At 40.2% G+C, this 143,862-nt stretch overlaps 5 protein-coding genes across 7 annotated transcripts; 2 read left to right on the forward strand and 3 right to left on the reverse strand.

The window, feature by feature from the left end:
* Window positions 1-6,256: 6,256 nt before the first annotated feature.
* Window positions 6,257-31,213, reverse strand: ACADSB (acyl-CoA dehydrogenase short/branched chain). 2 transcript variants are annotated; one of them, XR_006164922.1, is made up of 12 exons: window positions 31,155-31,213; window positions 26,426-26,585; window positions 25,378-25,478; window positions 24,382-24,588; window positions 23,753-23,923; window positions 19,729-19,854; window positions 19,236-19,328; window positions 16,565-16,654; window positions 14,393-14,530; window positions 13,601-13,700; window positions 12,709-12,932; window positions 6,257-12,581 (listed from the first exon to the last, which is right to left on the reverse strand). XR_006164922.1 is itself a non-coding variant. In XM_042788489.1 (11 exons), exons 1-11 carry the CDS (start codon window positions 31,191-31,193, stop codon window positions 12,862-12,864), a joined length of 1,296 nt encoding a protein of 431 aa, XP_042644423.1. In that variant the 5' UTR covers window positions 31,194-31,213; the 3' UTR covers window positions 6,257-12,861. The 2 variants fall into 2 exon arrangements, 1 of the variants encoding a protein (XP_042644423.1); XM_042788489.1 differs by having other exon boundaries at window positions 6,257-12,932.
* A 78-nt stretch (window positions 31,214-31,291) lies between these two features.
* On the forward strand, window positions 31,292-45,447 carry IKZF5 (IKAROS family zinc finger 5). 2 transcript variants are annotated; one of them, XM_042786367.1, is made up of 6 exons: window positions 31,292-31,404; window positions 33,080-33,146; window positions 34,022-34,116; window positions 34,447-34,610; window positions 34,864-35,046; window positions 40,216-45,447. In XM_042786367.1, exons 4-6 carry the CDS (start codon window positions 34,478-34,480, stop codon window positions 41,157-41,159), a joined length of 1,260 nt encoding a protein of 419 aa, XP_042642301.1. In that variant the 5' UTR covers window positions 31,292-31,404; window positions 33,080-33,146; window positions 34,022-34,116; window positions 34,447-34,477; the 3' UTR covers window positions 41,160-45,447. The 2 variants fall into 2 exon arrangements, with proteins under 2 accessions (XP_042642301.1, XP_032844478.1); XM_032988587.2 differs by lacking the exon at window positions 31,292-31,404 and adding an exon at window positions 31,593-31,611.
* Window positions 45,448-46,358: 911 nt separating this feature from the next.
* Window positions 46,359-49,913, reverse strand: PSTK (phosphoseryl-tRNA kinase). Its single transcript, XM_042805541.1, has 7 exons — window positions 49,869-49,913; window positions 48,978-49,472; window positions 48,463-48,745; window positions 47,888-48,086; window positions 47,363-47,438; window positions 46,774-46,867; window positions 46,359-46,563 (listed from the first exon to the last, which is right to left on the reverse strand). Exons 1-7 carry the CDS (start codon window positions 49,911-49,913, stop codon window positions 46,364-46,366), a joined length of 1,392 nt encoding a protein of 463 aa, XP_042661475.1. The 3' UTR covers window positions 46,359-46,363.
* LOC104363301 (disintegrin and metalloproteinase domain-containing protein 9) lies at window positions 49,573-69,386 on the reverse strand. The gene is made up of 23 exons (XM_032988590.2): window positions 69,337-69,386; window positions 68,721-68,935; window positions 65,881-65,978; window positions 64,891-64,967; window positions 64,185-64,263; window positions 63,138-63,214; window positions 61,349-61,568; window positions 60,775-60,840; window positions 60,622-60,693; window positions 59,817-59,989; window positions 59,231-59,315; window positions 58,106-58,227; window positions 57,049-57,220; window positions 55,884-55,973; window positions 55,154-55,349; window positions 54,923-55,028; window positions 54,551-54,725; window positions 54,055-54,135; window positions 53,332-53,437; window positions 52,179-52,311; window positions 51,682-51,745; window positions 51,159-51,211; window positions 49,573-50,830 (listed from the first exon to the last, which is right to left on the reverse strand). The coding sequence occupies exons 2-23, from the start codon at window positions 68,788-68,790 to the stop codon at window positions 50,752-50,754; spliced, it is 2,394 nt and encodes a 797-aa protein (XP_032844481.2). The 5' UTR covers window positions 68,791-68,935; window positions 69,337-69,386; the 3' UTR covers window positions 49,573-50,751.
* Window positions 69,387-70,385: 999 nt separating this feature from the next.
* On the forward strand, window positions 70,386-75,479 carry CUNH10orf88 (chromosome unknown C10orf88 homolog). The gene is made up of 6 exons (XM_042790352.1): window positions 70,386-70,584; window positions 70,763-70,966; window positions 71,893-71,965; window positions 72,537-72,743; window positions 73,513-73,982; window positions 74,929-75,479. Exons 1-6 carry the CDS (start codon window positions 70,430-70,432, stop codon window positions 75,155-75,157), a joined length of 1,338 nt encoding a protein of 445 aa, XP_042646286.1. The 5' UTR covers window positions 70,386-70,429; the 3' UTR covers window positions 75,158-75,479.
* The last annotated feature ends 68,383 nt before the right edge of the window (window positions 75,480-143,862 follow it).

Genomic DNA, 143,862 nt, shown 5'->3' on the forward strand with positions numbered 1-143,862 from the left:
TTCTGGATCATACATCTAGATAGAGAAGAGCGTGAAACAAACGACCGGTGCGTGTAAGCCAAGGTGCACTGAGCTGCCCCGTTCTCAGCTCCATCAATCCGGCAGAGCCAAGTGATCTCCGTAGCTCTGTGGCCTCTTGCACCGACTGCTCCTTCCCTTTTGCATTTGCACCGACTAACAAGAGATTATTCAAACGCAGATGCAAGATCTGCCTCCTCCTCTGCATAATTTTAAGAACGTGATGGAGAAGGGAAGGAGACCGAGCTGGATACAGCTCACTAGCTGCCTCCTCCTTGTCACTTCTGCACAATCCTCTTCGGTCCACTGTTTGCAAGTCCCTCTCCCTTGACGGGACGTCCCGAGCCTCCCCCCTGCCCCACCACTGCCCATATAATAGTTCGATATCGAGCTGTGGTGACCACAGGCGCCCTGCTGCCACGCGTGCCCGTGTGGAGGGAGGGAGCAGCGCTGCCCTTTGCCCAAGGAGGGTTTTGTACAGAAACAAGTGGCTGCCCACGGAGTGGGGCTGGTTGCTTTCCATTCACTGTAGCATCACGTGTGCGGGCTTCGGGACTTGAGTTTTCAGTTCCTGCTTTAATCCACCTGTACAAAATAACCGACGATGACGGGTACAAGGCTTGAGCTCCTCCGTAGCAGTCGGCACGTGCATCGTATCCCGAGAGAAATCTGTCTTGCATCCCCACACAACTACCCCACTGAGGGCATCTGTGAACTAATGCTTATTCCAGACAAGGTCTATGCTAAAAAAAAATGCATTATTAGGTGCCACATCACACCTGGAAGAATGCTTACGGATCTGGGGGTTACGCCAGTAATTGTGCTAAACTTCTGAAATTGGCTGATGCGAGGCCTAAGCGGGGATGGTGTAATGAAGGGATAAATATTCACCCCGTCCAAGCGTCACGTCTCCTCTCCAGCCAACCTTTTTACAGTGTGCTGCATTAAATGCTACAGTAAAACAAGAACCTAACACCCACTGCAGGGAACAACAGATTAGTTTCTAAAAGGAGAAAAACTCGCAGCCTAACACTTCTTCAGAAAAGTACACGTGTTTCCCCAAACTTCTGAGGTTACTTTCAATTTGTTTTGGGAAAGGCAAGGAACTAAAGGACAAGTAATTGTGGATTTTATAAATATTTTGGGTTTGTTCTCCAGCTTCCCCAGGTAGCGATTATAATTCTGTTCCTTTTTGTCACTGATGTCTGCAGCTAGAAGCCTTAAAAAGATGGGGCTGTTCTCAGGTTTCTTTTCCACCCATGCAGGCTGTGCAGTGGTCCCTTCATCCGAATACCCATGGTATCTCAAGAAAAAGTGTCTGGAAACAGACATGATTTTAATTTCCATAGAAAAGAGTTACATTTTCTTTTATTCAGGTTCTTAAAGATACTGTCGCTGAGATGAACAAGGATTTTATGATCTTCTAAGTAATTTCATTTGGTGTCATAATTACATCTTGATTAATTCTATCCACATGGAAAATTGAGGGGTTTGTGGTTTTGATTTTTTTTTTTTTTCCTTATCTGCAGGGTACATTTTCAAGATTTTGTATTAGCTGCAAGTAATGTGAGTTGGGAAGAACTGTGATAGTCTGCAAAGAAAGCGCCTTTAGTGACTGAGAAGGGACAAATGACAGCTATAACAGGAGCAGGATTGTTCCCCCAATCTCTGCATTGACATTATGAGAATACAAAGACCCTGGAAGCTATTGCGCAGGAAAAAGTAGACTGGTAATACACATACCTCTGCCACCTCACTTCTTCCACTGCTGGCACCTAACAGGACACATCTTTTTGCTATCTTTCCTTCTCGGAGAGAAGCTCCTTACGATTTGCTGCATGTTGGATGAGACATCAGAGCTCAGCAGCCCCAGCCCTGATGCAGACCCCATGCAGCGTAACTTGCTCTTCAAGTGACAAGCTGGAGGACTGGGTGGGACTCTTATAGGTTTTGTTAAATCATTTAAGATTATTTTAATCCTTTTAACCTTGGCCAGCTGACACCACTTCTTGATGTTTCGCTGATGTTCTAAAAAAGTAAAATTTTAATTTCCTAAGCATCCAGACTTGTAAGTTGTTCTCCTGAATTCTGCCGTAGCCCCTAAGAGAAGTATGAGAAACCACGCAGGCTGGAGGGTTACTTGTACATGCAAGTTTGCTGCAATGCAGTTCCAACACTGTTGAATTCCCCAGCACTGGCAAAGTCTGTCCCTACTGAAAGCACCCACAACTTGTTTCTGGAAGTTTCCATGTGGCCTTCATCTCCTGCTGATTTGTGTGAGAACAAGAGACCGCAGGACCTTGCAGTATGAGTCCTGAGGAAGAGGAAGGGCTGTGGATACTCAGAAAATTCTTCACAATTACAACTCCTTTGAAAAATAGAATGGGTATCTCTTTTCCTTTCCCTCCTGCCATTCTCTCTGGAGAAATTGCTTCACAGTGAGGAACCTATTATTGGCCATTGCACATCATTAATTTTGGAATAATTTCTCTTCCGCTGCATCTGATGGTCCTGCATTACACTGCATAATATTGTCATCCCAGCATAGGAACCATTGCCTGTTTCACCAATAACACTACAGACCGGAGTTGCTCAGTCTAAGCGAGACCTGAACTAGACATCACAGAGCAGAGCAGAGCTGGAGCTGACATACAGCTATGCAGTCATGAAAATACATCCCGGACGAAGAAACATTGCTTCACGTAAAGGGACTGAGACTGCAGGTAATAGTGGTGAAGCTTGGAAGATTTTTCATCAGTCTTGATTAGAAATCCAGATTTCAGCAGTGTTAACCCACCCTATTGAGATATAGTTCACTGTATTTTAGAACTATACGGAGGGCTCAACACCTATCTTTGTTGTGGCAGAGAATACATTTAGTTTTACCTGTTTCAGCAGCAGTGAATCCACCAGTAGACCTCACTGTTTAGTGGCTGCACTGGGGGCTTTGCCCACTGGAAGAGCCGACACATGCCAGTGCCTGTGGCCTGGCCGGGCAGAGCTTATGGAGGCAGAGAGGGCACCAGTTAAACCTCCGAAAGCCTGAAGCCCAGACTAACTGAACCGAGGGCTGCAGTGTGTGTTGCACATAAAGGGGCTTTGCATTCAGCTGGGCAGAGAGCAGTGCTGAGCAGGCACCACCATTCCCTACAGCTACAGGACCAGTTCTTAATCTGACTTTACGCGCCGGAACGAAGTGTTTGCACCAGAGCAAGAGAGAGGAAGCAGGGCTAGGGATGCTTTTGTACCAGTACACTGCTTCTGCTCCCCAGTTTTTCTTAACAGTAATCTAGACACAGGTTTCCATTAGTCCACATCCAATCCTTACCCAGCTTGTAAACACTTTGAAGCAGAACTCTTTGTTTTTTTGGCTTTTACCCAGGTAAGTGGGTTTTGTAAGCATTTGTACAATGGGCCACAGCTAGCGATCCTGGATCAATACAAATAAGAATGAAAAATAACACTATGTTCTAAATTGCTATGACTAATTCCTTGTATTAGTAATACAAAAAACAATTCAATCCATATTGCAGGATTTTATCAGCAGCCAAGTACTAATTCAAAATTTTACCAGTGTCTGCCTGCTTTTCCATGGAATAACAGCAAAATGTATTTCCAGTTCTGATTTTGACTCATTAAATCCTGTTGACAAAATTGTTTAAGAATTAAAAACCTTTTCAGAAGAACTCTTCTCAAGGTGCACACATGGGAAGCAGCCCTCAGATATGTCATTCCTGGAAAACCCAACGCGACGTTAGGAGACCTGATACTCCTGCTGCAGCGCCTGTGCAGAATACAGAGCACAGAGTAAACTGACAAAATAATTGGATTATACATGCACAATTTAGACTTTCAGTTACTGGGTGCTTTCTTGCTCCTGGTTTCCACAGAAAAGTCAGTTTTTTGTTCCTTAAGTCCTTGTACTGCTTATTTACATATGAAAAGGTAAGTTTATAAAAGAGCTTTCCTATTTTACTACATCTAATAGTTAATAATTTAAATCTGTAGCCATTATCATCATATAGATTGACACAAATGGCATATGGATCATTCTGGGGATGAGGGTTAGTTTCTTTTAAGAGAGAATTGTTTTAGTTTTTGCAGGAAATTAATCAGGGGAATGGGCTTTGTGGAGCATGGAGCAAATCTAATCTGTTCTTTGTTCAAATTTGCCTTGCTCCAATTCCTAGCAATTGTAGACAACATGCTCTTTTGTTCGGGAGCCACTTGTTACATGCATAATTAGAGACTGCAGTAGCTGTGTTTAAAGAAAAACTGTTTTCCAATGTAATGTGTGATCTTGATAATAGTATTTTCATCAAAGGTAGCAATTACATTCATTAAGCTGGGACTGGCAAGGCAGCAAGGAAATTAAGTGGAAGGTGAATAAAAAGCTCCCCGTTTCTTTTTAGAATCTCGGTCTCTTTATAAGTTGAAATGCACCATGTTGAGCTGCAAACTGGAAAATACATACTGAATATAAAAAAAGAAAGAAAGAAAAAAATAAAGTCCTCCTTAACCTTTCTGAATAATGACCCAGAAGATATCCTAGGGACACCTACTATAGATGCACTTTTCAAATTAAAGGGCTTTATTCTACATTAATTTCTTATGCAAGTTTTAAACGAGCTCAACATATGATTCAGGTCTTTAAAGGCTCCAGGGCTCTCTAGGATTAATTCACTGTTCTTTTCACACATAAATTAATTGTTTTGTGTTCTCAAAAACAGCAAACAGCACATAAATCAACCGGTTTAGAAAAGACGCAAGGCTGGTACCTTTGGCAAATCACTGAAGTTTGCTATTTACACTTCATTATTACAATATGTAACTTTTAAAGGAAAAGCTGGAAAAGTAGGACAGATGTTGTTAATTCCAAGCAGATTTCTTGAGTGCATAACTCATTTTAGCAATTTGATTCCTTGAAAGACAAAGGTTGTGGAGCACTGGAAAGCCATTCCTCAAGCACTCTAATTATATTTTCCCCAATTAATAATTCAATTATACATCACTAATGTATTTGCAAACATTCCCACGTAAAAATATCTAGTTGTGGGTTTTTTAATTTCCCTCTTTTTGCCTTAAGCCTTCTAAGAGTGAGATTTGCAGATGGAAAAGTGTGAAAATCTGAAGACGTGAGCCCCGGAGCCCCAGGAGGGCTGTGCCCAGCCCACGGGCTCCTCCAGGCACTCCTGCTGAGCACGCACACAGCGATCTCATTTTTTAATGCCAAAATGTAATCCTGCTTTTTTGTTTTGTTTTGTTTTGTTTTTTTTCCCCAGGCACTGTATCTCAGGCTGAGAAGCAGCGGGTCCATCCCCTCGTGCCTTTGCCCTGTGCAGCCAGCCAGGGCAGCACACCACTGCAGAGAAGTTGCTACTTCAGATGAGGGCTGAGCCCTAATTTTGCACGTAGGCAGAATACCCCACTTCAGAGATCTCAGCAAGTGTCAACCAAAGCAGACAACACTTGCAGCAAGTGGGACAAGTTTAATTTACAAGCGCTTACAGCAGGACTGGTACCGAGCAGCCGGCGATGGCAGGTACCGTGCTCCTCCCGAGCAGGGATGTCCCAGTGCCACCCTGAGGCAAGAGAAAACTGAAGCCAGAAACTGGCTATTTGTAACTCCAAAAATAACTGTTTCTCCCTCAGCCCTTCCCAGAAATAGAATATAAAACCACAGCATCTTGGCCAAATCGGAATTTGCATAGTTCTGCAAAGCATTTCCTTCAGTTAGGAATGATTTAATTATTCTTCACTTCCTCTTCTAGAAATCATTCCTGGATAATGAGGTTAGCATAGAGCAGATATATTTCAGTCAAGAAATAGATGTAATTCAGTTCCAGAAGGCTTTTACAGTTTTTTAAAAAAAGAAAGATTTTTGGACACTTCTATACAGAGGCAGCAGTATAGGGAAGGTTGGCTATTAAATTATGACAGTCTGAGACACCAGATCATTGGGTGCTTTAACCTGGTGCTGTGTCAGCCCCTGAAGAATCAGAGGACAACCACAACTCTCTTGTGGCCCAGATTTTTACACAAGGGTAACAAGGCACATTTTAAATAATTATTAAGTAATGACAAGCTATATTACCTCCAGAGAATTGTTTATCTCTGCAAATTGAATCACTGAAGTCAAAGCGCAGTAGAGCTAAAATACTTCTAGAATAAAATGGAAGACCTATTGCTGCACCTTACTTTGGACTTTGGAAACAGAATCCTGCACGGCAGTCAGATATACTTTGTGACAAATAGCTTGCTGAATCTAGCTTTTATTATTCCAGAAACAATCAAAGTAACCTGCTATATCAATCAAATGTAGACATTCCTACAAATAAACTGAGAAAATTATTTTCTTTTTAAAGCATGATTGGATGGATATTGAGAAGACATGAGTAATTTGGAATTCAAGAAGGAAGCATAACAGTTTGTGTTTTGTAAAAATCATACAGTGGAACATAAGGAATTTTTCTCTGAACATGGGGAAAACAAGACTATGAACGTAAATACAGCCTTCATATCATATAACCATCTTCTAGTACATAATAGGGAGTCATAAAACATTTTCAAAGTTCAAAAAGTACCTGAGCTGAAAAAAGTGCTTTGCCTCAATTCTTATGGGAACAATTGGAGCAAATGCTGCATTTGGTGTGTAAACATCCTCCATCTCAGGAACATTTTCTTTTCTAAAACAAACAGCATCAGCTTTTGCACTAAAACACATTTGCTCCATACTGACTGTATCTTCAACAGCTCCATTAACAAAACAAGTTCAATGGAGCTTTTCAGTATTTAACTATATTTCTAGAACCTTAACTTTAATTTCTGAATTATTCCGTGGTTATTTTTAGGTCAGAGTTGACACAAAGCTGTTCCCTATGAGATAAAATGCAAAAAAAAAAAAAAAAAAAAAAGGAAAATGTTGTACCTGCAAATTAGTATAATTTCAAAGTTGGCTTTTTTACTTCAGTTGGTCCTTTAGCTAGTGTTGGGTGCATGATACAGTGACACCACAAATGAAGTTATAGCAGCTAATACTTTTTACCATAACCTTTGCAGCTTCTGGGATTCTTCATCTTTCACACTCTCTACTTTTTGTATCCCTACAGAAAAACAAAAAATATCCAGAGAAGCTAGTGTCTTTCTAAAATGTAATTAGCATGTCTTTGGGTACCATCTAAACAAAGGCAGATAAACTCAGCGACACAGTATCAAATTAAAACTCGATGGCTGCTCTGGTTATATTGAAAAATTTGCATTTAATTTGCATCTTTAGGATGCAAATTAGTGAACAGAAAAATCTTGCAGCATGTCCTAGAAAACAATTCAGGCCAAAAATATCCAAGACACTTGCAGCAAACTTAATGTGATGAAAAGGATGATCAGAAAATTATTCTGTTCCTCTGACATGGAACATTATTTAAAAGTTTTGGCTGTATGTTCATAAGAGAAGGCAGGAAACAACCCCTCAACCAGGGGAACTTCAGCTCTGGATGGGTGTATCAGAGCTTCTTGTGTCCTGGGAAGTGGAGACCAAGCCAGAATCCTTCTGTAGGCTCCAAAATGGAAACTTTTCAATACCAAATCAATCAAACTCCGGGCACCCAGAGAGGCAGGAAATACAAACTCAACACGAACCCATCATATTGCAGCTACTCTCTCCCCTTTGGTCTCTCTCCACTAGGAAAGACAGTCATCTCCTAGTTGGAAAACATTAAGACATTTCTTAATCTGCATCTGGCTCTAAACCAAACAAGCAGAAACGCTCCGTTCCAGCTCTTCCCACTGATGAGCCCTTTCCCACCGTGACCCTCCAGCCATCGTTACGGATGAACCCAAGCTCCTTCCGAGTCCTGACAATGTCTTCAAGTTGGCTTCTCTCCTCTGTTGAACATACCCAAAGTGCTCCAGCCCTGACTTATCTGGCAATTTACAACAGATGTTTTTAAAACTGTCACAAATTGTGACAATGCTTTGTGTAACACTTAAAACAGATTGTAAGACCGCCAGGTCTGGCTGGTTAGAGAGCAGAATTTAATTTCAGTCCATATATGTTAATTTCCTGGCTAGGTGACCCCCAAATACACAAACTAGCAATGTGAAAGTTGGGGATTTATTGCTGTATTTTAGGTTTTCCTGTTACTATTAAATCTTTTTTTTTTTTTTTAATGTAGGAGAGTGGTCACAGCTTTTAATAACCTTCTTTTCTTCAGAGATCCCTGCAAAAGGTTTGATGAACATATTTTTCTGCGTGTTCAGCAGCTCTCATTGTGTATATTAAATAAATCCAGTTCTGAAAGTGCTGGTTATTTGTCTATTGAGAGAGTTTTCTGTTGGGGGGCAGTGCTTTTTCTTTAGGATCTTCAGTAAAGTCACCTTGAGATTTTTTTTGTATGTGTAGTCCTTCAGTATTAGTAGCTCTACACCTACTAAGACACACAGAGGAAGAAGTTTCAGAAAGATGTAAATCCAAATGAACTTGAAAGACAGCAGAATATATAAAAATGCTATTACTGCCTCTTGAGACTGTAGGTATTTTTGATTTATATTTTAAAATACCTTATCAGAAAAAATATTACATTGTACACTGCATGTTCTTTTGAACATTAATATACCAATACAAATCAACATTTGAACGCTCTGATCTATGAAACAATCTATTAGGAAACACACTGGTTAGTTCTAGTTACCTAATGTATTAGAAGGTTATTGCACATTAACAGAATATTTTTAGAGGATAATAAATGCAAAGATTTCAAAGCAGCTTAATAATGTCTCTAGTACCAGACAATGAGAAATTCCCTCAGTGCTGCTAAGCTGAACTTTGTTATAGCAACTGATCTTACACCTGGCATATTTAACTGAAATAATGATTGTAAATCCTGTTTGTCAGCCTGGAACTCTGGACTGACTATGCACTGATGTTTGTCTCTGGTGTGGGCTTGGAAAGAACTCTTGCTTCCTCTCACCTGTGCGTACAATCAACAACGCTATGACACTCAAATCCAGGACAGTAAGGCTTCCAGCCATGTCCCTTCACCTGCACCTAGACCGAGGAGCTACACTTCAGAGAAGACAACTCCTTGCAAAATGCCCTGCAACGACTGTATTTCAACACAACATAAAATGACAAATTGTGTGCAAAGTCGTTGGGAATCATACAATACATATTCATCTGCCTGTCATCTCTCACTTGATTTGTGTCCCTGACAACAGTTTGCACACTGAAAACATAACAGGTAGATATTTATGAAGTATTTGTGGTAGCTGTTAACCACTTTCACGTAATTCTCTTAGGAGATCTATCACACTGGTGCAGTGAATACATGCTGGGGTTGAGGAAAAATATTTCTTCAGCTTTCATGTACCCAGTAATCAAGCTCAGGAAAGTCGAGACAGCTGCTTTCAAAGCAGACTGTGTTTCAAATCGAGCATAGCTTGGTAGGAAGAACTTGAAATATGTCTCTCACCAAAAGAATTCCAAATGAAAATGCAATAACATGTTAATTAGAAAATTCTTTACATAGCAAAAGGCTCGCAACGAACAATTACTTTATATTTCATATAAGTCTTTTCTAACACAATCTTTATATGGGGAAAAGAAAATGTGGAAGAAAGAACAACAGCATAGAAAACCTCATATAAAATGTGGTATTTGAGTATTTCCCAAGTAGTGATTAAACCTTCCTGTGGAAACCTGCCTCAGACCTTTATCACAAACTAGAATGAAACTAAAGAAACCTGACAGATGATATAGTTGTTCTCTCTCAGTATAAAAATTGCAAGATCTGGGAAAAACTTTACATGTCAGATTACTAGAGAACCATCACCTGATACACAAGTCAAGTCAAATATAAAATTCAGGCACTTTTTAATACATTCCTAATACGGGTCTCTTCTTCTAACTGGGGAAGCCCAGGTGCAGCATTTGGTACTGAAGATGCTGTTCCAGGGTAACGGACTAGAATGTCTGGGCTGACTATGGGCATACAAAAGGAAAACTCACTGATATAAACACATATTGAGTATAAAGCAGCTTTGAGTCCTGCAATTAGCACAGAAAGCCTCACGGAGTTCACACTACCAGCCCTGCAGCCCTACACCTACAGGTGCAGCCAGCCAGCATCAGCGGTCCTGCGCCCACAGTGCCTAATGTAGAAATGCCATTTATGACAATCCAGAAATGCCTGTCCCAAACTGGACATGGGGTGCGGAGAGCAAGCAGCTCTTAACAGCTCCTGGACAATGGCACAGCACATCTTATTACTAAACCAACATCTGCGTTTAGGGCAGCAATGAATTTAGACTTAGGGGGATGAAACAAGTTAATTCTTCCCAGAATCAGCGACCAGAATAGCTAATGCTCTCCATAGTGGTACATGCCCTTTTAAAATGACAATGAAAGAAACTCAGTGGTTATAATTCATTTGTATGCATACTGCTCCATGGAATTGTGTAGACAAAAATCAAATACAATACATATATTTCTTTCAAAAGTTACTGTGTACAGACCGCAGCATATAGAACTGAGAGACACGAAATATTTACAGCTGTAACAATAGTTAAAGACTTGACCTTGCTTTTCGGAGAAGAACCATTGAGTAGCTGTTCAGACTGTTTCCTGGACTAAGGCATCTGAGTTCGGACTGTAGGAAATCACACTGTTTTGATTTTTTCCTGAGTATGTTTTCAAATGGATACCTGACACTGTTCTACACAAAGAGACAGTCCTTTTACATAATCCTGGATATCCAGCCCTTAACAGTATTTCAAAGAACTCTGCACTTCCCTCCATAAAGGGTTTGCTTTTAGCACTATATTAAATCAGTTAAGTATTGCCACTCACTTCCTAGCCTCACGCAAAACTGCAGAAGCCAAGCTAAGATAGTACCTCAGACCAGGAGACCTATTAAAAAGTATGAATCAAAACCTGATCTCTGCAAAGCACGCTAGGCTGCTGCAGCTAAGGACTGCCTGACATTAGCAAAACTCATCACATTAATCAACGTTAACTCAAGCATTTTGTTGAACGGTTATGATCATTTCGGACTCGCAGACAGACTACGTTGAGCAGAATAACTGTAGTTAACCGCTGCACGCGTCTGTAGTCTTAATTCTAGTCTTAACAATCTCCCCAGCTGTTTCAATTCAGATAAAAGGAAGCCTGCAAACAACCTGAAATGCATTAATAATGATAATTGTAATTATGATGTTAATAATAACAATGCTAAAAGAAAACTTAAGGAATCATCTAGTCTACCCTCCTACTCTTGTATTTTTGAAAATCTCAAAGCTGTTGATCGAACTGATATGGGAGGGGCTTTTCTTATTGGCATAAGGATAATTCTCACATTAATTATTTGCCTATCAACAGGCAAAGTGTGTGTGTGTAGGGGGATTAATTCACTAGTTACTTCCCTTTGAAGCTGACAGAAAGTCAGAGAACTTTTTAATAGTGCTTTCCCTCCATGCTTATTTCTTTGTATAAGGCACTACAGTCTGCTCCTCTTACAAAATCATACTTGTTAAGTATCATTTACTGTAGTTTTGCTAGAAAATCCTTTGGGAGTCTCAGCCTGTAACATTCTAACCTCCACTTCAAGTGAATCAACAGTGACTAGCAATCTTTAAAAATTAGATTCTTCTAAGTCAGCCAAAACCAGAAAACCAATCCCTCCCTCCCGAAAATACTTGAAACAAATTGCCAATTACAGCAATTATAATGATTTTTTCATATATTAAGCTTTCCATCTCTTGATTCTTAGTTCATTAGTTCTCCAGCACTGAATAAGTTTCTGCCATAAATAAAATATCTAATTTTAAAGTGAACAGAGAAGGATAAAAAAGCAAATACTTCTCAAAACCCCCCTCTCTTTCTCTCTCTTTCAAAAGGAGAAAAACTTCACTAGAGAAACACTAATGTCCATGAGTGTTTTCTAGGCTGCAAATTAACAGTTCCTCCCTAACTCCCAGGAAGGCTCTGAGGATTAAAGTTTGCAAAATGCATCGAACATGGAAAGGCCACTGTGAGGTAGTATCACAGCATTCCTATTACCTAGCTTATATCTCTCTTTTTGCAGAACTACTAGAGCTTTTTTAACCCCATTTCACAAAGATTTCAACTCAACCTTTTCTGAAAGGAGAACTATAAATAGCCTCTTAGATTAAAACCCTTAACAGCTGAGAAGGCTGGAAAGGGAGGTAGATATTATCTACCTTTCAGTTCTACAAATTGGGGCTGGAAGGGCTTAATTACCAAGATATACTTAAGAACACACTAAGGGCTGCTATAAAAATTACTCCAATTACAGCAGCTCCACAGACATCGCTCCACCAGGGAGAGAGGAAACCATCACTTCTCTTTCCACATACCTCTCCTGCACCCCATGCTAATAAAGGGCATCACGAACAAACAGCAGCTTCATGCCAAGCAACAGCCCTGCTGCACGACTGGAGTCCTTTCTCCCACGTGGCTTAGCAGAACCTCTCACGCCAGGCAAGCCAAGGATGTGGCTTCTTTTGTTTTGACTTTGAAATCTCAAAGTGGAGACACGCTGCATAACCTAAGGCAATAAAATAACTTCAGCCAATGTGTTAGCTTAGAAGTGTCTCAAGCAGAAAGAGATACCTTTAACCCATGATTTGGATTTGAATGTGGAATTCACAATTTCATGTGAATTACACACTCACCGTCCTGAAACGGGGAATTCATTGTCTTTCCTATGATTTTGTCTGTGATCATGTATTCTTATTTATGATTTTTATAATTACAAATAGAAGTGTAATTCACAAAGAATGTTCAGTGAAATAATTTCTGTTAACAGTCATGAAGTCCTTAAGGTTTCAGTATTCCTGTGCTAAGATTTTTGCGATGGTGCTCAACTGGATATTTGAAGTTCCTTCATATATTGTACCTGAAATCAGAAGAAAATAAATTAGAAGACTATAAAACCACAGTGAGTATATGAGCAGAGATCAAGATATAGTTCTAGCAGTCCAGTTAGAACATTTACAAAGTGAAGCTTTACTGAGCGAGTTCTAGAAACAATTATTATTTACATAAATATGCATATTTTATTATCTGGAAAAATTAAAATACTTTTCTGCTGGTACAACATAATGACATTTTCCTGAAAAGCAATTTCTAAATAACCAACAAAAATTAAGTATTTACAAATGCTATCAGCATTAAAACTCAAAGGGTAATATTGCTAGAAATGTCAAAATGTTAGGTCCGGGGATTATACAGGTAAACAAGGAAGTCTTGAAAATAAAACTCCACATACATTCAGATCCTAAAGCCAAAGAAAGTATTTTCAATTTTTCTGAACTGGAATTCTCTTAATAGAATGGGACACAATGTGTGTGTCTGTATTTTATTGGTATCTAATTAAACATTTTAATTAGCCTTACATACACAGGTATTTATACCTAAAGTTTTACCTTCTTATATTTGAGCCTTTGAATTAGCATTGATTACAGCCCCATGGAAAAAATATCTTAAAAAATAGCCAGTCCTTTGTCCCCAAACCTTAATACTACTAGTACTACAAGAAATACTTGTTAAGAAACTATCACTCACCTATCTTGCAGTCACGATAGTACTTTTCTATTGGATAGTTTTTTGTGAATCCAACACCACCCATCCATTCAATACATTTACTAGTTGTCAGTGTTGCAACCTATGAAAATAGTTTCAGAGTTACAATTTCAGGATTCAACTTCATGCATGTGGTAGTAAATTTTATTCTTAGCAGCTATTTAAAGTAAAAACGAAACAGCAATTAAAGCAGTTACTAGAACAAGTGGGAAGAGGAAGGACTGATATTTTTGTATTCATCTTTTTCATGCAAGTTATTTTAGAATAAAAATAACATTTTTGTAAATAAGAAGATATCAAGAATTCACTAACTGTTATTGCAATAGTTCTTATGCTGGACTATGAAAAAGACTAGCAGCGGTACGCAAGACAGCAATTATGAAGAAGCAGAAGCAATCCAGTTTTGTGTCTTATGACTCGCAGTTGTGACCAGCAGAGTTGAAATGGTCACAAATGAAGTCTCACCATGCCACTTCTCCAGCCACAAAAAGAGAACTCTGAGAAAATGAAATCTCTCTAGATGAGTGAAATACTAATTCACTTTCTCTTTCAATGTTGTTGCTCGTTTATAAAAATTTTATTTAGGGGTGTGAGCAGTTCATTATTTGGCAGCCTACTTTACATTCCATACTTGGACTCACAGTGAGAAACAAGGTAAAAGCACATCCACAGATCTCACAACAAAACATGAATTAGAAGTTATACATTCAGTAACAGAAAAAACATTAAAACAGCAGTGAAATAAATCCACTGAACAAAGAAACTGTAAGTTACCTCAGCGGCATAGTATTTGGCCATGCTTGCCTCCTTTATGAATGGCCTTCCTGTTTCTGCAAGACGAGCTGCGTTGTAGGTCAGCAACCTCGCCGCCTCCAGCTGCGTGGCCACCTGAGCTATCTGATGTTGCATCCCCTGTAATAAGCGTGCCACAAGTCAGACAGAACCAGTATCTAATACTCAACTGGAATCTATAGGAAGAATCATTGTTTTCACCAAAGAAAAGTTGGAGTTGTTGGAGCAGATCCAGAGGAGGCCATGAAGATGCTGGGGGGGCTGGAGCAGCTCCCCTGGGGGGCCGGGCTGAGAGAGTTGGGGGGGTTCAGCCTGGAGAAGAAAAGGCTCCGGGGAGCCCTTCGAGCGGCCTCCCAGGGCTTAAAGGGGGGGCAGGAGAGGTGGGGGGGGACTCTGGATCAGGGAGTGTAGGGATAGGATGAGGGGTAATGGTTTTAAACTGTCAGAGGGCAGATTTAGATGAGCTCTAAGGCAGAAATTGTTCCCTGTGAGGGTGGTGAGGCGCTGGCCCAGGGTGCCCAGAGCAGCTGTGGCTGCCCCCTCCCTGGAAGGGTTCAAGGCCAGGTTGGACGGGGCTGGGAGCCCCCTGGGCTGGGGGAAGGGGGCCCTGCCTGGGGCAGGGGAGTTGGGACTAGATGGTCTTTAAAGTCCCTTCCAACCCAAACCATTCCATGATTCTATTAACCTACCTACACTCTAAAATAAAACCACAAAATCTATATGGACTAGTAATCCTGCATATCTCTGCATTTATGACATTTAAGTTCGAAAGCCTCTGGGCCCCCAAAGTCCTTTTATGAACTGCACTCCCATTTTCTTCTTCCCTCTTCTTGGATTCAGGAACACTGGGGAACTTCTTGCCTGACTGGCTAGACAGCAGGATTCAACACGAACCTTTTTGCACCCATGAATATCAAGGAAAATTTCAGCCAAATCATAATGTTCTCCTCAGCAATGCAGAGGCATGGGTAGGTCAAAGCTGTATTTCTATTTTGCAGCTGCCTCTTCAGAACATTCATACGTTAATAAGTCTAGTTCCCTGATGAGCTTAACAGAGAAAGACTTGAAAAAAGTACCTCTTCATTAAAGTGGAGAACTAGCAAGGTGACAACCATGTTTTCCCATGTCCAGTAGCCATGAGACAAGAGTTAGGAGCAGCATAAAAATACAGAGGACATGACTGATGAATGGATTCAATGGGAAGGAAAAAGGTGATGGACCTCACATCTAAATGGTAGGTATTATGGAAGAATAGGTTTATTTAAGGAGACCCAAAAATTACAATCACTGAAAATGAACATTTAGTAACCTAACTTGCTCCTAAAACACAATGAAATCTTCCATCTTATTAGAACATTAACACTACTCCCTAAAATTTGCAAAAATATATATACAGGTCAAAATAACAGAATGATTTGGCAATTATAAATTCCATTTCCCATTCAAAAGATGCAGTTCCAATAATTTCCTAGATATCTGTGCGTGCTTCCTAAAATTTGTATAAATTGTGAGTAGTACTAATGTTCCTTCTCTTCAGCCAAGATGTAGGTTTCTTTTAACAAGAAAATTACTATCGTAATTACAATTATATATCTTCCTTATTAAACTATACATCATTTTTGCAATAAAGAGTCTTTTTCGTTTTAAGATACAGATATTATCTTGAAAACTAAATGTCTTTGTATAACACAGGAAATCTAATAATTCAATCAGTTTTCCTCATCTTTTTATAATTTCTAGTGTCCCCAGAAAAAGGCCTTCCCCCACACCTCATGAAAGGATATAAAAACTGGAACACATTCAACATACTGTATTATTAAAATTGAAAGAGAACGTAGTTCCATTTATATTATTTTAGGAGGTGGTGAATATACTATCAAGCAAAAAGGAGTTATGTTAATACTATTTTGAAGTTTTAAATGATTTACACTGTACTTGCAAAGGCACATAGCACTGAATTTATATATTTTACATGGCAGACAAATGCTTATCTGAAATTCTTCTGAAAATTCTTCTCAAATATTGAGAAGTAGAGACATGACACAAGGTGGAGCACAAATTACACAAATCAGATTACTCATTTTACTGACTTCATCTACTGTGGTACCTACTACTCTCTTGGAGGAAACTTTCCATGTGTTCATTAACAAGTACCTGAAAATCGAATATGCTTTTCCCAAACTGGACTCTCTCCTTTGTATAGGGAATCGTATGGTCAAAACACCCCTGTGCCAGTCCTAACATCTGTAAGAAATAAGACATACTGAGGTGAGTTAGGAAAAAAGAAAAAACAAACAACTTTGAGGAATAAGCCTATTCCATCCTATTCCATTCCTGAAAGAAACTTTCTTAAAGGCAAAATACGTGTGAAAAAATTATCATTTATTTCTGAACAAAACTTACGGGTCAACTGTGGATGCTCAAATACCAAGTGTTTCTGGGAAAATTCTTAATTACATGGGAAAATCATTGTAAACTGAAGATCTATAAATCTACATTACAGTAGTAAAGGAAAAATAATTTGAATGATTATTCAAAGCTATTTTCATAATTAAAATAATTTCTCATTTTACAGAAGACACTAGACTGTCAGAATTAGCAATTTATTTCGGAAGTTAGAAAATCAGTATAGTGGAAGGCAATAACATTTGTTCCAGCATCTTCTAGAAAAAAACCAACTCAACAATTTTAGAAGACCCATTGTCTTTTCACACAGTCTCTTCACTCAGCAGCAAAGACAGCAAAACAGAGTTGTTATCTTCCAGGTAACATCTGGGAAAACTACACATGAACATTTATAAAGAAGTAACTCACACCTACCTTAGTGTCTGATTTGTTAGGCTAGCGAAGCATTACGAAATCTGGAAAGTAAACTAGTTTTACATTTGTTTAACTACCAAATTTTGAGAAGTGTATTCCATTCCAAACAATACAGCAAAGAAAGGACCCTGCTTTTCCTATATCTTGGAATACATAGCTATTAGTAAAGATCAGTTGATTTCAGTACATAACTACCATACATCTGACCACATTCTTTCTACCTATTTTTTTTTTTCCTAGGGTAAACAAAGATAGGAAATTAGATTAGGGAAAGCATCAAACAAGGGGGAAAAAAATAAGGCAAAAGAATGGCATTAAGGACTATCAAAAAGCAAGGTAACAGTATATCTTAAAATTGGAATCTCATAAAATTTGTCTAAGTTAAGACGTGATACTACAATGTGGCAGTCAGCTGTTGCATCAAGCAGCTTATGTCAAACTACTTTTAATGACATATACGATACAATAGTGTATGGGTATTTTTGGATAGACCCACATACTAAGCTGAAAGCCAATGGTCCCAAGAAGATAAAAACATGACTCTGACTGGGTTCATACACCTACTCCGTCATTCAAGATTCCAGAAAAAAACAACACAATACACAGAAAAGTGAGTATGTGGGAAAAGAACATAAAAAAAATAATAGTCTGCTGCTAATCATCTATATTACCAGATTTGTTGCCGTCTTATAAAAGCTCATATAGATGAACCAAGTATATCAGCTTCAGCACCTGTAACATATACAGCTACCTTGCACTAAAACTATCTGAAACTGTTTTCACAGCCACAATTACATTTTATAAGATGTTCATTATCTTTTAAAACTGTTACTACTGCAAAACTAAATTCAATATTACAGGGCTTTAGAATTGCTGTTCTTGTCCATTCAAGTACATTTCTCTTAATTTGAAGGTGTCAGGAAAGTAGTAACTAAGATATAACAACTGTCTGACCTTAACTTTTAATTAGCTTATAAGTGTGACTTGGAGTAATTAAGAGTAAAATCCAGACCATGTACTTTACTGCCAGAGCCTCTATATTATTCATATCTCTGGGAACAATAAGGCCCACAGCCCTAGTTTTTAAATGCCATACCAGACAAAGTTTAATCACAGCTAATCTTTAGAAATGATCGAAAAGCCAACCCATTTAGCAACATAGTATACTGCCATGTGGAAAGTTTAAATTTCATGAGGACGATTACTTCTGGTCTGTCTGCAGACTAGGGCAAAAGATATAGGAGACTGATAGTACAGACATATTGCACCCTATACAGCACAACTACATCCACAACAAAATAGAAAATAAAAGAAAATATTACTTTCAAAAGTAAATTAAAATATAAAAACTTGTCATAAGTCATTTTATTATAGAGCTGAACCTGATTTCCACTGAAATCAGCAGCAATCTGAGATTCAAACTGAGTTTACAACAAAACACAACATTCTGAAGTAACTCCAAGTTCAGCAAATATTTTCCCCTAAGATGCCATAAGGTGCAATTTTCAAACACAACAATGAACTTGGACACTTCTGTTATAAAAAAAAAATATTTATTTTAAAAATAAGTTGTTGGGAAAACTTCAGTTAACATAAGATCACATCTGGCAATCCCATACGATCACAGTTGGAAACATTAATATTATACATTTCAGTGTTATAGTTTCCAAAGCTAGCTTTCTTTGTAAAATAAATTTGCCTAATGGAAGATAAAAATGTTGATAGATCTCAGTAGCAATAAATTCACCACCAAAATCAAACTAATTGCCATATAATGTTTTCTAAATCTATTGCTTATGTCATTGAAGGAGAATTTTACCATTTACAGTTGTTTTGTACTTTAGTATAATTTAGATACAGGAATAGTGACACCTAGTGGCAATTTAGTTTTTAATAAAGTATTTTCTAAATAGTTTACTCTTAGTAGCTTTAAACATTTCGTAAATGTCAATCCAAATTCAAAGTTATATACTGGTTGTATTTAGTATTAAACAAAATTACCCACCTGTGCAGCAATACCTATTCTGCCGGTATTTAGCATTCCAATTGCATACTTATAGCCTTGTCCAACTTGTCCCAGGATATTGGTCTCAGGAACCTATAGAATAAAACCACACAATTATTCCTGTTCTATTCTGCTTTGCAACTGCTAGTAGGGTTCACAGGTGAATCTGAGTACATGTTTTATTTATTGTTCCTCATAAGTGAAGGCATAAAACATAAACCAAACATTTGATTCCTAGAATATCTGATTAGAACATTTCCTGATACATGTAATTATAAACTCACAGCTGAGAAAAACTGTATTAAAATTTAAGAAACCCAACCCCCCTCAAGACTTCTGTGAAAGAATAGGGAGGAAAAAGTTAAAATATGCCAATCAATCAATATGTCTTAGGACAAAAACCCTGTGAATTTAGTTAACACTCTTTCCTTGTATGTGGTCAAGTTCCAATTATACACAAATTATGCTTCAATAGCTAAACAACTTACAATACCTTAACGTTTTCAAATGTTACTGGGCAGGTAGAAGATGCTCTGATTCCCAGCTTGTCCTCCTTCTTCCCTACATGTAGTCCCTCTGTGTTGCGATCTACTATGAAGCACGTAATTCCCCTGTGTCCCTAGGATAAATTGAAAAGTAATCAAGAACTGAGTTTTACACTAATATCACCAGATGGTGGTCTAAATATCTCATTTTAATACTGAAATTTTACACCTGCTTAATACTATATTACTAAATAAAACACTGACTGTCATCTTTTCCCTCTATGCCTGCTAATTATGATTTAACAAAGGCCAGAAATATATTTTTATTAAAATATTCCATGTGGAAAACATAATCAGAAATGTTTGCTTGATGAGACAGGGGACTGGTATTATGCAAATGGAACGGACAGGACTGTGGTGCCTGTCTATACTGGAAATCACTGGGAAAGCAAGTTATTGCTGTGTAGGGAATTTACTGCTTGCTGTTGGAACATATGTCACAGTCAAACAATGGACTGCAAGAAGACACTGGGTATCTTTAGACTAAAGTAGTCAAATGAATAATAGCTCTCAACCCATCTGTCAGATGATTCTATAGGATGCAAGACTTTATTTAAACCCAGTTACTTCAACTACTTTTCTCATGGAAGGCTGCATATATACTCTTCCTTTGAAGGCTGTCCTAAGCAAGAGCACTGATTGACGAGACTGGCGTCACTGTGCCTGAATATTCAAAGTGCAGCATAATTGTAACAGACCTAATTGTATCATACCAGCCCTAATCTAGCACCCAGAATTGGTGCACACATTCTCCTTGTGGAACATTGGTATCACTGTCTCTTCACTTTAGAGAGGTAGTAGGAATATAATTAATAAAATAGTCTGAAATCATTAGGATGGTTGTTATCAAAAAGCAAAAAGAGTTTATTTGCTACTGTCCCATATGAAAGTATTCCACATGATTATGACTTAATAGCAATTTAAGATTCATTAATGGTGTGAGGGAGATCAAGGCTGAATTTTAGCAGCAGAATGATTTGTGCTGCTATGATAATGATAAAGTGATTTGTTAAGATAAGTGATGATTAAAATAGTGTCATGGTTTAGGCCTGGTTGGTAGCCAACCACAATGCAGCAGCTAATCACCCTCCCTTCCCCCTCCCCACCTGGGAATGGGAGAGGGGATTAGAGGGGTGAAGGGAGACTCGCAGGCTGAGATAAGAACAGTTTAATAACGGCAATAAAACGAAAACAATAACGATGATGGGGGGAAAACAAAAAGCAATATATAACCAGGCAATGTACAGCATAATTCCTCACCACCCACTGACCAATGCCCAGCCCGTTCCCGGCCAGCGACCCCGAGATACCAAGATCCCACAATCGCAATCCCGGAAGCGAGAGAGCTCCTTCCCAGCCACCCCTCCTCTATACAGTGAGCATGACGTTCCATGATATGGAATATTTCACTGGCCAGTTAGGGTCAGGTGCTCTGGCCGTGCTCCCTCCCTGCTCCCTGTGCCCTTGTGCACGGGCAGGACATGGAGAGTCGGGGAGTCCTTGAAGTCTCGGTAGCAGCTGAAAACATCAGTGTGCTATCAGCATTCCTCCCATACCAAACCCAAAGCTAAATCCAAAACACAGCACTCATCTAGTCCCTGAAAAGGAATATTAACTCTATTTCAGCCCAAACTAAGACAAATAGCTACTGAATTACAATTTGAGAATGACAAGATTTACACTAACTTACTACACAGTATTCCAAATCAAGGGGGAGATATATATGTACATATGTATAAACACAAAACATACACACACACACACACACAAATACCAGAATATTTTGTCATCTGAGTTGGAATGAAATGGAAAAGTACCTGACAAAAGTCAATTGTCTCGGCCCCTATAAACAGCGATTCCCAGCGAGAGCCTTTTTGCTCTCCTGAGTGGCAGTGGGCTGTGGCCACCATCTCCCCGAGCTGGGCCACCTCTCGGGCTCCGACCCCTGTGAGTCTGAAGACCTGACAGAAGGCCAGGGTGAAGTCAGGCTTCCTCTCGACTCTCAGTTATTTGCAGACGCTGATGCACCGTGAGTATTTGCTCCAAACTCGAGAAGAGGGAAATTTTAACTACAGATTAGTCTCTTCCATCCACCTTTTTACTTATCTATGTGCTTAAATGCACATATTTTGCCTTTATAAGCGTGGATATCTATATATTTTACTGCATATCTGAATATTTCCACACTGTTTGTGTATGTTTTCTATTTATACATATGTATATATATTCTTTGATCTAGAATACCTTGTAGTAAGTTAGTGTGAATCTTGTCATTCTTGAATCTGTAATTAAGTCACTATTTTAATCATAACATATCTTGCCAAATCACCTTGTTAATCTTTAAATTAATTAATCATTAAGTGCTGCTAAAATTCAACCTTGGTCTACCTCACACCATTAAGAAATCTTAAATTACTGTTAAATCATAAGTATGTGAAATACTTTAATCTGTGGCAGGCATTCAGACAATGATCTGGACAGGGCACTAAATAATGCACATGACAACACATACATAGATCGCATAGCCAATCTAAATTCTGGCATCTCCTACATCTAGGCTTACAATCTTCACACTTTTGCTGCCTTAAACTAGATTCTTGAAGTACGGAATGGTGATTTGTGATACCTGTCACATTGTCTTTCTCCCTCTGTGCCATTATTATCCCCAATTCTCTCTCCTTTTCACCACTCATTCTTGCTCCCCTAGCATTTCCCCCAGTCAGAACCACAGCAGCGTCTCTTAATTACCATCCTACAAGGTCCATGAGACACAAATCCAAGGTGTTTCTGGCCATGTTTCCATCTCTGCCTGTCCCTAATGTCCACAGCACCTCCTCTCACTAAGCGAGTGACACTGAGAGGCAGGAAAAGTCCTGCAGTTCTTCTGGAAGAGTTGCTTCTTATTAAAGAGGAGGCTGCTGTTTCAATCTCTCCTCTGTGACAGCCCACCTCACCAAATGGGAGTGCAGAGTGGACATTTCAGTACCCCATTCTACATTGGTCTATTCTCTCATTTAAACTGACATCAACTGTTACTTAATCTTTAAGCAGCATTGACTTTTAATCTCCGTCTTGAATATTTAAAAGCAAATTTCTAACTTTAGGGAGACAATGTATTATATATTTTTAAAATGTTACACTAATACAAAACCAACTCCAGATTATATGGCAATGCACAGCAGTTAACAAATGCAGAAATTGACTTAGAAAATATATTTTCATTGTATGTAGTACTTAAATCACTCACCAGCTTGTGAAGAAATTAGTAAAAATTCAGAAAGTAACAAGATGTTCAACTGTTTGCTACAATTAAAGAAAACACCCTCTTCTTATTTAGTCAAAACCTGAAATTTTAATTTTAAAAATAATTATCTTCAAGTTAAATTTTAAAGAAAGAGATACTGGAAGAAGTTTAAAAATGAAGTGCTAAACAACTTAGTTTTGTATTTGACTATCACTCTACTGTATCGGTGTAGTAAATTTTAAAGCCTGCAGTTGACTTTTCTGAAACTACTATCTATATCCAAATTGGTGACAAAGCTTGACACAGGCATATTCAGCTATGTAATTTTTTACCTGAACATACTTTGCTGTTGTATTCTTGTTAGTTTTCCAGTGTACATAGACTAAGCTCTATTTTGCTTTTTAACAACAGCAACTTGTCAGTTAAGTCAGAAGGGCTGGAAAGGCTTAGACTATCTGTTCTTCTGTTACTCAGAATAATACCAATGCATGCTGTGCTCTTCATCTAAGCAATTATGATTCTGACATTTTTATTTTCCCTAGTGGGAGGAATTTATTAAAATGCTCAGCAAGTTCTCAATTTTTATTGGAAATATTTTTAAAGGTTTGCTGTCAGCTACGAAAAAGTTCAAAAAATATTAACTTTTAACATCAGACTTTTAATATAAAATCCATAGTTTCATATATCATCAGCTGTCATTGAAATACAACTCTTCTTTAGCGACTTACTAAGGACGGATCTGTATTTGCCATCACAAAGAAAACTCCTGCATGTTCTGCTAAACTAATCCACATCTTTGAGCCGTTGATAATATAGTAGTCCCCTTGCTTTTCAGCCCGAGTCTTCAAAGAAAAAGCATCACTGCCAGATCCAGCCTCTGAAAGGCAGAAACTGCCTATCTGACAATTGAAAGGAAAAATTAGTTTTCATTTTTACTGAACATATAAGCACAACATGTAACAAATTCTGCAATGAAAATAGTTATAAACAAGCACAAGTCTCTTAAATGCAAACATTTTAACCTATTGCATCAAAGTAACCACGTTTCAGATATGGAGATTAAGAATAGAAACTATGTAATTACACATCTCTCAATGTCAACTGCTTTAAAGTTCTTTTCCACAGTAAATTAAATTTTAAGGAAACTAATAAGTGCCTTTCCACTTATGCCTCTCAGCTACTGATGACAGGATCTATCTATATCACCACAGATCTCAGCTCTGAAACTGGTTAAAGTTCACACATATTTTCTAGTGCTGCAGTCATCCAGTTTAGTTATTGAAAAAAGCCACCCCACCAACATTACTTAACTATTAAACACTGTATTATAGTTCAGTAAAGTGAGAATTTAACTCACTGTATCCTTAGCGACTCTGGGCAAGTAAGTTCTCTTTTGTTCTTCTGTTCCATATGTGGTAAACAACCTATTTGTTAGCGTATTTTGGAGTTCACACAGAAGAGCTACAGCTGGGTCAACTTTGGCCAATTCTTCTACCACCAATATGACTGAAAAAAACGAAGCTCCCGTTCCTCCATATTCTTCCCCAAGCTCAATACTCATCAGCTGCAATGTAAAAGATGCAAATATATCAATCTGATGGTTCCTATCAGCAATCTGTTAGTCCAAGATGATACTCAAGAGATTAACCACAGAATGTATTTCCAGATCCTTCCCCAAAGACCTGTTTTCATTCAATAACCCTAACAAGCTAACAATTCTTCACAGAAGTTGTTAGTCAATTCATGAAAGAAATAACTAATGTGCAGTATACAGGCCAATCACCACCCCAATCTGATTACATTTTCCAGAACAATTGCAATCTTCAACAGAAGTCTAATATTTAGAGCTGTCATATAAAAGGACATTCTAAACACCGACAAGCTTTATGTTGATAGGTAGAAAGGCTAAAATTGAACCCAGGAATAAACATGAGTCCTCGTGGTTGCCCAGTGAGAACATAGAGGATTCCTGCTACCCCTTTCCAACAACACTTATCAGAGTCATGGCAGCTCTAGCATTCTACACAATTACACTTCTCCAATGTAAAAAAAAAAAAAAAGGGTGATGGGAGGCAATGAACTTTAAAATAAGATATAAGATAGATAAGATTAAGAATGTGGCATGGGAGAAGGAGACATGGAAAGAATATTCCAGTAAAAGATGGAGACTGATAATGCAGTAAAAAAGTACATAAAGTTGCCTTGCAGTTAAAGCAAAAATTTTTAATGATTCATTAGTTAATTTGAATTTTATCCCTCAATCTTTTAACCTAAACATCTGAAATGTGCACAGGTAGAGATTCACAAAATTACGTCACTTTCTGATTAAAAGATTAAGTAAAAGTGTGCAGACCCCTTGTTCAAACAATCCCTGTATTACAGAGTCTTCCATTTTCGAATTCTCATCCATTTTTTGCACAAAAGGTGTAACTCGTTCCTGAGCAAATTTTGTCACTGTGGTGAAGAAAAGAAAGAAAAGAGCGTAAGTATTCTGACACTCTCTTTGCAGATCAATATAACAGTAACGTGGTACTTCTGACAGGTTATGCATATATCCCCTGACTCTCCCAGACAAGTTAATAAAAGGAAAAAAAGTTGCTCAAGCGAAACAAGGCGATGTGCCACAAAGCTCAACTATAATTGCTTTCTGAACTTGGCTACAACTCTCTAAAGTGAAACAAATGCTCCCTATAAATTAAAAAAACTTTGAAAGCACCTCAGCAACACTTATATAACATCGGTTGACCCCAAGAATTATAGAAAATATTTCAAAATTCATCCCTTATTTGGTTAGCTATATTGCATTTCTTTATAAATTAAACCTGCAGTTTGGGAAGATGGTCTCAGGCTTTAACACATATTGTTTTGAGGGCACAAAATCCTGTAAGACTGTTCCTGTTTAACCCAGAGCCTTTTATAAACTTTCTCCTGGATGTGCAGGTCCTCACTCTTTCACCTTTGCTCTGAGGATCCCTTCTGAAACACCGTCGTCTTCAGGCAGGCCTGGCTGCATGGCAGACACATCACATCTGTCACCGTTCTGGGTATACCTGAACTCTCTGAAAACCAGCCCGAGCAGTTAACTGTAGCTGAACTAAACACTTCAGAAAGGGCATGCACGAGTCAATGCCAGGCAACTTCACTTGTGTGACAGCAACAGTTTTAAACAGTTAATATTTATTTATGCAGAGTAAACTGCACTGTGGTACGTGGAACTGTTAGGGTAACATGGAAAAAGAATATTAAATTTTTCTCTGTGAACTAAAGCAGTTTTAAAATTAAGCACAATCCCACACAATCTCAACATTTAACTAGAATGAAATAATGATAAGAAATTTTTAAGCTAAAATTTCCCTTCTAGTTAGACATTTCTGAATTTTAACTACACAGATAATAGGTACCCATATTTTTCAGCATTGTCTCCTCTTCAGTGAATGTTTGAAGCGGAGCACAGGCAACTCCATCACTGGCTATATTTGGCATGAGTTCCGATTTGGAGGATCTAAAGACACATGGAGAAGCCCTCCAAGGAGACAAGTACGCTGGTAAATTTCTTTTCAGCTGTTGACAATAAATACAGAATATGCAAACAGTTACTAGAATTTGTATTTGTAGACAGACAGTAGTGCACAATTTTACTCACTGTTTTTATTCAGTAAATGATTATGAAATATAACTTGCATTCAATGTCTAGTTTGAAAGTTTTTGAGAAGATATAACCCCCCTTGGTGTCTTAAAAGAAAATATCCTTTAATTACCCTTCTTTTAACCCCAAACAATTTTCTTTCTGGAAGTTTGCTAACACAATGTTATTCTACAAAGTATTCACAAACATTAATTTTAGCCAATTTTGGTGTTTATAGCAAATATTTTTTAAAATTTCTAGTTGATTTTGCAAGCCTGCAATATTCATAATAGTATTTTGATAGAATTAATATCTTCATTAACAAATATGGTAATAAATGTGAAAGAAACATACAAATGATTTTAACAGAAGACCTGTCAACTTTAATGATAGGCTCGGCTTTCCCCGTTTTCTAGGGACCAGCAACTCTTGTTTCTAGAGCAATGTGACAGCGCTTCATCTGGTTTATTAGTATTTTGCTGTGAAAGGGCATAACTTTTAACAGCACTGTGGATTTCTGTATTCACACTGAGTTCTTATCCACCGCTTCATGATTTTCAGAGTGAGTATATATTTGAATCCCTGTGTATAGTTAATTTCTAAATAGTTTAAATCCTATGGATAGGATGTTGATAGTACGATGTAACCAGTAGTTAATGTGTCTTATTTGGTTGATTTATTTAAAAATTACAGGAAGGAACTAAAATTGAGTAATAGATGCTTAGCCTCTCCCCATTCATCCACGATACACAATTTCAAATGATATTAAGCCGCGTTGCTTATCCAACCAAGAGAGTGTTTTACTATAGGAGGGAATGGCTTTACGCATATGTGGCAGAAGTCACAAAAATGAACAGAGCAGACAGTGGCTTTTGGGAGCAAGCTACACACAGTGATTGTCGGGTGGGTGGACATAGATTATGTGACAGGTAATTAGTTTTGTGCCTTGGAGACCTATAAACTACTTAGTGTTCAGAGACTTACTCAGATAGATAACAGCAGGCTTTAGAAAGGAATGTGTTGGATTTGAAAGTTAATATACTAGCCATAGAATAATTTCTTAAGATTTAAAAAAAAAAAAGCATAATGAATACAATCTGACTTGAAAAGTATCAGGCTAACAGCAGCTAAACCGCTGCAAAATGTATTCCTGAAAAGCAGTATTCAAAAAAGAAGCACAATTTCACTGAGTGATCTCAAGTGAGGCAAGACAGAAAAATGGTTTTGCTCTCATAGCTCCCCAAACCCAACTTGCTCTGTGGCTAACATCTATGGATCAGATCTTTGCTACTGAGATCTGTTACTACCACTGTGTCTGTCTAAAGTGCGGAGATATTAACGTCTTACCAAGACAACTGCTGGCAGAAGCCCCCAGTAGACACAGCTGTGCTATAAAAATAATGTATATACAAGCATATGCCTGCCAACATACATTTTTGCCAGCACACACTGTTAACGCCACAGTGAGCAGACCGACTGACCGTGCTGTAACCAGGCTGTTATTTAGCTCACAGAACCCAGCACAATTTTGCAGTGTACACTGTGATAGCAGCATTCCTGAAAAAACAGCAGAAACTTTGGAGTCAGGAAGTAAAAATTCCTTTGATCTTTCTAATAATTCATTCTCTTTCATGTTGGCTTTCAACACATGTCATCTCCCTGGCCGAAGAACTGATGTAAAACAGATACATGGTCTCTTTTCGTCTTCGAGATAAGATGCGTAAGTCTATTACGGTAAAGAAACTCCAACTTCAGCACAACCAGTCATGCATGACTGAAATAACAGTAAGAAGCATTAATACAGAAAACAAATACTGCTGTGAGCATTCAACATTCATTCACACTCAACACCCCTGGTCACATAAAACAAATACTGACTAGTGGGGCTGACTCATGAATACGATGATCAGCAATAGCTGCAACACTTGCCAATGAAGGCTAAGTTACTGGAGTCACCGTAGGTTTTCACAGTAAAAGAAAATAGGAGTTGCCTTAATAGAGATAAAATCCAATGCAACCATGTTCTGGAAGCTGTCAGTCAGGAATGGATTATTTGCAGAACATCTGGCTCTGGTAGGGTCACTCAACACCCAGACATGCAAGATCATTAAACATCCACCTACGTAAGTCCATATTTTTAGCAAGATCTGAGAAGGAAAACATAAGTATATGCACACGCACATACACACATATATATTTAACACACTATGCCTCTTGAGCAGTTATAGGATTATAAATTGCACATACTTCCTGCTTCTTCCACTACTTATTTACAAGTACAAAGAAAAGAGCATTTTTCTTTCATGTTGGCCTAATCAAAGATGAATAGCTGAGAGTATTTCACTAGTACTGACCAAGACCTGTCAGGTAAAATGCATGGTGCCCTTTTGAGAATACAAATCTTTTTGAAAAGGTGCAAGTAGGTACGCTCAGTAGGCAATTGGCCAGTCCTGTTGAAACAACAACTGGTAGTACCTCTGCTTTGCCTGACACTTGGATGTTGAATTATCAACAGAGCAGGTGAGCACATCACTAAATGCATGCAGAGGACTCTGCTCCAAACAAAGCAGGAAGTACAGATCTTGTAGACCACAAGAAATACACAGATTTTTCTCATATGCTTTCAAGAAAATGGGAAGCTGGACAAACTTGATTAAAAGCAGTTCAGCAAGGTCAAGCACAAGTGCCCAGGGCTGTATTGACTGAGGTGACCTGCCAATAGCCTAGCTGGCAAGTAGAAGCTGTGAAACACAAGAAATGGCTCAGTGTTTGTTACAGGTTACAGCCATTATAGCAAGCTTGCTCTTGGCAACGATGTCAAAGGTTTTGAGAAAGTTAGTGCTCACAGGAACTGTCCTTTTGTTCACTTCTCCACCTTCCCCTTTAGCAGAAATCACCCCCAGGCTTTGCCCCCTCCCCAGAGCTTTCACTTGGAGGCTCTTCCACTGCAACCAACCCACCTGAGAGCAGCAGAGAAAGGTGTCCTCCCGCGGCGGGAGAAACAAAGGCAACCCTCAGTGCATGTACACAGACGCGGTTTGATAAACGCTTGACACCCAATTGAGATGGCGTCACAGGACAAAAGGAATATTCATAACAAGGTTACCTTGAAAAGTCTGAAAACCAGTAGGATGGTCCCAAGTGATGGGACCTACACTGGCAACACCCACGCACAGAGCAGCAACCCACAGGTATGCCAGAGCAATAGCACTGTAGGAATGATGTTTTTATCTCAACATTTACATTTTAAAAAAATAATCAAGTCATTCTATTATTGTTTATATTTTTATTCTTAGAAGTCATGCAGTCATATAGTTTCACTATCTTTCAGTTGGCTATTTAAGGTGCATGCACGTTACTCAAATGCTTTGACACTGCTTCCCTGCTTATTTTCCTCTTCCTCTTTAGGTAAAGGTAATGATTTATGCTGCTACAAGATTCAGACTGCTTGCCCTGCTAAACACATGTATTTGAAAACTGGTTTCTGGGTTGCTGATAACATTGATTTTTCTGTTTATCTCAATTCTCACCTACACCTCTGCTCTTTAAAGATTGGTTATTTTGGTTTCCTTCTGTTTGTTTTACAATCTAAAATGAGATTTTAATGCTGGTGGACCTGGCAGCAGCATTAAGATATAAATAAAAAAAAAAGGCCAAAGCAATATATTTTTGTAAGCTCACTTTGCTTTCCGTAATGACTTCCACTCCTGAATGTCTCCTAGCTGGCCTTCAGACAGCTCCTATTTCTCAGCAGAGAAGCTCCATCATAGGACGCCTGCTTACCCTCATTTATGGGGTTAAGTATTCCTTATTTCAACAGTCACCACACACCCACAAGCTGCCATGACAATGTCCCAGGCCAGCATGTCTTCTCATTCTGCACAGTAAAAGCGTGCGTGTGGCACAGACACGGGTTTTCTGCTTGTTTCTTTTGTCTTTTGATTACCCCCCTCCGGTGCCGCACGTCTGTCTGGGGAAGCAAAGGGGACACCAAAGCGCCTCCGCTGCCAGAACCGCGCTGCGTCTCCACAGGCTGTGCCGCAAGAACTGCGCGAACTTTTCTTAGCAAATCACCTCACACCGCCGCGATACCAAAACCCGCCAGGCTGAGGGAGAAGTGGGATTTTCAAACACCGCCCCCCCCCCCCCCACGCCCTGCAGACCCCGCACCTTCCCAGCCCCGAGTCGTGTCCACCCCCACGCGAAACGCGGCTCTCCCCCTCCCCACGGGCGTGGACCGACGGCCACGCGTGTAAGCGACGCGTGGGGGGCTTCCTCGGCAGCCTTAACCGACGGCTGGAGGTGAGGGGAGAGTAGAGGGAAGGGGAGTGGAGGGATTCCCGCCCGCCTCCGCCGCTCCCTCAGACGCCCGGCGACGCCATGGCAACGGGCGCGGCCACACCCACAAACTCGGAAGCACTGGGAAGTGGCGGGGGGGGCGGGATATACCGGCACACCGTGGGCTCACCCCTCTTCCCCTCATCACCCCTCTCTCCCCGCTTCACCTTCCCGCAGCTCCTCAGCCAACCGCCCGCCGCCGCCATGTTGCCGCCTGCTTTCCACCCCCCGCAACGTCCCGCCACCGCCCCGTGCGCGCGCAGCGCGGCGACGTGCGGGACACGCCCCCCCCCCCCACCCCACCCCACCTCCACGCGCGCGTGCGTCGCGGTCTCGCGAGGCTGCGGTGGGCACAACAAACATGGCGGCGGCGGCGGGGGCGGCAGGCGGCGGCCGCGCTGAGGGACGGCGGCGGGGGTCAGTAGCGCTTTTTCCCTTCCCTCTTTCTCCTCCCACCCCCGCCACGCCGGGAGGGGCTGTGGGCGGCGGCGTGGCCCGAACCCCACCCACCCGCGGTGGCGGCCAGTGAGGTGCATGCCCGGCGGCCGCGGGGTCCCCGCCGGGGCCTCCTTTTGCTGTGAGGGGAACCGGGCGCCTCGCTCTCGGCTTCCCGCCGGCACCGGGGTGGGTGGCGGCGGGGAAGAAGACGTGCTGGGTAGCGGGGGGTCGGGTCAGCCCCTCGGCTTTCTGCCTTGTTTTGAAAGCGGGGGGGGTGGGGGACGACGACGACACGACACCCCAGATTAAAGCGGAGGTCTCTCGTGGCCGCGTCGCTTCCCGCTCACGCGTGAAAGCGGCTTTTTGGGGAAAGGTGGAGGGAAGGTGGGGGGGTGTTGGGACGCTGTCTGGGGTGGGAAGGGGGGCGGAAGAGCAACTGGCGATTTTCTGTGGGTGATGATACGTCGTGGGGCTCGGCCCGGCCGACGCCGCGACTCCTGTTCCCTTTCCCACGCGCAAAACTCTTTTGAGAAGAAGCAGGAACGGCTTGGATAGAGTTTGGGATCTTTCCTTATTTGTTATTCCAAGTCCTTTGCACTGGAAAGGATGACACTGGGCCAAAGAGAGATTACCTCCCTGCCCCCCCCCCCCTTTTTTTTTTTTTCCTTAATGCCTTAAAAGAAAACGGGATGCATACGTATACTTGTAGTCATTTTATTTTCTGCAATATTTATTACTGCAATATGCGTTCTTACTGTCTGTGTTAAACTACTGGTTTTACCGTGTCTGAATTACTTTATTTAACATAATTCTTTAGGCAAAATATTTGTAACTCCGTTCATCCTAGCACATCCTATGGTGCTTCTTAGACTAAACTTACTACACATCAGCACTGTAACTACTGTTAAATCCAACAATAGTGCCTGTGTAGAAAATGAATAACCAGTATCCTACCCATCGGTGTATAAAGCTGGAGAAGATGTAGTTGTCTGTGCAGAAAATGCTCTGTATAAGTAGAGCTTGAGGAACCTCTAGTGTGATCAGCCCATTCGAGTGCTTGAAACACGAGCTGGTCTGCTCAGGTTTCTAATAATTAGAATAGCGTTTGCTAGTTTGCAGTAGTGACATAGTAAGCATCTAATCTGTATCATTTGTCCCTGAAAAGGAGAACTGCTGGTTGCATATCTAAAAAATGACACATAAAATCACAAAAGGTTTTTTTATGCATACAGTTGTAGAGGTTTGAGGTGGTACTTAAACTGTGGCAACTTACCTACACTGCCATAAAAGAATGAGTGTTTTCAAATTAAATCAGATGAAGTAGAGAAATGAGGTTTTATGCATTTTATCACCAAAATAATGTATTTTCCCCAATCAGATTTTTAAAAATGTGTGTAATTTTCTTTTAAAATTAAAAGTAATTATAAAAGTAATTGATCAGTTAAGCTTTTGTGCCTTATGCAAGGAGATACACAGATTCTTCTCTGAAAATATGGACCTTTAATGTGTCATGTTGAACCATTCAACATTTAGAATGGTTTAATTTTGAATTGTTATTTCTTATTGTAGAGTCCTGACTCAAATTATATTACAATGTCCTGTTTTTCTCTTCCATATCTTTAATTGATATCCTGATACCTTTGTTTTATTGCAGGAGACACCAACAAATAGAACACAAATTAACTTAAGCATACCACGAGGCTGGTGACACCTGAAATAGGGTAGGCAAAATTGATTCGTAAAGATGTGTTCAAAACTAATTTAATCATGATAATAATTATAGTAGTTGGGCACACTTAGGTATGATGTGAAAGAACATACTCATCTGGATGCTAGGCATGAACTAACGCCCGTAAATAACTTTGAAAATACAGGAGAGTGTGTTTAAATGGGGTCTTCAACTCAGGTCTTGAGTTTTTGTAGGTCACCTAATGCTTTGTTTAGTAGCTATCGGAAAACAAAAAGATATTCATATTGAAAATGTAGCAATACAAATTAGTCCTGATTATAATCTGCAGGAATAATAATGTGACTAACTCGTTGCCCTTTTTCCAACTGAATCCTAAAATCTGTCTCCATAAATTCATTGCAAATTGAGACTCATTTGTCATTTACAGTCCCAGAAAAAAGCATGGCCAATGACTTCTAATGAGTATTTTTATTATTTCAATGCAAAATAATGAAGTGAATTAAGACTTTTATGCAGGATAAGAAGCTAAAATTTTGGGAGAACTATGAAATACTGCTTTCTATAAGGTGTCGTCTTATCTTCGTTAATTGGTAACATTCAGTTGATTTCACAACATTACAGTTACCATAACTGACTTACCCAACTCTGGGATTTTTCTGGAGCCGCATGTTCACCAGAGAAACTATTAAAATGATCAGGGAGATAGAAGGGTCTTTTAGGGATATACGTGAAAGAGTGGATGCAGTCTTTGACATGTCTTTGCTGTAAGTGTAATTGTTTTAATAAAACAGCAGTAGAGTCTTAGAATCTGTCTTTCAAAACATATACATTTTTTCAAGTTTGTTTCTTACAACTTGTGGGGGTTGGGAAGAATAATGGACCTACATTTCCTTTTTTTCTCTCAAGGGAAGGTGGAGAGGCTGTGCTCTGTGCTTTCTGTCTGACCTGTTGGGAGCACATTTTGCAGCATGTTTGCTACTTAGCAGGGAACTGAAGTTCAGGTAAGATCCATTTAAAAAAAAAAGTATTTTGATTATTATGTCCTTTTATCCATTCGATATTGTCCTTGCATTACTGTTGCTGAAAATGGTTTTCCCAGTCATATATATTTGGTGATCTTTAATGAGGTAAAAGTTCTAAGCCAAATATTCTTACAGTTGTCAATTTCTGTGTTGTGATGTATGATAAATATAACCCTCCACTAAAAAAACCCAACCAACCAAGCAAAAACAAACCCAAAACAAAAACCAAACAAACCCCAAACAAACTTGTTTTTATGAATGCATTAATATACAATGACACTTGTGTTTTGAAAATATTTTTCATTCTAGGCACAAGAGGTTGAAAACATAAATAGTGAATATGGGTGAAAAGAAGCCAGAACCTTTGGACTTCGTAAAAGATTTTCAGGAGTACCTTACACAGCAGACTCACCATGTAAATATGATCTCTGGATCAGTTAGTGCAGACAAGGAAGGAGAGACTCTTCAGGGAGGTAAGCCAATTTCAGTGCTATCAGATTTTATTTCCTTGAGAATGTACTGTTTACATTCTAGATAATTACGCAGACTGCTACAACTGTATGGAAGCATTTCACATCACAAGATGTGTATGTACCTTTGTTTTATAGTTCTGTATATTTAAATACCGTGGGCATAGAGAAGCAAAAGTTATCTGATGTATTCTCATAGCATGATAGGTAGTATCCCACTGATTCTTGATGGACGTCTCTGTTGTGTTATTCACAGCTGGGACCGAAGGTGATCAGAATGGTCTGGATCATCCTTCTGTTGAGGTTTCACTGGATGAAAACTCAGGAATGTTAGTGGACGGGTTTGAAAGGACGTTTGATGGGAAGTTAAAGTGTCGATACTGCAACTATGCCAGCAAAGGAACAGCACGGCTCATAGAGCATATCAGAATTCATACAGGTATGGAATATTCTCGCAGTATTTTGCTGTGAGACATTGTGGTATTAATTCAATGTTACGATTTGCATGAGAGGAGGAGTTAGAACTATCACACTGTTTAAAGATGCTTATAGTTACTCAGCAAAACTATTTTGTTTTTTTGTTTTTAAAGGTGTGCCATGTACCTGTTTAAATTATGTAAATTCCAGCTTACACTTATTATTGCAGACTACTGAATTTGAAGTAACTATACATGGGAGTAAAGTTTAGTATGAAAGTATCAGAAAAGTGAAAAACATACATGCTACCACATGGAGATTTATAGGGGCTTTTCCTTCTGTGTTGTTTAGTTATGAAGATATTCCTGTTTTGCACAACATTCTGGATGCGTAGGTACAAAACATAGGAATAAAGTTTTCTTATTGGTAGAATATTCAAATGTGAGGGTATGTCATCAAATACGGGATTAATAATATTAATGAAAACAAAAAGTACTTACTGTGCTTGTTTAAGAGCATTTGCCACTGTTGGGTTTATAAAGCTGAAAAGCAAAACTCTGAGTAAAGGTTAGAATATCCTAAACTGTTTGCAGAGTCAGATCCAACTTCTTGGCAAATGAGAGAAAACAAATGAAAGGTCCTTGTGAAGTTTGACTTCATTGTCTGCTGAGTATATTACACTGACACAGAAGACTTTATAGCCGTTAACTAGAGTATTAAGAAGAAGAAAAACTATATTCTGCAAAGAGTGGAAGTTTTTGGAGGTTTCCAGTCTGGTATGGACTGTCCCAAAACTTCTAAGTGTATCATTTCACAGGTCTTGAGTAGGTGGTATTCTGGGACTTGCTTTGAAGGAAACCACATTGTTGTAACGTGGGTGTAATTGTAGGTCTTTATAGGTATAGTTATTGTTAGATTCTCACTTTGCTGTGAATCATTGCTTCTGCACAGTGTTTTGGATTCAGTACGGGATTTGGTATGAGAAGAATGCTGGTAGTGCACTGAGATTTTCATTTCTTGCTAAGAAATCAAGGACTCTTCAACTTCTTGTGTCCTACTAGTGCACAGGTACACAAGAAGCTGGGAGGGAGCAGAGCCTGAGCTTGGGACCTGAATTGGCCGATGGAATATTCCATATCATACAGTGTCATGCTCAGTATCGAGATGAGGGTTGGTTGGGAAGCTCTGGCTTTTCCAGGATTGTGGTTTCAGGATTTTCTTCCCTCTGTGATGGCTAGCCAGGAACAGGCCAGGCATCAGTCAGCAGGTGGTGAGCAACTGTACCATATGTTACTTGTTTTTATATTCTATTATTACTATTTTATTTGAATTAGGAAATTTGGTTTATCTCAGGTTTCCTTACCTTCACCCCTCCAATTCTCTCCCTGTCCCCTGGGGTGGGGATGGTGACCACGTGGCTGTGTGATGTTTGGCTGCTGGCTGGCTTTAAACCACGACAGTTGCACTGGCCCTGCAGCGTTGGCTTGGCATTACAAGGTGTAGTGGCTGACAAAATGGCAACCAACTAGAAATCTAAGAGTTGTGAGGTTCAGACTCCGAAGATAATATCACAGAATGGCTCTGTGATCTTTTAAATTCTTCTGTTGTGCTACCATGAGCTACCTCTGTGTGTAGCTGTTGCTGTTTTCAGATTCCCGGTGGAAGTATTGTCTAGTTCCTATAGTGGATAAAATACCGTGGCTTGTGTACCTGCGTTTGACACAGCGTTAATGCGATGGCTTGCTGCAGATCTGGAAAGCAGCAATGTGTTTTGGAGTGTTTGTTTTTGTCTAGTTTTTCAGAAAGCAGTTACAGCGTCAGTTACCATTTGCCTCATGGCATGTGGACAACCATAGATATTTTTCTTTTAACAGCTTTGCTCTGTGCAGTGCTATTTCTGAGCTTGTGACATGAAGGTTGTGTAGTGGGAGAAACTGTACTGCAGACTTAACACAACTCTTTTTTAAATGATACTTAAGATGCAGAAGTAACATCAACTTTAAAACTTCATGTCTTTTCAGTAGCATATAGCTATTGCCATCTAAAAACTTGCCTCCCCAAGCCCACAGTTATTACTAACCAGTTGTCAATATGAGCAGATGGGCTAAACCTGTGACTGGAGACATAAATTGCTACTAGAAGATACTGGTATTGTGTGTTTGCTGATTCTTGAGATGGTTTTAATGGTTTTGGTGTGCATGGGTTTTCTCAAACTGACTGAAAAAATGTGTTGTTACTTAATATCAAATGTTATAAATTTTAGCCATACTAGAGAGAAAAAAATCAAATATTCCTTTAAGTATCAAAATGTGCGTGTTGTGTGTCAGTATTCCTTCTCTCACTCTAGGAAGTTGCCTATCTTTTTTTATACTCTCAGATATTAGGTTAACAGTTCTTTTGTGTTTACAGAATGCTTCCTTATCCTGCTGCTGCTTCAGGGAGTAGAGGTCATTAAGTGGCTAGAGGTAGCAGAACAATTCCTGCTTCAGACTATGACCATTTCAGCACAGTTGCAGCATAATATATACAAAAGCAAGAGATTCCAATAAAGAATTGGGATGCTGAGAAATGTCCTCAAAAATATCTGACCCAATTGTTGTTATTCAGAAGCAACCACTGTGTGGTTTTTAGGGCAAAGCATAATACTTTGGGTTTGTGCCTTGACTAACATTTTGAGTTGTTTCTTGTGGTTGTAGTATATGATATTGTTAGCATTATACCAGAACAAAGCTTGACATGTGGGATGACTGTTGTCTCAGTGCTGCTGCAGGTATTCCTGTTATCAGAGGGTATATGCATGACTTACTTGATCAAAGAAACTTTCACAAAGGTGCTAGGAAAAGGGAGGCAAATCAAAGGCACACATTACGCTACTGCAAAACCATGCAGTCTGATTTATTTCTGTTTCAGCTAGCTAGGAGTGAGAGAGGGACAGAGGGGTGTCAGCCTAATGTCTATTGAAGAGCTTCCGTAATTTGGGCACACCTTCACACAATGAACCCTTTTATAGCCAAATTACCTGTTCAAACATGTCTGCCTAATGAAATACCAATAACTGTACCATGCTAACAGTTCACTTCCCTATACCAAACTATAGACAAGAATCTCTGGCTGCCAGAGGCCTTTATGTTTCTCTGTGTAGTTTCCCCTTTGCCTTTTCACAATATGTTTCATACCCTTAAATTTAATACAGCACTGTGTGGTGTCCTGATGGCAACACCATTTTGCCATTACCTTAATGGCTCTTCAGGAAGCCCCGCTTTGTTTCTTTGTACAGAGACAGGGGACCCCAGAACAAGGAAGGATTTTTTTTTGTTTGTTTTGGTTTGGTTTTCTTGCATTTTTCTCATGTAAGGGCAAGGAAATCCAAGACCTGAGTGTAGTTTTGCTCAGAAGCATAGTGGGGAAGCGTGGCAAAGTGCCAAGAGATGGATTGCATGGACTCCGAAGGCTCAGAGTGACTGAATCAGCATTAAAATAGGGAAGTGATGGCTGGCGAGTAGCCTCAGAGCCATGTAAGTAAATAGATAGTGCATCCTGGATAACATGCAAGTGCAGCAATGTGTCTGCCAAACTATGGCCTAGGCATGATCATGGAACCATTATTAAGTGCAATTTACTGCAGAATTAACTTCATGCTGAGACTGACAGCTGTGTAATTAGTAGGTCACCAGCTGTGTCGTATTAAGGGTGTGCAACAGGGTGGATGAATCTTTATCCCTGTAACCAGTTTAGAGCGAAGTAAGACCATTTAGATTGACATGTTCTTTATGAATCCACAGAGTTTGTCAGTCTGTTTGTACCAAATCTCCAGATCTTTACACGTGTATATATATGTGTATGTGTTTCTATCTATCTATATGAATACATTTATATCCTCATGGAGAAACTGTGGTTTCAGTTGGTGCAAATGAGGTAGTTAAAGGCAGCACAAAAATTGCTTTCTTTCCTCTTGAAGAGCCAGTGATGTAGGGGGAAAAAACCCTTACCTTCTGTGCAGTATCCAGGTTGTGATTCCAAACTATGGGAAGGGCTTTCGGTATCAGTCACGTGCCATCCTATAGGGTCTGTACAGTATTCTCAGTGTAATAGTGGCCCTTACTGAATGCAGATCTCTGGCTTCTACTGTTGTTTTAGATGGTTTTTGAAAGCCACAAACCAGATGTATCGCATTTACCATTTAAAATGTCAGAAAATTCTTAAAAAAAACCCATGAAGGTGGAAGAGGAGCCCACTGGCCTTTTTTTTTTTTTTTTTTTGAGTTTGTTGGGCTGTGGCAAGAGAATCAGTTGCACAACAGCGATTTAGAAATCAGCCTGGCATTCTAGATAGGAAGATAAGATGATATTTCATTTCAGCGCCTGAATGTGCATCAGATCCTTTAGGACTTATCTAACATTGCAGACCTGGATTCAAAAACTCCTAGAAGATCAACCTATGAAAGGAAAATTCAAAATTTCCACAGTATTATGTTACAAATTTGGTGGCCTGTAATTACGTTTGAAAGTTTTCTAAGTACTTTTAGAAGTGTTAATGTGACTATTTCTAAATATTTAATAGAAGAGCAGAGTCCCACCTATCAGGAAGGAGAATTCCTGACTCTCATGTCTGAGAGAGCACACAGGTGTCCAGGGATTAGCTGACTTTTGCTCTCTTTAACAACTTCAGCCACAGGATCCTTTTTCAAAATTAAGTTCTTGAGTGGATGTGTGCATGCATGGGTTATTTAGATAATAGTTTCAGGCTGTTTAAAAGCAGGAATGGTTGGGAGATATCAAAAGGGTATTCTCTGTCAATGTTTAAACACGATTATTAAGAATTACTACATTTTGGTGGTATAGACATTCCTGTAGCCAACTACTTATGTGCTTTATAGATGAGGTAGAGTTTGGATCCAGCAAAGAGCACCACACAAACCTCATTGCATTCAGCCCTTGGTGTCATTGCTGCAATTCCTAGTCAGGTTATCTGTTATGCTAATTCTGGTCACTTTTTTTTTTCTTATGCTTACTATCACTTGGGTGAGGCAGAGATGCCTAAGTTTACTCTGCTCTTCCACCAAATACCCAGACTAGCAGTGACTCTGAAGCTGAATCTGATTAACAGCTCCCAGTTAGCTACTTTCTGTTCCATGAAAAGCCTTTTTCAAGCACTCTGAGATGCTCTAGCATAATCTATTTTAATTTTCTAGGTGAGAAGCCGCACAGATGCCATTTGTGTCCCTTTGCATCAGCTTACGAACGTCATCTGGAGGCTCACATGCGATCGCATACCGGTGAAAAACCATACAAATGTGAATTGTGTTCCTTTCGCTGCAGTGACAGAAGCAACTTATCTCACCACCGCAGACGCAAACATAAAATGGTGCCTGTCAAGGGTGCAAGGTCTTCTCTAAGTAGCAAGAAAATGTGGGGGGTTTTGCAGAAGAAGACCAGCAATTTGGGGTACAGCAGAAGAGCACTAATTAATTTGAGTCCACCTTCCATGGTGGTTCAGAAACCAGACTACCTTAATGATTTCACTCATGAAATCCCAAATATCCAGACTGAAGCATATGAGAGCATGACAAAAACAACCCAGAGCAGTGGGTTGCCAAGGGATCCACAAGACCTTATGGTAGATAATCCTTTAAACCAGCTCTCTACATTAGCTGGACAGTTATCTAGCTTGCCACCTGAAAATCAAAATCCAGCTTCTCCTGACATTGTTTCCTGTCAAGATGAAAAGCCTTTCATGATACAGCAGCCTGCTGCACCTGCAGTAGTTTCAACTGTGTCAGCAAATATTCCTCAAAATTCATCTCCAACCAGCCCAGATCCTCGGCCTACACACAATCAAAGGAACTATAGTCCCGTGGCAGGTCCCAGCAGTGAGCGCAGTGCCCACACCAGTACTCCCAGCATAAGTAACAGTCAACCAAGTACTCCAGCTCCAACCCTTCCAGTTCAGGACCCTCAGCTTCTGCATCACTGCCAACACTGTGACATGTACTTTGCAGACAATATCCTTTATACTATTCACATGGGATGTCATGGATTTGAAAATCCTTTTCAGTGCAACATATGTGGGTGTAAGTGTAAAAATAAGTATGACTTTGCTTGCCATTTTGCAAGAGGCCAACATAGTCAACATTGACTGAGAACATGCTTTCATTTAGTTTTTTAACATATTACAATATATTTTTCATACTTGCTGAAGGAGAGCTTGCACATTCCCATAAGGAATCTTCACATTAATCAATTTGAAAAATAAGGCAAATTTATTTCTATGTTGTCATAAAACTTGCCAGGGAAATTTTGTATAAGATGTGATTGTTATTTTATAAGCAGCCTTTCAAAAAAGCTGAGAGTGTTATAAGAATCAGAATGCATTTACATTCTTTGGTTGCTAAATTTATGTTGCTTGTACTTAATCCCAATAAACGTTCTCCAAATATAGAAGCAGAGCGTGTGTCCTGAAACATAGGATGCAATTATCAGACTGTTTACTAGGCAAGACAAAAATCTTTTAACCATAAATGCAATGACACGTATGGTTACTTTTGAGACATACCCTTAAAAATTTAGCTATTCTAAACTGGAAAAACAAACAGAAGCAATTTAAACACACATATTCAATTTGATGTAAAACTTGCTGTAATCTGAAGGTTACTAATAAGCTTTTGCTTAGTCTAGTCTAACTCTTCATGCTAGGGCTCAAACACTAATTTTAACTATTATTTGTAAAGCTCATCACAAAAAGTGGAAGGTAATGGGTTATTGTGAATGAAACTGGTAGGAAAAAAGAGCTAAAAGCTTGTCATTTACAAGTTATACAAGAGAAAAATTAAGTATGACACCTTATTTTAAACTACACTTACCAAAATTTTACATGTAATTCTTTAAAAAGGAGGTAATTTTTAGCAGTCATAATAAAGAGCTTGTAGAACTAATATATATTCTGTGAGATTAACTGCCTTAAACTAATTTGTACAGATGTTTAAAATTTGCACAATTAGACTTCTGTCTTGCTGATAGAAGTTCTCTTAGAAACAAACAAGAGGTTTACAAATCAAAAATCAGTTTTATCTCGGGCCAAGCTACAACTGATAGGTTGACTGTATGTTTGAAAGTTGTATAATCTAGTTTACTGTAAACTTCAGCTAACTTGGGAGTCAGTTTGTCTCGTCCCTTCCCCCCAAACTTGTTGTCCTTTGGTGTGCTAGAAATAAGGGGAAGGGCTTCTGGGTTTTTTGAACTGTTCATGTAGTAGACAAAGGAATACTGTCTGACTACATTTTGAGTCATTGTGATTGAGAATCGTAGGTGGCAAATGGTAACTGAAGATGTAAGTGAAGTCCATTGCACACTTTTTTTTTTTATACTGTACAGCTTACTTTAGAAGGACTTAGGCTAGTGGACAGGCACTTTAATATAAACCTAAATAAAACATCCTAGCAAAATTAATAAAAGCTCTTGATGCGTTACACAATAATTTGTAATATTTCAAAAAAGTGAAGAACTATTACTTTTCCCATATTTAGACATGCACTTTTACCTTAATTTGTCTTATTTCAGACAAATTAAAGCTTCCCTTATATATTCCCCCTTTACTATCAGCAAAATATGGCAGCAAATATGTTTTGTTAAAAGCAGGAAGATTTTATTGTTGTGCAAGTCAGAGGTTGGAATCTGAATAACAAATGTTTGGCTTATTCAAATTTATATTGTTCTGGGAGCTAAAGCTTCCTGGAGGTGATGGAAAAAACTAACAATGACTTCAGCATAAGATCCATGCAGGAAAAAACACCCATCTGAGAATTTTAGCTTTAGAAATAATTTTGACTTTAATAAATTAGAAATTTGGGAACTCAATATGTTTCTCTCTACCTGACTTACCTAGTGTTGGATTTTCTGTGCTGAAGTAACCAGTTGAAGGAAATGGATTCTTGGCTGCACAGAGTCTTGTAGGAATGGGGTGAAAAATACACCATTGAAGTATTTCCAATGTAGTGAAGATGAATGATAACACGTTGTCGAGCCTAAAACTGTTTTTGGTTTCAGGCCTGGTTCAAAGTCTGTTTCAGTGGATTTGTAAAACAGAATGTAATTTCTATTTTTCATGATAGTCTTTATAATTCCAAAATATCTCTTTGTTGCTTTATACTTTAAAAACGTGTTTTATAAGCAAAACTGCAACTCTGTGTGCATAAACATAGAGAGTCCTTTATTTTAAGGACTAAAAGTTGACTGAACGGGAATCCAGTTGGAAGTTACTGCTCCTGAACAGGTTTTACAGCATGGTTCTTCTAGTCAGAGAATACTGTAGAAATGATAGCTCTCTTTTGATCACATATTGACACATGCGAAAATCTAACTTTGGCTAAAATACAATATTAGAAAACAGACGTTACTGCTGAAGACTGCTACAATTAGTAATTTAGAGAGATAATTTTCCTTGCCTTTTGATGATGCAAACTTCTATTCCTGGGCTGTAGTGACTCCAAGGAAGCTTCTGGAATGGTGGTGCTCCAGGGAGCGCCTTCCAGTGCTGGATGATGCGGATCACAACAGCCAAGTTCTCCTTGGTTTGCAGCTCAGCCTTTCCCTCCTGGTATTAGTAGGGAGATTAACTCCAGTGCACGCGCTGGAGATTTCATCCTCTCATTCCATTTACACTGTTTCTGATCCATTAGGACGTTCACTGGCAGTGCCTGTAAACATTATAGACTTACTTTTTTGTGTCAGCTAATGATCTGGCCATTTAGAAAAATGACTTCTTAATTATGATGCCCCTGAACAAAATTATAAACGGTCGCTAATAGGTAGCAAGAGGAAGCCTGCATGATCCCGTTGAAAAGGGGCCCTGGTTTAGGAGGGGATCCTCCATTGAGGGGGAACATATGTTCTTAATAATAGAACTTGGTATGAAAAAAAAAAACTAACTCCAAACGTTGCAAATAGCTCTTTAGAAGTATTTTAATACTGATGACTTAATACAGTTGTTTCTGCTTTGAAGTACCTAAGGAATGGAAACTGAGCTTGAAGATCTATGAACTGTTGATCAATGATAAAAATATTTTTCCTGCTTTCCTTGTGCAAGCTCCTGTTTGCAGGGGGGATCCGTAGGCAGCAGCAGGCCTTGGTGTTCATCCCTTGATTCTGCAACCAGAGCCGGGGAGTGGATCGCTGCTAATTCTTAATTTTTCAACATAATGCTGTGTGTTCAGTTGTGCCAAACAGTACCCTGACTATATTTGTTTCCTTCTGTCTACTGAGTAGGTTTGGAAGGTGCATTTTCATAATAGTTTTTAATAATTTTGTACATACTACTTACTATAATTTAAAGACCAGAATTAGTACTGGAAAATGGTTTTAGAGTGTGATCCTGACAATTCCCTTGCACAAGCAGGCCTTATTCAGAATCAAGGAGGGATACTTGTCAGGAATTGTGGGATCGAGTTCTCGGGTAGTAGGACTTCTCGTACTGAGTTCTCAATGTGCTATACTGCACTAATTTGTTTGCCTTTTTTTTTTTTTTTTTAAATAACAACAAATCCTTGTATTATAAGGTGGTGATTAGCATTTTAACTTATATTAACAGGGAAATTTGGGAATGAGTTGAAATTTTTCCATAGCTTGACTCTTAAATTCTGTAGTTGAAAAAAAAAAAAAAACCAACAAAATAAACCCCACAACTTTGTGGGTTTTTGTCATAGATTATTTTATAGATTTGTTGACATTTTTAACATGCATTATTTATAGTGCTCTTAATACAGACTTATTTTGAGACTGAATTTTCCAATGAGCGTGCAAATATTAGACTCAAGATCTTAGTAGATTATCTCAGTTAATACTTAAACCAACTGTGAAGCAGCTAATAGGGAAAATTAGTTGTTTTTTCACAGATACATGTTTAGATGAAGAAGATGCTAACATAAAACATTGATTGGCATTTTAACATAAAACTCAGTGCTGGAAGACATGTTCCAACAGAGTTTCCTAGCAAAGTGATCTGTTGCTATTTGTTTTTTTTTCCAGAATGTTTGGGGGGGTTGCTTGTTTGCTTTTTGTTTCTTTTTGACGAAGGGAATGTATTTAGAAGTCTTCACTGGCAAGTTTTCTATTCATCTTAAGCTTCTTTGAAAATCTATGGCAAATGGATGTTCTGCTGCAGGAAATCTATCCCCTGCTGAAGCATTTTTCATTGAGCAATCTTTGTGTATGTGCTTCTAAGTACCTGCTTTGTTAATAATATGTATTTCAGTGTAAAAAGCGTATTTTGTATGCAAAAATGAAACTTGTTAGAGTTGTAAAATAAATTTTATTGTGTAGTGAATGTTTCAGATGATGAGTTTAATTCTGAAATAACTTGACTATATCTAGTGTAGTTCATGTTGTGAAGCTTTGCTTTTGTAAGATAGGAATAAAATAATACTTTCTAATTAAGTCTTATGTTAGTTCTTAATTGCATATGCTTCAAGAGGTGGAACTGATGAACTGCTCCTGACTAGCTGTGGTCTAGATAGGGTAAGGAAGGTAAGCTTACCTTTTGGGTAAGCAAGGAACAACGCATTTGTCTGCTTAATTTGAAAATGCTTCATTCTAGTGCTGACCCAGGATACACTTTTACTCTTTTCCACTGTTAATCTTGCACATTTGGTCATCTTCCAAATTATTTGTTTCCTTATACTCATATTTCCTTTTAATCAACTGTTTCTGTGTCTGAAATCAGAGTTTATATCGTGGTGAGGTGGTTGTTGCTGCATATGGCACTTCTATGTATGTTGCTGTTAGCAATTTTGAAAGTAGCACAGAGTTCCTTTGGACACTGGAGTTAATCTCCATGCGTGCGTATCTGAGCGCAACTCAAGTTTCTGGTCAGGGAAGCAAGCAGAGAAGCCAAGATCCATCCATCTTCTTGTTTTCGTACCTTCTCAGGGACGTACTCTCTGGAAGTGCTCGCTCCCCCTTCGCCAGAGCAGAGCAGGTCACCAGCCAAGGGGCTCTTCAAAACCTCGGCCAGAGGCTCCGAGCAAGCTGATCCAGCCTGACGTCAGTCCCACTGTAAGCAGGAGACAGGACTAGGTGACTTAAGTGTTCCTCCCAGGCCAAGTTTTTCTACGATTCTGTGAAATTTAAATAAAATCTAAGGCTGGTTTGTTGTTGGCTTGATCTTCAAAGTCAATACAGTGTGCTAGACTGTATTTCTCTTCCATGATATGGGGAGAGGAGGTAGAGAAGGCGTAAGCCTCCAGAGAAGGAAGCTGGATCTCCCAGATGTTTTCAGCTGTACTCCTGAAAGAGTACTGCATTTTAAACTCTCTGGACTCTTAAAAAAAACACGACTCTTTTATGTCATTATTTTAAAATGTATTTATTAACTACACTGGTTGCCTCATGTTGGAATGAAGAAACTACACTTGTAGCAGGGTCAGAATTTTGTACGCAAATTTGTTTTTTCAAATTATTTCCTTGCCGCAAATCTTCCAAAAATTCTGTTTTGAGTTTGTTGAGTTCTTCTGCCAGGCTCTTCAGCTCACTTGGGGGTATGTTTTTATCTAAACGAAAATTAAAGCTGAACTTAAAACTTCATGCTTAAAGACAAAATTTACAGACTTTGTCTCTCGTTTTACAACTATGACCAAACTTCTGAAGGCGATGGCCTCAGTCCCCCATGCAGGGTTGGGATTCCTTAACAATTTACCCCAAGGGAGTTTCACAGGTTTGGGCTTACTTGCCAGCTAGCACCCAGAACATGCTACACCCACCTTTTGCATCCTTCATTGCCTGAGAGATGATGCGTCTGCATGTCTGGTCAGCCTGATGGAGAGTGCTAGCTGCACAGATCGCTCGATCCGCTTCCTGTCCAGGGTGATCAACAGAAAGGAAAAATACATGCCAAAGCATTAAATTTGATTTCGAGTGTGATCAGCTTTTGAAGAACTCTTTGGAAACAAGGACAGCGTTAGCAGCAAGTCAGGGCTGGCACAGCGCACACCTGCTCCTCTGAATTTGGAGGCAGGTAGGGGTGGCTGGGTGGCTGCCAGAGGCAGGTCTGTGTGACAGTAAGATGTGAACGTTATTTTCCTCAGTGTGATGTGACAGCTCCACAGTCCTTTTGCTACTCTAGAACATGTAACAGTATTCTTGAAGGTAGCGCAGTGGTTTAATTTACAAAGGTGACAGAAGTACCCGTTTCAACTAGGATTAACTCTTCCAGGTATGGTTTTGTAATCAAGAAATGCAATAACTCCTCCTCACTTTCTGTCACCATTCTGTTCTGAATGCAGTCCAGGAATAACTCACTCATTCACCATCACCTGAAAGAGCCGCCACTGTGAAAGCAAGCAGTGCTACCTTTTGCTCAGTGTTTTCCTCGATTTGCTTCACTGGATTTTCCAAAGCAGTGGCCAGCAAACTAATTATCTGCTCACTAAGCAAACAAACAAAAGAGTAAACAACATTAATCAAAACAGTTTCAGTGAAGACTTTCTTTCATTTTGTAATGACACCTCATCACAGGAAAAAAAAATTCTTAGTTAAATTTATGAGGCAATCAATGAAATAATCTTTGTTATTTGTTACGTTAGATGAAAAATAATTACAACTAAAACTACAGCCAATTATTTCTAATGTTTCAGGTAATTTACATAAATTTTCAACAATAGTTTAGAAATACGGTTAGTTTTGAGATTAGGTCTGCAAAGAATGGTGGCTGTGGGTTCCCAACAACCAGCACGTACGGCGTGTAACTGCCTGGCTTCCAAAATTCACCATACAGAATGTTTTTTACATACTGTTTAGATACAGTAAAAAGCTTCTACCCCCCAGTTTATGAAAACACTATTTAGAAAACCCCCTAGTGTCGATCCAGTAGCATACTTATCCTCCAAAGTGCAATCAGAACTGTTCAGAATGAGGCTGTTCTGTTCCCAAGCATTTTTTTTGAGATCTGGCATTTCTATTTTTCTTGCCATTAAATATATTGTCTGGTCAGGTAACGGGTGACTTCTTAGACGGTTTCTCTGCAAGCAGCATTCAAGTGGACACTCTAAAAATAACTGGCAGAAGCTCAGGGAATCTAAAAGAACATAAACAGACCATTTTGACTTTAAACTGTTCAAGTAAAAATTTCTGAGAGCAACGTGCGCAAGGAAGGCTTTACGTGAATGAGGGACTTCTACACTAGTTCTGAAAACACATGCCTAAAAAGAATACAATTAATTTTACCTTCAAGGCTGCTCAAGTAGTAATTTCTGAGATCAAAGGCTTTAAGTGGCCTAGCAACCTCTAATAGCACAGTAATGCAGTTAAGTCGATGCTTATGATGCTGCAGGCATCTAGCAGTTGAAAATGAGTAATGTTCTACAAGAGGACTTAAGGAAAGGCAGCTGAAGTGCACCGAATTCCCTACAAAGCTGAGAACGTTCCTTTGCGCGGGAACAAAGCAGACTTACATTTGCGCGCCAGCTGGTACACCTCGTATCTCATGCTCCGGTAATAAAAATTGTCATCCAAGACGAGGTAGAGCGGCCCAGGCGTTGCCGCGGGTGTCCGGTCCCGGCCAGCTCCAGCGCGGCCCCCCGCCGGGGGGAGCAGCCCCTGCCGCCGGCAGCAGCGCAGGAGGCGGCCCCAGGCCGGCGGGGGGGCGGCCGGCAGCGGCCCCTCGCCGAGCAGCGCCCGCAGGAGCCGCTCCAGGGACTGCAGCACATCGCGGCGGCTCCCCTTCCAGCGGGGCAGCTGCGGAAAAGGGGGGGTGGAGGGGGGTGAAGGCCGGCTCTCCCCGGGGCTCCGCCGCCCGCCCTCCCGCCGTCCCTCCTTCCCCCTCAGGCCCCGCCGCGGGGGCACCGGCACCGGGACGCGCCTCCGTGAAGGACGCGCTGCCTGGCAACGGCCGGTGACGCCACCCAAACGACGCGCCGGCCAGCCAGTGAGAGCGCGCCGCAAGGGGAAGGACGACACCCGCACTGACCAATGGGGACGGCGACCCCGGCGGCTCCGCCCCCGCCTCCTCCGGCGGGATGAGCTCGTCGTAGCAGAGCAGGGCGCAGGCCCAGCCCGCGCGCTGCGGCAAGCGGCGGTGCAAGGCGCGGGCCAGGGTGGACTTGCCGGCCGCCGGTAGCCCGCACAGCACGCACAGCCCCACCCGGGCGCGCCCGGGGCCGCCCGCCTGCTCCACCGCCTCTTCCGCCGCCAGCGCGGCAACCGACCCGCTCACCGAGGGGGGCGACCCGCCCTTGTGCTGCGCGCATGCGCGGGGCCGCCGCGGGAGGCCCCCTGGCGGGCGGAGCGCGCCGCTCCCCGCCGCCCTGAGGGCGGGCTGCGCGCGCGCGGGGCTGCTGGCCCGACTCGGTAACTTCAGCGGGAACAGCGGCGATAAAAACTGAGGGAACACCGGTAATAAATCGCCAACCTCGAGGACGCGTTTCAGCGAACGCAGGAGCGTCAGGCGGCTCAGTGATGCCGCCTGCGCCCAGCGGCGCGTTTTGTTACCGTCACAGCATCAAGGTGAAGCGTACTGGCCCTGATGGTTTATTTTAAATTGGAGTATTGCAATATTATGCTTGTTAATAAGGTCTAAACGATAGGAATATTTAATAATAATCTAAGATTTTGAGGAATTAAGGAAGGGCGACACTTCTTTGGAGGACACTCCTTGCCAGTGCAGATTTTGGGTTCTTTCATCCGGCTCTTTGGTGAAATGGCCACCTAAAGAATTAGAAATACTCTCTTGGTGAGGTGATTCCATAATTTATCCACTCTTTTATGACAGTTCACATTCCCAAAGTTTGCATGAGGACGGCCATTGTGTGGTTTACTGCCCGACGTACAGACTGAGCAGTATCCACAACTTTGTTCTTGCCAGTGAGTTTTTCTCTGCATCGTAACTTCGTTTATGAGTTGCCATTTTGACAAACCATGTAACTTCTATACATTGCCTTTGCAATCCGTACTGTTTTTCTAATTGTCCCACTTAGAATGACGAAAGTTATCTGTTGCTTTTGTAGTGGAATCAGTTTATAGCAAAAAATTGCAAGCTGTAATGACCAGTAAACATTGCAACACTGTTAAATTGCATAATGTATCTCCTGATATACCACATGTTTTAAGAGAGATGGCTTGTTTGTTTTAAATACATCATCTGCAGAGCTTTTCTCCATTGCTAGTCTCCCTGGATAAGGTTACTTCTACAGACTACCTGAACTGGAAAGTAACACAGATAGCACAGATAGGCTGGGTACAGCTGCCTTCAGCTGGTGCCACGGGGGTCCCCTCAGCACCTGGCTGAAGAGATGGTCCAGCAGGCAGACATACTGCAGACTTCGCAAGAGATCAATCTACGTTCTCACTTCCACAGCAGCATACGACTAGAGGTGAATAAATTATGTCTGTGAATAACTGAATGCACTTCTCTTTGGCCTGCAAGTAAGGCTGCACTTCAGAAGAGTCCTGTTCTCTGATGCTGTTACAGATTTAATCTAACAAGAGTTGAACTTCGGGCTTCTGACTGAAAAAAAAACAAGAGGTGAGGTAGAAGAGGCACAAATACAGCCAGCAGCGACTAGCAAAACCGTGGGATGTTACAAAATCTGTGCTTGGTGCCTCTTAGTATCAAGTCTTTTCCAGAGGTGTGTGCTTTGAGAAGGCTTTTTGGCTGCACAAGGAGAGGACTGGAGGATTGCAATCTTTCATCTTTTTCAGACCAATTACTTGTCAGCAGTGGTTGAGGGCTCCCAAGAGATGTTTCAGACAGCTGGTGGAGGTGGGACAGCAGGTCGCTGAGGTCCTGAAGGAATCGGAGGAACCTGGGTTTGTACTGGCTGCCTGAAGTGTAGAAAACACATTTGGTGAAGTATTTCATGACTTGAGACAACTGGTATTTCTAAACCGGTTCTTTACCATTTTTAAACAGTTGCTAGCATTTGTACATATATTTAACTCTCTCTCCATAGTAGCGTTTACGTGTCCCATTGTGCTGTTTTCTATACAAGCAGTAAAACAGCATTTCTCCTTCAAGCATTTAACCTGTTACATGATGCTGTATGAAAAATCCTCCTAAGCAGGATATGAGACATTAGGAACTTGATTTACAATGATACAGCAATGTAAACATAGCAAACATGAAGTAAAGAAGGTTTTAAATATTACAAACCTTGGAACAGGGAAATGCGATACGGTAAAAAAGTCGGGACTTGATGTGGCAGGCTGGAAAAGGTGTTGCAGAAAATCAGGTTAACAGAAAACACAGATTTCAAAGTTTAGCTAATCAGTATTAAGCTAATGGTATTTTAGAATTGATTTTCATTTCCTGTGACTTTCTTCATAGTCTCTTGCAACATTTTGTTTTGCTGATTTTTATTTTGTTCTATCAGAACTAGATCCAAAGCCTGGCTAAGCAGCTTCCCTGGTATTTGGCTGTAGAATTCAGAGTTCAATCTTTGGCTGCTCTGCTAAGTAGCAGCTTGTTCCAACCCAGTGTACTCACAGCCTGTGTTGATGGGGCAGGCAATGAAGCTCATAATTACCCAAAGAGAAATCCTGACTAACACATAAAAATTATTGATGGTTTCAATGTATCAAAAAGCCACAAAATCAACAGGAACTATATTAGAAAAAAGGCACTGTATAATTTGGATTACTCAACATAAAAGAATGCAAGTATGTATCTGTCTTACCTGATTATTTCCTGTGTTATGACTTGGTCTGTTACTTTGCTTTGGTTCCTGCACATCGTTTTCCCTGAAATAAAAACCCCCTCATCAGGAAAATCCCTGTTTGATTTAACTACCTTCAGGGACGCAGCATTTTTCAAGGGATGAGGCTACAGCTTGGAGATCTGGATTCTGTTTCCGACTGCCCCTTTCTGGCCTTGGCAAGTAGTTTCAATATGCTATGCCCCTGTGTCCATGCAATACAGTTATCTATAGCAATTAGGAAACTGCAATGTATTTTGAGAAAAACTGCTTAAGAACTGACAACTGGGGTATCTGGATTAAACTACCTAATAGCAGGGTACTGGCTATTAAATGACATACTACTACTATTAGCATGGAAATCTTTCCTTTTAGGAGGTATGAAGTTCTTTGTATAGATAAAACGTCTACTGGCTCGCTACTTTAATCTGGAACATGCTCTCAAGTGTTGAAATACGCATTTGTAACAAGTAAAGTACCTGTGTTGTCTTCTACTTTTCCTGCAAAACCTTCTTTTTATTGCATCACGCTTAATTACTGCTAATACAGTAATGATTACTGCTGGCAACACAAGGAGGAAAAAAATAAGCAGACCATCCCGAAGTGATGTATCTAGAGAAAAAGAATTGAAATCATGTAAAATAGTAATCTAATCTAACCTCATATTAAAGCATTTTTTCTGTTAAAACCACCTTTCTGTTGTAAAAACTACAATCTTCAAATTATTATAGATTAAAACTAGTAACTCCACTGAAATTTATTAAATGGTATGATCAGAAAAGTAAGATTTGGCCTGATGCTATTACAAGCTCTTTCTGCCTTCACCACACATTGTATGATCTACAAACTTTCTCCTTTTCTATATATTTTTTCAAGAATTCTAAAGCAGACAAATGCATTCTGTATTTGCTGATCTGAACGTCTTCTTTGCTTTCCTAATACTTTAATAAATACAAAACATTTTTTCCCTTTCCCAAAATAAAATTAAGTAAAATTTGCTAAGATATGAATTGTTTGTTGCCTCACAAAGCTACAGATGATGAACTTTGCGTGTAAACAAAGAGAGGGAAAACATTTTGTGTGGTCTCAGTGTGAAGGCCAGCAAAATCTACTCCTTTTTCCCTTTGCAGAATTTCATGGCTCTTACACGAGCCAACTGCTGCTTGCTGCATGCCCCTCCTTAACCCCTCTCATTTCCTGAGAGCCTTTCCATATATAAAGGTTACTAGTTTCATCTCAAGCTATAGTCTTCCCCTGTGACATCCATTTTGTCAGAACTCTGTTTTAAATACCTAAGTAAATATCTAAATATCTAACTATTTAAAAATGTAGCAGTAATTTATGTATTGCTTTTAATTTCAGTAATTTAGTGTACTGCTTTTTATCTCAGACAAAAGAGAGGTCAAATTCTCCTTTGGACCAACTTCCTTGATGTCTGCAAATGTACACATCAGATATTAATGTTTGTTCTTCAAGTCAGTCCACGTTTAAGTGTCCCGTGCAAGTAGAAAAAAACAGTTTAAAAAAGACTGAATCCACCCACCCCCCCCCATGTTACTAGTAGATTATTTTATCCGACACCTATAAATGTGTTTTTTTCACACAGAACAAAGGCCAGCTGCACTGTCCTACCTATGTGAGCTGGACCACTGTCAACGCTGCCGCCGTAGCCTGACTGGTTGCAGAACGGCGGTGCCCATCCAGAGTTGCAGTGGCAGTTCCCGTTGTTGTTACACACCTGCAGGCAATACAACAGGGATTAGTCAGAGGAACAACACCTTTCTGGAAGTGGCCACTTTCAACTCCACTATATGTTTGGAGTTGCACATTAAGAATTGCTCGTGGAAACAAGAAGTACTGCCTATTATTACATGGAAATACATGAAGTATTAACTGGAAATAAGCTCTCCCCCCCATAACATCCCAAAACATCAAGTGATACTGATACCAGAAGTTCATCCTGTATGGAAGTTAATCTTTGTTTTGTTATTTGCCTGCAATAGATTACAATCCAAAGAACTCAATTTTACAACCTTTGGACTCCATTTTGATTTTTCACAGAGATGTATAAATCGGGAATCACTAGACTGTCCTCAAAAGAATATTTTCCTTTTATAATTCAACCGATCAGTAATAGAAAAGTCCCTAGGGAAATTCAGAAGCAATGTCTTTCAATGTTAGTGCTAAGAGGTTTACAGTATACTGGCAGCATGAATTACAGATAAAAAAGTGGACTTAACCCTTAATACAGATCAGAAAAAAACAAAGCCATCTGGCTGGTTATTGCATTTATGCAGGGATTTCACACCTATCTCTGTCTTCTAGAAACAGGACATGAAAGCACCATCTACTCACCCCATTATCATTACACTTCTGCTTTACATCACAGCTGTAGCCCAGATGACTTGCATCAACACATTCAAAATCTACACAGGCCTGGGAAAAGTAATTAGTGTCTTTCAGGCACAAAACTTCAAAAAATCCTGTCCTTTTATAAATATAATGTATAAATGTACATGTTTACAAGTCTACAGCTTTTATTTAAATGCCAAGAAAAAGGTCTGATAAAACATTCAGTACTTCACAATTTTACAGCCTTACTTGTCTCAGATTTTCTTAATTCTGTGGATGCATTTTGATGGAGTAATGTGAATAACTGATAATGTAGTTCACTGATTTGTAGCATCCCAGGTTTTGAAGAGTTAATTAAATGTTTGTACATGTATATCTCAAAAAAGCAGATTTTTAATTATATTATGGCATACAAATAAGAGCTATGTAATGCTTTTGAAAGTTAAGAACTTTCCAGTTGGTGGAATACATTCCGTAATGCTGCTGTGATTCATCGTACCTTCTTTTCTCCACAGACTGTTCCATCATGAACTTGAGCAGGATCAGGGACGTCTGATCCTAAGTCAAAGTCAGAAGACCAGCATAAAACCCCAGATGCATTATTGACAACACTCCAAGCAGGAAGGTTTTGAAGACTAACAGATGTGCACTGGAGCTTGCCGCACAGACTATGCCTGTATTGAATGAATGACACTCAGAGACAAGGTGAACAGAAGAAAACAGTATCAGTGCAAATACACCATCCAGTTGAACTTTTTAGCTTGTATTTCAAGGAAACACTCTTTCAAATCTCAGGCTCTAAGAATTTGCAACAGAATATATTTTTTAGACTGAATATTTTAGGGTTAGCTTTTATTTGCTGGTGACTTACTGAATAGGACATTTCTTGTATACTCCACCTCTCATTCCACAGTTTCCAAACCTATCTCCTTTAATATTTGCTCTTTCAAAGCATACATCAGGTGCTTTTCGTGCCCCTGTACAAAAAATAGTGAATCTTAGTAAGCCACTACACTGTCTTAAAAATATGAGAACGAAAAAGAAAAATCGGAAACATCTATTAGGAGACTATAAGTCTTCTTACATTAAATTACAAACATACCTTTTCCATATATAGATTCACATTGTGAATCAAAACTCTGGCATACTCCATAGTAGCAATAAGCCTTCATGTTGTCGCATGGGTAACCATTCATGATATAAACGTCGTCTGGGCAGTAGGCATTGCTTCCATTGCAGTATTCAGGGAGATCACAGAAATCCATTTTCGATCGGCACTCTGCTCCTGCCACTTTAAACTAGAACCAGAGAGGAATGCCACCCTACTTTTACTCTGCAACAGTGGAAGTTCTAACACGAAACAATGACAGCTGGGAACCCTTTGTGATTTTAAGGAAGACAAACCAGTTTTTCAGATCAATATCTAACAAATATCCAAAACTTCCCTCAGTTTCATATGGTGTAGCTATAAAGTTTATGTGCTGAGCCTGCAGAGGACTTGGGTAGATCATACAGATGTGTACACAAGTACAAATTAAAAAGCAGGCCAACTATCACAGACTTTGGAGAAGCTTGGTGTTGCATAATGGACATCACTACTACTGAGTCCCCTGATCGCTTCTCCCTCCTATGAGGGATGACACAGAGATGACATTCCATTTCTAAGCTACTGGCCAAGAGTTGTTAGACGCAAATTCTCTGCTTACATGCTCTCTATTGGCGAATGTAGTTTGATAATGTGAAAATACGTCAAGAGTACTGTGATAGTTCTTCTCAAACATTAAAAAATACTAGTAAATAGTATCCATTTAGCTTAATAAAACATAGCCTACCTTGCAGTTTTTACAGCACAGTCCCTGAGCGCACTGTGATCCAGGTGTGAGTTTGCAGGTTGCAGCATCACAGCAAGGGTTAGTACATTCCTGAAGAACAGCCACGGACAAGGGGACACAACGTTTTTACCTCGCTATGGAGCTAGGAAAGTACATCCTCAAACCAAGTGTACAGACAAACCAAACTTTAAATACACCGTCTCTCTTGCATGTTCTGAGGTTGACAGCCTTCTGCTCTAACAGAAACCAGCACAGTTTGGCTGTATTTTTTAACCAGAAGTCATCAGAAATACATCTGTTTTGATGTGTTGTGGCACAGGGGTATAGGATAAGTTTATACTAAAAGAAGCAGAACACCCTGTTTTTTAAATAACACTTCTTATCATCCCTTCCCTCATTTTTCTACTACACTAGCATTTTGATGTAGCGAAATGTTGGTATCTTTTAATGACTTAGCAGAAGGCCTATATGGTGGAACCCGAGTTTGCTGACAGCTTTTTGATTTATTGGTGTCTTTTTTGAGACAACTTTATTTTCTAAAGAATGAGTCAATATTTCCTATTATTTGAGGGACATTTTGACAATGCAAATACAAAAGTAATTTTGTTGTGGGTAAAGTTTAAGGATTACAGTTAGGAAACCTGTAAGTGCTCTATAGACGAGCAGTCTCTTTTATGTAACAAAAATATCCACGTTGCTAAAACCAGCACAAACCTCAATGGTGTTTCCACATACTGTGCACTGAAATGCTCTTCTTGCTTAGGCTCAAAGTTCTGTGAAGTCCAGTGGCCCTTAACTGAGTTCATATCAAAATCAAAGTATAATTTTAGGCTTTTTCTAACACCTATCTTCATATTGCTTGCAAAAAATGTAAATTTACAAGAAAAACTCCTCAGACATTAATGCAAATCAGGTATACCAAAAGGCCAGTGTTATACAGTCAAGAACTCAAACAGGCTAACCCAGGGAAGTGGTGGAGTCACCGTCCCTGGAGGCATTTAAAAGGTGTGTAGATGTGGTGCTTAGGGACATGGTTTAATGGTAGATTTGGCAGTGCTAGGTTAATGGTTGGACTTCATGAAAAAGGTCTTTTCCAACCTAAATGCTTCTGTATCATAACACAACACAACACACAACAAGTATCCAGTTGAATTTCATTCATTACCTGCGGTTTGCCACAGTCACATTCTTCATTGCTATCAACCACATTATTACCACAGACAGGTTCCTTGTAAACATTACTTGTCTTGGGAGGATTTCTAAGGCAGTTTCCACCTCCATTTAGAATAAGGTTCTCAAAATCATCAGCACTGCAGGTGCTGAAATTCCTGGATCCACTAAAAAGCATAATATTATCTTTTTATTTTAAATATTACAGGAGAAATACAACTCAAGCCCTTAAAATACTGTCAATCTATAATAAATACTGTGTTTCACAGCATTAGGAGATCATGAGATACTTAATTTTTACTCCATTTTGCATTAGAGTACAGTACCAGAAGTTAAAAATACTATATATAAACATAAATGCAAGTACTTTCAGAAGAAAAAGAGATCATCAGATTATCCATTCTGCTGTCTTATGTAAAACAGGCCTTAGAAATTCCTTGTCTGTACTGAATCTAAAAATGCTTGATTAAAAAATAATTTCCAGAAAGTCATTCACCTTAACTTGGAGTCCCTAAGGACTCAGGAGTGCTTCTTCTTACAACAGTTTTGTCCAGCGTTCAATTACCCTGATTTATTACTACAAATGCAGATACATAAATAATATGATCATCTTCTCTTAAGAGGAAGCCAAAGAACAAACAAACTGAAAGAAATCTAGGCTGATAGTTTTTGTTTAAATTAACTGTTGAGAGAATCTGTGCAAAGGTAGCATGTTTGCACAAACCCAGTGAATATATTTAAATCATTCTCAGGAGGGTTAAAAAAAACAAACCAACATACTATCATTAAAAAACCCCACAATTAAGAAAATCCAAATAAGTTTTTAGAAATGCTACAACTAAAGAATGACTGAAACAGAAAACAGGTAACATTTCAAATAAATTAAAATGATGTCAGGACCTAAGTTAGTGAATTCACCTTTGTGGTTAAACTTTTCAAACAACTCCCCATTTACAAAAATTTTTCAAGGTTCATGAGAGTTTCACAACTTATAAGGCATAGTCACTGCAAGTCAGTAACAGTTATAAAAATAAAATAAATGGAAATCTTACTTATCTGTGCTGTGCATAATATAGGATGCAGGACACCTTTTATCATCATGTTTCATTCCAAGATTATGCCCCAATTCATGTGCAACTACTGTAGCATGACGTAACACATTGTTATGATTCAACTAATAAAAAGAATCAATGTTAAAAAAATATAAAACTAAAGACATTACTAAATTTCTACCTACTGGTTTATTCTAGCCGGAAGTCTCTCAGAGGCTATGGAGACAGAATATTAAATTGTACTGCAAAGCCGAAGCAGCAAGAACAGACAATTTGTCACTGTTTTTTTAGTAGGACCAGATTCTGCTACTCCTATTTCTTCCATTAGGATCATATTCTGAATAATGACACAATTAATCAGTCACGACACTGATTTCAATGAAGTCTTCAAAGACAAAAGGGCACAGACTGTTAAAGAACAGAATCTGCCTCTAAGATTGTCCATGATATTGTGGCATCCATATTGTAAGGACGGGAACCTCTGGAGATACTGGTGCTGCCTCCACGGTGAAGGGGGAAAAAAATCTAGTTTCTGGCTAATTTTGCCAAATTTAAAATTCGTGCCCTGTTACAGCTTCACTGTGGGGAATTCCAGACACTTTAGAGTGCATTATGTTCACTGTCTATGCATTTAAAGAGTCAAAATATACGCAGTATTTTGTAGCTGCATTCCCATCCCAAAACCACTGTGCTTATGAGCCTTAATGGTACAAGAATGGGCTTTTCTTACACAACCTTGAGCTAGCTGAATTACAAAAAGGTGATTAAAAAATTATGACAGAAAATTATGAAGATAGAAATTAGGAAAAACATTTTTTTTAATATAACAATTTGCAAAACTCTTTACATCAGAAACCCTATGAAAGAAACTGTACCACTCCAAGACCTGAGTGACTTTAGCAAATAGGTCAACTAATTGCACATTATTCATTCAAGACGTTCTGGAAGGTATCTCTGTGGTAGCAATGTCTGGCAATAGCAATAGCAACAACTCCGAGTTGTGTAAATGCACAGGGGAAAGCTTTTAATTGGTCAGGTGCCTCTTGCTCTCACCAGCAGCCCATCTATGATGGTTTAGCAGCTCTTGTGCTGCTTTTTTTGGTAACCACAATATCATGTACTTACAGTGCTGATTGACCCTCCCTGGACTTGTGAGCAGACGGTACCTACAAAAGCCATTCCAATGGATCCATCGTAAGAGCTTCTCCCTCTGCAACAAAAGCAATTTGAAGATGGTGTTGAAAGAGGACCTAAAAGTTCATGATTTCTACTAAAAGACACTGATGAGTCTGAAACAAATACTGCAAGTCAAAAGTTGGTCTTCTTGAAGTCAAGACAACTTTATCATTATATCAGGGTTTCACTGTAATAAATAATGACCATCCAAATACCAAAGCTTGGAAATAATGACCAATCACTAAAAATCTGCTGTGTCAGTGCTTCTAAGTTCACAGAATCACAGAATGACTGAGGTTGGAAGAAACCGCTGGAGGTCATCTGGTCCTACCCTCCTGTTCAAGTACAGCCCAATGGAGTTGATCATCTATAAAGAATTCATTACACTTTCTTGACATTTTTCCAGGTTAAAACAGTTTGGAAATTGAGTGCATTTTACTCCAGTTACATTTTCATTTGTACAGAAACCAAAAATCATATACATTGGCAACTCTGGCAGCATGGCTAGTTTTTCCACTGAACGTACAACACTTACATTATGAGATGGCTAACGTCATTTCGTGATCGTTTAAGAAGATCATTCTGTCTCCAAGAAACAAATCTACTCAGTACATCTCCAGCTGAACCATCCATTACAGGTATGTGGTTTGTATCTGTCCAGATCTCTAATCCAACTAAAACAATCTGGATGTTTAATGCTCTATACATCTGGAAAAAAAAAAGAATGATAATTACTGTCCATCAACCTGTTTCAACTGAATTATGAAAGATGACATCACTGTAAACATTAAGCTGAACATAATGACTAAGACATAACTTTAGTTTCTTTGACTAATTAACAGTTTGATGTAAGGAAAGAATATACGACTGAAGACAATCTACGTCATGAAGGTATCTAAACATATCTTTCAGTTGGAGAAGTTGAAAAGACCACGTTCATTCATTTCCTTAGCTGTCTTGAGGAGAAATTGGAAGCAGATGATCAGAGAGCTTATGGAATTGTTCACAGTACTGACAGTTTGCTTCATAAAAAAGAACTGCATACATGAGAAACACTCTTCCAGGAAATATAAAACTTACTGGAGACCTCAAGTTCCTGGAGCAGCCAAAGTGTGGGAGCACAGAGAAGTGGTTTAAAAACATACTGCATTTCTCCCTCTGCCTACACCTCTCTAAGACCTGTGCATAGATTCATGAGATGCCTTAAATGTGTTACAAATTGCTGTATAACTTCCAAATACAGTTTCAGAAGATAATTGTTCAGACTTACTGCATTAGCTGTTTTTTAGAAAACTATGATAAAGAAAAACCACTGCATCTCAGCAACATATCTGACCTACCCCATCAACATAATTAATCAGCTCAACTGTTTCCTTTTGCACAGCAACAGGATCAGATTTCTTCAGCAAAAACTGTAAAATATCACATGAGAAGATCAGACAAAAGATTTAACGGTTTAATACAATGTATATAGCATTGGATGAAATCATTACCCTGTTGTTATCCACAACCACAAATAATTCCACATAGCTTTTCTGTGGCAGGACAGCTCGCTTCTTCTGTGAATCAGAAAGCACAGTAAGTTAACATAATTATTAGTAAGTTCAAGGTCTTTTTACTTATCTTTCTCATGATTTTCATTTAATGGATTTATAAAGCAATTATACATTTTTTAATGTGGCCTATCAATTTGCCTTAGATTTCCACATAAATATCTGTATGCCAGTAATTCATTTCTGCTCAGACACTGGGATGTATGAGCTGAATGGCAGTTTTGTGCCTTTCACATCATACCCACAACTGCCTTGGGCAGAGCTCTGCTTTTCTGCTACAGAATTGCTTCAAGCTATGTTAAATCCCATTGTGCTGTTCTTCTGTTTCAGGATGTCCTTAGCAGTACTCCCACCAGTTTGGGGTCCATGAAAATGAAGGCAACAAAGGAGTGGCCTGCCAGGCCGAACCCACCTGCAATGATACCATGCCAAAGCAAGAGCTCTGGAGGCCCTTGGCTGCTGGAACAGACTGAGGAGAAGGCTTGGACTCAAGAGAGAACGGAAAGGTATTTACCCTCAAAACATTTTCCCTGCTAGAGGTACTGTTTGATAAAAACGTGTATTTCACAGACTGCTTCACAAACATCTCCTTGTGATGAAGGCTGCCACTCAGCACACCACATTGGAAGGGGATATCCTGCATATCTTCTAACTGGTAAAACATGTGTTGAAACGTGCTGGATGTGTTAAGCGGCTCCATTCCGTACCATTTGCCACCAATGTAGAGAATTCCTCTAATAATCATAAAAGAATAAAAAATTATTCCACAATTTTCCTCCCTGTGGTTATGACTCGGTGAGTGAATGACAGCTGGATACTTAAAAACTAGAACTCTTCATACCACAATGTTGAAATATTTATTATCTTAAATTATCTTAATATAGGAGGCAAGTTCAAATGCCCAGCAGGATCTCAGAAGACAGAACTTATTTAAAATACTCAATCGTAGACAAGTGTGGGTTCCTTGAATCAGCTAGGAGGAAAGCCGAATTGTTACTGAATGGGTCTGGATTGTGGGGTCTTTTTTAGTCCTTATCTCTAGTCTCACTCCTAGCCCCATGCAGCTAAACTAATCTAGCATTTTAGAAAAAGATACTTTATAAAACAGACAGAGAGGCTGAAAGCAACCACCAGGGTGTTTATGAGGGCAACTGCAGTATTGCACTGCTGAGTGCAGCTAAGTATAAAGATTTTGCATTTGTCCATGCCTCAGAAACACCTGGTACGTGCCCATTTACTGTACCAGAATCTTTCAGAAGCTATTATCTTGTCCTCTGGAATCAAAAAACTGTATTTAGAAGAAGAATTCTGTAGTTCATATCTTGTGAAAGATGATCCTCAAAAACACAAGTATAAGGTAATCAAAGGATGTGAGTCTGCACAAGTCTGCAGAACAGCCAAAATGAAATATCTGTTCTGCTTAGTGAGATCCAGCGTTACCTGAAACAGCAGTATGTTGACCATTTTATTCTTCATTTAAAGGAATGCCAGGAAATGTCATATTTATTGTGAGTGGCATCTCACTGCGATACTATACATGAAAGACATGTGGGTGCACTTTATCCCATTTGCCTCTTCCTGCTTGTCAAAAAAAACATCAAACTGAACAAGGCTACTACAACTGACAAGTATATCCAAAGTGCAGCTAAAGAGCCAAACTCAGTGAACACAGGGGAACATGGACACACTCTAAGCACATTCTGAATATCTGCACAATTTGCTGTGCATGCCATCTCATTTTGCCAAGTCATATGGACTGATTCTGCAGGAAGAACACCACCATCCATTAGGTATTAATCTGGCCCCTTTATGTTTCTCAAATAAATGTAATTTTATTGTATTTGAAACACAAAAAATGTTTCAAATTTAGCCAAAACTTTTTCATGGAAATTGTTTGACTTTTGAAATGTGTCAATTCATAAGACAGAATTGTTTGTAGCAGTGTTTTAAGTTCAATGAAAGATTCATCAGGTAACATTTCTTTTACAAAGATATCTCTGGACAAGACATTAGAATCAAGTAATAAAGGCCTCATTTCACGCTCATATTCTACCTATATTTAGATTATTTTATCTTTTTTCTGTCAAGGAATTTTGGAAAAGGGGATAAAAGTGGTAGTTGAGAGAAACTATAAAATTCAAAAAGACTTTCAGCTTCGTCAAAAGGCAAAATATTAAAAAAATATTTGCAAGATAGGATGGTGTTTTCTCTCCAGCTGTATGATAAATAGCAACTGTTTTTTTACTGTTTTACTTTAGTACCACACAATAAATTATCCTGAAGTAAAAAGCAAGAAATAATACCTAAGGCCATTGCACGTGCTAAGAGCAAGCACTGAGTCAGCAATTCCTTCAACAGTGCCATGATAATAACAGTGTGTCTGAAATACAACAAAACCACATAATTAATGACAAAATAGTGCTGTTGCCTTCAAATGCAAACTTATTTTCTAATTAACTTTTTTATTTGCATGGTATTAAGGCTAGCTGTTACAAATTTACAGACTTCCCTATTCTAAAGTAATCCCAACCTTCCTGGAGTAAAATATTACTTGACATGAGCACCTACAATAGCATTTGGTTCCTTGGTTCTAGAAAACAACCAGATTTTTAGTTTAACCCATCACCATCGTTTAGCAATATCTTTTCATCTACATTACTCATCTTGTTCTTAAACAGACCCCTCTAAAAGGCTGATCTGAGAACATCTCCCATGCACGAAGAACCCAATTAGGTCTCACTGAGCTCATGTGTGGTTTAAAACAGAAATTAAATTAAGAAGTATTTATAAGACTTGTTTGCTACAGGAACTAAAAACCATAGAGCTTTGATGCTGCCATTGTTTGTTTAATTGCATACTATGCAAAGGCGACCTAGTCAGGTAGCTCAAATTCAGTCTTGGCATAATCTCCTGGCATCTTCTTTCACAGCTCGGAAAACAGTGATGCTGCATCACCATGAACAGCCCACTCGCTCATAAGACATAGAACCTTATGTTTTGTGTCAGTGGTAACTGTTGAACAAAAATGCTACAGATGTGAAAACTCACAAAAGCCTATTTCCCAGTAAATATATTTTTCTTCTGTAGATACTTTATGTGCATCACTTGCATTTTCCCTTCCACTGCCAAAAATGTAACCAATTTTCAGTGCCCTATTACAGACATGCGGAGACACTCAGAATTAATGGTTGTGCATTTGCTTTTGCTTTGAAAATTCATTTAGGTGCACTCACATCTTTCTTGTCATTCTCAGTTCTATCAAATTGTTAATATGGCCTTCAAATCATAAAGCTTGGCTTCCCTGGCTTGAGGAAACTAACACAAAAGGGGAATTTTATTATATACAATACCTCAGTTTTTGATTGTGTTGCCTCCAGTTTCCCATTTTTCCCATATGTATATAGCATAAAGTCTTCGCTAACAAGCTTTCTGGAAACAAAAATAAACTATTGCTCTTTTAACAGTCTAGAAAGCAAGAAATAAGTCAAGAATACTCGTAAGTACTACATTCTGTTAGCAGCACACTCATGATAAATTATTATTAAAATCCATGGATGTGAAACAAAATACCTGAAAATGAGCTGCATTATTTGGAAACTAAGTTATTTTGAAACATTATAACTAAAATATCCATAGAGTAGGATCTGAGCAGACTATGTTGCATCAGGTCCTCGACTATTGCAGGCTCAGGAATGAGGAACAACAGTAACAGATAAATTCCTTCAAATACAACACGGCTAACAACCCTCCCCCCTGCTAATAAAGAACTAATGTAGAACTGAATTCTAATTTTTCACAAGGATTTTCTGAAATGTGCTATCTTGTGCTGCTAATTAAAAAATAATCAAAATAAATTTCTTCACAACTAGAAAAAATATTATTCCTTTCTATTTGCAAACTAGTACCATAACAGAGATACTATTTAACAGTCACTTTGTAATTACTACAATCTACCACTGAAATGGTTTCTTTTGAATTTTTTCAGTATAAAAATACTCGTCTATTTGCAGCTAACTCCCAAGATGGTATGATTCCTTAGAACACTCTATCACATACTTATTTTTCTTCAGTTTTAGGAGATACGTTCCATTTCTGGTTTTAACTGAATAAGAAAGATTGTCATCTGAATGCTCCTGAAAACAGAACAAAAGATATCACTTCATCAGCTGATTTTCTACTTGGTTGTGCCAGTTCCATGTTTTGTTTGAAAAGAGAGGTCCAACTACTGTTTTAAGTATCTACCAGAACACAAATTCCTAACGCTCATGCTTTCTATATTTCAAAGTCTCAGTAGCACACTCTACATTCTTTCCTATGGAAAGTGTAAATTCTATCAATGTATAAATTTTCACATATAAGACAGAAGAGCACAGCCCAAGTGCACACTCTTTGCCCAATTATCACACAATATTTTGTGACACTCCTTATGTAAATCATCAGTAGCCGGATGAACGACTCACAGATTCTTCCTTCCTTAATTGGTTTGCACAAAGATGACTAATGTTATTTCAGTAGTAGTTATTTCAGTAACTGAACTCGATATCTAGCACAAAGGTAAATTACCTCAGTGCTGAAGAATTAAGGCTCAGATCTTCCTCTTGTAACTCGTTCATTTAATCTGTGCGACTCTGTGGGACTATTTCTACAAACTGAGCATCAGCCCTTTAGGTGTTGTACGTGGTTGGAATCCTCTGGTTATCCAAAGACCAGATACCATAAGCAAAATAACATATATAGCATGGACACTAGTTCAAGTTCAATACCTCTCTGACTTGGGGGAAATGGAAATATTCTTCATGTTCCTTCTCACTTCTGTCTTATGAGGCTGTTAACAGGACTTGAAGTTTGAAAGGTGCTAACTTAGAGTGCAATCGGATCTTTGTGGGAACAAATTTACTCAAAACTAGTTGAAAACACTAGGAATCTGGAGATAGTGCGAGGCACATTTCTTCACCAAAATTAAATATATCATCCATTGTGTGTGTGTAATATAAGACAGTATTATGAAAAACAGCAACATCAGAAGAAAAAATCAGAATAACAAACCTCATGAAAGAATGGGTCATGTTTCTCTCTGTCTGTCAGACTTCGAGGAATAATTATTTCTAATGTAGAAAGTCTGGATGTCTGTTCAGAAGATACACCTAAAAATAAAGTTTGAAATTTCTGAAGAATCAGAAAGGATAAGTAAGACATTATGTTGGCATCTGCACAGTGGCAATTGCCAAAAGACCATTCTGATCTGGCCATAAATGGAGAAATTTCACCGGTATGCAACCTGACTGCCCAGGCTCAGTTTGGTCTATTCCGTCTGCCAAAACTCTTGGATTATGCTGGGAAAGTCACAGAAGACAGCATTTTCATTCATGGCCAAGTTACTCTTCATTTCTGAGTGTTTTGACTAAATATATGTGGCCTCATTCTCTGCAGAAATGCTGTTTTGACTGTATTCAAGGTTAATGACTACACCACCCCAAACACATCTGATGTGAAGTGCTAAAAACTGCAAATTCGAGAAGTTTTCTTAAACAGGGTGTCCAAAACTGGCTGGCAATCTTGGCTTTAACTTTGATCTTAGTTACTTACATTATAAACTTGGATAATAGCTCAAATGTTTCTAATTCCTTCACATAGACAATATCAAACCAAATTAATTATTGTTTGGAAAAAAAAAAAAAATCCCTCAACCAAGATGACAACAACATAATAGAGAATCCCAAGGGGGAAAAAAAAAAATCCCTTTGTATATTCAGTAGATGCTTTGATAGTGATGAAGAAACAGTTTAGGAATGGTCAAACCTATTTAAAAAAAAGTTACTTTAGTTTAAACCTAGGGTCTTCTGGAGCACACAAAGAAAAACTATCAAATTATTTAAACATCATCTTAATTCTCACATATTCTGGATTATTAACTTTGTACCTCTGTGTATCATTTTTGAAATTTTTTTCTTTCACAACCTACACTTTTAACCTGATGTGCCACAGAAAATTTATGCAGCTTTCTTCTCTGTTCACCTATCTGTTCCCTCACCGTATTTTTTGAAGGGGTTGGCCAGTTAAAATCAACTGTGCAAGAGATGCTAACTTCTCAAATAGAATTAAGTTCCTTCAAGCTTTGTGAAATCACCTTGTCAGTGCCAGGAAGACTGTGCTACAAATCTACAGCAGGGCTCTCTAGGAGGGGCTGATGGACATAGGTTACAATTATCTTGAATGGTGGATCCAACTTTGCCAGGATGTTTCAAACCTTGCTAGGCAGAGAACTGGATAATACTGTATGTCCAGAAGAATAAAGTCAGTCCCTAAATACTTAGGGGAATGGTTTTTACTGGTTACAGAGTCATTTGCTGTAGTCTCGCCTTCTAGCTACTGTTAAGTCCCGCACTTGCTCATCTTCTCCCTCTTGCTCATGTCTCTAACTTCCTCCTGTCCTTTCCTTGATTAAATCAACTCCCCCTTCATCCCTCTCCTTCCATTTAAATCTCTTTACTCATATTCCTTTCCCCATTGCCCTGAATGAGGAATAGAGTTGTCCTCTGGATATAATTCTGCCACCTGTTGCGTGTATAAACTTGGGTCACCACGCTGCCTCCAGCCATTGCCTAACTGCATTTTGTTTGTTCCAGCAACAGTCAAACCTTTGCAAAAGGTTTGTAGCCTTTTACATTATATCAGAGTTATCTCCAGAACGTCATGCTAATGCAGGAAGCTAAAGATAAGAAGCCTGCTGAGTATCAGGTTTCAGGTAAATGGTTTTATAAAGACAAAACCAATCTCCAGTGACTTTTTTTAAGATTGCATAAACTTGAATTCATCTCCTTTTTTCTTGTCTGCTCTTCAATCTAGTCTGAGTGTTGACTTTGATCAAGAGACATAACCATTGCTTTTAAACAGGTTACAGAATCAACAATAACATGGGTTTTAACAATGAAATGGGTTTCTTCCTTCTTAAATTGTTCTTTCATAAGGAAACAAAGAGATTTGTTCTCATTTATAGTAGCACAAAGTCACCCTCAGCCTGCCACGTTTCTGCAAATGGAATTCATCGCTGCAAAGAAGCCACAGAATCACCCATTCAAATTGAGGAGGAGGATTCTTCAGTGTAATGATGATCTCTACCTGTTAGATACCATCAGGATTTTTAAAAGCTAGGTGTAGGTAACCTATGTTTAACATTAAAGACTGCCATTGCGATCAAAATGTGGAAGTTACTATTAGCATACAGGTCTGTAAAGAATATCAACACTTGATATTTACTTCTGACTTTGCTCGTAATCTTCAACAATTTTATTATCTAAATCACAAAATCCATTCTGTTCTGTGAGTTAAGTGCATGTTGGACTAACAGTGGAAATGCAGTTTTAACAATTTAAATTTTGACACCTGAAAGCAGGAAACCATCTTTAATGCAAGTCATAAAAATATCACTTTCTAAGAAATATTTCAGGTGTTACATCTAAATCTAAAATCTGAAGCCAAGTTGTAAATGGAAATGAGTTAATGAGGAACTAAACCAAAACTGTAGGCACTTCCCTCACATTACTGAAGAAGAAATCTTTTTCTACAGCCTCTACTATTGATGAGTGACAGTAACTGCACTTGTTGCCACCAATGTCCTGTATGGAAGATGATGTATTTACATACCTACTACATCCTGGAGAAAAAAAAACACAAAGGGCTCAATTATAAAAAGCTTCAACCTGTAATCTTTTCTAAACACCTTATTCTTGAAGAAGATTTTCTCAATTAGCAGGTCAGCTAATAGCCTAATACCTGGGGAGAGCCATGACTCGAATTGAAAAACGTGCATCATTACGATCAGGACCGCAGAGTACAAGAAGACTTGGAGAAACTTTTTGAATACATAACCAAAACTGAAAGCTTACCTTTTATCCAAAAAGGTTTTCCAGTTAAAGTTAGTCCAAAAGTGAACAAAAATAGGCTGTGTTTTAACATGACTAGATTTCCTGGAGAAACTACTACAGTATCTGAGCAGACACTGTGTACCTGGCTCTTAGCTGCTCTATGCAGGAGAACTAGAAGAACGAGAATCGTCTGCTCCGAAGGTAAACAACAGAAAAAGCACTCCGATACTGCATCTCTGCTAAGGAAATGGGAAGTAAAATTTAATCCATTAGGCTTGCAAGAAAACTGGTTAGACAGCTTAATGCAAATAAAAAGCAGCACGTTCTTAAATGCTGATTGGAGAAAGAGCACAAACCTATGCCAGGATCAAACTGGTTTATTCTAAAGGACTTTGATACCACAGTGAGTTAATACAAGATTAGAAATAAAACACTGTTACCAGTGGATACAATGTTTAGGATGTTTATACTGGCTATTGTCAGTTTAGTAAATAGCTCTAATATAAACCAATCTACTCTATGAAATTTCAGCTTGTTGTTTTCCAATTTTTCGTCTTTAAAAATATCAAAAATACTATGCATATGAACACATGGAAATCCCACAAACACATAGAAATCCCCGAAACAGGGATCTTACCCAGTCCCTTCTATGTTAAAGACAATTCTCCTTGCCAAAAGTCTGTAATTTTGCGCAGCTCATCACTCTTCCAGGATCAGAACAATCTTCCAAGGCATTGTGCAACCACATTGTCACCAAAACCAGAAAATAAACGCTTCTAAAACTGGATGAATTTGCAGTGCATTTTAGAAGTATCAGGCACAGTGAGAAACTCAAAAAGGAGACTGAGACCACACAGTTTTCATGCTAAGATATTTACATTAATTAATTTTAATTAATTCATTAAAACAAGAGCAAATCCGTTTTTCCATTGCTAGCAAATGACATAGAACAATAGCTTAAGTGAAAAAAAGAAGCAGAGATGACGACTGCATTTGTAATCTTAGCTTCCACAAAGCCCGCTCAAACCCATCTTCCTATTTTCACAGACCTAGTTATGGCTCCTCAGCCCAGCGCCAAGCCCCAAACCCGATATCCGCGTTGCCTGGGTTTGCGTCTGTACCGCAGTGCCCGGAGCAGCTTTCCCCGACTCCAGAAGCTGGGATCCTACTGAAAATTAAATGAACCCAATCTTTTATTTATAGTCTCTCTCTTATGTGGCACGCTATTAGCATACAACTTTGAAGAGAGCATTCCGCTGCTCCAAATGCTATTTTACCAACTTCCGCGGCATCGATGTGCTTTTAAGGATTCTCCAGCTCTCCGATTGAGCTTTATTTTATTAGAAAAAAAAAAAAAAGGACCGATAAGTACCATTCGCCCACGCTGCGGGTGTTATCTCGAACGCCTCGCCGCTCCCCTCCGCGCCAGCCCTCGCTCCCCCCGGGAGGGCGGGAAAGCGGGACGTGGAGTGGGTGATGGGGGGGTCCCCTCAGCCCGAATCCCCCACCAGCCCTTAAGGGCGAAGCGGGGCGCAAGCTCCTGGCAGGGGGATCCCCCATTTGCCAACCCCCCCCCAACCCCTCAGGGCCACTTCCCGCCGCTCCCTCCGACCCCTTTCCCGCCGCCCCCGCTCCCACACCGCGCATGCGCAGCAGCAGCACCGCCGCTTCGCGCAGGCGCGTCGGGCCGCCGCCGTCGCCGCCGCTCGGTTCCCGCCCGCGGTGCTGCCATGGCGAGCGGCTGCGCGGCGCCGGAGGCTGAGCCGCCCGGCGGGGCCCGGGAGCCGTGCTGCGTGGCGGCGGGGTGTTCGTGGCCCTGCGCGCCGCCGGACGGCTTGGCCCGGGCGCTCTGCCTGTGGCGGGAGGCGGGCGACGGTGAGGCCAGGTGAGGCCGGCGGGCGGAGAAGGGAGGAGGAGGAGGAGGGGACCGCACCGCCCTCCCGCCCGCCCTTGGGCTCTCCTCAGGCGGCTGCGGCGTGAGGGAGGCGCCGGGTTGGGGTGGGAGCGGGCAACACGGCCGTGGCGCTTCCCCCCTCACACCCCCCCCCCCCCCCCCCTCGCAGCACCGAGGCTGTCGTCGTGGAGAGGCGGGCGGGCGGCGGGGGCCAGGCGCCCTGCGAGCTGCGCCTGGAGTGCCGGCCTGCCGGCGCCGGCGAGATGGTCTCCGTCGGTATCCTGAGCGAGGCCCGGAACATGGAGGTGTACGTGGGCGAGGAGTACTGCGGGACCGGCCGGGGCGAGAGCCTGGGAGCCCACCGATCCCCAAGGTGAGTGGCGGGCAGCGCGGTGGGGGGGGGGGGGGGTTTGCGCCTGGATCTGCAACACCGCCTGGCTTCTCTCTCTCTGGCAACGTCCTTCTCTGGGTGTCAGTGAGGTGCTCCTTGTAGTAAAGACCAGATGCGCGCAGCGCGGAAGCCGCCCGGGTTGGTCTTTCTTGAAGGCATGTGCAAAACTGGTGACCGGGCACTACAGCTGCCTGGGATAACCCTGGTGTACTCCAGTTAGCGGTGGCTTGTGCAAATGCTGTCTCTTTGATAAAGGTAATAAGGCTAAAGTTAGGCTAGCTACCTCTTTGTTGTAATTAATGAAACACTTAATTCAGTAAGTTGTAAAACTCTGAAGTTCTGTTGCGTAAGACTGGGAGGACTTAGGACAGCTGCAACTTTTCTGTATCACTTGACCTTTCTGGACAACAGATGTGCTCTCTCTTCAGTAGACTTCTTTTAGCTGATCTTTACCAGATCTCTTGTCTCTTTGGCACATAGTCATCTCACACTTTTAAGAACAAGAGAGAAAATAAAAAGGGAAAGATTTATTTTCTCCTTCAGTGCTTCCTTCCATGCTTTGTCAGGGGAGTTAAAACATTGTCTTCTCTTTTGTTTTTAAGTCATTGCATGGCACATCTGCTGCTTAATTAGATAAATAAAACCGGCCAACTCAGAGCCTCAGGGAAGATGTGTGGATAACGTACTGAACAAGCTTCTCTAGTAGATAATGTAGGTACACATACAAGTCCTTTTTTACATACATATCTGATAATATTCAATACAAGTTGCATATAAGCATTAAAACTGCTATATCACATTAGAAATATGTTCCAGCCAGTCATGTTTCTTGCCTAAGTAATTACCTATATAGAGTATTTCTGCTAACGTACTTCATATAGTGATGTCACAACTCCTTATTTTTCTAGTGAAACTGAAAAGGTGACTTTATACAAAAAGTACCTTAAGTTCGAATGCCCTGCAGTCTCCTGTAGAATTAAGGTAAGGAGTTGAACATAATTGTCTTATTTTTCGCTGTCCTTTTAATCACTTAATTGACTAAACTGCGTTGCTCTTAGATTATTGTTTTTATACACTTTATTCACTTAATCACTTAAAAATGTTAGATGGTACTTTGTCTTGATAGCAGAGTTGTTTTAAATTTGTACTACAGTTTTCCTCTTATGAAGACTTAGTACTTATGTGAGGGGGATAATATAGTCTTAGAGGAAAAAAAGTTCATAAACTAGAGAAGCTGCAGATAATCAGCAGTTGCTGTGTAATTAGAACTGTTAACTCTGATGTGGTTAAATAACCTTATGAAAATCTCTATGGCCACTGCTCTTAAGTGCTTAGAAGATCAAAGCCTGATTTATCTTTGCATCACGCGGGTACCTCTTCCAGCCAGAATTTTCCAAAGAGTAATAGCAAGGAGAAATCAGCATAACTTCTCTGGAAAAGAGTTCAGCATTGTTATTACAAGACGCAAAATATAATGCATTGTCCCATACATACAAAAAAACATGAAAATATTTTTTTCCTAACCAGAACATTTTTTTCCTTCTTGTAATAGCTGCTCTCCATTGGTGAGAAACAAAGAGTACTCATCAGTAAAATAATTGTACAAGTGAAAACAGTGTCTGCAAAACTAGCAACTGATTTTCCTTCACTAGGCTCAAGCATAGATCTAGACAGAGTGCAAACTATAATGGAATCTATGGGATCTAAGTTGTCTCCTGGTGCTCAGCAACTCATGGACATGGTCAGATGTCAGCAGAAAGTAAGTCACTGTGCTTTTTCGTAAACATAAGTAGTACTAATCTGTGACCTTACCTTTTGTAACAGTTAAACATGTTCTAAACTGATTTGGTGAAAAAGACTTTTTTTTTTTTTTTTTTAACCCACACTTCCTGCCAGTTTAATCCTGGTTTAGCTATCGTCACCCTTAAATGAGTGCAACGAATAAAGATTGTGTACTCAGGGAACCACTGTGCATACACCAAGTCCAGAGTTAAGAACTCTGTATCATCCTAATTTTAAATTTTACTGCCACCCCCTACCCTCCTTTTGTTCATTTCCACTGTCACTGCTTATTAAGGATGGTGGGCATGTTCCCTGTAATGTTTGGGCTGTAAATAGATGGGCTAGTGTGTCTCCTTTATGGTTATTAAAGCAAATCACCTTCAACCAAAGGGAACATGGTCTTACAGAGCATTTATTTGTTTTTGATCCTAATCCTGCAAAGTGGGCTGTTTCAAGAGCATCCTGAATCCATCCGTTGTTAATGTTCAGTCTTGGGGAAATAGCATGGTAGAAATGAAGTCAGTAAAACTGTTTTGTTACTTAGAGACTGACAAGATAACACATAATATATACAGGGAAAATATTTTCCTGTGCTTTTGCCTAAGAATATAATTCAGAACTAATTTTAAAATCTTTACCTTACAGTAGTAGAATGCTGATTTATAAAATATCTGTTGTTATTATTGTATAATTTCCAGTATATTTTAATAATTAAACATTAATTGCATTGTTTTTCTTCCCATCAGAACAGTTTACCTCTTGGAGACAAACTTAATTGGATCTTTGGGAAAAATTCAGACTTTGGTGGTGACCATGCGGTAGTTGGATTGTGCAGTGCAGCTATTCAGACGTCACTAGATCAATCAGCCAGTGAACCTTTGCCTGTTAAAAATCATTCAACAAGTGAAACAGTATATGAACACTTAAAAATAAGTCATGATCCTAACGTACAGGTACCTGAAAGAGGGAATGCTTCTGATTCTGAAAGACTTACTACCCAGCAAAATACAGTTGACCTCAGAAATTATTTGAAAGTCATGGGATCTTTGCATATGCAGGAACAAGTGAGCAAAACCCCAAATGTAGCTAATCCACAGGTGCTTCTTCCTTTTCTTCGAAACTTATGTAGTCAGGTAAATCATCTTCGGCTAAAAGATGGTGATAGGCATTATGGTAAAAATGCAGTGACTAAGGAGGAAGACATTCAGTGTGTTGGGTAAGTTAAGTTTCATACATGTATTAAAGTAGTAGTTCGTATTTGTTGATAAATTTAAAAAAGTAAAATACATAACAAACGTTTCTCATTAACAGCAGTAGTGAATCTTAAAATATGTGGTTTTGAAGGCTGTGTGACGAGGAACACAAAGACAATGAATTTTTCAGATGAGCTGCTTGAGTATTGGAGTTTTTTCAGAAGAAATGACCACATCATTTGCTGTTACTAAACTGTCTTTTGTCTCCGTTCCATCTTTTAAGATTTCAAAAATGTGTTCTTTCTTCAATTTCGTGTACATCTAGTTTCTCTTTCTCGTGTTACTACACTTTAATTTTGACTGCTTCTGCCTCCTAAATTCTTACCTCTTTTCACACTATGTGCCACGATCTTTCTGCTGTACTTGGTGTATCTTATCCCACTGATTTTTTTCCTGTCTCTCCTCATTTGTTGGCATTTACAGAGCAAACTTCATAGTAATAGTAGTTGGATACCAAAGGAACAATAGTGGGAATGTTGCATAGGAATTGGGGTTCTAATATAGCCTGCAGGTGAAAAAATAATGACTTGCATAGTTTGTATGACTCCTGAAACACTTTAGCTGAGAAGAATAGCATCTGCTGTATGGACAGAATTTGAACTGTGGATGCTGTTGTGTGGATTTTGTTACACATAACTAAGCTGTCTAATGCATAATTGAGCCTTTGAAAAAATCAGGTTGAAAGATTACTATATACCCTAGCATGTTTATAAAAAATTTCTGAGATTTAAAATGTGGCAGGCAGGCAAGGTATTTCACTTGTGCTAAAAACAATACCTTCCAAGGCTCATTGTCCAATAAATGAGATTTTACATTTAAAAGGAGTTCAAGTGCCCAGATCATCTATATTGTGCCCCTTGTCATTAAGAAATAGGTTATACTTATTCCTTTATTTGCTTTTTTTCACAGAGTAGAACAACAGCCTATTTGTTCCTATTTGGAAAAGATCATCTCAAAAAATATGGATCTGATGGAGAAAAAACTAATGGACTATATTGATCGCCAAATCCAGGCTCTTCAGGCACACATAGATAATAAAATGGTTCTCTTAATGGACTTGGTTCAGAACTCAAAGCCAAACAAAATTTCACAAGCACAGTATGATTCTAATGAAGGGTTCTCTAATGGAGAGAGATAGATGTATATAGATACAGGACTTCAACAGAAGTACTTTAAGGGCAGTTGTATTTATGGGGCTATAACTGTAAAGAACCTCAGTGTTGTTGACTTGCATTTTGTTACTGTAATTCTATCCACTATTGTATACAGTTGTTAGTTTTATGAAAGATCTTAAGAATGTGTGGGTTTTTTTTCCAAAATTCTTGTATTTAGGATTCCCTTTGTGGTTTATTTATTTAAAGAGCATTGCTAAAAAGCTGTGTGAAACAGTTTCCCAGTTTTAATTTGAACAATGGAGAAGTACTCTAAATAAACTGAGTTACAGCTTATCTTTTTACCTACATGTAGTCAGTTCACTTTGTTGTTGTTGTTGTGTTTTTTGATGTGCAATGTGTTACCAGTAGAAGAAAACGTAGTTTTTGTGCTTTTGGTTTATTTTAATGGCACTCCTGTTAAAGGTGTTTATTACTCCATCTGTATGAGGAAGGGTAGTACTAGCATTGCCTGACTTAGACTGTTTAAGGAGTCAGGTTTAGAGAGACAGGCTAACTCGAACCTGAGCCTGGGTTCTTTGAAAGCCTTGCTGGCTGTACAGGCGCTTAAGGAACCTAGGCTCCTTAAGTGATACCTAAACCAAGTCTGTCACTAAACTTTTTCCCTCCTAAACTAATTGAGCCATGCAGGAACGAGCGAAATGAATGTGTACTTAGCAGACCTGTATTTATCCATGTTTCCTTACCCTAAGAAATGTAAGTACTTCATTGGTGGTTCCTCTCGGGGATTTCGTCACCAGATGGAATGTGCTGGGGGTATGCAGGACCTGCTGCATTTCACCAACCTTGAGCCAGAGTAGTTGTCTTATTGCGTCATATTTACTTTAACCTGTTGGGATCAGTTCTGCTGTCACCTGGCGAGGTAGAAATGTGACTCGGAAGTCCCTCTTCTGTGGGAGGTAAAGCTTTGTACTTCATTCTGTTTATTGCTCTTTGAATTCTGGGGTGTACTGTTTAACTTGGACTGTATAGGGACTAAATGGTAAAATCCTGAATTGGATGCGCAGATGTTGGTTGTATTTGGTGTCTTAAAATGCATTGAGCGAGAGATACCGGTGGGGAAGGAAATGTTGACTCAACAAGCAGCATAAGCATGTACAATGTAGTATCTTTATCTAAAATTTTATTATTCTCCAGGAAAACTGATGTCTTTTGAAGACTGTCAGATCTTGATGGTAGCAGCCCAAAGGAGTAGATTTTTGAAGAGAGAATAATTTGCTTTGAACAGACATCTTGCAGTTGTGCCTCAGCTTAACTGATGCCAGGTGCAGTTTCAAAGTGATTCAAAAAGATAAAAAGGAAAAAGGACCTAAATTATCTTGTACTTTACAAGTCACTTTGCACCTGTAAACTTAGTTTTTAGATGCTTTCTAAGAAACACCCTGAGATAGACACTTAAATTCTTTTTCAACTCCGTGAATTAAGATACAGTACTAGGTTGAGAGGGTTTTTTTAATTACAATAAAAAGTTGGAATATGTTTCCAAGCATTGCTGTGTTCCCAGGCTTTTAGTTTATTGATATTTTGATTGGTTTGGGTTTTTTCACTCTCCCCTCTTTAGGTGACAAATCTGAATAGAAGTTGACACAAATTCAAAATATCCTGAAGTAGTTAATACGAGCTCTGGATTTTTTGGTAGCCATAAACTGCTTGATGTTTGTGATATTTTAATATCACAGCTACCACAATGATAATATTTGAAATTAAAACCACAAATGAAAGAGTGTAGAAGCTGTACTGTTGCAGGTTCGGGGTTTCTTCAGCATCTGCTTTAGTGAAGGAATCTGTGTAGAGAAAAGATAAAGCGTGATGTTTAAAGTTTTAAATACCATGTCATTTCAATTAAAAGCAAGCATTTTTTCAGGTACCTTGGTTCTGAGTTGACCCACACTGACTGCAGATTCTGAATCTATTGTACTGAAGAGTTGTAAAAATAAAACAATAATGCAGAGGAGCATTGCAAAGTTAAATTCTTTGGTATTGCTGCAGCCAATTTTGTCTGACAGTGCTGTCATTATCTTTAGAACTGGGTAGATGGGAGACATACTGCTGAAGCAAAGCCGGGCAAAAAAGAAACTTGCGGTTCTAACCCTGTCACTTCTAATGGTTTACTAGCTAAGTCTTGGTAAAACTCACTATTTTTCTGTAAATTGTGAAATACAGTATAAGAATTAATCTGTATTTTACAATACTTTGATCTGTTTGCCCTTGAATCCTTTTCACATTATACATGTGCCCAGTTTTTAGCATATGGGTGCAAAATCTTTTGCTATTGAAATAAATAGGAACATGTTTAAAGTTCTGTTAGAGTTCGAAGAAGTTAATAATTATTTTAAAAAGAAAGTGTGTATTACTATTAAGAGCCTGATTAATGCTAAATATTTCTTAGATCTGACACCTGAAAGCATGTGGCACGGTGTGTTTTTCTCAGGTGAAGCTTTGTGCTCAGTAAAAGCTTGAACAGTGGGTGTAGTGGGAGTTACAGGCCCTTTAAAATAGCTTTTTCCTTATTTTGCAGGCTGTTCTACATTATCTCTCAGTGCTCATCTAGAGCACTAGAGTATGGCAGCCTGGGGCACTAAAGCTTAGTCGTCTTACAAACAGCTTTGCAGCTCGAATTTGAAAGCACAGTGCTTTTGTTTTCTGCTCCACTGGCTGTCCTCTTCATATTTTTGTTTTAATAGGCAATATGTAAAGCGTGAAGATTTAACCTAGCATGGAGGAAGTCATCTGTGTTTATCATCTGGCATGGCTTTTCTGTATACCAGCAAATAAAACAGTGAAATTGAGAAGATAGAAAGGTTGTAACACAGCCTGACCGTGTTTTGGAATGTGCTCTAGAAGTAGTTTCTGGCTTTGAGAAACGAGCCCCGGTCCCTATGTGTGCCTCATCAAAAAAATGCCACATTTGAAAATCTGAAATCTGTTGCCATTCATAACTTTCTCTGAATAGAGAGTCAGACCCTGCATGAGCTACTTTTGTAACTAGGAGCCAGCGCTGCTTTTTCTACTTCAAATCCACCTCAACCCAAAGGGCTCTCAGTCAATTTGAAAAGTACTGCTGTGATCTCACAAAACACACAAACTCTGTTGAACCTGTTGCTGTGATGCCACATTAGTTTTCAACTAGTGTAATTCACTTATTTCATTAGTGGAAGGAAGGTAATGGATTGACACCAAGGAAGAGCTTAGTCGAGTTCTTAACGTGTGTTCTTACCTGAGTGGTCAGCAGCGCGGAGATCTCTTTTCAGGCGGATGGGACCTACTACTGTATTAGTTTTCCACATGTAAGAAGAAATTGCTCTTTTTTGCCTGGAGATACAGCCTTCAGTACAGCGAGAGTTGGTGTTTTTGCTGTCGCAAATTAAAATATCACACTGGAGATAAACGGATGCAGAGCTCCGAAGGAACCTGAAGGTGTTAAATTTGAATCTTCCATAGTGTTCAAGTGGTGGGTAGGTTACCACAGTGTTGTCTTTACTGCAGCTGCAAGAATTTACAGAGCTGTTAGTCGTCCACGTACAATAATAATTATTGCTAACTGCTGTTAACTGTAACCACAGCATTGAATTAGGGCATTACTTTTGCGTGTGCACATCAAATATGCTTTTTTCCCCTTCCCAGTGCAATGTGGTGCTTGCTTTTTCTAGATTTGTTTACATAATGCCTTTAAATTTCATAGAACTTTAGCTTCTAACTACAGTCTACTAAAGATAAGTGTAAGAGAGACAAAAATAAAAGAACTATCGTTGACATTTAGGTTATATTTCTTCACATTAGGAGACAGACTAAATTATTTTATAACTTACCCACTTTTGATTAAGTCATATGTTAGCGATCCAAAATCAGGTTGTGGAGATGCTATGCAGGTATCCACAAACACCAAAAGATTGGGGTCAGTGGAGTGAAGACTGACTTGAGCAAAAAGAGTTTGGTTCAAGTCGACGTAATATGGGGACTGGTGTACAGGCTTGGAGAATGAATCTGAATCATAGAATGACATGCTAACTTTGTATTTTCCCACAGCAGTTGTGTTTTGGATTATATTATTTTTTGTTACGTAAATGACTTCTAAGGTTGAATTGTTTTCCATTTTGCATTTTGCAATAATCTGTATGCTCTTTTGTCGGGTGATAATGTTGCCAGTTGCAGAGAGAGATACCATGTTGGTGTAAGTGATGCTCTGACCTTCATCCTGTAAAAGGAATCATATGAAGTGCTCAGCTGTGATTGTACGAGCAGTGCAGTTGAAAGCAATTGTACTGAAGTTACAAAGCTGCCCAGCTGTGCTTATCAGAGGCTCAAGATGCCTTTGAAATGTGAAACAAGTTGCAACCAAAAAAACCATTATCAACCCTCCTGTTTTTTTCAAAACCCTGAACCAACCCATGCAGCAAAAAGGTGAAGAAATATTGCACGGAGTGTGGAAAGTACTCAAGCTACTCTTCAGTCACCATTACCAAAACAATGCTGTGAACTAGCTCTTGGCAACCTTCACAACTTGGGGTTTTTCTCCTTTTCTTGTGACTCCAGGGTAAGTGCCAGTGGTATCACTTGCAGAGAATGTTTAAGTTATATACCTAACATTGAGCTACTTCTGATATACCTGGGTCGGAGAAGGAATGAAACATTAGGGGTTAATTTATGTGGATCCTCCCAGACTTCCTTGAAAAGGCTCATTGATCATTAGGTCCTTAAAGAGGAAAAATGTTCTTCCTACTTCAAGACTGGAAACGTGCAATGAGATGAGCTAAGTGAAAGTAAATCTGCTGTTAGCTTATTCATCCTCTATTTGTGAACTGCTTTTACAAGCTCTTGTCTTTCCTAAGCTATTGTTAACTTATTCACATAACTTTTTTCCCCCATTACCTTTTTAGTTGTTCCACAGCCAGCTAATGGGAAGGAAAAGATCACTGACTCTGTTATAACAGGACTGCAAGATGGATCATTCAGCTGTAGGTGAGTTTCATCGTAACCAAGGGACGCCAGATAAGACTTGCTCAGAACAATTTTCATGCTATCTGAAGAGCATGTAAGGAATGCTGCCATTGAAAGAGAAATTAAAAAAAAAAAAAAAAAACAAACTAAAAACCAAAACACAAACCAAACACGTTACCACAAACCGCTGCAATCATTTCTCAATTGGTCTAGATCCTTGGACCTGTTGCATGGTTCTTGATTTGTTAGTCTGAAATGGCTCGTGTGCATTTGAGGTCATGCGGAAGTTGGAACAAAATTTCACGTTCCACTTCAAGAACGTTAGATAAGCAAAACCATGTAACACTCATGCTGAATTTTTAATTTTAAACCCAGTAACACAGAGTGAATTGCAGCCTTTATAAATGGGAAAATGAAGCAAAGGGCTAGTGCAGAATGGTGGGTGAAGAAACTGATTTCTGGCAGATGTCAAGGCTTTAGAGGCTTCTTTTCCACATCAGTCAATGAGAAGGTGGGCATGCAAACATGCGGAAACAATCAGGAAAATGGTCCAGCTCTGGTGGAAATGAAATTACAAAGACCTAAACATTGTTTGACTAACCAGTGCAGGCCATTTTCCTGAGTATCTCAGGGAACAAAACCATTCAAAATAACCAGTAAAAAAAAGTTTATCTATACATCTCTAGGATGGTAACAATGCCTTCCTTGTCTAAAAAGAAGGGAATACTCCAGTTTTCAGTGGTGCTGGCCAGAATAAGGACCAAAAAGTGAAAGAACAGGCTTTCTTTGCAGGTAATAACTTTCTATAGGTGAGACTAATGTGGGATTTTTATATGCAAAAAGGTTTAATTACTCCAATAAAAAGGCTTAAATGCTCAGTATCAACCATCGGTTCTTTTTGATATTTATAAGGGAAGGGAAGAATCATATGTGAGAATAAGAAACAGAATCCTATTCCTGTATCAAGTGGACTTACTGTCGGGCTCCACAGGACCTGGCAGCGGAGCACTGGTATACTGAGCAGAAAATCCTCTGTAAGAGTTGGCATAGTCTGTAAACAGCACAACTGTCATAACGTTTGAAGAAGATTCAAATGTGGGCTGAGCACGACCACATACTTTTCCTATTAAGCCAGTGTTAGTGGTGAGGCCATCATAGACTGCTGCAAAGTCAAATCGGCAGTTTTGGTCTAGTTCCAGGCTGTAGACAGAGTAAAAATAATTACAGGGAAATCTGGGTATAGAAAACATTGCTCATACTGGATGGAGGATCCAGTGCAGATGAAGCGAGGAATTCCTGTCAACTGAAGTAAAAGAATGGAGAGTAAAAGAACGCAAATAGACATTATTAAAACCAAATAAAACATGAAAAACCCTTAAAGGCATGAAATACTTAGGAGCGTGATTCTACTCCCATTGAAATAACAAACATTTTGCTATTGCTCTCAACAGAAGCTGGATCAGTTATGTTTTTATAGCTCTGATACTCTATATATTGATTACTACTTATTTACTGAAAATAACCACACCTTCAAATAGGTATTTTTTAATATATTTATATATATAAAAATAATCCTGTATCTTAAAGAGCTTTTTTAAGTGTAGGGTTGATATATGTTGTCTCTGAAACCTCTCATGTATGTTGCCAGAGGAAGGCTCTTGCCCTTTTTACCAGTCCACATGAGCTTCTGTCAGTGCTTGTGGCCCCTGGTAAAAAGCACCAGCTGTACTGTGGTGGCTGGATGCTTCCAGAACAACATCTCTGTTACCAGCCCATGGACCCTGGCCGGGACTGGTGAGAACACAGACCACACTGTGCAGGGTTCTTCATCTCAGAGGGCAGTCATGAAGGTAAGGATTTCCTACAGAATCCTACACTTTTCATACTCAATTTTTATACAGTATTTCTGAATATCTCAGGAAATGTTCTTGAAGATACTGCCCTTTGAATTCCCTTGGTTTTGAGACTTTCCTCCATGCACAGTGTCCGCTGATGCAGGGAGAGCCAAGGAGGGGCTACCAGCCCACTACGTATGAGAGACTGACCCTGATAAAGAGCAATATGTGTCAGGAAAGTCCGTGCCAGTGTGGTTTCCTTAGGCCAGTGCAGCCATTAGCATTCATACCTCAAAGTACTCAAGCCATTGCTACACTGTCTTTGCCCACCAGCCAGCAATACTGAGGAAGATGTACTTTGGGCAATATTTGCTTTACTATTCTTCTCATCCTCAGTTCTAAATTGCAACGACAGTGCACAAGATGGTTTTAAACCTGTTCCTTATGTAGCAAAAGCTTTATACTGATGGATTTAAATTCAGATCATTCAGGCTAGCTTAAAATAGACCTACATGCCATGGCTGGTCACCTGAAATGCTTTCTGTGTTTCACTGGCTGGCACTACAGTAGCTATAGAGTAATGTATAGGGATGTGAAACACATTGCAATTACTTTATCATAAGAGTCAGCAAAGCACTTTTGTTTTAAAAGTGTACAGATGTTCTAAAAGTTTGAAAGCACTTCTGCTTCTTGTGTTTAAAGTAATGCCTTTAAACAGAACGAAAAAATAATAATAGAGCATAAGGACATTTACTTACAAAAAATCCTGGAACTGTAAGTTTATCTTCGAGTTTTTTGCTGTTTGTATGTGCCAGACACAGTATGTAAATTCAGGGTAAGGTGCTGGGTAGTTGGGGCTGATAAGCGTCCCATTAGGACCAGTTAATTGTCCTCCACAATTTTCAATTTCTGAAAAGAAGAGTAGATATGTTGGTAACATAATAGTATATATAATGAGCCATAAATATAAAGATCTAAAGTTATTTAACTAGCAGGATTGTTTCCTTAAAAATTTGCAAAGGAATGGAAACCTAAAGGTACTAGAGGTAGAAGTTCTATAGAGGACTTCAGGTCAGGTGGATGTTACAGAATGAAGCCTGTTGTCACTAGGGTATCTGTGAGGCAGGATGTAATGACATCTGAGATAACTGTAGGTGAGTTAGCTTTGATACTGTGAACAATATAGTTACATCTACATTTTGGGTAAATTAGTTGCTATCTTGAAAAACTGGTAATAAAGATACTGCACCAACCAAAAGAAACCCTGAGAGACCTTATATTAGAGAAATCTGTGAGGCCTTGTTAATGACCTATATGAAGGTGTAAAATTTTCAAGTTTGAGAGAGATTTTACTTGATAGACAAAGGCAAAATAAAATCAAGTGAGTAGAAACCTCAGAAAGACAAATATAGACTAGAAATAGAGCATAATTTTTCATCAACGAAGTTAAACACTGGAGGAGCATAAACTAGGATGTGGTAACTACTCTGTAAGATTGAAGCTTTTAAGAGCTTAATACCATGCCACTTCGATCAGCAGAAGCAAAGGAACTGATTGCAAGCTAAAGCTGATTTTGTCCAAGCAATTCTTATCTTTTAAGGAAAAAAAGTAAGGAGCTTGTTGAATGACAACCCTTACTGACTTCCGTGACCTGTACTCAGCAGGAGTTCTGACTAGATGGTCATTTTCTTTCTGGGTAAATGCTATAATATTTGTAAACTGAGTAAATTTACTAGAAGCCTGTAAGTAAAAGCAGAGTCCCATAATGCTGCCTTTGCATTTTTCTGAGTAAAATGTAACTAACTAGTTTCTCTGAAAGTGCACTGTTGTTTTGCTGCCTCTTTCAGTGATTTGTTTTTCCCACATCATCTTCTAAGACCTGAATAACCAGATGAGACTAATTAAAGATTCTGTCAATGGTCTCTAATTGCAGTCCTAAACTTTCCCTTAATGGGAAAGTTTCTTTTAATGGTGCAATTCAAATGGTTTTTAATGACTTACTTGTTTCTGGTGAAAAGAAGTGATAGAAAACAAAGAAGTTTCGTGTGAAGGCCACAGAGTTTGTTGTTATAAGAAAAGTTAAACTGCCTGCAGATGACTGAAGTATTGGGACTGCATCAGTGTCGTTGCATACTTGTCCAAGAAGAGGTGAATCAGTTGAGGGACCATCATATACTTTAATACTTTCTGTTTCACAGCTTGAAGAAGGAGCAAATCTATTGAAAAAAATACAGAGTGAGAACTACCTAAGCTCACTGATAGATATACAGGCTCGTAGACAGATACACAGACGAGTGCTGTTCCTCAGGGGTCAGTGCTGGGACCGGTGCTGTTTAACATCTTTGTCAGCAACGTGGACAGTGGCATTGAGTGCACGGCTTTAAACTGCCAGAGGGCAGATTTAGATTAGATAGAAGGCAGAAATTGTTCCCTGTTTGGTTTTTTTTTTTTTACGCTGGCCCAGGGTGCCCAGAGCAGCTGTGGCTGCCCCCTCCCTGGAAGGGTTCAAGGCCAGGTTGGACGGGGCTGGGAGCCCCCTGGGCTGGGGGAAGGGGGCCCTGCCCGGGGCAGGGGGGTGGCACTGGGGGGGCTTTAAGGTCCCTTCCAACCCAAACCATTCTGTGATTCATTGGTGTCCTCAATACAGAGGAATATTTAGAGGTAATATTTTTCTGTGTTTTATTCTAATGGAATGAAACAGTACAAAAGCATCTGGAGGAAATACTTACTTAAAATAAGAGAAGACAAGCCTAATTGTTTGATTTGCATTCCTCTGAATTTGCCAGACACAGTTTGCATTTGCATTTAGTTCAATCTTTAATGCTTTGTTTTGCTCATGAAGTGAAGCACCACAGCGAGGTACACCTATTGAAAACAGCAGCAAAAAAAAAAAAAAAACAGCTTGCAAGGATATCTCCCAAGTTTTCTCTTGCAATAATGTTTCATCCGTCACTATGCAAAGACTCTTAAACAGTCCATCATGGAACAGACATGCAAAATGTATTTTTTTTTTTATATATATATTACTGCAGTTTATGAAACCTGAAGAATCAAATAGTAAAAAAATATTAGAAAATACCTTTTATCCTCATTTTTGTAGTAGCAGAGAAAAGGGGATTTAGGGGAACACATATCACAGATGAAGCCAATGGCAGAACTGGAAATGCCAAGTGATACAGGATACCTCAACAACTCTCTGCAGCAAAGTTTGTTACTACAAGCGCTTCAAGCCTCCAGTCTTCCCCCTACATTGAGTATCGGTGAATCCAGTTCTGAGGTTCAGCCCTTAACTTCAAAGCATTTGGGAGCCTACTCCCAGGGAATTAAAAAGACTTTTCAGATTTGAGTTTCTAAAGGATTATGTGTAGGATTACTGTATATTTACTATTGCATACAATTCTGATTCTCCATCTCTAAAAGGGAAAACAGGAAAGGCTTCAGAGAATGACAGCAAAGAGGATCAAAAGTTTAGAATAGCTTCCAGACCAGGAATAAGTAAATGGACAGAAGCATTTCAGATTTGAAAGCGGAGAACTGGGGAGTAAAGGAGGTGCTAGAGGTCTGTAAACTAACGGAGGGGGTTAATATGAGATATTCTCTTCCAATACAGTAGCTCAGTGGCCTGGAATGAAACCAGTAAATTGTGGGTTTGGAACAAAGAAAAGGAACTGGCTCTTCATATGTGAATCTTTGCTGCAGTGTGATGTGGATGGTAAAAGTAAAACATAAACCAGGTCAAACCCATGAAAGAAAAAGCCTTTGGTAACTATTAAACACAAATATAGCATTTCATCTGTTTCAGAAGTCCTGAACCACATTTGCTTGTGACTGGGAGAGTATTCTGGGGAAGTATTTGCAGGCTTGGATCTGTATTCTTGCCTGAGCATCTTCTCTTAACTGTTTCTGGGTTTAGGATGTGGGGCTATCTGGAGTTCAACCCAGTTCTCTTACGAAAAAAAAACCCCACAAACCTACCAAGGTTGTCATCACTGACATCAGAAGTAATCTTTTTACTTTAGTATTAATCTAAAAATAATGGTTCAAAAGAGCAGGCAGAATTTCCTATACGGTGTATGCAGTCCCAGATAAAAAGGTCAGGCTTTCTGATGAGCTCTGGAGGGAAAAGCAAGGTTTAGGAGACCCTTCTTGTCACATATGAAACCTCCAAATTGTAAGAGCATTGCAAGGTCAGCTGTACCCTCCCTCTGGACCCTTCCATAGCCAAGTACCACTAGAGCAGCTCTGCAGCAGTCCTCCATTACCCCACAGTATCTGCCCACCATCAATCAGGTAAATTGCTGATCTGAGCCCAGACTGGTGATCTCGAATCAAGCAACGAATGAATCTTTATTGCTTCTCGTTGAACAAAGGAAAAATGAACACATCTCTCTTAAAAAGCAACCCTTTCCCAATTAAGTCTCTTTATTCCTGTTACTCCAATATAGTACTAATTTATAAATGGAAATTTCCATTCCAGAGTAAAATCTCTTCAAAATCAAGTTCTTAAATTAAAAATTTGCTACAGGGAGTCATATACTACTTTTTATTATTATTACTATTTTTAACACTCGCTGGCATATTCAGATGTTACTGTTGTGCAGCAGTACATTAAAAGAAGATGCACTTTTAGAGAGATGTTTAAAATACTTCCCTTCAGTTGCCTATAAAATGCCTATTGTGCAAAAATTAATAAAATTTCACAGATGAAAGAAGACTAGATTTCCATACCTGTGGATTCTATTGAGTTATCTCCAGTGTGAGCTAGAGCAGCAAAGAGGGGCAGGAGGAAGAACTGTCTGAGCATCTGCATTTTGATGGCATCTGGGGAAGTTAGGCTTCTGTAACCTTTATAACCCCTGCTTTTTCCTAATCATCTTGTATTGAATGATATCATGAAGTGAGGGCTTAATCTCTCAGTTACTGTTTCTTTTTAACAGATAAAAATGAGAAAGTAACAGGTGTGACCATTTTTTTTAATGTGTGCTGCTTGGAGTAAGTTTAACTGTGCTTTTGTCAGCTCTTGAGGGTTCAATGCACTTTTTTCAGTTGATTTCATTGAGTGTCTGTTTGGGTGCGTTGACGTGAGCAGGAATGTTCTGGAAGGGATTGCCAGACTCCCTTGGGAGCTACATCCAGCAGTTTGCTCTTAATACTGGTCAGAAGGAGTTTGGTTCTTCCCATCTTCCTTTTGGCACCCATCCCCTTAGGTTTCACTGAGCAAATCATTCCCTCTCCTTTCTGAGGATTCCTCAGGATGTAAAGTGCAACTGTTGTAATAGAGTTGTCATGAGTAATGATTTCCTACTGCTGAAATATTCATGGATGAATAAGGCTATGTTCATGTTAGTCACAGATTTAAAAGAAGTTGATTGCCTTGCAACCACTTCGCATATAAAATTTTTTGTCCCACAGGAGAAGCTACAAAAAAAACAAAAAAGGAATCGGCTTTTCCTTCTTGAGGTAAGGAGACAAGCACAGTCCCAAGAGCCTCAGTTACTTCTAGCACGAGTCTAATGAGTATCCGTTCTGATATATTTATACCACTTTGTCTTTCCTTAAGGACCAAAGCTCTAGAAATCCAGAGTATTTCCTACTGCAGCAGTGCACACCTGATCTTCAAAGTTCCTAGAGGTTGTGGTAGTGCCAGCGCCACAGATGTGCTGTTACCCTGACCTTGGTTGGGTGGGGGGCCCCCGTGGTGTGTGGACACCAGGGTTCATGCAGGAGCAGGGCTGTGTGACCCTTCCCAGTACAGAGAGCAGGTATCCCACAGCTGTGCAAACAAGCGTTCCTTCAGGTTTACTAGAAAACTCAAATTGCAACACAGACCTTCTTGAAACACAGCCAGGTGGTTTACTTTCGCAGAAAAACTTTCATTATGGGTACAGGTTACTCCTGGGGAGATTGCAGCTGGACACAAGAGGAAAATTTTTCACAATGAGAACAATCAGCCACTGGAATAATCTCCCCAGGGAAGTGGTGGATTCCCCAACACTGGACATTTCTAAGATTCAGCTAGACAGGGCAGTGGGCCGTCTTGTCTAGACCATGCTTTTGTCAACAAAGGTTGGACCAGATGATCCTTGAAGTCTCTTCCAACCTATTATTCTATGAGTATTATGAGGTTTTCATAAAAACCTTTTTTTTTTTTTTTTTTGTATTGAACTATTTTTTTTCTTTTATAAACAAACTGAAATATGATACATCTGTGGTGATCCTATATTTCTAATCTCAGACCTATGCCTTCTTTAAAAAAATTCTCTCTGATTTTTAACTCACTTTTAGGATTTTGAATGCAACTCTTTCTTCATCATAACAATGTTCTTACACTGCCTTTAAACAGAGGCATTGAATACTTGTATAAAGATGTTGCATAGCATTTGAATTCCATTTAGCTTCTTGAAATGCTAAATTTGCATTTATTCTGTGTAGCCTTTCATTTCTTAAATCCACACACATACTTGCAAGCAATTTTCAAATGCTAACATCTATTTTGTATGCGTTTCATCTGTGAACTGGTGTGTGGAACCCTGCCAATCAATGCTGTGTCCCTCAGAACCCAGAAAAAAGTGCCTATGGCTATGACACCCTGGTAATTTACTCTGGTAGTTACAGGTTGGTCATCAAACTGTTTGGAATTACTTGTATATCAGTGAGTAGGAAATTTTTCTGGGCTGGACTTGATACTAAGGGACAGTGTCCCAGTGTTTCTGAAGGGCTGAGCCTACGCTCACACTTGGCTGGCAGCTCTGTCTGCACAGACAAGTCTCTAAGCATCTGTGCTGCTGCTGCTCCATGTACTCGTGCTACAACTCCAAGTGTTCAAATTTTTTTCAAATCTTGTGTGTTGAGGCCATGTTCTGATAGTGTTCAGCTACCAGGTGATGCCGAAATATTAATGTCCTGCTTTGAAATTCCTCTCCTACCTCAAAAGCAAATGACCAGCAAGTCTTCATGAAAATCCTTTAAGAGGAGAAGAGAATGACTGTAGGGAAGGTGTTTTACAACAGCAGATCCTCAGAACAAATTAGCGTGCATTTTAGTACAAAGGAACAAGGATTCAGCTGTTGTGATACTGTTATTTACAGGCATTTTCTCTCACTGCCTGCAGCCGGGAGTGCAACAGCAGGGAAAATGTGATTTCAAGCACTTTAAATCATTACCTGTGAGAAGCAGAGCAGCAGGGTTGCGAGCGTGGTGGAGTTTTGTAAGAACTAAGTTTGATTAGGAAATACTCTGGCTCAGGATGGGCATTATGGTCCTGCAGGATGAGGACTTTGGCAGTGAGCCTGCTCAGCCGATGCCAAGGCTTAACCACCAGGTACGAGATTAGATACGGAGCCTTCGTGGGAGAACTGTGAGATTTTGGCATTTGAAGCTGAGTTTCAGAATTACTCTAGTCCCTTTTTTTGAAGGGATGAAGCATAAAAGGCAAAGTTGCTGAAAAAAGTGGAAATTTTTTGTCTTGTGTGGCACAGCCTCTAGACAATAGGCATGCTTACTCAGTACAGGACATCTCATTATGAGTTTGAGTAATCTGCATGTATTCACTGTATGGAAACTGAGTATTCACCTTAGAGATGCTTTTCACAGTCAGGCCAAGTTCACCAGATTATCAAAATCTAATCTATCTCTTTCCCTGAGATGACTGCCGTACTCCTGTACAATTTTCAATTGACAAGGTATTTTTCTCTATTATGAACTGAAAATTATTAATTTCCATTTTTATTTCACTAAGTCATTCCAAGTAGGACAGTTTAACATTAAAGTGCAGAAACACTTTCTTGTCTCAGAGTGATATAATATGAACAGATATTGAAAGAAAAAGGATGAAGCAAATGCTTACAATGAAGTAAATTTAGGTGTACGATTTTTTATAGTTCTAATTTCCAGTAATAACACCTGACATATGAAAAGATTGTAATAGTTTATAGGTATTGCAGACATAATATCTCAGTACATGTACAATATTTTTTCAAAATATTTTTGAGTTCCTATTTAGGGCAATTACTCAGACACTGCTGGTTACAAGGGATGCTCATCCTTTGATTGATGTCTCTGTGAGCTCAGAAAACAGCACTGTGATGTGTGTGTCTGTAAGGCAAGTTAATCTTCCTTAAATGCTCTGTATTTGAGCTATTTGGTACAGTGGGAAGAACTGGAAGAACTGTGAGACGGAAACAAAGTCTTGATGAGAAAATCAGCCAACTGATGCAATTACTCTTTGTCACTGAGAGTATTTACTGAAGTCTAGGGTTTTACAAATCTGGAATATAGATTGGAAAGATCTGAAATTAAGGAACACAAGTACAATTAAGATTAAAATACCTTTAGATTTACACCCCCTAGTATAATATATTTTTGGAAATTAGTAGCAGATCTGCAACACACTGATCATGTATGTAACTAATCAACATAATGTTATGGTTAGAAGAAGCATTATTGGGGCTGTTATTATTTGGGGACGATAATAATAATGACATTGTCACTTGCGCTTCTTTTGCCTCTCATCATATAGCCCTGGTAGTGTTGGGGAGAATAATTGTAACTGTTGCACGCTAATACTTTGCACCGTAGGCAAACTCTTGGATATATGGGACCTCTGAACTTGAACTGGATGATCCTTTTGCCTGGTGAATAGTAGTTCCCGCAGGTTGGGTCCCTTACACACCTGAGAGAAGAAAAAGGGAAAAACCGCACATATAATTGTCATACAAAAATTGTGACATGGTCACTAAGCCCATTTGTTTCATTGGTTACAAGAAACTTTCCTTCAGAAATTTTTAGCTGTGATGTTAATTACAATTCACAGCACAGAACTCCTGGATGCAGGTGCAACTATTTGGGATTTAAATATCTATGTTGGTATAATATATAACACAACATATATAAATGTCACACATGTGTATAAATGTAAAGCGCCTGATAGAATTTAATTATGTGAGAAAAAGTTACTGTGTTAGGCCTGTTATCTTTCCAAAGTTACTTTTAATTTCAACCTTAGAATTTCTGAAGGGCTGTGAAGAAACAATTCCATATCCCAAATCAACCAAAACCCCTTTAGTCAGATGCTTCAGCCTTCTCTAAATTTTTAATGATATTTGTGAAATACCTTCTGAGAATTTACACCAATTCTTCCCTAGCAGAATATTATGGTGAATTAAACATAAAAAGCCAACTAGCAAAACTGTGGATTTGTCCTAATAGCAAGTTCATTTAAAATCTTGCTGCTCCTTGCAAGTGGGTAACTCAAATGTGTTTCAGGACTGTGTATCTTTGGTGTGTGTATTTGTTGTTGTCCATATGAAGTCAATCACATGTGAGGAATTATTTTTAAATGGCTGTTGAGATATTTTCCTTATTATTTTCTGACTGAATCAGATGGCACAATCATGAAGTCATGAGGATTTGGAGACGGCACACGTGTTTGTGAATAGCATCAGGTTTGGCTCTGTGCTGTAGAGGTTAGCATGAACAAACAAATCCTGGTTTGGCTGAACACAGTACGATGAAGCCCTTACCAAATTTGAAAAAGATGGTGAAGCTTAAAAGGAAACTTTACAGTAAATAATCTAGACAGCGTTTCCTGGTATGGAAACTCTGTAACACTGAGTATTGTTTGGGCACGAGCATTTCTGTGTGTTTTGCAGTAAAGGTTTGGCCAGAGAATTTGTATTTCTGCTGTAGAAGGTGCCAGAAATGGATCCTTCCACTGTGTTGGAACAGGTCATGGCTTCATGGGCTATGAGTTTAGAGCTGCAAAATATGGCTGAAACATTTTCTTGAATGTCTCTAGAAAGTCAGTGTGGCTGAGGGGTAACGGCTCAGCTGTCCATGCTGGGAGGACCCCAGGCCACCCGAGGTGGCCCAACCGCAGGTCTCAGCTGAGGACATTGCCGAGTTGTGACAAAGTCTGATGCAAGGTCTGTGCAAAGCCTACTGATGAATCAATTACAGTTGATTTGGGTTCAGTTAGTAGCTCAAGGACCCAAGAGGGAAAAAAAAAAAAAAAATCATGAAGAAGTAGAAAGTCTTAAAGGGAAGAAAAACTATGGAGAATGGCAGCTGAGCATAGTGGAAGGCCTGTTTCCAGGAGCCATGGAGGAAGACCAATCCTTCCTTGCCTGGCTGTCACCTAGCCAGCAAAGGCTCGTCAGGAGTCTCCTCGGTGTGGAGAGCATGCTGCCAGCGAGCTTGTTAAATCCCGGTCTCCGTTGTATGTTGGAGTGAACACACCATCGCTGTATACGTCACAGCTGTACGTAACCCACCTGCAGAGTCCCTTTGTTTTGGGCACATTTAGCCATGCACAAAGTGACCTGATGAGGGAGTGTTACGAAAGGGAAGTGGGGCAGAGCGGTGCATGAAATGGGGAAGGTTGATAATATCATATATTGTAGAATAATGAACTCTTAGAAACATAATTTTGTTGCGGTGTTAATATAAAATTTGTCTGTGCTGTGGATGTTCCATGTCAGCTTCCCCACTCTTGGCATTCACAAAGCCATGGAGTGGCATCATCTGGTAACAATCTTTAAAAATATTTTTGAATATTTTTTTCATAAATAATTTTGATAACATCTTAGCATGTGATAATTTCAAACCCATATGTTCCTACCAGCCTTCTTGTGCCACAGCCTTTTTATGGCATAAGAGCTGATCCCAGGCCTGCATCTGGGGGTTGCTCATGTGTCTGTTCCCTGCGTGGTAGCCTCTGGCATTGGTGTAGGGTTACTGTTATGAAAATTCCCTTCCCTAACTCCTATATCAATCTCTCTTCAGAGGATAAAAGTATATTAACTTTGTTAATATATATTAGTTCACATTGTAAACTGTAATGTAATGAGGTGGTGGAATTTTACTGGAGACTTCAGTATTGTTCAGGCTTAATTAAGATAAACTAAAGGACAGCCCAGCCCTAGAAAGGAGGACTTTGCTTTGTGGAAGCTTAGAACTGTCCATGAAGGATTTCCCTGGACAGCCAGGATAATGCGAGTATCCCCGCCCTTCTGACGTGTCTTTGAAACCTCCCAACATCATCTGGTGTCAGCGATCAGTAACACTACCAATACTAAATTCAGGAACATCTGGATCAAGAGACAGGCAGCAAGAATGCTGCAGAAATAGAGTTGCTTTGTAAAGTTTTACTATGATTAGTAATCAGTAGTGTGGGTGTGAGTGATTAGTCAAATTGTGTTGTACCTTAACGTTTGAAGGATGTAAGATCTAATGTAAAACCACGTTCAGGGTGCCCCAGTTTGGCTGGGACACCTCATGAACATAAGTAAATATTTACCCTTGTAATTTTATACTTTGCATCCCAGGCGTCCTTGGTCGGCACAGGCCAGTTAGGAATCTTAGTAACGTCACCCGCATGTATTTGGGCAGATAGGTCAGGTTTTCTGGAGAAGAAGGAATTTGATGTTAATAAACCATAGGTAAGCATAGAGTAAAATGCAGCATGTATTAAATCCTAGTATGCCTTGAAAATGCAAATGCAAGTGTGGGCCTTGCTGCCATGCCTGGAAATAGCAGCTGAGTGGAAAGGAAGGAAAGGAAATGAATTTCTCTTTCTTTAATGGTGTACCATCAAAATCTCATTGCTCCCTCCTACAACTAACCCTGAGGTTACACCAGATAGTGCTGTCTCTGTCCATCCTCTTGTAGGAAGAGGGTGAGCCCGCCGTGATAACGTGATAACGAGCTGTTTCTTTGCTTGCAAGCCCTCCAGAGCACCCAGGCACTGACTGGCCAGCAGCCTGGCAGGGTTCAGGCAGATGTTTTAAATGTATTTTTTCCATAAATGGTGCAGACATAGGCCAACTCATTCCCTTGATGCTTACCACCCATGGCATCCCCAAGCTCTCTGCCTGCTCCTGGCCTTTCCCGCTTCCCCCTTTCCTCTGCACTCAGATACCCTCTGCCATTAAACTGCCAGGATCTCCCAGCTCACATCTCTTACCTGCATATACTGCCCTTAGGAAAAGAAGTCATGAAAAAGAAGAAAGAATGAGAATACCTTACCTGGGCTTATAGGTGCTGGGTCTGGTTTTGGATGGGCTTTTAATGCTAAAAAAAAAAAAAAAAGGAAAAGAGGCTGAATGAGGAAAATGAATCAATTAATATACATTGTAATCACCTGAATATTTTAAGTCTAGGAAATGCTAGTAGCAACAGTTCTGAGGAATAGAGTTCTCATGGACGAAGGACTCCTATTAAGAAAAGTATAGGGACTTGAATGCTAAAGATGACACACTACTAGCATTAATGGGAACAAGATTTAATTTGGTTTATTCCTTTGCATAGGGAGATAATCCCGTGCTCAGATGCATGCTTTGCATCTGAAGTTCGGTTGCCTGTATGTTGTCAACACAAGTATGTGTGTGTTACTGTGGCAGGCGAGTGCCCTTTGTTGAGGCATAGCTGATAGGGCCAGACTTTAAAAGAAAACCTTAGTCTGCTATCTAAGCATGTGAGGCAGAATATTTTCAATTAATGATCAGAACTTGCAATTCAAATTTTTCAAAAGATATATCTCATTGTAGAAAACTAAGGTTTGAACCAAATACCACTGAATATGTCAGAAAGAGCCCCACTGACTCAACTTCCAGTGGGCATAAAACTTTGAAAGTGCAGGGAGGCTGACTTTCTTGGGGTGGGATGATCGAGTGCAAATCTGAATTTATACTGGTGTGGTGTGTCTGCCCCAGCGGTTTCCCCTTGCCTGGTACTTTCATCAGTGCAGCTATTTCTTTCATATCAATACCAAGAACACTTTTCATCCCTTGATTTGTATGGAAGCCAAAGGAATTATCCCTGAAGTTAAACACTAGATCCATGAGATTATGCACACAGTGGAGACAGGGAGCCATGCCAGCACATCATCAGATTGTGGCTTTGATAGAGAACTAAGGATGTAAATCAGAGTAATGCTGCATTACTTACTAGTGGTAATGGCTGCTGCCTCAGGAGTTGGAGAGACTGATAGGGCGGATGAGTTTGTTACTGTGAGAAGAGAAAATATGAAATTAAACTGTCCATGTTTTAAATAGATGACTCACATGAAAAGTAGTAAACTGCTTACCATGATTCAATAAATGACCAAAAAGAAATACCTGTTTTTTCAGCCGTCGTGGACTCAGTCGGCACTGTCAGAGAGAAAGTAAAACCATGGTTCAGTAGCTGTTACATTATTGTGTGAGCAAAGCAGGGACCTTTAATGGGGAGTGAATCAGTTTAGGCCCAGGATCAAGCATTAGACCAATTCTCCTGAAGCTAAAGTCATACATACCTGCTACTTCAGGTGTCGTGTTTTCTGCAGGGGCTGATCCGAGACATGAGAGAAAACAAAACTGCAGGTTAGTCACTGTCCCAGCACTGGAAAGGCACGAGGTACCCAAACCACAGGAGACCTGCAGGGCTCATTCGAGTGGAAGATGCTGCCGCTGCTCAGGGCAGGCATTAATTAGCAAAGTCTGCCTGGAGCGTGAACAGCCTCAGTGGGAGGAAAACACATCCCCAAGCAGGCTGCCTCTGCCGTGGCCCGGGGCAGGCTTCTGACCTGCCGCGAGAAAAGCCCTGGAAATTTTGGAGTGTTCACTAAACAACAGTTTGGGTGCTGGGGCACAACGAGAAAAAAAGAAAAAATGCTGGGCGGGCATTGACCTTGGCCGTTCCCTTGGGCAGCGCAGCCCGGGGTGTGCAGCTTTGGGAAGTGCAGGAAGGCTGGCTCCCTTGGAGTGGGATGAGTGAGTGGTGAGTCTGAATTTGTGTTGGTGTAGTGTGTCCACCCCAGTGGGTTCCACTTCCCTAGTGCTTTCAGCACTGCAAGTATTTCTCCTGTATCGATACCAAGCCCCTTTCCCTTATTTATTGTGTATGGAAGACAAGGGGGAGACAGTTGGGATTATGCATGAAGCTGATGATTAAATCCACGAGATTATACATGCAGTGAAGACAGGGACCCAGGCAATACATGATCAGAACGGGGGCAGACAACTACGCGCGTAAGTCAGAGCAACGCTGTATTACTTACAAGTGGTAACGTCTAGTGGTTCAGGAGTAGGAGAGACTGTTACTGTGAGAAAAAAAATAGATTAAATTAAATATTGTCAGCATTTTAAATGGGTATTTTTGCCCTAAGACCCATAGCAGCAGCCTTTGGCCACTTACAGTATCACACGAGGCCGTGTGGGTGAGGGGGAAGCATTTGGCTGCACGGCTGAACGTAGCCCGAGTACAGCTGCCCACAGCTGTGAACACACCCGCTGCGGTGACACAGCCGGCGCGACGGTGTGCATCGCCTCTGGAAAACCTTACAGCAAGACCCTGAGCTTGGGCAGGGAAACAAATAATGCAGCTGCATTAGGCACGGCTCTGGCAGTCAGGTTTGCCTTGCCAGGAAAGCAGGTAGTCCACTAAATCCTGAATTGAGACTGAAAATGTGAGTGCCTGACAGTTAATTCCTTGACTCAGTCTGGGAGAGCTGTGGGAGCTGTGGATCCTGCTATCCTTCACGGTCTGACAGTACCTCTGCTTATCACGGTTCAATAAGTGACCAGAAATATATACCTGGTGTTTCAGCTGTTGTGGTTTCAGTCAGGACTGTCAAAGAGAAAATAAAAGGCACGCCTCAGTAATTTTTCCAATACTGAGCGAGCAGAGCATAGCTTGACGAAGGAAAGCACCGTTATCATTTAGGTCTAATTAGCCCTGGTATAACAAGATCCCCAATCCAACTATATTACAACAGTTTACCCCATAATCTGGCATTTGTGTAAACCAGCTTGTGGTATTTCTACCTCCCTTGAGGGCGGATAGGAACCACGTGTATGGCTGTATTTATCTCCACAGAGGCAAAAGAGCTCAGTGCAGCAGGACACCTCTGTCCACAGATCCCACCAGCAGTCTGTGTTCACCTGAGCACCTTGAATTCTTCAGCTGCCAAGGTTCCCCGTTCCCATAGTGGCTCCAGCCTTGCACCAACCTCTTCCTTTCACCCACACCAGCTTGCATACAAGGCTTAGGAAATTTAATTCACAATAAATAAAATGGAAAAGGTGAGTACCTTCACAGATAACACCAGCGTCTTCCTTGTGGTGGCAGTCATGCATGCCCAGCCCGCTGTGAGAACACTGGTCCAGGGAGGACTCGTCCCCTTTGCACTCCACGTCATCCAGGAGAATATCTCCTGTGCCTTTCCCAAAAAAGGCATCGATTTTGGCTGAGATGGCAGCTCCGCAGCCCAGCTGCCTGCACACAACCGTGGCGTCCTGCATGTTCCAGCCGTCATCGCAGACGGTTGCCCAGCTCCCCTTGTGAAAGACTTCGAGGCGTCCTGAGCACGCGTCCCCTCCGTTCACCAATCTCAGGGACATGTCTTGGAAAAGCAGAGAGAAAAGCATGGGCACTCCGCACACTCAGAAAAGGGTTTTCCAGGTGCGTTTATCAAAAAGCAAAAGTCAACTTTGCTGTGTTGCACAGAAAGTGGCAAAACCATTAAATTAATCTTATTTTAACGAGCCACATTGCGCTAGTTCATCAGCTATCATAAATCCTTACTCTCATAGTGTACCATAAACTCCTGGGAGTAAATATAAAGATTTTTTTTTCTCTTTCAGGCTCTGATGTATATGTTTGTAGCTAACATAACCATTCCTATTGATACCAGTATTCTTTAACAACAAAACTCCTAGATAAGCCTCAAGTATCTCAGAAACTCATCTTATATGCGTTTACTTGCTTTGAAATTTTCACCTGTAATATTTTTACCTTCCTGCCGGTGCTTAAGCTACTATATAAAATATATCAGCCATGAAAGCTTTGCAAGACCCATCTAGGGAAAACTCACCGGCTGGAATGGGCTCTGTTGTGAATGGGGAAGTATCTGGCTCTAAGAAAAGAAAGAGAAAAGTGAATTTCTAGTTTTACTACAGAGGATGCTTAATAATGTTCTTCAGATACTATATGAAAAAAAAGAAAGCAGCAGTGGTATAGAGCAATCTACTCAACTTTGGAAGCAACATCACCAAAAGACAGAAGGCTGCAAACCCGTTTTTTAAATGTCAGGTGTTAATAGTTGCTGTTACCTTGCAGGCGTAATCTTTAATTGTTTTAGGTGTGGGACATGTGGCTGCTTGGGTCACGCATTTAACTCCACTTGGGTTCTTTACTAAAAAACGTAACTCTATTAAATATTTGCTTTGATTTTTTCCCCAGGGAAAGGTATCCCCAGGATAAGCTGTAAACCAGCATTCTTTGTGCCAGGTCTCATCCACAACCCCTTTGAGCCAGCTCCGTCTCACCTCGGTCATTTCAGGTTCGTGGATGAGCTTTGTCCATGGACTGTCACTTGCCGTGGCACCGGCCGCACAGAGGCTGCAGCACTCGGGCTCTCCAGCTGCACGTGTTTCCAGTCAGAATACAGAATTGCAACTGATTTGGAAAAATCCTAACGGAAGTTACTAAAAGCGATTTCCCACTAAATGCAAGAAACGGAAATTTGATTTACTTACTAGTCATAGTTCATAATTTATGGGAGATTAGGACTAAGAGGACTGGAATATAATAGTGATGATGTAAAATTATGATTCAAACAGTAATGCATAAAGTAGGCAGGTAATAGAGTAGGAAATGCACCAGATAAGACTGATGATATTCCAGGTAGCTAAAGGAATTGAGAATTAAAATAAAAATTAAACCTGTGTGAATAAAGTGCATGAGTTAACAAAAAAAAAAAATGTTAAAACACCGAAATTCTCATAGGTCTTGGTTTCATGCCTGAAACAATTCCACTGAAGGAAACAAGCTGTGCATGAAAATCTTAGCTGCAGGCAAGCTTGCATTGCCTGCGAAGCAATAGTTTAGGAGAGATGTGCTAGAGTACGTGTGCAAATGATGCTGGCATCCTCTTTATGCCGGCAGCTGTCGACTGCACTCCCACAGGTTGTCTTCATCCCCTCTGCACCGCACACCACCGAGGAGGATGCTCCCAGAGCCTGGACCAACCCGGGTTTTGGGCACAGCTCTCAGAGCTGCTCCGCACCTCAGCCTCCTGCACGGCACCTTGGCGTCCGCCAGCTCCCAGCCGCCGTCGGGACAGAGCTCAGGCTTTGCCGCTGCCGGCTGCCCGCCGAGGAGCAGCCCGCAGAGCGCGCCCGTGGCGTCTGTCCGAGGCGGTGGCACAGCCTGTCTTCAGGCCACGTGCCACCCCAATTAAGACAGCAGCAGGTAGCCCGCGAGGCAGCCTGCGCCCACGAAGGATCCTCCCCTGACTTTCAGTGCTGGTGTAGGACAGATCTGACAAACGCTCCAACTCATCTTTCTACATGCAACGCCCAGCGGGCGTGGACATCCTCCTCTTCCTCAATGTGCTGATCTCTGGGGAAACAGCCTGTGCAGCTAGCTGCCACCTCTCCCCACCTCATGCAACAAGGGGAAGGGTTCCCACCTCTTCTTTACCGTCATTCTCACCCATACCGTGGTGCTGTCTAAAGGATGAATGCAAATACCCAGAGCCAACATTTTCCTGGGATACCTTGCAATCAAAGGGATATGGTTTGTTTTTTGTGATTTTTTTTTGTTTGTTTGTTTTTTTCTTTTTTTTTTTTACCCCCTTTTAAATAACGCCTGGTTCAGCTTCTTTCTCCTGTCCTTGCTAACCCTCTGGCATAACAGATGGTTGGCACAGCATCATTTCCCCAGAATAGTAGCAGAGCTATTTCTACAGACCAGGCTCACTTCTGAGAGCTGAGTACTTATGGAATACTCCACTTTTATCTCACTTTCAGAGGAAAAGGCTTTTAGAGATCTGAAGTTCCAAATTAGTTTTATGGGCCTGGAGTGTATTTTTCTTTCAGAGAAAGAAATCAGAGACACCACTGACAACATAATTGAGTTCCTCCTAGTTTGTGGCCATCATAAACTGTTCCAAGTATACACACCTGTCTTACTCCTTGGTGGGTCAGTGATTACGAGATTTTAATTTTGGGACATTTTGCTGTCACCTGGCAGCCATTTGTAGCCGACTAATGCACATCCATTCAGAACGAGGGCCGTGTTCCTATGACTCTTTCTCCTTAATTCCTTCCTGCTGACCATGATCAAAGCTCCTTCCATCCAAGTACCTTGCTTATCATTTACTTCTGCAAAAGTTGGCTGTAAAAAAATGCTAGCAGCAATGTGCTTGGCTTACTTCCCAAGATCTAGGTCTAAACTTCTACAAGACTTTTAAATATGATTTCAGGGAGAAATTTAAAAAAAAAAAAAAAAAGACAAAAGATAATTAACCTGTTGATCCAGACATTGAATATTCACCAGTGATGGTGAAAGATGTTAAATAAAAAGTCTAAGAACTGAACTACATTAGCTATCTAAACACAGGTGGGAATATTGAGAATGAGGCGGATTAAAAATTCTATATCCAGATCCAGATCTTGACTTAAATTACAGTCAGAAATAAATTTGTTGTGATTCAGTTGATATTAAAAATTACTTTATTGGGAGGAAGGCATCTTTCTTATTAAAGTTTCTAAGTAAATGATGTATTTTTTTAATCTGAAATATGAACATCAATCTTTTTCAGAAAATAAAGGACTGATTAAGTATCAGTCCCAAGAATCTTTAATGTATTTTTGTGGGGGTGTCTACAGACAGCTGAAAGGCAACTCTTTACTTTCAACAAATTAATAAAAGAAAATAATCAATATTTGTATCTCTTCCAAGTCAATGCTTTGTGCTTTGTTAAATGTAGAATATAATCAAAGGAACCAGTGAGCATTTAGTTTTCCTGAGACTTTAACACAAACAACAGTTTACCTGCAGCATATACAAATTAATGAGATTATTAGTTAGACCTATAGAGGAGCTGTTTTTTTTTTTTTTTCTATAACCATTGAACAGCATCCTTGTTACACAGAATATGCTTAAATAAGATGAAATTGTTTGCTCAGATACTTGGTTGAGTAGACATAGGCAAAGCACTTAATATTTACAAGCACATAGTTTCATAATAATGAGGGTATTATTAGGAAACCATATATATGCCATGTATTAGGTTCCTTAAGCCTGCATAATAGTCTACAGATCACTCATCTAAGAAATTCACATTCAGCTTCTGAAAGCCAAGCAAATCAAATTATATCTTGAGGGACCACCTTAATTTCTCAGTTTCACTGGTGTTTGCAAAGAAGTTCAAACTTCTTTCATTCAACTGGAATAGAGACCAGGTGGAATAAGTAAGGCAAACAGCAAAATCTGATCAAAGTTCTCTAAAATAGTCTTCAGAGTAGGAAAGCTTTCATTTCTGTCCTTTTGCAAGTGAAATGACTAGTAGGAAAAAGATAAAACACAGAAATTTTTTCTTCATTGTGCTGAAGATTTGTCTGTTAATTTCTAAGACAACATCTGTAGAAATTAGGGTGGATAGATCCTAGATCTTGAACACAAAAATATTGTCCAAAATAAGGTTAACGGGTTGGAGCAGTAAGCAAATCTGTATTACATTTTCCAGTGCTGCTACCAGGGGCATCGAATCACAGCTCTGAACTTCAGACAGCATAGCTAAAGCTGTAGAAGACAAGCAGTGTCAAAAAAAGGTTGTAAAGGTTGCTAATTGTTTATCATGTTGTGCAGCATCTTGGACTAACAGATGGTATGGGCGTTAAACAGCCAGCCACAGCTACCGAACCATGATGAGATCCTCAGCCCTTGCCACTGAAACTGCGACAGTGCAGAGAGTGGCAGAAGGCAAGGCAAGACCTATGTGCTGTCTGGAGGACATGATGAGAATTCAAAATGATCTTCATAAACTGAATAAATGTCAAAAGCCAGCAAGCTGAAATTCAGTAGACAGGTGAAACGGGCTGCTCATTGGAAAGAACAAACCAATGCACAAAGGCAAAATCATCCTTTCAACTGGCACAGAAGGACCGTTTGAAAAACTGGAAGTTGGAAATGTTAATTTTACAGTGAACCAGTCCAGTCTCACTCTTGTTCTCAGGGATACATGGGAGCTACTTATCCTCCTTGGTGGTAACGAGACCTCAGCTGCTCAGCTGGTGATTTAGGAAAGACAGAGATATGGGGAGAGCTTGGGTGAATGAATCAAGAATGTAACAGTCTTGAAAATCATGAGCTCTGAGGAAAGCTTTAAAAAGCTGAATTTAGTTTATGTGGGAAATGTCTTTCACTATTCTGAGGAGGGGATGAAGGAGGATGGCCACCGCTTTCTCTGCTCCCCGGATTCCACAGAGAGCTAAAAGAGCAACTGTAGGCACTACAGAAATGTCCATCAGTAAAAGAACATGAAATACAGTGTCCAGCACATTTTTTTGTGTCTTGAAGATATCTGTCAAATTCAGAGGCAAAGTACACTTAGTCATCTTCCCTGGTGGAGATTTGCATAGGAGTTTAAAGCCTGCTGGTGCCACCAATTTCTGCTTCATTAGAAGACGAGGTAGGATAGCACATGGTGGATAGGAAGGTCCCAGTTCAGCTAACGGCTGATACAAAATGTCCCTGTCTGGTGAAATTCTGGTTTTAAGATATTTTTTTAATACCTAAGAAATTGTTTCATAGATTCATTAAAACAGCTCATTCACCAAAAAACTTTGCAAAGTGTATTGCGAAATAGATGCTGGAATAAAAGTTGCCCCAACAAACAGAACTGGGAGAAGCTGGGACACACGCTCATACATTGCAGCACAATCAGTCCTGAAGATGGGCTGGACCCAAGCTCTGAGTAACTTAATTTTCCCTCCCCATTGGGGACCACTGGGAAGTGCCGAGGAGGAGTACAGGAACAGGACAAGAGTACAAGGCATGCCCAGGATTGTCTCCTAGCCACCTATTTGCAGCTCTGGAGCTTCCTGAGCCCCACACGGTGCATTGTGTGATGACACAGGACAGAGAAATTTTTGCTCCTAAAGCATGTAAGGCACACAGGTCGCATCGGGCTGTTCCTTACCTTCGCTCAGCGTAGATGGTGATGCTGGAGTTGTTAATGGCTCAGTACTGTCTGTGGCTGGGGCAGATGTCATCAAGTCGTCTGTTTCTGTGACAGAATAATCTGTTGAAGATTTGAGGAAAGAAGCAATAGGAACAATTAACAATAATAACCAAATATGAATATGAATCAGAATTAAAATTTTTATTAAAACAATCTGGATTTGTCATTTTGCTAGAAAAGTGTGAACATACAGGACCATGGATTTATCCCTTGTATTTCTACCCAAGTCTCTATCATCACCTAATACCATGATAAATAAATATTTAAAATTTGGATTTTCAAGCTTCTTAGCTACTAGAGAACTTAGCAATATGTTCTTAGCCCTCTTCATTAAAACTTCATTGCATACATTTTCCATACAGTATGGCCTTTCCTTAGGTCACTTAGACTCACAATTGATTTTACAACTATAACTTTGTCAGATGTGCTTAGGATCTAGATACTGACTCAGTCTCTTCATTTACTGAAGTGGATGCAAAGGAGGAATACAGGGATGTTGAAGGGACTGTGAAAGAGTTGAGGAAACATTACTGGAGAAACCTCAGTCAGTAAAAGAAACTGGAGCTGATGACTGCTGACACAATTTTGATTGAAGGAAAAGTGAATTGGATTTTAGCCTCTAAAATCTGGTAATTTGAGTCAAAACTTCAAGTAAATAATTACCGAGGTAAGATGATATTTTGTTAATATTGACAATAAGGATCTGGGCAGCAGATATTCAAGTGAACTTTCTGCTGATATTCTCCATAGGCAACTCCACAAAACAACTACAGCGTGGTGTGCTTTATACTCTCCCATCATTAATTCCTTGGTACGAGAATCCAAGAGGGATGAATGGGAAAGTACAGAGAACCAGATTCTACACTGTGTCAGGCCATGGCATCTCCATCTTTAAGACCTGGAAAGAATTATCAAAGATTATTGAATCTTTAAAGTGAAGATGTCTCAGCCTGATTTAATCATTGATGCTCTTCACTTCCCAGACAAAAACATTGATATTTGGGCACTTTTGCTGATACCTAAATTATACAAATAGCACAAGCATCTTAAAGCTCCAAATTGTTCATAACTATATATCTCCCAAACTTTGACAACCCATTTAGAAATGAAGGATTTAGAAGCTTGATTCTTTCTTCACTGAGATGATTGATTAGCAGTTAACTGGTCTTAAACTTTATATAGCTCTTTTAACCCTACCAAGGTAATCTATTTTAAACAAACTTAAACATTATTATTTTTAGATCTTAAGACATAGTGTCTGTTCTTACCTACAACAGCTGTGGAAGGGATTTCTGGATCTGAGGTACCACCATCTTCTGTAAGAGGGGTGGGTGTAATGGTTGATTCTGAAGTATTTTCGGAGGCTGTGAGGAGAAGGAAGAAACATGGAAACAAGAGGGAAAGAGCATTCTGGTAAAGCTGAATGACTGAAATCAGCTCTTGATGAGTTTAATTGCCTTCAGGCTTTCTGGAAAAAGGAGTCTGTATATTAGTCATCTTCCACGTCCACTGACACGGCTCAGAAATAGATCTTCATGTTTTGAATTACAAGCATCAAAAAAGTTTCAGAGTTCTTCCACCGAGAGTGAGAAAAGCAAAAGGAGTGTGAAAAACAAAACCAGAAATGAGTGTTTTAACTTGGCAGTAACATTTGCTGGTATGTAGTTTCCCAACACTGCAACAGGGCATATTTCGTTAACGTTATTAACAAGTTCAAAAAGTGAAATAACAAAGGACATTCTGGTTCTATAGAGGGAAATTTTTGTTACAGCTATTCATGGCTTAGCTGACTGAAAGTCTTTCTCCCAAAGGTACAGTAGTCATTGGAGAAAGGAGGGAGAGGTAATTAGGACTGACACTGAAATACAGCATCAGTTTTTCCTGCAATTCTCTGCTGGATCTCCTTGCCCTTTGGAGCATCACCCCTAGAAGCCAGGAGCTCTGCCCAAGTGAGGAGGGAGGCTGGAAGGAGAACCAGCTCTCTCATCCCCAGCTCACGAGGCTGAGCCTGCAACATCCTGGGCTGCAGGTTGGGAGAGGCTGAATCTGAGCTGAGAAATCCTCAGGAGCGAGCAGAGGACCTGCTGTTCATCCTGGGCTGGCTTGATAAGCAAGCACAAACCTGGAGGCTTATAAATTGTTTAGAATCCAGATAGGTAATGTTACAAATGGTGAGAAACATAGATGGAGTGGCTGTTTCCCGAGTCATGCTTCTTAAAGAAATAAACCCAATGGTTTCCTTCAGATTCTGTGGTTCAAATTCTGCACCTTTCAGCTTCCCCTGAAGCAGGCTTTGCATATAGCATTTTCAGAATTTGGAGTAGTGATAACAGTGTTAGTGACAGCCTGCCCATCCTGCCAGAAAGCCAGCAGGTTGGTACCAAGCAGATGAAGTTCACAGACAAGCATCAGCTGCACTGAGAGACGGTGATTTTGCAACATTGCTTGGCATTTCCACTGATGTTCCCTCCTAAGCAAAACTTATAATCACCTTTTTCTAACATGCTGCATGTTGTGCAAATGCCCTTTACCTTTCTGCAGCATAGTCAGGATTTCTGATGTCTTGCTTTCCTCTGATGGTGGTGGAAGCAAGGGAGGCACCTGTGCTACCAGAGCAGGCTATAACAATGAGAAATTAAATGGTTGCAAATAGCAGTTAAAAGCACAAATGTGATTTGAGGAGCTTGTGACTTGCTTTAGGTCTCAGGCTTCATAAAAAACTGTGTTATCAGTCTGCTAACTAATTGGAGAGGCCGAGGCCCAAGTAGAGGGAGGTAAGTGCAAATGCCTGGCTGTGGTCCTTAATGTTTCTGGAGTTTTTAAATGAATCTTAGACACACAAAATCACAATGATCTGGATACTTTTGTTTTACAGAATTCTAAGTGTAGTATTTATAGCTACAAGCTCAGAGATATTAATCATTAATTACATGTATTCCTGACAGCCTAATATTTTTCAGGTGAAGATGTGAGGGAATTGTTCCTTCACAGAGATGCTTAATTTGTAGTTGTCTGCTCTGAATATTTTACAGATTTACCTGGTCACATTTTAATTCAGCTGAAAACCCCAAATTATCAGAATACTTGTTTTAAATAGCACTTGCAAAGTTCTTACCTTTATAAACCGTGGTTGGGATTTTGAGAGTTGATGTGACAGCTTCTTCCGTGACAATAGTGGGCACAGGAGACGTAACTGAGGCCAAAAATGAGTTGAGAAAATACAAAGAAGAGGAGAGATTGGCAACAATGAGGAATGAACGTGTGAACTGATATTTTGATGTAAGTAAGTAGATTTGGCCTTTACAGGACAGTAAGCCAATGCATAGCCTTTTATTTTTGCTGGGAAAAAAAAAAAAAAAAAGAAAAAACCTATTTCCCCCCTTCGTTTAAAATTTAACAGTAAAGATAGTAGATATTTCTGACTGCATTCTTTTACTATTAGAGATGCAATATTTATTTGGAAAGATGCAAAGTGCTTATTGTTAGGGGAAATAAAGAACGAGATTTTTTTTTTTGTGCTTTGGAAATTAATTCCAACACACAGTTGTGCCTCACCTTCCTCAAGGGTTGTCAAGGTCCCTGGAGCAGACGATGTCTCAGCCCCTGCTGTGCTTGAGCTGGGTGCAGAAGAGGAATCTGCAGACGTGGCCAGGGAGTAAGGAAATACGTTACTAAAAAAGAATTACTACCATGTGAAAGAAAAGGCATTTCAAAGATCTGTGAAATCATTAGTACTTCAGACTTCGTGGAAAAGAAAGTCAGTTCACTGGACTTTAACTTTCAGAAATGTGGCTCAGAACATCTTCCATGTAGTAATTCTAAGTGAACTTGGGAGATTGGTGCAACTGGTGAACCTCTCAGCAGGGTATAAACACACCTCATTTCCATTCTACGTTTTCACTAACTTAAAAACCAGGAAAAATTAAGCAAGATTATTAAAAGAATTGAAGGTGAAGAAAAATATCGAGGTAAGAGTGTCTCAGATGAACTGGTTATAAATATCTCACCATACATACATGCTGTCTTGATAATTGTATATGCAGGTGGGCTTAATCACATGACCATTTTCCCTCCAACCACATTTTCATATGATAATGAAGATGGTGTTGGGCCTTGGATCTTCCAAGGCTAATTACATGCAGAGTTATTAATTTGGATGTTCTTCTATCTCCTGATAACTTGTTGTCTTTCTTATCTTGGGAACAGCCTGTAATCAGATGTAGACGAAAGTGGTCCTGAACTACCTTCTTTTCACCATTTTCATACTTGGTGCTTGCTATTATCAATCTTGGTACTTTGTCTAGGACATCCTTTTGTTCCTCAATCATGCAGAGCAGCCTAAATAGAAGGAGCCTCTGCATGCATACATTTCAGCTCTAGTCTGATTTCCAAGCTCTGCTCTGATGTTTCTTGCATTTATGGTCAAAAGCAAAATCCAAAGAGATTTTTAAGAGCATTTAACTGTGTTTTTTTGTGTGTGTGTGTGTGGTTTTTTTTGTTTTTTGTTTTTTGTTTTTTGCTTTTTGTTGTTTTTTTTACCCGAACAGATGACACTGACATCCTCATGGTGGCCACAGTTATGTTTTCTCCAGCCTGTGTGCTGGCAGTCCCAAAGGTAAGATTCTGTTCCTCTACACTGCATGTCATCCAGGTGGATGTCTCCTCTGCCAGGGCCAAAGTAAGACCCTCCTAAGACAGAGACAACTTGACCACAATCAAGTTGTCTGCATACAACACTGCCACTGTTCATATTGAAGTGATCATCACAGACTGTCCCCCATTTGCCTTCATGGTAAACTTCAACCCTCCCAGAACATCGGTCTGCTCCAGATACCAGTTGCAGTTGTGGATTTTCTAAAATTAAAGCAAAAATTGACAGGTAAATATTTTGATTTGTTTACTGCCAGTTTATCTCAAATTCTTACACCTAAACTTGCATCCCCATCTGTGCAGGTGTTTTCGTGTCCCCAGTACTCAGGGCTTACTGGGAAATGTCTGCAGTGTGCAAAGCAGTGCAGGGCAGGGAGCTGAGCATCTGAGCCCAAATTGGGGTGTTAATTCAGACTCGCTCACGTGGCTCTGCTGCGTACAGAACCTGATCTCTCATGGTAGGTTGCTGTTGGTTGTGCTGGTGAGATACCCAGCTCACCCAGAGCTGGCTCATGTAACTCTGCATGTGTGCTCAGTATGTTCACACTCAGGAGCATGTCTCACCCTCCTACCTTTGGGTTTAAATTTGTCTTTGATCCATTGTGAAAACTTCTGCAGTAAGTTTTGATCTCCAGGTTCTGAGCTTCCCGGTGAGTTCCACCATGCACCGCTTGCTGTGGCAGATAAGAAAACATGTTGGCATCGATGTAACATATCACGATTTTATGTATATTTATGTTTTGCTGTGGGATGGTACCTGGTATGTGTTTATATGCAGTTAGATACAGTAAGTGTTGGTATATGGTGTGCTTTCAAAGTAATCCTGCAGTTCCTCCCTGTATCTGGAAGGACACACTTATAGTTCAGTGGAAGATTACTGTAGAGACCTTTCTTCATGGCAGCACAAAGAACAAAGGGATATGATAAAAGGGATAAACTGTAGTTTTAGTCACATAGATACCTTTGAAAATCTACTTATATTCACTGAAAAGAAAAAGGATTTATGCTACCAGGGGTCAAAACGATGTTTACAAATGGCAGCTTTTAAAAATAATATCCTTGCTCTGTCAGAATTAGTATGATCTGAAGAACTGTGCCTGATTCAGTCAATAAAATCAGGAGAAATTTAATTTGGGGATATTTTTCTTTTCAAATTGGATTTTGACCTTCAGACACTCACTTTCACAGACTTTTACTTTAGTGATGCTAAAGTCTTGGGTTCGCGAGGTGGCATCCTAAGTGATTATTCCAAATTTAATCTAGTCTACATCAGGTCAAATCACAGGCAAAAGTCAACCTCTGTAATAAGGACAAAGATTATAGAGTTGCTGAAGTGCTGGGATGTGACCACGTTCTTGGAATGCAGTTTATCCCTCTGATGCTGAACTTCTGAGTGGCCTTTGCTCTTGTCTTACAAATAATTCAGTATAACCAGCTCCTTAATCTACACTCTGTGAAATGATCTCTTTTAGTAAAGGATTGACAAAACTTTAATTGTGATGTCCACATAATTAAAGGTCAAAGTGTCTCACTCAAATTAGCAAGATTACAAGGAAGGTTTGGGATTATTGTTGTTAGAAGTCTCAAGGAACATTGCACTGCAGTAAAATATATTTCCACCTGGGCCTTGCAGGCTGCTCTGTGTTTCTTTTTCACTTTCTCTATTTTTTTTAAATGTACATTATAGAATAATTTAAATTAAATACTAGAATAATAGAAGAAGAACATGTAAGAGAACAAGTTACCCAAACTGTTTGCCTCAGAGAAGAGAAACGTAGAAAATATTCCTCAGCACCTCCAGTTTTGGAATATAACCTATGGATTTGATCTGAATCTTTGAATCAAAAGATAAATTAAACCAACAATTTTATTGTACAAATCTTGTTAGCAATATTCTAGGAGCCTCTGCCACCACTTCCCATTAAGCCAGTCTGTATTAGTAAATAATTCTGTCTGTAACATTTCCCTACAAGCATGAAAAATGTAAGATACAATACCTGGTTCAGATAGAAGAGTAGCACTTAACAACAGCAGCCAAGTGAGACTCACTTGAAGGTCCATTTTCATTGAGGTTGTCTGTTCAAACCCAACGCAGTTTCAGAATTTATACTAAATGAGTTCTGGTCTATACCAAAGATGTGTGCTGTGCAATTTGATCTTTCTTCCTGAACTTCCAGATCAATGCCAAGGAAGTGATTTACTGAGTATTTTCATTTCACAGGGTACATCCAGACATCCGGATAAGTAGATCCAGATCACTGTGCTGTTCCGGACTGGCTACAGAAGTCTTCCCAAACACTCCCCAGGCACTTTTGTGGCCATGTGTTGACGATGCGGTTGTTCCAGGAAGCAGTGATTTACTTTTGGAGATTAGGCTGTTTGGTAAGGATTCTCATACCACCAATTAGTTTGGTTTCCAATTTACAACCATACTAAACCAGATTAAATTGGTGTAAGAATGGTGCCAAAAGAAAATTAGCAACTTAGTGTCAGCAAAGTCTCAACCAAATTCTCTGGCTATAGATTTACTCCTGTAAAAAGTTTTTTCTATGCTTTTTTCATATTTCTCTGGCTTGTCTTTAACCTGGGACTAGATCCCACCATCATATTTCAGATCTGCAGCTTTGTCTTGCTTGCTTGCAGCCTACAGAACACTAAAATGGCTGTAGGAGATATTGGCCAAGGCATGACTGGGTAAGAACTGTTCTGTGGAGTAAATAAGCAGGGCTAAACTACAGCAGCCAAGGAAACGGAGCAAGGTAGGGCCAGAGGGTTGTAAATTAAGCTAAGACTGTGCAAGTCAAGGAATCTGTAGATAAAAACAAAGAAGCATGACCGGCTGCAATGCCCTGTTGTGGGGAAGATCAATATAGACTGAAGTAATGAGGCCCTATGCAGTGATCTGTACCAATTTGCTGGGATCCTTGAGAAAATTGTGAGCACTGATGGAGCACAGTAGGGAAAATCCAAATGATCCTTATGAGCCATGAGGTTGCTGAAGGCGATTAGTCACCTTCCTTATTTTACAGTAACCGTAAATGCTGGACAAGATGAAGACTCCATTAATTTATGCCCTGCTCTCCATCTACCAGTTTCACATCTGTTATTTCTGATCAAACTAGACTGAGATTTCTCCTTGTGTTCAAAAGACAAGACACATTCTATCTGATAGTCCTGTGTGTCACATCCTTCAAACACAGATGACATGGAGCCTAAGGAAGTGGAGCCTTTGTCTGTTAGGACCTATGAGACATACTTTTGGAGCTGTGAGATATTACAAAAAAGAATCAAGGCACAACATATTTTTCAGGTGAAGGGGAGAAACCAGAAACAGGTTTTATTTTAGTGGCAGGAGATATATGATTGTTGTATGAGAGGAAGAAGATATTGTAGTGTCAGTACAAATACAAATTAATAAAGGACTAGGAGAAAGCATTAAAAAAAGTCATCATGAAGAGGAAATATACAGCAGGTCATGCTGGAGATTTTCCTTTGCCATCTGTTTTCATTGTATCTTTTCAGATTAGGTGACTTGCATGAAAAAAAGGAATTCCACCTAGACAGGCCATCCTCTATAGGTGGAAAAGATCTGCCTCTAGCAAAGCCATGGATCCAGCAGGATCCCTCCAGCCACACAACCTTTTCCCTGGCATGAGGTGGTGTTGTCAACACCACTGTGGCCTCTGATAACCCAAAGGATTTTTCCAGCTCTACTTCACTCTGTACTGTCAGGGAGAAGATGGGTCTCAGCTAGAGAGAGAGGGGAAAAAAAAATTCTCTTAGCTGCTTTAAAAATTAACATAAATTCTTTCTTTCTATGAATACTTTTCTTTTTTTTCTTAGCACAGTATGATGTGTGATATTTGTCTAGATATCTCTGTTCTTACCTTCACAGTAGCTTCTTGAGTAAAACCAGTCATGTCAAGTGTCTAAACTCCTAGTTCCACACGAGCGTATTACTTGAACTCAGTGTCATTGCCTGAAGTGACTGAAGTGGGTTTATGGTGGATCCTCATCAATATGTTTTTATGCATGTAGCTCTAAGCTGGGCCTGAACAGTATGATATGTACCAGTTTTCTTTCCTGACAGCAATTAAGCTATTTTATACAAACACTTTTCACTTTTGAATGAAAAAGAAATTTTAGAAATAGTACAAAACTCCAACTGAAATCTCATTAAGATTTTATTCTCAAAACACTGACAAATAAATTTGTTATATCTTGTGATTTGACCCAGATCTAAGTGCTCTGGAATGAAAGATTTGGAACTGCACAATGTCTCAAAGAATGCACAAAAGTCTGATATGCATGTGCCATTTCAGTGCATGTCATATTCATCTTACAATGAAAGTATTTATTTGGTTGCTGCTGGACTTTCAATAATATTCTTTCTAGGAAGTGTAGAGTCCTATAGAAATAGCTAATGTGTCAGTCTGGTGACGCAGCCAAACTGTGCTCGGTAATAAAGCTACTTGTCCAAGAAATCCCATGCAGCAGAGCATGGGTGTTAAGGGAAAGTGGGGACATAATTCACATTTTCTAGTTCTAGGCACCTAATCTATTTAGAAACTAAGCTCTTAATCAGTGGCATTTCATTGCACCTGTATTTGGACCCTCGATATAGGGATGGGAAAATGTGGGGAACATGGTTCAATGAAAATATCCTGAACATGAAGAACTGTCAAGATTTGCTTTTTCAGCATTTCTCGGTCTCTTTTATAAAACAGGTCCCAAAGAAGACATTAGTCTCAGAGATCATGTGGAGGGCTGAGGAGTCTTCTACCTGGCTCTTGCCTAGTGAGGCTGGATCTCACCTGAGGCTATTTTACACCATATCTAAGAAGTAATGGTGGTAGGTGAGAATGCTATCAGGGGCAGAAGATTCGTACAGCTAATCTGTAGTGACAGGTGACCAAGAATGACCAGCCTCCACGTTAAACATTGCAGCTCCTGTCACAGACATTGAAGGGACCATTAGAAAGGAGGTGGTGAGGCTTAGCCCAAAGCTAAGCAAGCAGACTAATCCTGTGAGGCAGGAACTGGCAGTGATGACAGTAGGGTTGACCTTTGTGGTCTCAGAATAGTAAAGCTGTTTCCCAGTACATATTTTTAAAGAAATCTATCAAAAATCACTTATAGAAAACAAACAGTATTTGTGTGTAGTGAAATAGTTTTATGCTGGAGGTTGGATGTCAATCTTTCTTCACGAAATGAAGTTTTACTGCACTGGTTAAACTCCCCCTCTCTGGAAATAGATTATTTTTCCAGCATTTTCTAACTGCCTATGAATTTCAGCGTGTATTTTGTATTGTGAAATCGAGCATCTGAATATTGGGGAAACAGTGTACATAAAGTATGGGATATATGTGTGCATACAGAGGCAGAGGTACAAGTTTGTATATGTGACATGTTCTCCATAGAACACCTTCTGCTAAGGGGCAAGTTCTCCATGAAGTCATGCTGCTCTGCAGCTCTGAGCAGGCAACTTCACCAGCATTTTCAAAGTAAGCTCACCAAAGGCATTTAAACATCTAATTTTAATGGAAAATTAGTGTTGTAATTTCCATAGGGATCTGGATCTAACACAGTTTAAGGGACTTACAAGTGGAAAATGCAAAGCTGTTCTAGAGGCTCCTGCCACTGGAGGGCAGTGAGGCACTGTCCTTGGGGAGCGAGCACGCTTCTGGGTAAGATGCTTTAAGAACACTGTTTTTGTAGGGTCCATGCAGGTGGTCTAACAACACAGAGCCTTTGTAGGGTCCGTAAAGAGGCCTGCGCTTCAGCAAATACCTTTAAAAGTAAAGAGAGGTGAAAATAAAGAGATGCAAAAGAGACCGCTACAAACAGCAGGACAGTTCTTTCCCTTTCTCACCTGACCCTGCCAAAGTCGGAGGGTATGTCTCTGCCCAAATGGACATCAGGAGAAACTTTGGCCCACCTCAGGCATCCATCTACTTCACCTTCCCTTGCAGCTCTTCACTCATTATCACTTAAAGAACTGATAAACCGTAACACCTGAGAGCTCCTATTATCTAATATTTGTAAAGAATTTCACTGAAGTATCTTTGAAGGAACAAACTAGGACTGACTGCCTTTTTTCTGTGCATGTATGTCTTGTACAAATACTTATTTGCATTTTCTCCTCCCTGAAACAAAAGTAATCACTAATGTGTACGAACTCACAAAATGGTGCACTTTTCCCAGTGCTATAGTAATGTATTTGTTATTCCTTTAAATATACTTACTGCACTTTTGAGATGTTTTCTTATGCAACATATTGTGGGTTTTGCTGAACCCGTCGCATTCCCAACAGACTGGTAATGGTGATGTCTAGTGCCCTGCCATAGTGGAGGTGTTTGCAGTGCTGTACAGAAACAACCCTGGCAGCTCTCAGCTAGTGAGGCTGCAGCACCAATGTACCGAAACCTGGATCTCTACACAAGTGAAATTATCTGCCCCATCAGGGCTGACCTGGGGAGACAAGGGAATTATTTTTCTCAGGTCATGAAACACCTTTGGTAAGGACCTGCTTAGCTGTTTAAAAAATAATGTCTTTTGAAGCGTGGTGAAAAAAATGATTTAGTTAAATATAATAAAGACAAGCCAAAATGTTGTTTTCAGAAGAAATGTCATGCTTTGTTTTATCAGTTTTACCTTTTATTTCTAAAAAGGGAGAAGAAGGACCAACTTTGAAGAAATTATTGAGGCCTTCAAAATGTACATATAAATGAAAGTTCCTTATTTTATCTACTTTGAAAAAAAACTGGGAATGAAATAATAATTTGCCAAAGAACAGCAAAGTGGAAAAGTTGCACAAGGAAAATTGAGCAAGCAGAGGAGCCAAAGACTGCCTCCTTTCTCTGTTTTCCAGCCCCAATCCCTGCTGCCTCAGGGGCAGCACAATTACCTGATAACAGCAGTCCTCGTCCTGTGTACACACATATCTCTGCATGCAAGAGGCTGGGTGCAATATGTGTAAAACAAAGGATGATGAATAGCTGTTGTATAGCTTTGTGGTATGACGTGCATTTGGAAATGCAATATTCTATTGAGATTTGGGAACCCTGGGTATGTGCCTGGTTGCTTGCTCCTATTAAGGCCCCTGGTGTTGTATATTCACTGATGCTGTTACCTATGCCACCTATATGAAACTGTGTAGTGCTCTAATATTTGTGTAGTTGTCCAGATGTATTCTCAATTATGACTAAAATGCATATTCTTTCAATGTGGTTTTTTTTCATGTTTTCTTCTCTACCAGCCATTCTACTAAATTTAACCCAATAAGGTCATAGAATCACAGAATCAAAGAATGGTTTGGGTTGGAAGGGACCTCAAAGCCCCCCCAGTGCCCCCCCCTGCCCCGGGCAGGGCCCCCTTCCCCCAGCCCAGGGGGCTCCCAGCCCCGTCCAACCTGGCCTTGAACCCTTCCAGGGAGGGGGCAGCCACAGCTGCTCTGGGCACCCTGGGCCAGCGCCTCACCCCCCGCACAGGGAACAATTTCTGCCTTAGAGCTCATCTAAATCTGCCCTCTGGCAGTTTAATCCTGTCACCCCTTGTCCTGTCCCCACCCCCTGATCCAGAGTCCCTCCCCCCCTCCCCTGTCCCCCCTTTAAGCCCTGGGAGGCCGTTGAAGGGCTCCCCGGAGCCTTCTCTTCTCCAGGCTGAACCCCCCCAACTCTCTCAGCCCGGCCTCCCAGGGGAGCTGCTCCAGCCCCCCCAGCATCTCCGTGGCCTCCTCTGGCCCCGCTCGAGCAGCTCCGTGTCCTTCTGCTGTTGGGGGCCCCAGTTTCAAAGTGAAAGGTATTTTTGCACACTGAAGAATGTATAGAGAAAAGGTCAAAGCCCAGGTGAAGTAAATCACATCCTTGATAACATAACCTTCAAACAGGTTCCCTCCATTTATGGTAAATTTATTACTAAACCAAAGTGGAAACTTCACATGTGAAGCCATCTTCTGTGGACAAAACTGAGTATTGGGTCTGGATTCCTGGCCCCAGAGGAGAATTGCCTTGGAGTAAGGATGTCATCATCTAGCCTTTGGAAACCCTGGTCCATCTCTGTGAAACATGCAAAGGAAAGTCTTTGTCAGAGATGAAGACTATGCCAATGTAAATGGTTATTGGTGATCTTGGCTCTCACACAGTAGGACAAGTCATTTCATCCTGTTACCCACCTTTGTGTCAACACAGGTTGCTTATCTTGGCACGTGCTGCATCTTTGCAGGTTTTCCGGCTTTTCATGTTCACGTGGACAATGGTATAGTCTTAATAAAAAAGTTTTTTCAGCTTCTAGCAAATCCTCAGTAGGTACCATGGGTAGGGGTCACACAGAGTACCACCAGTGTTGGTGACTGTCTCTAGCACCCTTTAAGCATTTGGTATTACAAAAACGGGAGTGACATTCTAATGAATTGGGGGTGCCAAGGAGTGAGATGTGACATGCTGCCTTTAAATTTATTTTCAGTACATTTTGATAGTAAAATCAATGCAATAAGAAAAAGGGATTGAAGCACATCGTCTAAACAAATGCTAACTGTCAAAATCTGGTTCCTCCAATAAGATCTATTTATGAGAGCTACATTGCTATTTGGAGCTTTAGCTTCTAAGAGTTTGGGGAGATTGTAACAATTTCTCAAGATTTTGATTCAGAGACATCTCTACATAAGAATAATCAATACATTATTGATTAAAAAGTGCACAGAGACAACATAAAACCCAACACATAAACGGCCAAACCCCAACCCAATTCACTCCCAAATTAAAGTAATCAAAGCTCAAATCACAGAGGAGAAGAGAGGAGTACTCTGAGCTGATGTTTCTGCTGATTTTGATTAATTGACTCCTGATACTCCTAATGAGTCATGTTCAATTATTGAAAAAATTGATTAAGGAAATTCACAAATGCTTCTCTGGAGAAAACACTAGGAGTTGCGCCTGCATAAAACTCAGATTTTTTTAAAGCAACATTAGAGCCCTAGTAGAGGACTTCAGCAGGGCCCTTGCATGGTTCCTGCCATCCATCAGCCTCAGTGGCACCTCTGAGAGAACAAAGAGAATGGGTCTGTCACTTTGATTTTCATCAGGAAAGTAATGTAGCAATGCTTTGGGTCTTGATTTATAAGGTAGCTGAATATACGAGATGTAGGTGCAAAGCTGCATCAAATTTTGATGCATATTTATGGGAAATAATAATGATAAATAGAATTGATGCTGACCTAGCTTTGTTTTTTTAGTTACTAATGAAAGATGATGAAAAGAGTAATTAATAAAATAGGGAAGATAAATTAGTAGAGAAAATAAACAGGAAACAATCAGGCTAACTACATCAGTTAATTAGGAAAACTTTCTTCCCTGCATGAGATCTTAAAGTCTCGGATGTAAGAGGAAAGAAGGGCACATAAAGAGATATGTAGATCTTTCTTACCTGTACGCTGCTATTTTCCACAGTGTGGGCTTGCACATGTAAGGCTGTGCAAACACACATGCCATAGGGATGGGGGTTACCAAGGGGCCATCAGGGAGGGCTTCAGGAGGACATCATGGAGCGGCACCTTCTCCTGCCCCGGGGAGCAGCGCTGGGGGGTGGTGGTGGGTGCAAGAGGTTGACAAAGCATGAATGTGCTCTCCCCAGGAACTACGTGAAAGGGCAGATATCCTATTTAACTGTGACATTTTGGGCAACTAATGCAGTCAGAGACTTCGTATGCAAAAAAAGAAGGATGAGTAGTAAACAGTGTTATGCAATAGAAGAATTTATCACTTATTTATGATCGTTTATAACCACGTCAGTCAATACCCCTGCTTTAGGTATGTATGGGAAACATTCCCAACTACCCTACCTCCAGGTATTAGCATGAATTGTGCTGATTCTCTAGTTATGAAAACATTTCTGCTGGATCAATCTGCTTGTAATGAAGCTTATTTTCAGTTTATTTGAATACCCAATTGTTTCCAAGCATGAGAAGAGAATTAAAGCACAAGACTGCTAGATTTCCAACAGAATGCATATTAAGGGAGATTACTGCAGGAAAGACTTATTGTCAGACGGATTGTATAAATATATTATTTTCTAAAGAGTCTTTTAATGTGAACAAGCAGCACAGTTAGCTTATGTAAAAAGGCAGGGGGTGATGGGAGAATAACACAAACACCGCTTCTCTGAGAAGCTGTGCTCTCCAAGAGAGACTGTTAGGGATGTAATGTGGACCTAGTATATCTCTGTAATGGAGGACACCTGGCTTCCCTTTTCTGATTCCTGATTGTGGAATCCTGTGTCAATCAAGTTAACAAAGTTTGTCTCACAGTTTTCTTACTGGGTACATCAATCCTAGTGGACTCTATAGTGTGAAGACAATAGAAACAGTTAGTATTCTGCTACTTGAACTGAAGGTCAAGAACATTAGTTACAAAATACTTAGTCTTGTGAATGTCAGATAATTAGTTGAAATCACTGTGACTTGTGTTTGTAATGGATAAAATTAATTGGGAAGAGGTTTTCCTCATCATTCCTCACTGAGAAATCCAGTTCTCACTGAGACTGGGGATCTGCAAAGTGAAAGTACCTGCTAAGATTTCTTGTGGACGCGTCAGCAATTTACCAGGCTTAGAAGAAATGTACATCTTCACCCCCTCTTTTTATTCTGCAAACCCTGTAAAAACAACCAAAGAGAAAAGCGATAAGTTGAACTGGAAAATAAGTCTGAGATTCATATTTGTTACATCTCAAATAGTCCACAGAAGTGTAGTAAGAAATTATTTTGCATCACAGGCTCAAGTCGTAATGATTTTTCAACTATATTTTGAAATGCATTTTACGGGAAATTCTTGAAATGAAAAAAATAAAGCATTGAGTACCTAAACAGACAGCATTGTCATCTTCTTTGTGGCCACAGTTCTGTCTTGCCTATCTCTTGTGGGACCATTGACAAATATAAGCTTCATGCCCTCAGCACTGCACATCATCACCCAGGAAAACAACTGCAGAACTATCCCCAGACGGGGCAACAACGGGTGCTGATGTGGGCTGCCCACACTCAAGCTGTCTGCAAATGAGCTGAGCATCACTAATATCCCAGAAATCATGGCAGACTGTTCTCCAGTGCCCTTTGTAAAAAAGTTCAACATGTCCCTCACATAGATTTCTGCCATTCTCCAGCCACAGAGATATTTCTAACAAAGACAGAGAAGAAGTAAACTACACACTGCCCTGACTCTAACCTTTACACTTGTGTCGGGTGCAGGTCTGCACTGCAAAAAGGACAAGACTTGAGAGAAAGCTCTTCTGCAGAAAAGGGCCATTCATGCATCTTGACATGGTAGTTGGAGCATGTAAACATCTCCCTGCTGCTGTACCGTGCTTGCACCATAATTAAACAATAAGATAAAGAGGGTGGATTTTTATAAGAACGATGGAAATGTCCATTTGCTCTGTGCAGGTTCAGTGAATCTCTGGAGTAGCACAACACTTAAGAAAGGCAGTGTTCCCTGAGAACGACTTCTAGAGAGCTTAAGAAGGCATGTGTGAGAGACACTTTGCTCTTCTGTGATAAATTTCTGAAAGTACGTCCAAGATTTTCACCTGCCTGCAATGTGACTTGCTAAGCAGTGAGACAAGCAAAAGGAGTCTGATTTTCATTCAGTGGTAAGTTCTGAATTGCACACCTTACACTCTTTTTCAGGGTGGTTTCCTAACCTTTGACTCCTCCATAATCATCTACATATTTTGGTGGACTATAGTGTGGCACTTTTCCTCCTATTTGAACAAATATTATTTTTTTCCCTTTGCATCAAACAAAAGCAAAAATATTTACCAGTAAATACCCAATTCTTAGAATGATCAGTTAAAGAAATGGGAAGACTCAACAGATGTCCTGTCTCCACTAGAAGCATGAAAGTTGCTATTTTAGCAGCTTCAGCTGTATTTCAGAATAAGTTAATTAATCAATTAATTGCCATCAGCAGAACAAACACTGCAACAGACCTTTGTGGTACCTGGTAGCAGCTGGTGAGAACTTTGTAACTCAGCTCTCTGTAAGTGGTAGAGACTCTCTCTTATATTGTCTAATTTATTCTAAAACTAAATTATTTTTTTATAACCTGTCTTTACTATCGTAATCAAGACAAAGATTTTAGCTTGTGTTGAAAATCCAGAGCAAGAGTTTATTCTTTAGGAATTACTTCTAAGTTAAAAAAAAAAAATATATAACAAAGCAAAAAAAAAAACCACACACACAAACCAGTAAAAAGTTATGTTCCGGAGAGGCATGGGAAGTATTCATCTTGAATACACAGAAATCTGGATACCTTTGCTATAGCTGATGGTATAGCATATTCTAAGCATCCCAGACCAGAAGACCTTTCCTGAGCATGCAACACCAGTTCTTGCTCCCAGTAACCACCTCTGAAGCATGTGGAGAAGAGGAAGAAGCAATTGGGCTCTCAATTCGCTTCTGCCTTCATTGTGTTTCTCTTGTGTCCCTCCCTGACAGCTCTGCTGGCTTTGTTACTATATACCTTGTCTTAGATTTTCAATTTACACAATTCACAATTTTACATAAAGAAAATAATGCCAAATGTACCTGAGCAGAGCACACTGGCATCTTTTCTGTGCCCACTGTTACGTGTTGACCATCCTGTATGAGAGCATTCCCAAAGGTAGGATTCATCTCCATGGCACTGCACGTCATCCAGAAAAATGTTCCTTGATGCTGGAATTAAAAGTGCATTTCTGGGTGCAGAAAGTTTTATCCACATCCCAGCTGTATACACGACCTGCACATCCTTTGTGTCTCAGAAGTCACCACTAACCATCTCCCAGCTTCCTTTGGAAAAGACTTTGACACATCCTTCACATGTTTTTACTGTTTATCAACCTCATGGCTGCTTCTGTGAAAGAGAAGAGTGAAGGAGATAGCAGTTTGTCAATCTACAAAGTCTTAAGTTAAAATTCAGGGGTAGTTTTGGAGCTGATTCAGTATATCACAGTGACTTGAATTCTCTCCTGACCTTTCCTCTCCACAGGAGGTGGAAAGAGCAATTTAATTAGTGCCAGCAGATCCTGTCATTTGCAATCACCTGGGTTTTCCTGGGTCACTCTTTGAACCAATGATCCACTGCTTGGGCTGGGCAGATGTTCACAGTTAACTAGATCAGGTTTTCATTCCCAGCTGACTACTGGTTATGAATTAATAGTAATGAAAGAAATTATCTATGCTAGATAAATCCCAGTGGGTATTTATCTACTGGTATATTACCAATGAAGTAATAAAATTAGTAGAGGCAGAATCAGGGTTTTACTACTCATTGAGACAAGGGTGACCAAGAGATGGGGTTAATCAAGCCAAAGCAACACAATGTGACCAATGACTTCCTTATAACTAGATTCTCTTCTCTTTTTGCATTTAATATCACTTAAGGGCCTTTGAGTTTCATTAGAAAGTGGAAAAAATCTCTTTGACATTTTTTTGTGTGTGAGGTAACTCTATCCGAGAGATAAAATGAAAAACGCTGGTTTATGCAATACCTTTTCTCTTTTAAGATTCTGGACTTTTAGCAGCCTGGTCCAGTGAAGAAGTTTTGCACACACAGAAAGTCCCACCTTTTCAGTACTCTGTCAAACCAGATATACATTTCAGTTCCAACTGTTAATTCTCCTTAAGGATTAAAAATCCATGGTTATCCTCATGAATATTATGCAAATCAGTATTACTGCTTGCACTGTGGTCAAAATATACTATATTTTAAGAAGTTCTCCTGCATAAACTACTGAAGAAACTAAATAAGATGTAAATTGGCAGTAATTTAAACAGGTGTCTGCTTATGCTAGGGAAAATTATTTCAAGAAAGAAATGGTTGAATAAATATGAAATTGAAATTGTTACATATTTCAGTTCCCACAGAAGATGTGAGAGAAGGAAATAGACAAAATACACATTTTAGCAATCATATTTTTTGTAAAATTAACTGTATTTTTAGAACAGGTTCACTGAGAAGGTGGTCAGTCACTGGAACAGGGTCCCCAAGGAAGTGGTCATGGCACCAAGCCTGTCAGAGTTAAAGGAGCCTTTGGATGACGCTCTTAGTTATATGGTTTAGTTTTAGGTAGTCCTGTGAGGAGCAGGGAGATGGACTTGATGATCCTTACGGTTCCCTGCCAACTCGAGATATTCTGTGATTCTATGATTTTATGATGCCTCATCTTTCTTTGCAAAACCTATTTTTGTTTCAGAAAATGATTAACAACTGGCTAATTAAGATCTTTGCAATACATGTGTTCAGAAGGTGACAAAAATGATGAGACATCAGATGATGAGCTGACTTTCCTTGCAAGCAGCTTGCAAATCAATGGAGAACACAATAAGACTTCACAAAATTTTTACCATTTAACAGATATTGAAAGAAGTTGCCAGGGTTAAATTTGGGTAAGGGCCTAGATCAGACAGAATTCTGAGCATGGGACTTCCTTCTTCAAAAGGATCTGATCCCTGGTTCTTTCTTGTTGGTCCCTGCCCCTGGGCTGCAAAAGAGTCATGGCTCTTTGGATTTGGTTTATCCTGATTATCTCACTCAAATAAATAATCTACAGAGATTCAATAAAAACTTTGTCAAGGTGAGGCATATGGGATTAGGACCTCCAAAGGTCTTCTGGTCCAGCCCCTTTTGAAGCAGGTCCAGATCAGGTTATTCTGGGTCATGTCTATGAGAGCACTGAATGTCTCCAAGAATGGAGATCCCACAGCTTCTCTGGGTCCCTGTTGTAGCATTTGACCACCTCATGGTTAATTTTTTTTTTTTTTCTTTATATCTAGGTGGAATTTCCTGAGTTCTGGCCTGTGCCTGTTGCCTTTTGTCCTATTGCTGTGCACCTCTGAGAAGAGACTGGCTCCATCTTCTGGTAATGGTAGATGGCAATAAAATCTCCCCTTCACACTTTTAAGACCGACCAAGCCCATGTCCATCAGCATCTCCTTGTACACCTTGTACTGCGGCCCCCTGAACAGCTAGATGACCCTTTGTTGGACTTGCTCCAGGATGCCCTTGCCTCTCTTGTACGGGGAAGCCACACTCTTGTACTGGATACGGTGCTACAGAGCTGTCCACCAGTGCTGAGCAGAGGGGAAGGATCACCTCTTTTGACCCGCTGGCAATGCTCAAAGGGCACATTGTTGGCTCATGGTCAACTTGTTGTCCACCAGGAACCCCAGATCCTTTCCTGCGGTGCTGTTGTCTATCCAGCTGGCTCTCTGCCTGTACTGCTGCACTTCAGTCTGAGCTGATACTGATATTTTTTGCTAAGGAGGAATTAAGGTGGTACAAAGTAGGTTAGAAGAGAGACTTCTATGCCATTCTCATTCCACTCATTATGTATGAACACACATTTTCAACCTGTTTAGATGCTCCTGCTTTTCAGGGTCCCTGGGGCAAGGCTATGCTTCTAAAGCACATACCTACAAAACAGTAATATTCCTGAATAATTCACTCTCTGAAGCACAGGATCCACAGCAGTACTGCTTTGACTAAACTTTAGGTGTGAACTTTAATGTAACTCTGCATATACAAAGTTAAGCCTAATTTACCCTGACTCAATGTTTAGATGGATGTAATTTGGTGAAGTTCTTGACTTTATTCTCTGTTAAGCACTAACAGAATAGAAAAGCTGGTCATTTGTCTGGTACCTGGGCTACACTGGTGTATTATCTGACAGGGAATTCACATCCAGTATGAAGAGAGCAATGTCCAGACTTTTCAGTTAAAATCAGTGGTTTTGACTATACAAATTCAATTCTAAAACATCAAAATATGTTGATATTAAAGGCAGTGAGAAAAATTTAAGAAGTTTGCCTGTAACTTCAGATCCTGTGTAAGCTGTGACTGAAAAGAAGTAGGTCACTTCTGGGTGGAGTTTTCAGTCACTGCAATAAAGACTACATCTATCAATGAAATGTTATATTGCACATTATGCTGAAAATATTACTGAAACTGTAAGAAGCAGATTAATGCACCTGGTGTCAGGACTATTACACAGGTCTACAACAGAAGTCAGACCAGTTCTGAAATACATCAGCTTATGACTGTAGGGGAAAATAGGGGAAAATATGGATTTTTAAAGTGTTAGTGATAAAAAATTGTATAAATTTCACAAAGTAGTCACTAGAGAAAAAACCCCAAGGTAATCAAAATAAAACCAAGGGATTTGATTTGGTAAAGTTTGAGTACTACAGAAGAAATGTTACTGGAAGGTAGAAATATTGTGGTAAACTGAAAGAGCAGTGATGGCCAATGTGTCTCTTTTAATGATTGCTTGCTGGTTTTCAGAAGACTCAGGTTAATGAGGAAACTTAGGTAGGCTGCAGTATAAAGAGAAAAGCTAAGTCTAGGCTATTCTCTGAAGGACATCAGTGACTCCCATGTCAAATCCAAGGGTGTCATGTAGTGTATAAATTCAGTGTGCTAATTTTCTTGTTGTTATCCCATACAGTTCAGTGCAGTATAGGTGATACTATGACTACTAACTAGTACAGGATGAGGACAGACTGCTGTACATAGAGTTTGGTTTATCAATGTCCACACAGGCTTTTTCTCCCAGTGACTGCATGGGGCCACTGTTTATTTCACCCCCAGCACAATGACACCTCTGCGTTAAAACTTTTGAAGGTATGCCGTGCCAGGTGACTCGAAAAACAATCTGGACCTGCCCTCAGCATCTGCACAGGCATTTCTCCCTGGGATGGCTCCATTTGTGGACATGCTGGTTGCAAGATAACCAAGGATCAAAGGAACCTCCACATGATGGAGGAAGTAGGAAATATTAGGTGATGTTGATTGAACAATTTTAATTCACTTGGTAATTCGTTTGGACTGTTTTATCCAGTTTTCATGGAAAGACCTTTGCTCATTTCAATTCTAACCTAGACTAAAATATCTATGTAGCAGAGATGTCCTGAAGAGCTTGACAACAATTTTGGTAGTTCCCTTTTGCTGACCATCAGAATCTCAATTGAGTAGATGTGTATAACATGCTATTGATCACTGATGTCAATAAATGAGAAGTTATTTGCACAGGTGACACTGGCATCTTCCTGATGAAAAGAGTTATAGATGAACCATCCATTCATCATGCCAGAGGAGAGCTTCACCCCCTTGACACTGCACCTTGTCCAGGAGGATTTCTCCTGTGCTGTCACCAAAACGGACTTGTTCCAGAGCTGCAGAACATCTGTTCTACACATTCACTAGCCTCAGAGACAATTCTTTGGAAGACAAGAGGAAATTAGATCAACTATTTAGGGTAACTGATGTGGTTTTAGTGACTCCTACAGTCTCAGGCTTTTGGAGCAAACACTTTACAACAGCTTTTTAAGGAGCCCATCAGCAGGGAAAGTGTGCTCTAACCTATGCTGTGCACCAAACCTGAATTCCTGTGGTTTTGGGTGTGATTTTAAAGCATCTTCCGAGGGTGAGGCATGTAAGTGTCCTTATGGCAGTTGTATAGAGTTACACTGACATAATGCCATCATTGTCTAGTGGGGACTCCAGCATATTATATTGTGTTTTATCTGGCCAGCAGTGGACTTAACAAGGAAATCAGTGCTGAGAATAGTGCAGCAGAAGGTCACTGCTATTGATATTTCACTTACTGAATTAAAAACTGAATGCATGTGGCCCCTTAGGGATTACTTTTGCACCGGGTGTATGTATACTGCATGACTCCCAGACGAAGATCTGCACAGTGAAGACGACTGTGTTACCCCCTGGCCCTGATCTACTTCCAGTTTATCACCCGCATTGACTAATATTATTCCCAAAACTCACAGAAACTGTGTCACAAACACCCCTTTATAAGGAAAGGATCTGCGGAAACTGATGCATCCAAAGCAGTAATTCAGTCCTAGGCTGTATCTAACCTCTAAGCTGTGACTAACCCCCTACACATATGCTGCTCACCATGCTTTTAACAAATGCCCTTACCTGCTTGCTAAGGTCCCCTTTCAGTGTGTCATTATATTTTTGTCTAAGCCCCTTCAGTGCAGTAAAGAAGATTACTTTACATAATTACTTATCATTATGCATTTTTTCCTACAATGCATTAGAATACAATACAATATATGTGTTTTCCACATCACATTAAAAGAAATAATTAAAATCTTTGGTGGCATCTTCAGTCCTCAAGACCACTAAACACCCGATGTCTACTGGTTTGAGTGGGCTTTGATACACGTTATAAAATTTGCCAGCATTGATTTTAGAGGAAAACACAAGAGAGAAAGAGGTAGTGCTGAATAGCATAAGGCACAGTACCTGACACCTGAAGACATCCTCCGTGCAACAGTAACATCTGAACAACAGTCAGCATGGGACTCACTTTAACCTGGTTCCCTATAATGCTGATAAAAAATGTTTCAGAATTTATAAGCAAGTAGATTTAAAGGGGTGTGCTCTACATTTTAACCAGCCTTTTTTTTTTTTTTTTAAGTTAGTGATTTTGTACAATGGAGATACCTTTAACTTTTAAAAACATTCTCTTAATTTTTTTTGGCAACTGTTTGTTTATAATACCTTGATTTTTTGGTTAACTTAATTATTATTTGAAGCCTTTCTCTTCTATGGGACCAGAGATTAAACCCTCCCCTTGGCACATCTGATGGCAGCCACTGGCCCAAGGGAGCCAGTTGGACGCAGCCAGGGAGGAAATTAGTGATGTCAAGCAAAAAATGATGGCAGACTTTTTTCAACTTTGTTTTTCCTCTGTCCTGAAGTTGAGCTGAGGATGGTTGTGTTCCCCCATCCCCTTGCAGACCAGATCCCACAGCCCATGCCTGTAGTGGTGGCTCTGCCTGGGGTCCATCAGGTTGGCTCTGTGGGCTTAGAGGGTTGCAGGGTTTTTCAGCACTTGCTGCTCTGGGCTGCTTGTTCCATCCAGGAGCCCTGACAGAGCGAGCCCCAGCAAGGAAAGCTCCAGCTGGGGCACCTCTCAGGGCAGGAGTACCATGAGCTGGCTGAAGTCTTAGCCTCATGCTCCCATGGCTCACACAGACAGGCCTTGGGCACCGGAGAACCCGCAGCTGCAAGCATTGCCAGGGCAATGGACATCCTTACCTGCCAGGAAACAAAGTGCTTTTTTCCAGATTTCAATGCCAGAAACCCCTCAAGACTCTACAAATTCTAGTCTCTATTTCAAACAGTTAATTTCAGCTTGATCTGTAAGTGTCATCCCAGCTGTCAGACTTCACAGCCTTCGGGAAGCATCACATGTGATGCCTAGGTTAATCCTTGCAGTGTTGGCAGAGAGTAGTCCACTTGTCTTCCTCAACAATGCATTCCTTAGAGAAATCCAATGAACCTTTATGAAACAAAGAAGGCTTGTTTCACACTGGCAAGGCTCAGCTCAAGTGTTTACTCTACATGCACAGTGTGTAGCTTTCAAATGCATGCTGCCCAAGCTGCCTGGGAGCTCGAAAAGAAACTGAAGCAAGAAGTTTTGGCTACCCTCCTGGCAACTGGGGATTCACAGTTGGCTTTCTGAGCCTGCAACTATGGATGGCAGGATCCAGTATTTTGGAAAGAAGGTATGGATTTGCCACATTAATATTAAGTCATGATCCCTGCCACCTCTTTACATCGGAGAATGGAGCCCTCACATCAGTGCAACTCAGTTTGCATCATATTTCATGCAAAAAAGCTCTGCTTGAATCCAGGCTTAGCGATGGAAGATGGTGGTAACTAATGCCAAATGCTTCAGAAACACCTCAACATCACTAGCCAAAACTGTGTAACCTTTGTAACCAGGTAACCAGCAAATGAGCAGCCCTCAAGTCGAGGTCCTTTTGTGCTAGCAGCTGGTCAGGCATAGAAGAAAAGTGAGTCTTTGTACAGAGTGGCTAACTTTATTCAGTGCTTAATTTAAAGAGCAATAAGCAGAAGTGATGAGAGAGATAAGGCAAGGAGTAACAAGATCTTGACATGTTCAAGGAATTTATCTGCATGGTTTTCAATGAACACGGATGAGAGGGAGGGAAAAAAAGAAAGAAGTCATATGAAATTTCTACTAAAACTGTAAGAGACTTCATCCCCATCCCAGTAGGTATGTTTCTTTGCAGCCTCTGAAGCGACTAGGCAACACTCATCTGACTGCAACTGTTCAAAAACTGTTCAAACATTATATCTATTCTGTGTAGTCACTCATAAACCCACAGAAAACTTTCTTAGACTCAACATGCCTGAGAACAAAATAGAGCCCTCAGTCTTCAGACAGAAAGAGGAGGAAAGAGAGAAGCCGTCTCTCTGAAAGTATAGATTCTGAATACTGAAAAAAAACCCAAAACCTAAAAAAGAAGTTGACAGTCATTCAAAATTGTCAGGCTCTGTAGAACAACCAGAGTCCAACTAATTTCTACATTACAGCCTGTGACTAATTCACTTATTTCAGAAAGAAGAAGGAAAAATCTACTTGGATGAGTATCGGGTGATTCAGGGCAAAAGAGGTGATCCAAGTATTATTCTAGGAAATGAAAAAAAAATCTCACTCCCAGTGACCCAGCTGGATCACTGATGAGTTTCCTCAGCTAAGCGTGATTTTGTTAAAATATGCTTTTTTTTGTCATAGTTCTTGAGTTTGAGATAGAAAATCTAAAATACACAAGCTGCTGTGAGAATTTTAATATCTCCTTAGTTTTTCTAAGCTAGGTATAAACTGCCAAATAAGTAAAAATTAAATTTAAAACCCCATTAAAATAAAACTACCAAAATAAACAAAAACAAACAAATAAGAAAATCTCTTCTCCTTGTAACATAAGGCATTTAAGAGAAGTTGTGCAAAAAACTATGCTTGGATTCAGGGATGCTGGGCAGCAAAGGGCTGCAATTCTTTTTATCCTGAACTTGTCACAAATGAAGGGCAGTGGTGGGTCAGTCTCAAAAAATGCTTTTGCTGTTTCCTCTGAGTTTATAAAACGTGGTGGACAATTCAGCAACCTAGCTGACTGATTTCCCATTCAAGATGAATTCTAGAACAATCCTGTTAAAACGCTTGCCCGTGGTTGGTGAATCTGATGGAGGTATTAAAAAAAAAAAAAAAAAGAATGATTGGTCAAGTGAATGTGATATTCAGAGTATATTCATTGAGTTATTTAATTGGAATTTGGTGCAAGCATTCAGTCTCAGGCATTAAAACACACCTAAGTCAAAACCGTGAGCAGAAGGTTATGCTTAGCTGCTTAATTCAGCTTGATATTAATGAATATCTGTGGGCTTCTGTGGCAAGGCATGGGGAGAAAGTAATGGAAAAAAGAAAAATTATGTTTCTTACCCATGCCCTGAAAACCCAGATCAGCTTTATTTAGTCTCAATCTACATGACAATTTGTTATTAACAACTGGAAAATGAATCTACTTGCTAGCTATGAGATACAGAAACAAAACAATGTTTATTTGTACTCGATTATAAATATTTTTATAATATGTTCCTGGGAAGGAGGACTACAGAGTTGAATTATCTGCTTCATACTCCAAAATTAGAATAGAAAGATAAACAGGGCACAAAAACACAGGAAATTCAGCATACAAACAACCAAAAAAGAATTTTGTTTCTGAGCTTTGTTTTAACCCTGATGCTGGTCAGATAGGTTGTATGACAGCACTGGGAACAGCATAATAGCATGAACCCATAGAGTCTATACAGGTTTTTTTACTAAAAAAGGTGTATGTATTTGAAATCAAATTACTATGGAACCATTCCCTTTCTGTGAAAAAACCCTCTCAAGTGCCACTTCAGGGGAGTTGTTCAGGGTTTTGTCAGACTTATGATCACTTGGAGCTACATGGTCTGTACATACATGGTGTAATTCAGTAATTATCCTCTCCCAAGACAGCTCACACTACACAGGTTGACACTTGTAAGGGATTTAACATGATGTTGCAAACAACATGTTTAGTGGGTGCTGAGATTATTGGTTGGGTACATACTACTGAGTGAACAAGTTGAGTAGTGACAGACACAGTAGGAAGAAATTAAATAACCTAATACCAATGTCAGACAATTATTCAAAACAAAAACCTGCCAAGTGATGCTTGGTGTATCTTCCCTGAGGGTGGAGGAGGTAACAACAACGAGCTTAACTGCGGCCTCCAGAAAACACACTTAAAAAGAGCAAAGGCACTGGCCTCCACATGCTCCTGGTACTTGACATCCTTGTGCTTGCAGGCACCAGGCTTCCCTACATGGTTGGCATAGCACTGATCCCACACAACATGAAAAAACAGTTTAGTTTACATTAATTCTCTGTATTTCTAACTAGGACATGAAAGGCAAAAATCCCAGATCTTGCTTTTCATGTTTTCATGCACCAATGGTTAATGTTTGTGTGGGATTTGGCTGTTTGCATTTCCAACATATTTCAGCCTGATCTATGAATGCACACAACACACTCTGAAAGTCTGGGTAAGTCCTGAGAAGCCAAACTCCTCACAACTACAAAGCATACAACCATGGGAAAAAAAAAAAAAAAAAGAAATCTAGTAATTTTATTGTGATCAGCAACCAAATGTATTAAAAATTGAACAGAACTCTTCCTTCTGGAAAACAGATATGAAATGTCTTTCAATGTTTCATTAAATGACATTTTGCTGAGACTTGAAATGCCTCTTGGCTGAGATTTGATCTCTTGGATGAGATTTACAGTTTTGCCTGATTTAGGATGTGTGTCAGTGGGAAGGCTACCTATTAATTTGACAAGCCTTTAGATCAGATTGTGTGATTCAGCCTTAAATATTGCAAACAATACCCTGTTAACACCTCAGTATCTTTTGAATTTGGATTTATTTAATCTAGAGAAGTGAAAACTTAATGGAAAACCCATCAATCTTCAACTAGGTAAAATGTACCTAAAGAGGAAGGGTACAAACTTACTCCCCATGGCCTGGAGGGACAGGTCAAGAACTAATGGGCTTCACCAGCAACAGTGAAAATTGAGGACAGACATTGTGAAAAGCATTTTCAACAGTGATGCTAATTTCAATAGTGAGTCTCATTCAACCACTCACTCAACCCAGGACAGAACACAGAGCCGGGGAAATGTGGATAGGCAGGTCCTTACAAGTCCCTGAACTATGTGGGTCATTTTGCTTTTGTGTGTGACATGGAGGAGAAAGTAATGGAAACCAAAAGAAAAGGTATTTCTTAATCAAGAGTCAAAAATCTGGCTTCCTAGTGCCAGGTATTTTCTGTAAATTTGCATGTGCAGAAAGAAAAACAATGAACTCATTCCTTTTGAAACCTACATTAAGATATCTAGAAATTCCCTATGTAGTATTTCAGGAGCAGGGGCTCAGTCCATCACCTGGTGAATTTTTAATCTAACAGACCACACTTTTCAACACAGTAAAACATTTGTTTTGTATTTTAATCACAGAGACATTAATTTAAAAGACAAAGTAGAATTATTGCTTTGCAAACAATCCTTCCTTTGATTTTAAATTACACTGCTCACATAACAGATTACTTTAGCTTGGAGATCTCTGCATTTTATAAATAAGCACAGATCCATTATTGTTTCAAAGAGAAATTTAGCATTAAAAGCAATGCTCAAAATAATTAGAATATTGTATAGCCACAATTCCACATGTCATGGCAAGATCAATTTTTACATTTCCTTTCCAGACATGACCTACTACTTTTCCCCAAATTAAATCTTCCTCCCTTTTAATAAACCTTGAAATATTTATTAATACCTCGTTCATATTTTTTCTCCAGCTCACAAAATTTCAAGGCATTAGATAAATGCTCTTAGGAGGATGTGAGAAAAGAATTAAGGAGGAGAAAAATGATAAAAGGATTGTATCAAACAACTCATGAAATGAATGTTGGAAGTATTTTTTAACCATTTAAGAGGTGTTAGGATTACAAAATTTTTCTAAAGCATTGTAACAGGCTAGGATTCATTGTAGATAAAGATATCACAGCTTCTTACAAATGACACATACATGACTGTCGTCAGTGAGGCATTTTGGCAGCTCATCTTGTGTGACGTTTGCCCTGTAGTCCCTTAGTGGATGATGCTCACCTTTGATCTCACATCACCCCATGTGAAAGCAGTTTCTTTGGTGCAGGTCTCGCAAGAAAACTGGCAAGGACAAAAACAACTGCCAGGATGGCGACAGCAGCAGCGAGCGGTGCGAGGGGATTGTTGGCAGCAGTGGGAACCGCCTGGGGAGGAGGCACAGAGGGGTCCAGTCCTGCGAGTGAAGGCAAGGAGGGGTTGATCTCAGTATATTAAAGGTCATGGCACAAAGAGCTGCCACATTAAAAGGGATGGTTCCCAGATCAGGGTCAGAAATAATTTCTTACAGAGTCATTGCTTCAGACTATTTGAACAGGCTCTACATTAGCAGGGATGACAATTTAACTAAACAAACTTCATAAGCAGAAGGGAATTAAATGTTTCTCAAGAAGCCTGGGAGTTTGCTCCCAGCTGGCCATCACCTTACACAAGCAGACTCGAGCTAGTTAGTCCAGTGGAGTTACAACACTAAAACGGGTTACATGCTACCTGCCCTTTGGGACAGCCAAAGCAGTTATGCTTTTTGCAGGTGAAAATAGTGGGGCTTGCAAGGTGGTGAAGGAAGAAGAGATTTGTAGACATCTGAGTCAGCCAAACAATCCCTTCCTTTTAATGGTGAAGTTAGCAAAAGCAGATTTCAATGACAGATGTCAGAAACACATAGCTACGGCTTTTCTTGAAGCCCGAAGTAGTCTAAGAGTAATCATGAGAGAAATTTATTTGACGTTACCAGTATTCTTATTCTGAGCAACCTCTCCTCGAAGATGAAGTGGTCCAACAACCACGTTCACTTTTTCCTCGGCAGAACTTGCATCTCTCTTGGACCTGTGAAGGCAGCCCCGGTAGCAGCGGGAGGAGTAGTCCCCGAGCCGGCACACCACCAGCTCACACCGCAGGTAGACTGACTCATGGCCGTGAATGAACTCGAAGGCATTGAATTTGAATCGAGCAAAGTGGCTGTAGGGGGAGTAGTATGTGACATAGGAAGAATCTCTAGGACATCTAGAAAGAAATGAAAAAGAAAATTAGTCTTCATAGATGCACACATGTACATTCCTGCAAAAATACAATAGATTTAAGCAAGATTATATCACAGACAGGTACCAAGAACACAACGGGATAAAATTGCAACTTTTATAGTATAATATATATATATATATATAAATATAGTTTTTTAAATATAGACTTCTCTAAGTCCTATGAAGCATCTAGAGCATTGGCAACTCTTCTTTTTTCTCAAGAAAAGGAGACTGTAAGTAGTGAAGCGGGAAGAACAGACTCTTACTAATCTTTGTGCTGCATAAGGCATAAAAAAATTATTCTAATGCTTGACTTGGTTTTACTAAAATAAAATAAGATGATAGATTCCTGCTGCTGGTTTTCACCATGTCATCTCATCTACCTCACTCCCATTACGCTGAATTTTGCATATAGGACAAGGATGAAGTAAGTGAATTGAAATGGTAGTAAGGTCTAAATGTCATTTCTTATTTCCAGGCTCATACTGTAAAAATAAAAAATCAAAGACCCTTTTTAACAGTCTGCTGATAATGGGATCTAAAGCAATTCAGATTGGCTCTATTTTAAAAAATAAATATAGAAAGGGGATTGCAGCAGTGCCTCTAACAACTTAAGAAAGGACTTACCCATTCTTGATTAAATTATAGGCCAGAGTGTTAAAATCATGAGGATCAGGTGATGCCACACATGTGTCCACAAACACCACCAAATTTGGGTCAGAGCTGTGAAGATAAGCTTGAAGGTACAAATTTTGATCCAAGTTAATGTAGTATGGAGAGTCGTGCACTTGTCGCAAGAATGATGAGGAATCATAAAAAGTGATGTTCACGTCATATCTCCCAAACTGATTTTCATTCACTTCTACAGCATCCTCAGCAACATACATTATTTGCTTCCATGTGTTCTGTAGCATTTTGCAAGTGATGTGTAAGTGAATATTCTTTTTCCTCTTGATTATATACCCAGAAGATGTAACTTTGATCATGTTGGAATAGTTGATTGTATCATCGTTCTCCTGTTTAACATGTAATTTAAAATGAAGAATTACATTTTTCTCACATCCCATGTTCTAAGCTCTGATAGAGTAAAACATGATTTTAAAATGTAGATTCATCTTGAACTCTTTAAACTAAGAAGCTTGATGTTGGTCTTTTCTGCTCACACACTGTAAACAAACTTGCTGAAGTATGTCATTAAACAGAAATCAGTGGAGAAAAACTCTGTTAAATCCAAGGCAGAACCAGTTTAGTGAACATCTGTACAAAACCCCAGTCTGTAGCACACAGTCACCCCAAACCTGCAAAGCACTTACACAACTACGTCTACTTTAAGCCACAGAACGTTCATATAACCTCCTCCCATGCTTTCCTCCCTAGAAGGTCATTTCTGTTAAGCGTGGATATTCCCCAAGGCATGGAAAGCTAAAGCACTAAATCCTCTGGGTCTTGCTGGTTGACTTCTTAGCACTGTGAACCACAACGGCCCTTTCATGACTCTTTTCAAAGTGGGTTCTGCAATTCAGTGCACACAACGGTGAGCGTACCTCTCGTATTGTCCCACAGCCGTTGTAGGGAATGTTGAATATAACCTCGTGTGACGTGACTGTTGGTTTACAGTGACTGTTGTTCAGGGTGACCATCTGTGCTGAGTAGCCTTGAGACTGGAGATAGTCTCTGCTAACCACTGCATGCATGTAGTCTGGCAAACACAGAAGGGCTGGTAGAAGAATAAGAAAAAATATATTAGTGACTTCAGGAATTTGTTAATAATTAAAGGTTGCAATCAATTCAAATGCTTATTTTTTTCTTAGTTTAGAAGGTAGGCAGTTCATACACCAACCTGTCATATTTCACACGCATCATTTAATTTCCCTAACATCTTTAAATAAATGCAAATATTTATTTTGCAAAAAAAAGCAATAGACTTGTCCATTGAGAAACACTGACTGGGAACTTACTAGTGTTGTGATCTGCTGGAATGGAGGAGTAGTGAGCCTGAAACCCTCTGAAGGTATATCTAGAATCGCTGTGAAAGTGAATGGTCATCATGTTTGAAGATGATATGTATGTGGGAAAGGAACCAGAACAAAGTCTCCCAAGAAGCGGAGAAGAGCGTGAAGGCCCATCATAGACTTCAACGTAGTCATACTGGCATCTGTCACTTTGCATCCTGGTGAAAAAACATCAGCACCTTGTCAAATGCATTTCAGAAACTCTGATTTAACTGCCTAACACATAATAAAATCTTTCATCACTTAAATTTTTCATGACAGAGGTTTCATTCATTTTGTATGTAGCTATAGCAGAAATTTGTGAGCAGAAAATTCTACAGTAATCCAGATTTTGTTTTGGTCTTTCAACTGCTGGGTTTTATTGAAAGTATCTTTAAAATTTGCATGGTTTCCTTCTTCAAATAAGTTTTCAAAATTCTCAAGTAAGTTTTGACTTTGTTATTTGTCCAGGGAATCAATGTTTTACTTACACAATATCTCTAAATGTGAGCATAACACGGAAATTATTCTCTACTTGTATTTCCCACATGCAGTCAGCATTGTTTGGATAACTTCCAGGGTAGAAGGGACTCTGCAGCAACCCAGAGGAATTTGAGATTGATCCACCACAAAAATAAGGTGCTGCAGAGAGAAATGGAAGAGAATTTACTTACAGTAACCTCTACAAAGTTGTACTTGAGCTGTATATGACTCATCTGCAACTGCTGAAAAGCAGGTCTCCCAGTGACTGCAGGTGATATTCTGTATGACACAAATCAAAACAAATATTTGTTTAATCTTTAGGTTTATTTTCATGCTGGATTCGGGATTCCCTGTCACATCCATGGTGTCAGGCCACCCTCTTCAGGCTGGGCTGGTAGCACCTTGATGCTTTCTGCTCTGCTTTCTCTTCTGACGTCTAGGTAGAAGGAGTCTTAACAGTCAAAATGGAAGTACCTCCCTGAACAGACAGCACCCCCTTGGTTACTCTGCTGCTTCTCTTTATTCCCCTGAGGATTTTGGAGAATAAATAAATTGCAAGTCTTCTAGGAAACTCTGTAATTTTATGGTCTCAGACTGAAATAAGCACCCAGGGGTGGTGGGCCAAGTCTTAAATATATTTAATTTCTCCTATACACGTAGCTGCAAAAGACTTTCATGTTCCTGACAGCATGAATGACATATAATTCTTATGGTAAATACACAGATAGCCCTAAAAGTCTCCTTATAAGGAGGAGAGGACAAGCTCTTAACTTAATTCCTATATGATGTGACACATAAAGACAACAACCCCACATTTTATATTCTTGCACAGGGACACCCCTCAGTGCAACACAGTCCTCCCTGCCTCAGGATTTTGGGATTCTTGAGCTATTCCAAGCTCGAGAGCACCAGCTGTACTCAGACACTGCCCCTTCCTCTGATCAGACTGGATAGGCTCTCAGGCATCTTCACTTTCATATTTATCTTCTACTGTGAATGGTCAAGCTCTAAATCTAAAATTTTATTTCTAAATTTAAAAAATGTCTATATTTCAAAAATATCAGGCTGAAAACCATAACAGCTCTAGTAAGCAGAAAAGACAAAAATTATCCATTGCAGTGCTTGAATATCATCCTGGCGATGCTGAAGTACGTGGTTAAAAGTTAGAGATTTAGACAACACTTCCTTAAGCTTGACCCCGCTGAAGAGCCCAGTGACGAAATGGCTTGTCCACACCCAGCCAGCATAACTGCAAAATAAGCACCACTGAAATGCAAGGGCATATTGCAGCCTGTCTAAGAATTATCATGCAAATTTAAAGTGTCATTGAATAGTGTTTCCAGTACTTAAAGGGGACTAAAGGAAAGATGGGGAGGGACTCTTTATCAGGGAATGTAGAAACAGGGCAAAGGGAAACAGTTTTAAACTGAAAGAGGGTCATTTTAGATTAGATATAAGGAAGAAATTCTTCACTATGAGGCTCTGGCACAGGTTTCCCAGAGCAGCTGTGGGTGCCCCCTCCCTGGAAGGGTTCAAGGCCAGGTTGGACGGGGCTGGGAGCCCCCTGGGCTGGGGGAAGGGGGCCTTGCCCGGGGCAGTGGGTTGAGACTAGACAGTCTTTAAGGCCCCTTCCAACCCAAACCATTTTGTGATTCTATGAAACAAAAAACAAATCAAAATCAGCAAAATAAGAAGACAACCCACAGATAAAAAAGGTGAGAACAGCCACAGAAAAGCAATACCTGACGGAGGTGTCGGGGTGGCTGGAGGACCTGTGGGTGTGGAGGAAGAAGCGGCATAAGTGAGATGTGTCGCTCAGGAGAGAGGTAGCGGGGCACAGACACGGCCCCATCTTGGCGCGGAGGGTACCACGGCGAGGATTGTGGTGACGAGGGGATGGGGACACAGTGGGGCCGATGGTCTCCAAGGGAGGGCCGGTGGCCTCTGCTGCCCACACACCTGCACAGATGACGCCGGCATCCTCCGCGTGCCCGCAGTTGTGCACGCCCCAGCCGCTGTGCCCGCACATCTGGAGGGAGGGCTCGTCCCCACGGCACTGCACGTCGTCCAGGAAGATGCGGCCGGAGCCGCGGCCGAAGCGCGCGCTGCCCGGGGCGGCCGTGGGCTGGCCGCAGCCCAGCTGCCGGCACACCACCCGTGCGTCCCTCAGGTCCCACATGTCGTCGCACACCGTCCCCCAGCTGCCGCCGTCGTACACCTCCACGCGGCCCTCGCAGCCGTTCCTCCCACCGGAGAGCCGCAGGCGGGTGCCTGGGACACGGCGCGTGGTGCCAGGTTAGGGTCCCGCCAGCCTGGCACCGACGGCCCCCACCCCCCCGGCTGTTTTAGGGGTTTTGGCTGTGGTGACCGTGAGCTGGGGTGGTGCAGACCCAAAGGGACCGGGGAAGAGCATCGACTGAGCAAAGACCCCAGGAATTCAGACAGCAGATTTGTCACGTCCAGGGACCTGCTGGGGGGGGGGCTGTGGGAGCTGCTTGGGGGCAGAGGTGCTTGGGGCTCTGGGGGCACTTGCAGAAAACCCCTTTGTACACTTTGACCGTGCCCATCCCCTGATGGAAACCACTCATACACCCTGGAGATGTCACAAGCAGAGGGGAGCAGCAGCCCTGCACCAGGCAGCACACGGGGCAGCATGTCCCCCCCCACTCCTCTCCTCTCCTCTTGTGCTGGGCTGGGGCTCTCTGCAAGGCTGGGAGGAAGCTGGACGAGCATGACTTACCTGTTCTGTCCGGCCACTCAGCAGGAGGAGTTGAGTGCACAGCTGCAGGGAATAAGATGGAGTGAATGAACAGGCAACGAATGTAGCAGGTTCATGGCAATGGACATGGACAAGGATGTGGATGTGGACACAGACATGGACAAGCAAGGCTGGAGAACTAATGGGAGGAGAGACCATGGGGCTCTATCCTCTCATTTTCCATCCACACACCACCCTGATGTGTCCCCAGTGCTGCCCCATCCTCCGCACATGACAATCCCACAATCCCGCTCTTTGTCATTGCACAGGGCACCTACACCTGCCTGTGGGGAGAGCCTGCTGTGCCCTCTGTGTGCAAAACCAGGGCTTTTGCATGACACGTACTTCCAGCAACAGGCAGAAAATCACCCTAATGTCACCACTCTGCTCTGGCTCCACCGAGGGAGGTAAACACAGCTGCTCCCAAGGGAGGGCACCGAAACCCACCCGGTGGGACCCGTGGGAGGGCCGGTGGCCTCTGCTGCCCACACACCTGCACAGATGACGCCGGCATCCTCCATGTGCCCGCAGTTGTGCACGCCCCAGCCGCTGTGCCCGCACATCTGGAGGGAGGGCTCGTCCCCACGGCACTGCACGTCGTCCAGGAAGATGCGGCCGGAGCCGCGGCCGAAGCGCGCGCTGCCCGGGGCGGCCGTGGGCTGGCCGCAGCCCAGCTGCCGGCACACCACCCGTGCGTCCCTCAGGTCCCACGTGTCGTCGCACACCGTCCCCCAGCTGCCGCCGTCGTACACCTCCACGCGGCCCTCGCAGCCGTTCCTCCCACCGGAGAGCCGCAGGCGGGTGCCTGGGACACGGCGCGTGGTGCCAGGTTAGGGTCCCGCCAGCCTGGCACCCTGCAGTTCCCAGATGGGCCCCTATAGCGGGGAGCCTGTGTGGCTGCTGCAAGGCCAGGGGTGGGTCTGGTGGGTATGGATTACCTTTTGAATATGGCCAGCCTCTGGTGGGCACTGGACCTATAGATGCAAGAAGGAGTTTCAATGGAAAAGACTCTGAATGGTCCTTAAAGTAGCCCCATCTTCAAGGAGACCCTGTTCTGTGACACTTCACATCATGCCTAAGTCTTTCATTCAGTTGAAATGACCACTGTGACTTCTCTGTTTCACATAGCTATCCTCCCTCTGGGCAGGAACCACATGCCCATGGGGGTCTAACTTGCATTACAAAACATCTGATGGAACAGCTTTCTCTTTTCTAGTCCCATCCAAATCCCAGACCTTGTCTAGGAAATAGCTATGGTACTACCCATGCAGGAACTGGAAGGGCGTAGGCAAAATGATCCTCTTGCAATTCCTCCTGTTGCAGTGAGGGTAAATCCCTCCCCGAACAGCTTCCTTCACCATCAATGGCTTCAGTGGTCCTAGCCTCAAGGCTAAGCCTCCCAGTTTACCAGCTCTTCTCCATGTTCTGCTTACATCCTCAGTGTGGAGTTGGGTGCCAGGAATGGCCTAACTGGAGTGGCTCAGGGATGGGAGCTTCCCTCCAGTACCATCAAGTCTGGAAAGAGAGATCAGAGGCACTGAGGAGACCGGTGAGAGTGGACAGATTTACCTGGTGGGCTCCTCTCTGCTGTGGTATCCACTGTCGCTGTTGTGGTCGTCTCTGTGAGGGTGCTCGTCTCTGCTAAGGGGGTTGTTGGCACTGTGGTGGTCATCTCTGCTAAGGAGGTCATTGGAGCTGTGGTGGTCGTCTCCATTAGTGAGGTTGTCTTTGCTGTGGGAGTTGCTGGTGCTGTGGTGGTTTCCTCCACCAGGGAGGTCATCTCTGCTGTGGGGTTCATCGATGCTGTTGTGGTCATCTCCAACAGGGAGGTCATCTCTGCTGTGAAGGTTGTTGACGCTTTGATGGTCGCCTCTGCTAGAGAGGTCCTTGGTTCTGTGGTGTCTGTCTCCTCTGTGGAGGTTGTCTCTGCTATGGAGGTTGTCCCCAGCGTTGAGATAATTGGCATTGTGAAGGTCATGGGCTCTGTAGTGGTGTTTCCTGTGAATACGGAAGAAAAACACACCCACAGGAGGACCATGCTTGTGCAATGGGTATATCTGTGTGTTAGCTACAACAAGCCCAGTTCCTCAAGGATGAAATGAAACCAAGACAAATTACTCTGATAGCATACCTCATCTTAACTAGGGTAAATTGAGAGAATGTAGGTGGGTAACAGCCAATTGAAAATTTTTCTTGAAAATTGTATTTCCAGATGACAACAGCAGGGAAAGGTACTGATGTGGCATCTGGTCCCAGCTATAGGACACCATGGCCCAGACGTGGCCAAAGGTTGTCCTGTACAAGCTCCTGCCACAGAGCTAGGAGCTTCAGGGGAGCAAAGCAGAGCAATGGCTCGATCAGATCACTGAGGCTTCAGGGACACAGCAAGCTGCACCTTGGACAGCCAAGACCATGTTTTTTTCCTAAACTCATGCTCATGTGGGTGCTACAGTGCTGCCATATAAAAATTACCATGCAGATAAATTGTAATTCACAAGTTATTATGCACTACTGAAGTGCAACAAGCAGTACACTACTTTGCTTAAAATTATGTCAGAATTAAGCCAAATGAATAATTTAGAAAAACTATAGAATTTTGGAGAAAACAATAGCCATTCTTTATTTTTCTCCTTGATTTATGTGATTTAACTAGAATTTTTCTTCTTCCTCTAAAATTTTTAGGACGATTTTCAGGACCTAGAGTCCACACATCATAACCAAATCCTATATTTCTTAAGAATAATTTTAGTTGAATAATTCCACTAAGTGTTCAACAAAATGGATAATGGACTTAACAGGTTCATAAAAATTTCAGTAGGAAACCAGTGGTTTTATTTCTTATATGCCAGTAAAATGTTATTGGAGTTAAAAACAAAGAAGTACCTAAGAAGCTATTATGTATACATCTGATTACTGCATTCATTCAGGTAAAGCCCACCTTCTTTCCAGTTTGTTTTAGCTTGTTTAGACATTTTGCAGTGAACAGTGTGAAAATCCTGATTTTAGAGATCCACTTTTGGTGAAGAAGTTTATTAAAGACTTTACCACTACGTGTAAGCGAGTAAATAAATGTTGTAAATTAAGATTTGCAGTATTTACACTTTGGAAATGGGAACGTGTGCTCTGCATTTGTTATAATTTGCATTTCTGCCAAATACATATTTATCTTGTTATTGAACACTGAATAAATCACCCAAAGAAAAACAAATTTGAGATGTTAACAGCTCCAGGGTTTCTTCACTGCATCTAATTCTTTGTTGGACTAGAAGAACAGTCAAGACAGTGTCCCAACTAAATATTGTATGCATTTAATTAGCAGTCCAAAGGGAAAAGTTATGGCAGTGCCCCTTGACTTCTGATTTGTTTCTTCAAATATCTACTTGGACATGTACATTTTTGAACCACGCTCATAGGATTTTTGAGAAGTGAAACAGCAAACCTGGCAAAAAGTCAGAGTAAGATTAGGAAATTAAAGCTGAGCTAAACCAGTTTTATTTGCATTCATTCAGGGTCTGTCATCACTGAGGGAGCATAACCATCAGCTGGGCATGTAATTAGATAGGTTGCGTCCTGCCTCACACTTTAAAGGTGTCAAAAAGACAAAAGCCTGTGATTATACAAATACAGCACTTATTCTGACCCAGGAGACAGAGGCAGGGGCTGTAAAATGAAGCCAAGACCAGAGAGAAGAACTAGAGCTGACAGAGTGAAATGTCTCATCACCAGGCAAGCAGAGGACAGATGAAGAAAACTGGATGAGGTGAATGATGGCAATATAAATTATCATAATGATGCTCGAACAACCAGTTGGAAAAATCATCTGCATTTTTTCTAGGATATACATCGGTCTATTTAGCTCAAAGTCACCCAAGTCACTTAGGAGATAGAAACTAATCATGTAAGGAAAAAGTCAATGACCAAAAAAAGTTGAACTAAAAGCATTTGATGACTTCCATTATTTTTAGATGTCCCTCATTTATCCAGTGCCAGATTATAACAGGCTTAGATTATGAAAATTAATTTGTTATATTTTGTTAAATTGTATAAAAGATCAAGAATAATCAAATAATACGAGCAATATTAAATAGACAGCATATATATGCATGCATATACTCTTGAATAAGGATACATTTTTAAAAAATAAATACATTCTTCCATAATTCTTAGATCAGATTTCTGGAACTGAAAGAATTACTTATCCATAACATACCCACAGACACAATTCTCACAATGATACAAGGCATTAAGACAAGTAGAACCCTGTGGTAGCAAAATGAACTCCACTGAATGGTTTAAATAATTCTTATTATTCACTGTGATGATTAGTTCATAATTTTAGTAGGACAAGACTGTGATATCTCTTTCATCCAATTTCCCCTTCAGTCTTTTGCCCAAACCAATACCAGCAAGAATGTGATTTCTAGTTGTGAAATCAGCAGAGAGGACCCCAAGGAGTCTCTATACTTTTTTATGCGCCCTGGAACAAGGCTAAGTGCTTTACCTGATTGGACCACCAGAGCTGCTGAACCTAACAAGAGTAGCCATGTCAAAATCATCGTGGTACCCATCTCAAGTGGAGTTGACAGAAAGGACCGTCAGAATATATAGTCTCTATTTCTGAAGGGGAGTGGCTGTATAGGTTTCTCTTTCTACAGGAGAACAATAAACCAACCACAGTCCTATGATCTGAAGAAAAATATGTTTAATTTGTTATTTAAGATTTTGTAACTTCCTGGGTTTTGCTGAAAGATAATATCTCAAGAGTAATATTTTCCACTGCCTGGAAGGAAATATTAATGCTACCATAGGTTTCACAATCATGACATCATACAAAGACACTGAGCTCCTATCCAAAGATACCTTTTAATTCTGGCTAATGAATCTCAATATTTTACTTTTATGGGGAGATTCCTTGGCAGTTCTGGGGAAGGTAGTGGAAACTTGAAACTTAAATAAGCTTCCTCAAGAGAAGTAATAAAAAAGCTTCATAACTTCATGCCAACTAGTGTGTCAAGTCTCCCTGGGGAGCCATGAATGCCTTAAAGCTTCGGCATACTTCAAATAAAGTAAGACCTGGTGGCCCTGTTTCAAGTATGACTGAGGACACTCTGAAGAACCTTGCAGTTGAAGTTAACACCTTCAACCCCAATATGAACCCATTCCTTTTTGGCACTTTTAAGTTCAAATCAAAACTCTATTCACGGAGAGATTATTAGACTGCAAGAAAGTTTTGAGAGAATCAGGGTCAGCTGATAACTTAGGGACAACTGCAGAAAAATCAGTGGATTTCATGCGTAGTTAAGTAAATCACATAGGTTGCAACTTAACTTTATTCTAAAACTTCCTTTGATCCTTTTAACCATCAGATGGGGGGAAAAAAGGCTCAGATTTCTGTTAAGAATATTTCTTAATATATTCCTTGTTTAATTTTGCATAGTGACAATTACAGCTCTGTAATTATTTGAAGAATGAATCCAAAACTTTTTCACAACATGAAATAATGCTTAAGCCTCATTCATCACTCTCTTGATTGAGTCACTACTTTCCTCTGTTTCTGTGTTTTAACCATTTAACGAGAAAAAGCTGGTGACCATCATAACGCTGAAGAGCCAGAATATTGTTGTTCATCTCATTCCTACCACTACAGCTACCATGTCTTGGATGGCATTATTAGAAGTTAAAATCTGTGGCACAGTTGTTGTCATATACATATTTAATGCCTCCAAGGGAAGTCATTAAGGATGAAGACTAAAGTCCATGAGACCAAGGTAAGTAATCACTTAAAAGGTCTTTCCATAAAGGTCAGCATTATTGGAATGGAAAAGGGAAGTGCAAAACACGAGGCCAAAGATAATGTTGGAAGCCTTGAAAGTGGACATTGACAAGGATAAATACGCTCTTCTTTATTCAACCAACCACATTCGCACATGAATGAGGAA

Source organism: Tyto alba, unplaced genomic scaffold (genome assembly GCF_018691265.1).
Source record: "Tyto alba isolate M040663 unplaced genomic scaffold, T.alba_DEE_v4.0 Super-Scaffold_1, whole genome shotgun sequence".
NCBI classification, from domain to species: Eukaryota; Metazoa; Chordata; class Aves; order Strigiformes; family Tytonidae; genus Tyto; species Tyto alba.

What these genes read in the sequence shown, in the direction of transcription:
- IKZF5 (XM_042786367.1), top strand. Translation starts at nt 34,478, where the DNA reads ATGGGTGAAAAGAAGCCAGAACCTTTGGACTTCGTAAAAGATTTTCAG. An exon ending in AGGAGAGACTCTTCAGGGAG is followed by an intron (nt 34,611 to 34,863) that starts GTAAGCCAATTT and finishes TGTTATTCACAG; the next exon opens with CTGGGACCGAAGGTGATCAG. An exon ending in GCATATCAGAATTCATACAG is followed by an intron (nt 35,047 to 40,215) that starts GTATGGAATATT and finishes TTAATTTTCTAG; the next exon opens with GTGAGAAGCCGCACAGATGC.
- PSTK (XM_042805541.1), bottom strand. Translation starts at nt 49,913, where the DNA reads ATGGCAACTCATAAACGAAGTTACGATGCAGAGAAAAACTCACTG. An exon ending in ATGCAGAGAAAAACTCACTG is followed by an intron (nt 49,473 to 49,868) that starts GCAAGAACAAAG and finishes CGCTGGGCGCAG; the next exon opens with GCGGCATCACTGAGCCGCCT. An exon ending in GATTGCACTTTGGAGGATAA is followed by an intron (nt 47,439 to 47,887) that starts GTATGCTACTGG and finishes TTGTTTGCTTAG; the next exon opens with TGAGCAGATAATTAGTTTGC.
- CUNH10orf88 (XM_042790352.1), top strand. Translation starts at nt 70,430, where the DNA reads ATGGCGAGCGGCTGCGCGGCGCCGGAGGCTGAGCCGCCCGGCGGGGCC. An exon ending in CAGTCTCCTGTAGAATTAAG is followed by an intron (nt 71,966 to 72,536) that starts GTAAGGAGTTGA and finishes TTCTTGTAATAG; the next exon opens with CTGCTCTCCATTGGTGAGAA. An exon ending in GAAGACATTCAGTGTGTTGG is followed by an intron (nt 73,983 to 74,928) that starts GTAAGTTAAGTT and finishes TTTTTTTCACAG; the next exon opens with AGTAGAACAACAGCCTATTT.
- ACADSB (XM_042788489.1), bottom strand. Translation starts at nt 31,193, where the DNA reads ATGGCGGCGGCGGGCGGTTGGCTGAGGAGCTGCGGGAAG. An exon ending in GGCTGAGGAGCTGCGGGAAG is followed by an intron (nt 26,586 to 31,154) that starts GTGAAGCGGGGA and finishes TATTGTCAACAG; the next exon opens with CTGAAAAGAAATTTACCAGC. An exon ending in GACAATGCTGAAAAATATGG is followed by an intron (nt 25,479 to 26,425) that starts GTACCTATTATC and finishes TCTTCACCACAG; the next exon opens with TGACAAAATTTGCTCAGGAA.
- LOC104363301 (XM_032988590.2), bottom strand. Translation starts at nt 68,790, where the DNA reads ATGTTAAAACACAGCCTATTTTTGTTCACTTTTGGACTAACTTTAACT. An exon ending in AGGGAGGGTCAATCAGCACT is followed by an intron (nt 58,228 to 59,230) that starts GTAAGTACATGA and finishes TCTTTTTATTAG; the next exon opens with TTGAATCATAACAATGTGTT. An exon ending in CAGTCTGTGGAGAAAAGAAG is followed by an intron (nt 54,136 to 54,550) that starts GTACGATGAATC and finishes TACTTTTCCCAG; the next exon opens with GCCTGTGTAGATTTTGAATG.